Here is a 144179-nt window from a genome sequence, read left to right on the forward strand (position 1 = left end):
TACTAAGTAATTGAACGGCATTGACATGCTATATATATACCCAATGTAAATTATCTTGTAAATATGTTTTGATGTCGGAAAGAGAATACAATGAATGGAATGGCCATGATCTATTGCAAAGTATCTTATAAATATGTTTCTCTATTCAAATTAAAGAATTAAATTATAGATCACAATTTTTTCATGATTACGGTATAAATTATCTCGCAATTAAAGAGAATAAAATTGAATTAAAGTTAATTATATTGTTATAATACACAGATTAAATTGTCTTAAAATAATAATTTAGTTGCAATTTTTTGCCTTTTTGGTACGCACAATCGTGAGTGATCTTGTGGGGCAGTCACCAGGTACTGGCCGTAGGTCGGTGGGTTTTTTCTCCGGGAACTCCAGCTTTCCTCCACCACCAAATCTTGGCACGTCCTTGTACTTAAATGACCATAGCTATAACAAAACCACATGTTACAAGATCTGAGTTCAATTACATTGTCCTGGTACAAACAGGGAAGTAACTCCGTGTGCTGAAGTAGCCAGGCTAGTTATGTCTGACAGGGAAGTAACTCCGTGCGCTGATCATGATGTAGCCAGGCTAGTTATGTCTGACAGGGAAGTAAAACTCCGTGTGCTGATGTTTGTTTGTTTGTTTGAGTGATTTTACGTCCCCTTCAAAATTCACTACCGAGTAGTTCAGTTATCCAGCAGACGATGTGCTAAGTCTTCGTCCCCCAAGACACAAGTATTTACAACCCATGTTCGCGTATCTCCTTGCCAAGCATACACCAAATGCTTGAAACAAGTGTTGGTCACAGAAACCACTGTAACAGGGGGTCTCACTAATTTGCGCCATAGGAGATTTAGCGCCATAGGTACGCCATAGGAGTTTTTGCACGCCATAGCAAAATATAAGTGTTATATCCACGAAATATTTCGATTTTTCCATTGGTATACTCATTTAACATGTTTAGGTGAAGTATCATTTTAAAAAACCGTGTCATTTGTTAGAAAATCGATCTTGATTACCAATCGAAAAATCTAAATATTTCGTGGATATAACACTTACATTTAGCTATGGCGTGCAAAAACTCCTGTGGCGCTAAATTAATCTCCTATTGCGCAACTTAGTGTAACCGGTAACAGGAGAGGGTCCAGTGGCGTAGCATACCTGTAAGCTTGCAATTGTATGCTCAAGGATATACTAAAATTTTCAAGATTTTTTTAATTCATTATTTTTAATTATAAAAAAGGAAAAAACAATTAAAAAATCTTCTTGAAAATTTTAGTCTGATAAAATACTGTTATTATGTTATGTCGATACATATTGACAATCTCGAAAGGGTACGTAAATTAAAAAATCTACTTAGTGAAGTAAAAAAACTAATATTATTCATAAAAAAAAAAATCGGGTTTAAATTAATATAAAAAAGAATCCCAGAAAACGGGAGACTGCTTCTAGGGCAAGTCGATTTTTTTAACTACCATACCCTCCCTCTCCTCCGGCGCCTCGGACGCTTGACCCTTTGTTAGCATACACTCTGAAAAAATAATTTGTTACGCCACTGGCGTCAGACCGGTAATTCGAACCCGGGACCCTCCGAACTCTATACGGATCGGTCTATCAATTGAGCTACCTGGTCGCCGACGATCGACCCAGTCCAGTTCCGCTACAATTCTGTTAAAAAAACACCATTGAGATGTTTCATCAAGGAATAAGATTATAGGCATATAATGTACTTTGCACTTAAGTAGTTTATGTATTTTATCCTAAAACGGCCGCCCATACCAGAGGGTGTTATCTAAGTCCGTGCCCATACCTAGTCCTTGGTTTCACATTTACGGAAACAATTCCTTGTGAAATGTTTTCATCTAGTGTCAAAAATTGAACATCCTCAAAGATTACATTTTTCTAACATTTTTTAACTTACACATACAGATTAGGAGATGAGTGGGTTTCTATACGTTTCTGACATATCTTAAATTGTATGATATTTAAAGGTTGCATTGGAAACTAAATGTAAATGATGTTAATGTTCAACTATATTTCTTATTTAAGAAAGTTGAGAGAATCGTCATTTTTTTAATCAAACTCTTTATATGCTAAACCTGCAACAGCAACTTTACTTTTAGGCCGTGGCCATCACGGAACTTGACTGTTGGCTATTGAGTACCTCTCTCATCTTGAGCCCCAATACATAAAGCGTTATAGTAACGTGGGTTTGAAGCGTTCGTCTGACATAACCAGCGAGGAAGGGAATGCTAAATAGCTGAAAAGTTCTGCCGGATTCTAAGATGTCACCGAATTATACAATGCATGAAGTGTTTATCACTTACAAGCATTAAACGTTATATTTTTCTTTATTGAAATTATATATAATAAATAAGCCATTCACTATATTTTTGATGTGAATGTAATTTCAAAAGTGAATATCATTACAGAAGAGACGTTAACGGGAGGGTGAGCGTACCCAAAATGGAACAGTTACCCAAATTGGAACACTTTTTATATTATTTGATGCAGCATTTTTATTTTATTTTGCATTAAAAATGAATGGTATGTATTCTCACATAAGATTCATATAGTTTTATGCATTTTCAGCATATTTTGTCTGCCTTTCTTTTTAACATTGCTCATAAAAAGTGTTCCAATTAAAAAACCCGTTCCATTTTGGGTACCCTCACCGTAAAGTTAATTCATCTCTGCCTTCAGTAACAAACATCATTGTTAATGTTAATTTCTTTTTTATTAATGTTTTCTCAAACTAGGTGATTCATTATTCAATTAGATATATCAATGAAATAATACACCCCATTCAATAGATTATGTTCAACATGTATTTTTATATAGCTATTTTTAACATTGTATTACATATAAATAACTGTAAGAGATTTTCTGGTTTTGTATGAATAGTTAGCTATAACTGTTAGGTTGTTTCCCAATATATGAGTCTTTTAATGACACAATAGGTAATAAGGAATATATCAGATAATAAGAATTACATAAGATAACACAGATATTTTAAAAACATTTTGTTGATTTCTGATTGACGAAAAATGTGTCTTTTCAATCAACGTCATTCGGTAGGAATTTTCCTGCGCTTAGACTTAGCCATACTGTCACTGATCGAACATGGCCGCCTCCATGGAAGGCGAGGGTGACTTTGGAGAGGATTACTATGCAATGCTTAATATAGATAGACAGGTAATTTGTTACGTGAAGTTGTCTAAAAACACACTTTCATTAAAACTAAACACTTTTGAGAGTTATGATGAACTGAGTGTATAAACGCAGTTAGTATGCAAAATTTGAAATGTTCCCCGTGTAACCGTTGCGTCAGGTTCGGCTCCATCTGTCAGAATTTGTTATTCTTTTTGCTTATATGTCATCTTTGTATGAAGGCAAATTAAAAACCATCAAAGAAAAGTGTTTATTATCGTATGATGCACACAGTATGAATTTAGAATAACAAATTACCAAGTTGATGGATGAGAATGGTCAATATATGGGGTGCATAGCAACCTTGAATCAAGCCCTGTGTCATCGTACATGTACGTACGTTTTGAGCTCAGGTTCATTGGAACGGTTGCTTGAGTTTCAAATATCTTATCATGTCTCTTTTAAAGTGATTAAATAGTCAATCTTTTATTGCCATACATAGTAGAAACTCAAGAGGAAAAATAAAGAAATTTCAGTCCTACTCGAAAGTGAAAGTAGGCGAATATATGATTATAGCTTAAATCAAGACAGTCTGCATGAACATAAACAAACTTAATAATTTTTCTAAAATCCGCTGTTCCCTGTTCGATCTGCATGTCATGTACTTCAAAACTCCATGTTAATACTGATCAATATCATGCAACTTATGTTTGTTACTTAAACTTGATATTTTATTTTGTTTAAGTGTACAAATGCAGAAATTGATGCTGCCTATCGACGTCTCACCAAGATTTACCACCCAGATAGACACTTTGAGCCCATCAGAAAGAAAAAGGCTGAAAACTTGTTTATCAAACTTAAAACAGCTCATAATGGTAAATATTCAATATTTGTATTCATGAATGATTTGTTTTGATAATATTGTCAGTACTGTATACTGTGTCTTTTTCAAAGCAGTTTAACTTCTGCCTTTTTTGCCCTTTGCTATGAAGGCGAATTCAACATGACAGCGAATATCAGTACACAACATACCCTATATAGTAATAACATGAAAAGGGCGAAATTAACACTGGACGAGCTTGTATTTTATCAGTGACATGCAGTTATTGATTGGATGAAAGTTTCCTAATATGCAGTATATGATAGATGATTCATATTTTGATCTGTTTCAGTTGTAAATATGTAGAGAATAGACAATAGGGCTACAATTTAAATTAATGTTTTTTTTCTTTTTTCTAGGTTGTTTGATTTTATTTATTTATAAATGACTTGGCTATCAACACTATACAAATATATACATATACACTAGCTGCCTAAAAACTGAAAGAAAATATAGCGTAGTACTGTGGAATGATTAATCTTTGTGGGTGATTTATTTTTTTGTACTTTGGGCGTTTGTGGCTACATAAGTGATTATCGACCAATTCATAAGAGATGCTGAAGTTATATTCTTCTTTTTTGAAAATAATGACTAATACTAGTGTTGGTATACAGTATCCCAAATTAAAAAAACCTACACAAATTGGTCCATCAAATGGCATATTTCATCAAAACTTCACCAAATTTTGAACCCCATGAAATTATATGATTCACATAACACTATATGGATTATGGCAAAAGAGATATCAGAAGGAAAAGGTTATAAAGAAAAGAACCAGTGGAACTGTGTGTTAAACCTTAATTGCATTGATAATGACATCCTCGATATCCAGAGGTAAGGCTCACTTTCGCTCTCTACACCCCTGGAATATGTCATAGCAAAATTGAAGGCTCGGTGTGTGCACCGCCTTGTTGATGAGACAAGAAGACTAGTTTGATCCAAAAGAATCTCGCGGTTGCTTAACAGTAAAAATTTACAGACTTTGAGGTTGGGTGTTGCTCCTTTGTAATCTTCAAAGGACATGTATACGTATCAGCTTAGCGATTGGTCAGTTTTTTTTTTTTACTTGAGACCTATCAAATAGCTGTCTTTATGCCTTCAATTTTGCTATGACATATTCCAGGGGTGCAGAGAGCGTAAGTGAGCATAACCTCTCGAGTATTGAGGATGTGATCATGAACACCTTATCATAATTAGGGATGTCATGATTATTTTTCTCTAAAATTAAAAAACAATTGATAAGAAGATGAATTGTGGATTTTATTGTGATTGATTATAAAAAAGAGTTTACATACTTAGTCCATGTGCTTTTTTGCCTTACCAGTTCTATCAGATCCGAACAAGAGGCAAATATATGACCGTTTCGGTGTTAAGGGCCTCCAAGTGGAAGGACTTGAGGTAAGTTGTATCATATATATATTGCAACATCTAGATTTAACCTATGATAATTGGAAAATATCACTATTTAATACATTTTCAAATTTCTCCAACTGAAACGAGAGAGGATAACACTCCCAGAACTAAATGGGAAAAAACTTGGTCTTCTGAAACGTTGTCCCTTTATTTTCAGCTGATGACAAGGACGAGGTCTCCTGCTGAAATTATTGCTGAGCTGAATCGCTACCAACAGGAGCAGGAAGAAAGGAAACTTCAAAAGAGAACAAACCCCCATGTAAGATACATGTCAGTTAGGGCTATTCCATAATTAATCATATGGGGGAAATGGGAGTAAGCTAGGGCTGTTCTATAATTAATCATATGGGGGAGATGGGAGTAAGCTAGGGCTGTTCCATAATTAATCATACCGGGGAGGTGGGGGGAAGCTAGGGCTGTTCCATAATTAATCATATGGGGGAGGTGGGAGGAAGCTAGGGCTGTTCCATAATTAATCATATGGGGGAGGTGGGAGGAAGCTAGGGCTGTTCCATAATTAATCATATGGGGGAGGTGGGAATAAGCTAGGGCTGTTCCATAATTAATCATACCGGGGAGGGGGGGGTAAGCTAGGGCTGTTCCATAATTAATCATATGGGGGAGGTGGGAATAAGCTAGGGCTGTTCCATAATTAATCATACCGGGGAGGTGGGGGTAAGCTAGGGCTGTTCCATAATTAATCATATGGGGGAGTTGGGAGTAAGCTAGGGCTGTTCCATAATTAATCATATGGGGGAGGGGGAGGGAGCCAGGGCTGGTCCATAATTAATCATACGGGGGAGGGGGGAGTAAGCTAGGGCTGTTGCATAATTAATCATATAGGGGAGATGGGAGTAAGCTAGGGCTGTTCCATAATTAATCATATGGGGGAGGGGGAGTGAGCCAGGGCTGTTCCATAATTAATCATACGGGGGAGGTGGGAGTAAGCTAGGGCTGTTCCATAGCTAATCATATGGGGGAGGTGGGGGTAAGCTAGGGCTGTTCCATAATTAATCATATGGGGGAGATGGGAGGAAGCTAGGGCTGTTCCATAATTAATCATACGGGGGAGGGGGGAGTAAGCCAGGGCTGTTCCATAATTAATCATATGGGGGGAGGTGGGAGTAAGCTAGGGCTGTTCCATAGCTAATCATATGGGGGAGGTGGGAGTAAGCTAGGGCTGTTCCATAATTAATCATACAGGGGAAGTGGGAGTAAGCAAAGGCTGTTCCATTACTAATCATACGGGGGGAGGTGGGAGTAAGCTAGGGCTGTTCCATAACTAATCATACTAGGGAGGTGGGAGTAAACTAGGGCTGATCCATAATTAATCATACGGGGGAGGTGGGAGTAAGCTAGGGCTGTTCCATAATTAATCATATGGGGGAGGTTGGTATATGTTTAATTATATTATTATTGATTAAACCAGATCTGCCTACAATTCCTACTATTTTTATTAACCACTTTTGATATTAGATGGGTGGTGGGTCTCTGAAAAAGTGCTTCCCACCCCTCCCATACATTTATTCCAGAAAAGCACTTAGTCTTAGTATACGTAATTTGTAATATTTTATTTGAAAAAAAAAGAAACTGGTAGAAAACCTTGGCACCATTTCATATTCTTAAACTATTTGATTGTGAAGCATGTTCTGATGTATGCAGTACTATCGTTATGATGTCAAAACATCAATGCATCAAAATATAAAACAGATTCGGGATGAATGATTTTGTAGAAGATTGTTTTGTCTGTAACAATCGTAGAGCCTGTTTTGTTTCATGGTTTATACAGATTCTGTTACTGTGAAGTTACACTTTCTATTTTGATCTTGGGAGGGAATAAAACTTAAGTAATTTTCAAAGATGAATTTTATAAGTTTTGAAATTTATAGTGGCAACTAGTACTGCATGTGTAAGGTTTTTAGCTCACCTGGCCCAAAGAGCCATGTGAACTTTTGTCGTACTGCGGCGTCAATCGTCCGTCTGTCAACTTTTTAGCTCACCTAAGCTTTAGCTAAAGTGATCATGACCTATTGCTATCCGCCTTCGTCCGTCGTGGTACGTGGTGCGTTAATATTTTACATTTTCAACTTAAGCTGAAATATTGTCGAAGGGATTTCATTGATACTTCATGGGAATGTTACTGACATCTCCCTGACCAAGTGCTTTTATTTTAGAGGTCTATCGGAAATCCAATATGGCCCCCACGGCTGTCATTTTGAAAAACTATTTCAAACTTAAAGTCAAGTTCTACTGGACATATTTAACTGAAACTTGGTTGGAATGATTGACTCGTGGTCCTGACAAAGTGTTGTTATTTTTCAAGTCAATCAGAAATCCAATATGGCTGCCACGGCCGCCATTTTGAAAAACTATTACAAACTTAAAGTCAAGTTCTACTGGGCTGATTTAACTGATACTTAGTAGGAATGATCGACTCATGGTCCCGACAAAGTTTTTTTTCTTTTCGCGCCAATCAAAAATCCAATATGGGCGCCACGGCTGCCATTTTGAAAAAAACAACTATTTCAAACTTAAAATCAAGTTTATGCCGATTTAACTGAAACTCATGGCCCTGACAAACTTAACTTAAAGTTATACTTAACTATTTTGTATTCAAATTGGTAGGGATGATTGACATCATTATCTTCAATTCATATTTCAACAACAAAAATAAATACTGTAGGACTCAGGTGACCGTTAAGACCCATGGGCCTCTTGTTGTTTTTAACGACTTCTTCTGAAGAACTGGAGGACCTGGGGTCATGATAGGTACCTGGGACGGAGTGTTATAAAGTTTCCTCATTAAAATGACCTTGACCTACTTTCAAGGTCACAGGGGTCAAATATGTTAAAATCTTCAAACAACAATATTTGAAGAACCATTTGGACTAGAGTCATAATATTTAGGTATGTTATGTAGACCAGCTGTTTGATCTGTTTTCTTTATTACTGAAATGAGGTCAATGTAAGCCAGAGTCAAAGGTCAATGTTGGTTAAAAGCTTTAAAATTTCAAATTTCAAAGAGCAATATCTTAAAAATCGTTGAAGAGATGCTAAATTGTCTTGTGTTCTAGTTACCAAATTCGGTTTGAAGTTACCTTTATGTCAGTTTCATGAAACAAAAGAAACAGATGAGCGATACAGGCCTATTCCTCATCATAGACTTGCCGTTTGTCAAAGAGATATGATATTAAGCGAAATTTGTCTGGAACTGCTATATTTGACATCGTTGTTTATAGAAAATTTCACGGTAACATGATTCCTGTAAAGTATTCTATTAAAATATAAAAAGTATGTAAGTATAAAAAAAATCTGTTTATGTCTGCAGGGAATGGTGACATTGGGAATCAATGCAACAGATGTATTTGATGCAGATCCTGACATGGACGATGAATTAAACAGTTACAGGTATTAAAGGCAAAACAAAATCTGTATTTCTATTACTGCCACCCACTTTCACTATTTGTAAAAGTTGAAAGTCGTGAAAGTAAGTGTTTGAAAAAATAAACATAAGCCAAAATAAGTGTTTGTAAAAATAAACATAAGCCAAAATAAGTGTTTGTAAAAATAAACATAAGCCAAAATTGTTTGTAAAAATAAACATAAGCCAAAATAAGTGTTTGTAAAAATAAACATAAGCCAAAATAAGTGTTTGTAAAAATAAACATAAGCCAAAATAAGTGTTTGAAATAACTACTATTTGTAAGTTCACTCTTAAAAATAAGTATCCCTTGAAGAAGTATTTGTGGAAAAAGCACACCTATTTATGAAAGTATATGAAATAATGTATTTCTGAAAATCAGTGTTATTAAAATAAAACTTATTAAAATAAGTATTCTTTAAAATAAGCATAATTTCTGAAAATGAATACACCTATTTATGAAACTATGTAAAATATATTTTTAAAAGTGAATAATAATTATTCATAAAAACAAAATTTCATGAAAATAAATGGGAAAATGTCGTGATATGCTGTTGCTATACTTTTGTTCCCGAATCATTTTCAGATCCAGCATACCCAGTATAGAAATCAGTCACATGAGCCTGCACCAGTCGGTGGAGGTTCCGCTCACCAAGAAGAACACCGCAATCATTGCCGGCACGTTGGCCAATCGTAATGGGAATGGCAATGGCGCTTTTACAGCGGTGTGGCGAAGGCTTACCTCAGACAATGGATGGGCAGAGGTACTCTTATAATAATGAGTCAAAAACAACATCAATGGCAAAGTTAAAGCAGCGGTAACCTACAAAATCAAGTTAGGTTTTGTTCCGATTGAATATGTGTTAATTATTGCTATTGACCCTTTCCCCACCGTAGACCATAATGCACTCATCCCCATAAATGCATGGAAGAGTCTACTAAAGTTACCTAGGGGTGAAAGGGTTAATTGGGAAGGTAATTGTCCAAACACTCCTTGATGGTGATCATAAAACACCAGTCCCAATAGTATTAAACCTCCTATTGAAAGTCGATTGTGATCTAATTAGTTGTAATCTAATTTGAACTTTTTTCTAAATGAACATGAAAAAACCCAACTACATAACCATTGTACATTTATAAATACATCTACGTAATCTGTTGACAGCTGGCCTTGTCGTGTGGTGACAATATTGGAACTAGTCTACGAGGGTTCAAGAAAATCAACCGGCGATGGTGGGTATCAAGTTAATCCAGGTGTTCTTGTATTCAAAATTGATTGAAATCTGTCTATAGTAAATTGAAACAGCTAACAGCAAAGTCATTGAGAGATGTGATGATTGGCAGATACTACAAGTCAGAATGAAAAGACCTTTTCAGGGGTTTTTTTCATTGTTGATTTTGGATACGGCCTTTTTGTCTCATTTTGGGAAGAAAATGTTCCATTTGGAAAGGACATATTCAGGAGTAAACTGCAAATTTTGGGATTTTGTCATAAATATGAAATAGTTTCGATTGGGAATGGGGCCCCATTAACAACCCCAAAAAATCCCCAGAAAAAAAACATGCTTTTCCCCATGTGATTCAAGAGTTTGTATACTGAATTTTCTGTGATATTTATGTTGTTTTTATGTAAAATGAGCAGATTCATGTGCTGAAATATCTTTCAATGAATAATATACCACAAATGAAGTTCCATCATAAAAGACTAACATCCATTTCGTTCCTGAAGAACCATCATTTCTTGAAGATAAACTGTAACAAAGAAACTGTGAGGTTGGTGCCTAAAAGTGAACTGTGCTCTGTAATGATTTTACTGTCTCGTTTTTCATTTTCAGCTATTGTACTGCAAATGCCAACATTTCCTACCTGTCCAATAGGGGAAGAAAAGCCATCGCTTTCACAGGCTTCCAGACAAGTAAGTCAGAATAGTAGTCGAGCTGCGGTTTAATCATCAGCCATAAAGGTCAGTAGTTGAGCTAAGCGTTTCCATTTCTACCACCATAGATTAATAGAATCTCTCACCCCCTTAGAGTGAGATAAGGGAAACTCAACCAGAGGGGGGAGATTCTTCAGTTGCTGAAAACAAGGCTTGATATCTGAGTTTTTGGCAACTTAAAAATCCAGAGGGTTGCGATTCCCTATCTCACCTCAAGGAGGTGAACAATTCTTTTTCTCTTAATCTGTTCACCCATTCTGTATCATAAACATAATGTAATGTTACTGTTACAGGCCAAATGCTAGGTTAACGTGATGTTGATGCATTGTTGCCGTGACTCAAATGAATTGTTGATGTGACGTCATACAATTGTTGTGAATAGGGAAATCCCCCCCATCTCGACCCCAGGGTGAGACAAGGATATCTCACACTGGGAAAAGTGTGGAAACACCTGTCCAGGGTAAATGAAAATGTCGTCTTCAGGCCCCAATATCTGAACGGATTGAGTCCGCCCTTGAAGGACAAGGGAAGTAACTCTATGCAGGGAATAACTCCTTTTTGCTGTTCATCATCTTTATATTTAATGAAACATATGGAGATTGGAATAAAAACTCTGAATTGGAACTCTTCTTGGCAATTATAGCTAAAGGATAGCTACCCTTTACCTCAAATAGATCATTTTATATTTGTAGCTGAACTGGTCTAGGTCGATCGTCGGAGACCAGGTAGCTCAAATGGTTAGAGCTTCAGTCTAGAGTTCAGAAGGTCCTGAGTTCGAACCTCAGTCTGGCTGTTGCATTTCTCTTTCTCCTATATTACAAATTTGGCGCCCTACGAAATATACGCATGGGAGGTGGTATAGGGTCTCGTGTGTCTTCGGGGTTGAAGACTTTGTTGAAGGAGAAAGGAATGTAGCCGAACTGAACTAGGTAGATTGTCAGCAACCAGGTAGCTCAATTAGTTAGAGCGTCCATCTAGAGTTCAAAAGGTCCTGAGTTCAAACCTCGCTCTGGCCATTTCTATTTCTCCTATTACATATTCATGGTAGTGGAAATTTGAACACGTTTGTTTTTGTGAAGAGGTGTTTGTGTTTGGATGAAGAGGGTGACGAATCTACTGGTATGGGGGACTTATTGTTCATTTGATAATGCCCTCCACAACAAAATGTGTGGGGGGGGGGAGGGGGTTGCATATAGTGTTGCACATGTCCATTGCGCCCTGCCACGTCCTAATGCATTGCGATACAATGTAAACTTTATACAAAGGTCAGATATGGTAATACCTCGTTGTATTTCATGGTTCAAAGGTCAAGGCCAAGGACATCGTTGTTGCAAATAGAATATCATCAGCTGTTTCATCGTCAGATTTTGATCAAAGTTTATACAGTTCATATTTAAAAGGGGACTTCAGTTGCTATTCATTAAAAAAAAGTTCTCTATATTTCTCCATATATCAGCATGAAGTATGATATTACCTTGTATGCATACATAATTCAAGGTGTCAAGATCAAAGTTGGTGTTACTATTTATAGAACATTATTGAATACTGAAACTTATTTGACATGGCGATGGGGGCATTCATGTCTTAGACTTACAGACATTTTCTAGTTTCAATAAATTTTATTTTCAACATGAAAGGATTGGAGAACAGGCTGATAATTCCCATATCGTTCCTCTCCTAGCCAGATCAAGATATATATAAGCAAACATTGACCTATTTATTGGTTGCTGATATTTGTTGTCCTTGTCAAGTGTCAATAGTTTATAAGTGAACTAAAGCTGGTTTCTTACCAAGTTTGAAAAATCCCTTAATATTTGTGCAAAATTTGCATACAAACCCCGGAAAATTATCTTTTCTATCTCCTTCAGTGATAGCATGTCAGCTGGATTCTCACCTTGAGGGTCGACTTGTGTGGAATGTCGGGCGACCGTCAGCGATGAGGACGATAATAAAATACGACAAAGAGTCGTACATGCTGTTATTTACTGCTCAGGCAAGTTAGACGATATTAAACCTTTTTACATACATGTACATCTCTCACGTGTTCTGAGGAAGTTTAAAACTAACCGGTACTCTGAAAGTAAAAACTTCATGGGAAAGTGTCAATAAAAATAAAAATATTGAATTGCTGCTTATATTGACTTCATAATCTGTTTCATGTGAAGTGTACCCTTCACTAAATAATGTCTGTTATGGTCAGTGATGTCCTGTAGTTCTTGTGCTTTACACAAAGATGACATTTTTCAAATATATTTGATGGCTTACAATTTCTCTTAAAAAACATATTCTGTACCTCTAGCTAGCTGGTCATACAAACTCCAAATGTCATACCGTATTCACTGTAACGTAATGTGTCAGATCTATAAATCATTGGCTGGTCAGCTCTGAGATAAGAATGGGGTTTATATAATTTCAATTCCTCTCGAAAAGGGGAGGGATATTTCTAAACATTTTCTTCAGGTTGGTAAGTATGGATTATGAAGCCAATCAAGATGATGTGCTCATAGACTCTCGCACATCTATGAACAAGTATTAAACAAAGCGTAGCTGAATTGAGGCATTTCGGTACATATATAACAACTATTGTACATACGCTTACAGATTAGCCGAAATCGACAACGATTTTGTGGACAACTCGTACAGATTTTACACCTTAGTGTGCATACGCTTCACTGGTCATTTGTCTGATGAAGGTGACGGTGTACATATCGTACTTTTCATCGAAACGTCACATAGAAAATGTTATTGGTTGTGTAAAAAGAACTTTTCATAAGGGGGAGGGATGCTTATATCTTTGAAGACTGATTCTTATTAAACATGAGAAATTTCTATGGAATTGTTCATTTTTTATGTCACTGTTTATATCGATGTTATAATTTGTGCTTTCCAGCTTGGCATTCCAAACATTTTTCTTCAAACTGTTTTTGTCAAAAAGTTTCCAGAAAAGGATGCAAAAGTTCGTCTTTCAGCAAAGTGAGTATTAATTGTTCACAAAACAGTGTGCATGGTTATATACTGTTAATCACATAGAAACTTCCTATTGTTTTGTTAATATGATGTTATAACTTGGTTTACATTATATAGATAACAGCTGAGGTCTTTGTTTTTTCAATGCATTTGCTAGGGGTCGAACCCAAGACCTCTGGTAAACTATAGTCTTACATTCTACCAAATGAGCTAAAGAGAAATTCTCCCTAACTGAGTCGGTTGGGAAGGGGCTAGTATTTACCAGGGTGACATACTCCCCCTCCAGGAAAGAACTTGTCCCAGTCTTCCAGAGGTCATAGCAATTCTTGTGAAAACATCGCTGACTATATTTATCAATATTTCCCGGGTCCCTACATGGGTGCCAATGTAACAGAGGGCATTATTATTTCAATATCTCCGCCGAGAGTTGAACCCGGGACCTCTGGTCTACTAGTCTTAGATTCTACCGAATGAACTAAAGAGAAATTCTCTCTAGCCAAATCGGTAGGAAGTGGCTGATACAGTGGGATAATATGTCCATATGTAAATATATATCTACAGATTTTTATACTAAAGCTATTTATACTGATTTTCCGAGGTATTTTACTGATGTGTTGTGGTATTTTACTGATGTGCTGAGGTATATATACTGAAATGTCGACCTTTTGATACTAATGACATGGATATTTTATTCAAAGTCTTTCAAAAAGCGAAGATACAAATATTTCATTTTTAAATACAATAGTTCAATACAATGATTTCAGTACGATGATTCCCTAAGAGATAAACAAGAGATGGATGAAACATTACTAGGAATGGAACCAATTAGAAGCCTGTTATAGTTGGGACAAGCCCTGCACATCGCGTTGTATTACATATTATATAGATTACAGATATAAAGGATGTATAGATTTCAAGACCATGGCCAGCACAAAAATTTCTACCATGTGAACAGTTCCACTCACAAGAATTTCCAATGTTACCGTAAGCAGCATACGGAAATCAACTTTCATCTATCTGCTTTCTTTACATTATAGGGTAGGCACCATGGGTGCAGTTGTGGAATACGGCTGTGAGACGAAAGTGTCGCAGTTCAGTACCCTCGGCGCAACCATGGCGGTGGGCACCAGTGTGGGCGTGTCACTTAAAATCAAGTAAGACGTTTATTTCAACCTTCAATCCACACTGTTTCATACCACAAGGGTCTGATCATTTGAGATGTGAAAGTTACAGAGATAAACCCCAGATAAGTGTATACTATACAGTGAAACGTATTGTGACCTTGTGCTTACCATGAAGCTATCATTGCTGTATGCCGGAAACTTATTACCAAGTCCAATATTTGCCCTTTACCAGTGAAATTTATATTTCATCTGTGTTAATATCACCTTTAAGGTGTAATTGCTATAATGGTATGCTATGCTGTGTATTTGCCGTCATGATAAATTCACCTAAGACCTTTATGGAGGGAGAAAATTGCAAAAGATCAAATAAGTTGAACATTTTCCAATACAAAGACATAATTGCCAACTCTCCCTTTTAAGGACTTCCAATGAATGAATACGCTGAACTATTCCTATATTCTAAGATCTAATTATTTTATCTAAAAGAGCGACTCAAAAGATGTCATTTTAAAGGGTTCTTGTGTCCCTAGAGGTAATATACACATATTTTATTTATGTTTTTAATTTTGAGCACGTGGAAATCTCCCCAATGGAAATTCCAAAAGGTTTGCAAGTATGATAATGTATATAATATAACCTATGGCAAAAAGTCATCTTACAATTACGAACATCTATCTCTATAAAATTATTACCTATATTTGTGGATGTTCCTTTCCACAGGTTTATCCGAGGCCAACAGGAATTCTTCTTCCCAATACACTTGTCTGAGAGCATTGTCCCTGAGGCTATAGTGTACGGTACCTTCCTCCCACTGGCTATCTATTTCGTGGCAAAGAAGCTCATCATAGATCCGTACCTTAAATGTCAGGAGGAAGAGTGAGTATCTACGACAGGGATTAAGCTTTTTAAACTGTATTTCTGATAATAAGTGCCCCTCCCCTTTCAAGTGCCCTCCCCTTTTTATACGCCCGTCAAATTTGACGGAAGTATTATGGTATGGGGTTGTCCGGCCTGACAGCCCACGTACACTTTTGATTGTCCAGCAATCTACTCCTACATTTTTCGACCGATCTCTTTGAATCTTGGTATACATTAAAATCATGATATGAAGTTGTGTCTCCCTTAAAAAGAATTTTGATTCGACAATTTTTCTAAAAGTTATTGCCCTTTGTTTATTTCAGTATTTGATTTTTGTCCAGCAATCTTCTCCTACATTTTTCAACGGATCTCTTTGGAACTTGGTATACATTATAATCATGATATGAAGTTGTGTATCCCGTAAAAGAATTTTGATTCAACGATTTTTGCAAAAGTTCTTGCCCTTTGTTCATTTCAGTATTTGATTTTTTTTGTACGGAGATTTTCTCCCACATTTTTTATAGCATGTCAGCTAACCACTCTTAGAATGATGCAGATCTTATTTCAATGTAAGAAAGTATATAACACTATATGGCATTTGACAGGCATATATTGTTCTACCCCGCGGTACTCTTGTTTGAGTAATTACTGGGGTATTGATGATATTTATAATAAGTGCCCTTTTTCCCATACAACCTCCCTCCCTGGTTCTCTCAAGTTAATACCAAATTATAGCACTATAATATCTCCACTTTTTATCAGACACTACAGTATAGCAGTCTAACTCGACTGTTGATAAGCCTTTAAACAGGTCCATATTATGTTAAGAGCACAGCAAGGGGCCAAATTTTCAAAACAAATGCACATTGGCCATCATATTTTTAAACATTGAACATTTTGTGCAGTTTCTATCACGTTGGTCTCTAAGACCATGGTCAATGTTACTTGAAACTGCAAAGCTGCTCATTGGGGTGTACCTTTGAGAATTCCACTAACTTGTTTTACTATGCCCTGCGATGAAGTGTTGAGGGCCACGTAATGCCACCCTTGTCTGTACGTATGTTTTGCCGATTAAGTTTTTGTGTTTAGGTCATTTATGGACTAAGCACTGAAGCAAGGGTCATGGAACTTCACATGCTTATGTGCCTTTATGAGTAGAGCATGTTCAGGATATCTTTGTGACCTTGACCTTTGACCACACTCTCTGTGACCTTGGTAAGGATTTAGGATATCTTTGTGACCTTGACCTTTGACCACAATCTCTCTGACCTTGGTTAAGATTTTACGTTTGGGTCAGTCATTGACTTGGTACTGCAGCTAAGGTCATGCAAATTCATGTGACCTTGACCTTTGACCTTGGCCTATGTGCCCTTTGCCTATGTGCCCTTTGCCTCAGTTATGAAGCATGGGAGTGTGGCATCCATGTCATACGACGCATTCCTAATTTAATATCGGAGAGCAGATCTAAAACTTGAGAGGGAACCACTTTAAGATACGACATACTGTAGAATCATTAATTTCCGTGGGGTTTAAATTTCGTGGTTTTCATATACTAGCCTGTTTCAAGGACATTATATTTCGCTGATTTCTGATTTTCCCCTATGTATATCATACTAAATTTATTTTTTCGTGGGGATTTAATTTCGTGGATTTTTGTTATCAACGAAAAATTTATGATTTTACGGTACTGCATATTCACATTCATTTCAGATCACAAGGAAAGGAAAAGGAAGAGGCAGCCGAGAAAATGGCAGCAAAGAAAGAAGAAGCAGCAGCGACTGTAAGACGCTCTTAAATATAATTAATTTCATTATGATCTCCCGAAGATTCTGTGTAGATGTAATCTGCCGTAAGCAAACTCCAATACTAATGATCTAGCTTTTGACCTCTGTATTTCTGTATCCTGATGCATGGCTGTATAAAAAATGAAAATGGTATCGCGTGTGTATCTTTGGTCAAAATTAACATCTTGTGTAATAAAGCACTGCACCTGTACAATGGAGCCGCCTCCTGTAACGCAAGGCCATTAAATGTGTCGGCCATTACATGTGTCGGCCATTATATATAGTAATAGCCAGCAAGTACAACATGTTGCTGTGTTAACATGGAGATATCCTGCGAACCCTGGCGTGCTCTGTCTAATTACAAGTATAAAGCAAGAACAACCCAAGTAGGAGATATTGCAATAAGGCCAGACTACAACCATTCAACATGTTCCCTGTCATTGGTACGAAAGTCAATAATGGCCAAAGATTTATGACAAAAAAATATCCATGTCATTGCCGTATATCATAACATATGATAGGGCGCGTGATGTTTTTATTTCCACACCTTCATAATTGGATGGAGAGCTACGGCTGCTGCACTCTCCTGTCCTTCGGTACCAATCATCTGGTGATAAGCAATTTGTTCGGTCTTGATGCCAAGACATCTCGCCGTCTGTGGTCTTTGCTACTGCTGCCCTGAAACACATTGGTCTGTTTTTAAGCAAAGTATATTTGCATTCACAAAAATTAGGTACTCCAAAAAATACAGTTTTACAGCATGTTCTGTGGCTGCCTGTTGTAGAGGGTTCGGAGATTTGTTCATGTAAAAGATTTTGTCTTGTATTGAAATAGGTTGAGCTATTGAAAGAGTCTGTGGAACGAAGCATTGAATCGGAGGAAAGAAAACGAGGTCTAGTAATTCTGAAGGCACTGTATGGGAAGCTGATATCCGACGACGAAGGGTAAGATATCAACTCAGAAAGGACTAGGGTTTGATAAAGACATGGTTTTGGCCTGAGTAATAGATTTCTTAATATTCCGAAATAAAATGTAATTACGAATTTAAAACTCTTTAGACAATAAGGAAGTGTTTACATGCTTACATGAAACAGTATTATAATTAACCCTTATATTATATTTGCAAGATTCATTAAGACACGGCTATTTAAAAAAAAAAAAAATGTTCTTACCCAGACAGTTTCGTTGACATTCTGCCAGCTTGGTCACAGGTGACATTAGTGATGTGGGAGTTACTTCCCCTTGTTTACCACAGTGAGTCAGTCAGATCATGTGTTATTGTCTTATTTTTGGCATGAATGTTCATGTGGGGTCTAAGAAGGACAATATGGATTTAATTTAACAAACAAAAAATCATTGGATAGGGTCAAACGGGCGTATTATGCATCTGTTTGCGGTGCTCATGTTTACATAGCAGTGACTTTATGAATCTTGCAAATAAACCTTACATTCCTGCTAAATGAACCTTTTCAGTGATAACCCTTCAATTTAATTTTTCTTTTCTTGAATGCCAAATGTACAAAATTTCCCGTTTCATTCTATTCCCACCTGACAATAAAAGAACCTTTGTTGGCCTGAGAGAACCCCTGATAGTATGGTACTTGTTTTATTCGTACAGAGAACTGCTGGATGGCCAATGTATCGATGTGATCACCCCCGTACAGGCTTTGGTTCGGGACTCCCAACTCATCCTGTCCGACACCAAAACTAAGGTAAGCTGTGAAATATCTCTAGGCCGCTTTCGTTTATTGAGATCCAAACGGTTGGACCAGATTTGTTTGTTTGTTTATGAAACAAGGTCGGACCCAGTAATCTGATGCTGCTTTCAGGCGAGCCTTGACAAAGCCAGTTCTGCATAAATATTCGCAGGTCCGAAAGGGTTTATACCTGAAAATATTACATAAAAAAACAGACAAACTGCTTGTTCCGCATAAAGGAACAGGCCCCTACAGTACAAACACATCATGATCACGATTTACACTTAATACAACAAAATATTCTAACATCAAAGAATCCAACCATTTGTAAAAAAAAAAAGAGAAAAATTTACAGCAATACATATGTACCATGCATTATTTTTGTGAGACCAGGTCACCGTTACTATAAATAGTTTTTTTTTGCTTTTATCACTCTACAAACTTCAAGTTTGATGCAACTGTCTTGAAGGTTTGCATTGGTGCTCACAAGTAATACCTCTTTTATGAGTTGATGTTTTGACCTATGTAAGATCACTGATTACTATACTTAAAAGATCATTTGATGTCTTCACACTAACAACATCATTACTTTTCTGATTATCTCGAAACTTTACGCACATCTTAAAAATGGAACAAGTTTGTGTTTCAGCCTTCCAGAGTCATCACCAATTCAAACATTCTTGTAAAAAGTAACTTTTGTATCGCCACAATCTTCATTTTGTATGGTATTAATGTCACCCTGGTAAGATATTAGCCACTTCCTACCGACTCTACAAGGGAGAATTTCTAATTGCTCATTCGGTAGACCGTAAGACTAGTAAACCAGAGGTCCCGGGTTCGACTCCAAGCAGAGGCATTAAAAAAAATAATGACCTCTGTGGCATTTTGTACTACATGTTATCTTGACGACAGTGATAATTTGCAATGCTTTGTTTATTTTTAGTATTATAGGTATGCCATTGTATTGCTTTAGAAAGATACATGTTATCCCTCAGTATATTGCCCACCCCTGTATCAGGACAATGTTTTGCCAGGAACATGATGGCAGATTAATAAGGTTTTACTGTAGTTGTAGTGTACATTGTGTAATGTGAAGAGTACAGGGAAGGGAGGTAATTGTGTAATATTAAGAGTACAGGAAAAGGTGGTATCCCAATAGTTTCCTTTCTGAGAGATTTCCTGTCACAGTTAATGTTATATGTTGTGTTTATTTACAGTGTGATATACCTGGTTTCTATGATCCATGCCCAGGCGAGACGAAAACACTATATATAAGATACAAATTTAGAAATAAGCTACACCAGGTCACCTTGGCAGACAATGATGCCATCCGACTACCCCTACAGAGTAAGTACACTTATTATCATGGCTACAAAGTAAGTACACTTATTATCATGGCTACAAGAGTAAGTACACTAATTATCATGGCTATAGAGTAAGTATACTTATTATCATCGCTACAGAGTAAGTACACTTATTATCATGGCTACAGAGTAAGTACACTTTATATCATGGCTATAGAGTAAGTACACTTATTATCATGGCTACAGAGTTAGTACACTTATTCTCATGGCTACAGAGTAAGTACACTTATCATCATGGCTACAGAGTAAGTACACTTATTATCATGGCTACAGAGTAAGTACACTTATTATCATGGCTACAGAGTAAGTACACTTATTATCATGGCTACAAAGTAAGTACACTTATTATCATGGCTACAAGAGTAAGTACACTAATTATCATGGCTATAGAGTAAGTATACTTATTATCATGGCTACAGAGTAAGTACACTTATTATCATGGCTACAGAGTAAGTACACTTATTATCATGGCTACAGAGTAAGTACACTTATTATCATGGCTACAGAGTAAGTACACTTATTATCATGGCTACAGAGTAAGTACACTTATTATCATGGCTACAGAGTAAGTACACTTATTATCATGGCTACAGAGTAAGTACACTTATTATCATGGCTACAGAGTAAGTACACTTATTATCATGGCTACAGAGTAAGTACACTTATTATCATGGCTACAGAGTAAGTACACTTATTATCATGGCTACAGAGTAAGTACACTTATTATCATGGCTACAGAGAAAGTACACTTATTATCATGGCTACAGAGTAAGTACACTTATTATCATGGCTACAGAGAAAGTACACTTATTTTCATGGCTACAGAGTTAGTACACTTATTATCATGGCTACAGAGTAAGTACACTTTATATCATGGCTACAGAGTAAGTACACTTATGATCATGGCTACAGAGAAAGTACACTTATTATCATGGCTACAGAGTAAGTACACTTATTATCATGGCTACAGAGAAAGTACACTTATTTTCATGGCTACAGAGTTAGTACACTTATTATCATGGCTACAGAGTAAGTACACTTTATATCATGGCTACAGAGTAAGTACACTTATGATCATGGCTACAGAGTAAGTACACTTATTATCATGGCTACAGAGTAAGTACACTTATTATCATGGCTACAGAGAAAGTACACTTATTATCACAACTGCAGTTTAGTACACTTTATATCAGACTAAATTCTACAAAGTTAGTATACTTTACTTCAAACTTTGCAGTACATACAATATTAGGAGGCACGGTAGTCTGATGGCAGAACGCCGGGCTCGTGACCGAAGGGTTGCGGGTTAAACTCATGTCACGGCACTGTATTGTCTCTTTGAGCAAGATACTTTACTCAGCTTATTCCAGTCTATTCAGCTGTAAATAAGTACATGGTTGGGTAGTACTAGAATTGTTGAATGCTAGCTGTGATCGCCGAAATGGCAGCACCGGCTGTATGCTTGTGAACCACAAATTATTACTATGATTATTATTATTATATATATTTTTCTAAATAATGAAATGAAAATATTTTGTTGTGACAAGTACATTGCATTTTTATGCTACGACACAACAATGTCCATGGTCAGTTGTCCAGTGTCTGTCCATCTTCAACTTTTCATTTAAAACACTACTTGTCTAAAACTGCTGAGCATATTTTGATTTAGTTTGGTCTGGAGCATTATTGGGCCAAGGGGACTGCCTGTTTTATAAATGAAATGTGTTTTACCCCTCTTGGAGAAGAGTGGGACACAAGGGTCTTAGCCCTTGGCTTATAACTTATTAGATAATGGCTATGATAATGAAGAATCCTAGAATCCGGAAATCAACTGCTGTGTAACAGATGAGCAATACAGGCCCAATTGACCTCTTATTTTGAGAATTCCTTTTAATGCTTCTTGTTTTCTTTTCAGAACATCTTTTAAAGGAAGACGAGACTTGAATGAGGAGTAGACAATGACATATCTTTCACAATGTGCTAGCATTAACTCACATTCATTTGCATTTACAAAATCCAGGGGGGATAACTCTGGATCAAGTTTCAGGGTTTTGACCATATATCATGGAAATGTAAAATCAACATCCACGCTGTGAATTTGAATACAAGTCGGGATTGTATCTATGCTTCAATGATTACGAGTGTGCCAAAATCAATTCTGCCTGGCCGGTCAATTACAAGGCGTGCTTTGAGATCACTCGATTTGGCGAGATTACAATGGAGCCGATATTTGTTTTCATTGTTATGAATATTTTTTGTAATTCAGATGATAATAGTTGGGCTAGACACGGAGGTTTCTTAACTGTGTAATATATAAAAAAAATCTTTATTAGATAGCCATGTTTTTCAGATGAATTGCATAATCTAACATCTAGGACGGTGGTTTAAATTGCAGCTATTTATTAAGACTTAATTAACCTCCTGGATTTTTGTTTTCATAAGTTGTGAAAAATGTGAATAAGTCCAACATCTATGACAATCAAATTGACTAGAAAACTAGTATTGTGAGTTATCCCATCCTTATAATCCAGGGGTTGCACTGCAGAGAGCGTAAGTGAGTGTAACCCTGGAGTAACGAGGTAAGAGTTACTAATCAGTTAAGGTTCTGAAGACATAGTGTTTACCTGGAAACTTTCACCCCGTCAAACTTTCCCCTACATCGGTTAAACCCATATTCGCCCGGTGTTTATTTCACCCTTCACGTTTAAAAACTATATTTATGATATTGTTAACTAATCTTCGTTCTAATGATAGATTTGCCCCCCTTGTGGATGGAAAAAATGCAAAATTTAGAAAATGCTTTGGAAATTCCTGGGTTTACAGTAATGTATATTGATAGCATATGTTTCAGTATCCTTGATATCTAGTGGTTATGCTCACTTTCGCTCTCTGGACCATGTCATAGCAAAATTGATGGCACACGGCTAGCTATTTGATTGGTGTCAGGTAAAATACTCTGACCAATCACGAGGCTGATACTTGTCCTTTGAAGATTACCAAGGAGCGACACCCAACTTCAAAGCTTATCAATTTTTACCGTTATGCGACCGCGAGATTCTTTTGATGTACATCAAAGGATCAAACTTGTCTCATCCACAAAGTGCTGCACATTGAGCCTTCAATTTTACTATGACATATTCTAGGGGTGTAGAGAGCGAAAGTGAGCGTAACCCCTGGATATCAAGGATGCTGTTTCAGCTGCCTGTTCAAATAACTGTTCATGTAGATTTTTCTATATCTTTTACGTGTAATGATTGAACACATATTAATGGTTGTAATTGAATGATATCATGAATTTGTGGTGAAAAGGAAAAAAGTGATGGGGTTTTGACATGATGAGGTAAATAGATAAGAAGAATCTATATTTTGTATTTCATACTTACCAACTTTTTAAAATTTATGTGAAGCAGATTAAATGTGCTCTTAATTAAAAAAGCATGTATTGAATATCTCTGTATAAACCCTAGGGGGAAAATATCATTTTGAAATGGCATCTTTTGAGTTGTTCTTTCAGATAGAGCCGTCAGATCTTAGAAAATAGGAATAGCTTAGCAAATCCACTTGTTGAAAATGCTCAAATTTTTTAGGGCCCAAAATTGGGAGTCTCCCTCCAAAATAGAGAGAGTTAACAAGTATGGTATTCATTGCTGCTCATTTCAATAAACCTCAGATACTTGTTTCATAAACACATGTACAGACTTTATCATAATTACATGATTCCCCCAAAAGAATTTCTTTAGAATCATAACAATGCCAATACTATATTATCAAACTCTTTTCCACAGTCTGTAATGCGTGATAAGTCATTGTGTGGATTGGAGATTTCATCGGGTTTCAAGTCATACAGCATGCTTAAGGTGACATTCCAACAAGTTTGTGGTTTCGTTTAAGACAATCTAATTAAAATCAGAGTTCTCATTACACTACATTAACGTAGTGTAATGACAATCTGATTTTAATTAGATTGTGTTTACACTACATTAAGGTAGTGTAATGAGAGATCTGATTTTAATTAGATTGTGTTTACACTACATTAACGTAGTGTAATGAGAGATCTGATTTTAATTAGATTGTGTTTAAGACTTTTTTCACAACAGCCAGTGGAATGAACCAATTACCTGGTAACCCATTCACCCCTGAAATATTATAATGCACTATTCCAACCTTTGAATTGGAAGAGTTCAAATGTGTCTTCAGGGGTAAATGAGTTAAGGGCAGTGACATAATTTACGAGTCCCAACTGAACAGCTCTTTCTGCACAAAGATGTTCTTTTGGTCTTATAAATAACATACATTGTACATCGGTCTGGAGATTTAAGTTCAAATTACTAAGTACTGTATACGGGGAAATATTTGCTGCAGTTTATTTTTTTCGCCCTCAATAATGAGGGTGCATTTATCATTACAGCAGTCAATTATAAACAACATAATATACATTGTCATTAAATGTGAAGGGCAAATTTAATATTAGGCGAAAATGAATTTTATCGGCGAAGGGCAAAAATGTGACTTGGCATCCGGGAATACAGTATCGGCTGTGATTATTTCTATACTATATGGAAGAACAGTTTTAACTGCTTTTTAGAACACACTACATATTGTCCCTCAAAAAGTTTTAAAAACATTTGTTTTATTCTCAAAGGGACAACACTGTGGTAATAGGCATGTTCAAGCTATCTAGCAGCATTACGCTGTGAAACAAGTCGAGATCTCAATGTACAGTTACAGACATGATCAAACATAGTGTCTTGGTCGACGATAAACTCAAGTTTTATAAAACAAGAAAAACTTAAACAGACTCCAAGAAAATTTCAGCCAAGGATATGAGTGATATTTTATATACACTCTTTAGTGTGCAAACACAGATGTCCAAAAACTTTAAATTATTTACAATTTTGGTGCAAGTTTGTATCATTGGTTGAAAATGTTTCTGTTTTTTAAGAATAAAAGATATTTTATGGAAGTGTGTATATATCCTTGTTGTTGTTATCACTAAGTGTATGTGTAAATAGTTTTATTATTGAGCTTGCCATATTCTGGTATCTAATGGAAATGCTCATGCTTTTCATAATGAGTGAATTAGTGGGAAAATATTCACACAAAAACATAGATTATATATATGTTATAGAAAAAAATGATATTTCAAAACCTGAAATTTTACATGTGTAATTCAGTTGAAAGTTGCAATGCAAGGATTTCCACACATGAAAATGTCCACTTCTTTTAGTATAGCCAGTTTTTTCTCTTTCTTTTTCTAGTCATTAAACTTTATTTACTTTAGAACAAAATCTGGTAATAGAGAAGCTAAACATTCAATTAATTTAATCTGGAAATTTACCCTTTTATGACACATTTATGAAGATTGCTTGGTCAACTTTTTTCTTCAGAAAGCATGTTAAAAGGTTGACTCGGAGTGGATGATTCACAAAGACAGTCTTTCATTATAGTTATGGTAACAGTTCCTTCATCTAGAGCTAACCAACTGATAAAGCTTAGAAGAAATATTCAATCTTAGAACATTTTAAGTTAATGAAACTTCAAAAACAAGGCAGAGTATTACAAGGCAATCCAGTCCCCCACCTGTAAAGATTTCTATATTTAACAAACAATACACTTATTTTACGAATTATAGGCAACAGTGAGGATAAAGTGACCTACTTCTTGCACTCCGTCATCCCAAGATGTCCTTGTACACCAACTCTGCTAGTCTCCAGGTGAAATAGTACAGAGATATGCCCCAAAAGTTTAGATCAAAGGTCACAGTGACCTTCTTCTTGCACTCGGCACTCCGTTATCCCAAGATGTCCTTGTACACTTCTGTACACTTCTGTACACTTGTAATCTGGTTACTCCAGGTTAAATAGTACAGAAGATATGCCCCGGTCAAACATTTTCATAAGTGCAGGTCAAAGGTCAAGTCCGTGGTCACAGTGACCTAGTTCTTGCACTCTACAATCTCAAGATGTCATTGTACACCAAATCTGGTTACTCCAGGTGAAATAGTATAGAAGATATAACCCCGACACACATTTTCATAAGTGAAGGTCAGGTCAGTGGTCACAGTGACCTAGTTCTTGCATTCTGCAATCTCAATATGTCCGTGTACACCAAATCTGGTTACTCCAGGTGAAATAGTATAGATGATATGCCCTGGACAAACTTTTCAAAAGTCAAGGTCAAAGTTCAAGGCATAGGTCACAGTGACCTTCTTCTTGCACTCCGCCATCCCAAGATGTCCTTGTACACCAAATCTAGTTACTCCAAGTGAAAAAGTGTAGAAGATATGTCCCGGACAATCTTCTCAGACGGAAGGGGAATGGACGTAGTGCAAACCTATAGTCCACCCTGGGAACCATTGGGGGACTAAAAATTGAAGTGAAGGCAATACATTGTTAAGGAGGTTGAACCCTGGGCCCCTTTCGCGTATTCTGTTCAATCAGTTTAACCAGAAAGAAAACAACAGGCACAGATCTGGACCGAGGCTGGCCACAGGTCTGAACCAAGGCTGACCACAGATCTGAATTGAGGCTGACCACAGATCTGAACCGAGGCTGACCACAGATCTGAACCGAGGCTGACCACAGATCTGAACCGAGGCTGACCACAGGAATATTCGCCAGTGTAGAATGTGGGGTCCTGGTGTGTCTGACAGAAACTTAAATGCTGACTATTGCTAGTTTGGTTGTTTCTTTACAAAACGAGGTAAATCCACATGTAGATTTTGAGATACATTACATGATTAAGTGGATGCGTAAAATAATGACACATTATTCTTGATATATTGTTATTTATTCTCTAAAACTGCATATCTTTTAGCTCTGCCTACAGTTTGGTCAAAGTGTGTTCATTTATCTTGGAATATTTCTGCGCTACTTGAACCGTTTCAACCGGGATATGTGAATGGGACCCAGACCTAAACTCTTGTAGCCCTATTTGTGCTGATTGAGGGGGAAAAAATCTTAAAATACAATAAACAAACAGAACACAGTGTATCTAGAAAAGTTTGTATTTTATTACGTTTGACCTATTTATATCATGATTTTGTCCCCGTAATAACAGCACGGGAGACACATCACAGTACGATAACAGTGCTACACAATAATATAATATCGTGTAACATACATCACAGTCGAGGAATAAAACATATATAACACAAGTCTGGTCCCGCCAGTCAATGTCTGACCACCATTTCTAACCCTATGTTTCAGCAGAGGCTTTATTTTGTTATAATTAACAACTGATTGAAGTTAATTAAAAAATATAAATTAACTCATTCTACCCTGAAGTTTCATAATGAATTATTCCAACCTTTGAATTGGAAGAGTTCAAATGTGTCTTCAGGGGTGAATGAGTTAATAGATTTTGATAAACAAGTTTCTACATAACTCTTCTATTTTATTGACCAACTGATAGTTCAGAGGTTTCAATAAAACCCAGCCAGACATCAGACAATTGAACTCGCACAGACGTAAACAAAGCAAACATTTAAAAATCGCAATCTGATTAAAATCATCTGTAAGGCTCCGTTAGCTTCGTACTACACCTGAGGTAACAGATGATTTTAATCAGATTGTTAAAAATCGTAGACGAAAAGTTCTCTTGTATAAACTATTCTATTAACTAGTTACTTTGTATTAAAGGTTTAAGTCGAAGATCACTTTCAACAAATAAAGATACTGATAACATATTTAATATTAGTGCACTCTATTTCGCTGCACTTGTGAGAATCTTCGTATTACGGTACACGCTTAATGATTTGAGCACTATAGCTATTTATAATATGCAGGCATACTGTAATTTCACATTTAACGGTTATCTTAACCTAGCGCGAAAATCACTTAGATTTGAATATAGTGAAAATCGCTAAAATATGAATACCGCTAAAACCAGTATGTTGACAGTAAATATTGAATATTGCTAAATTCAGATACACATTATCATTAGAATTGGGTTTAAATAATAATGATAAATTGATGTTTATTTGTATAAAATACAAGCAAGTGGAAAAAGAAAAAAAAAATAGGTAAAAAAAAATATTCAAAAATGTATAACTACTTATAAGTAATAATATACATGTATTTATATTTCAGTGTAAAAATCAAAGCTTTGAAAAGAAATGAGAATGATTAAGCATCAAAATAGAAATTTTGGTATAAGGACGGAATGGGTTTAGGACGGAATGAAACATGCAGAATTCTGCCATTCATTTCACTATACAAATAAAATGTATAATGATTTCAATAGTCTATTGAACTGAAAATCAAAATTTCCTTTTGAACAATGGTAGATTGAAATGTCTAAAAAAAACAACTATGGGAGACATAAAGAATTATAGAAACAAGTTTCCATAATAAAAGGCAATAATATAAAAGCTACTAATTTCATAAGAACTGAGGAATGGTTTAATGTGGAAACAGTCACTAATGTACATGTTGACACAGCGTAGTAATTAAAATATTGTTACTTTTTAAACATGATAAATTGAAAATTAAAATGACAATATTATTCTGATATAATCACCCGACACAGTACTTTTATTTGAACACCAGTCAAATAATTTTGAGCAAATCTGTGGCCAGATATACAAAAATGGCTGAAGTATTTACATAAATGGTAAATTTGTGTAATCAATGTAAATCAAGTGAGCTTAAAATATATCTATACATTGTTTCTGCATTGATGTATTTCACGACCTGAATAAATTTTGAAAATTGCCCATTATAAATTAAATGCCCTCAAGGTCAGTCTTCAAGACTAAAGAAAGAGGGGGTAAAATAGTTGGGTCTAACAAATTATCTTAAATAGATAGAGAGGACAGGGTAAGAATTTCACAACTTTTTCTGACTTAAGGATGTAAGCTACCTTACATTTTATATCCATGATTTGTCTTAGAGTTATCCCCCTTACATTTCTGCAACATTACACTCTCGAATTCTCTCATTATTGTGACTTTAAAGATTTGTCATCTATTAATTAAAAAAGTTCAAATTACTGTTATCTCATAATTGACTCAGTCATCCCACAGGACACATTTGAACTCTTCCAATTCAAAGGTTGGAATGGTTCATTATGAAACTTCAGGGGTGAATGAGTTAAGATACTTAAAAATAGAATTATGGTGCAGAACTTTTTGTAGCGGAGATACAGTCTCATAATAGTAGCAATACATGTATACATAAATGTAACTAAAACATGTTCATAGTGCTTCTTTACTGTAGCAGATCCCGCAGATTCCTAATATATATTTCAACAATTTATATTTTCACACAAGCCTACAATTACACTTAAAAAAATCATCTACAATTTGTAGGACTAGTCAGTATTTGCAAATATAAACTTGAACTGGATATATGCTAATTTATCAAGTAATTTAATTAAATAATTATGTACATTTTATTATTTTATGATTAGTTCATATTCTAAAATATATACAAATTTGATTATGTTAGTATAACAAGCCATTGAAAACAATAAAAAATCACATTGGAAAGATCCAATATTTCGTTTTTCGTGACTGGAGGCAGTTTTAGTTTGATATTGTGCAGATTGCATTATCTTCTTCTTTCGTACGAACAACAAATATCCACATTCATATAAAAGCACAAGCAAACAAAATAATAAAAGCAAGTATTACCATTGTGTTGTACACTGTTCCTGTTAATGTCATGCTGCTTAATGCCACATTCCTGTTAATATCATGTGATCACAAATGAACTTCTCTTAATATCATGTCCTATTTTTGCCAGGTTCTCAAAATTTGCATGTGCAAGTTAAACCTGTGAAAATAATAGTGACTTTTGCTTTCAGAGTTGTGTTTGTGTATTAATTATCTCCCCTTTCCTAGATGTAAAACAATAGATGAAAAAACAAGCTTGGTTGTGTCGTAAGGGTAGATTCACATGCAGTATTTGATAAAAATAAAAAATAAAAATAAAAGTGACATGTGCACAGATATCACAATTTTTTATGCTAAAAAGATGTCATTTTCACAGAAAATCAATGTTTCTGTTAATATCACATTTCTTTTTATATTGAGTTTTCTTTTCATAAATGAAACATGACATTAAGAGGAATTAAGTGTTGTACACATTAAGATAACATACATACTTAATACTAGCAACCTTAATACACTGTACCTCCAATTTATAAATAACTATTTTTCTTTTGTATCATTTTATAACGATATTAAATATCAATTTTATATACATGATAATATAAACCTAATTTTCTTCCACTTAAAATATTTCAGGCTGTAGAAATGAAGCATATATGCTAATTCACAACCCTGTCTCAACACTTAACTTCTGTTAAAGAAGTTCTAGTCATAAACAAAATTTTATACAAAAACGTTTAATTGTAAAATAATTTGAACTATAAGTCACCTTAAACATACTGACTTATTGATTCTCTGTCCTCAATTTCTTGATATGATCTTGTTTTGTTAAAATATAACATTTAAGGAAGGTTAAAAAGAATTTATGATTCACATAAAATGAACAAGATTTATAATGATAAGCATATTTCTTTCTGTATTACCATCAAAATATTTTCATTCATCTTTTACACAAGGAGTGACATTTCTAGAGATCGTCAAGTTGAATTAATCCTAATACAAAATGTACTTAAACTCATTCACCCACGAAGACACATTTGAACTCTTCCAATTCAAAGGGTGGAATAGTTCATTATGAAACTTCAGGGGTGAATGAATTAATGCTAGAATGAATCCTTTGACCTTTTTATTCCAACCTCAAAGTGTATTATTACAATGCAGAGCACATTGTGAACGATTCATACTTAATAACGATATAATACTCATAAGATTAAGAGAAAATGCCTCAAAAATGTCTTAAACTTTTATCACACAACCATCCCATGGTTAATTTAGATGAGAGACAACTTGTCCTTGACCTTGAGTTCAATGGTACAAGACACCTTGCCCAAATCCTCTAAAACTACAAAAAGTAGTTCTCTCCATCGCGAGTTGTTCACTGCTGAAAGACTCCTCACAAATAACTCATCTACGCTACAGGAAGTAGTTCTCTACAATTGTTCACTGGTATCAGACTCTTAACCCACATCATCTAACGCTATGAAAATTAGTTCTCATGAGCTGTTCACAGGTACATACGACTCCTCAAAATTAATCATCTACGCTACGGAAAAATAGTTGTAGACTTGTACAAGACTCCTCGCTCACTTCCTCTTACACTAAGAAAGTAGTCCTCACGACTTGTCGATCACTGATGATGCAAGACTCCTCTTCTACATCATTGAACGCTACAGAAAGTAGTTCCTTCACCGAGAATAGAAGTGTACTATATGCAGTATTGCAAATGAGATTTTCTTCTTTAGCAATAAGCACTACTATAGCTAGAAGCTATCTATATATATAATCCTTGCGAGCCTGACGTCTCTATACAAATCTGGTGCTGCTAGTATCCATATTTAAGTTGTTTTATTCATGTTAACTTTCCACAATATCTGCTTGTCTTTCAAGTCCCTGAAAATACAAAATGTCAAAAAAACTAAATATCTTGAATTTTGATAAAAAATACGTTTAATACTAGATCTAAGAAAAGTTTTTCCACAAAATTGGTTACAAGTAATAAGATGATATTTGAAAAGAATTTTACAATAGGTTAACCAATCAGGGCCCAAGGCTGCCATTAGGGATAATGTTTGTTTTGTTTTCTTCATCCGAACATCGCAATAATAGATTACAACAAGAAACAGTGACGTCTTATATAAACAGGTTCTATAACTTACCATGCTATTTTCCAGAGTGGCGAGTCTATACTCCGTATCACACAGAGATTTTTCCTTGCCAACTAGTTCAGACTTAAGGGTATGGATCTCGTAGTTCTTCCTTTTCATCACATCCTTCTGTTGTCTCTTCTTTGCGGCATTCTGTAGTAAGATGATTACAGTTAATAAAAACTTCTCAAGTCTTCCAAATGTTTGGAGGGGCACTCCCACCTTTACTTTTAAAATCAATAGAATTTGCATTATACTAAAATTCATTTCATAAACTCTTCACCCCTGAAGATACATTTGAACTCTTCCAGTTCAAAGGTTGGAATAGTTCATTATGAAATTTCAGGGGGGAATGAAACTATAAAACTAAAAAATATGATTTTTTTGAAGTTTGATTACCCAAGGAAAATCATTTCTTTAAGATTAAATATTTTTAAAACAGTCAATTTATGAAATGGTTTATACCTTTCCCATTATGTCTGTAGATCCACAATTATGACTAGAGTAGGTTGCAGACCGTGCACTGGGGATGTGGGCACGCTCGTTCTCCAGGTGGAAAGTCTACAATATCAAAATTGTCAATATTATATAGTCTGAAAATCCTCTGAAAATACACCAGGTATATTAGTTAAACCACGAAGTAAGTGTGGTTATACATTGTAGCTATATACCACTGTACATACATTCTAATTTACAATATTGTGGTTTTGTTTTTATATATCTGTCTCATCATCAATAACCGGTCTGTACAAATATGTACAACAACCAATTAAAGAACGACCAGCCGAATTATTTCATTGTAGATATTTCCAGAAAGATTACTTAAAACATTTCAATGTTTAAGATATTTAACGCCCCCTTCCAGATTAATNCCCCCCCCCCCCCCCCCCCCCCCCGCTTCATCCAACACACTTTTCACCCGTTAAGAAAACTGTTTTTTAATTAACAGTTCACTGGTGTAGGAAAGATAATTCCAAACTTCTTAACTTCTTAACAGCATTATACAGAATTCCACTTATTGTCACAGGCCCCTTTCGCCTATACGGTTCAACCGGTTTGACCGTTTATAAATGTAACATTTTTCAGGTATAAATCCTAGCGGACCTGCAAATGTTTATGCAGGCCTTGCAAGGCTTTGTCAGGGCTCCGCTGAGAGCAGCATCCGATTACTAGATCTGACCTTATTTCATAAACGAACATCTCTGGTCCAACCAGTTCAACTATTTAGATAGCGTTAAATGCATGTATAGCCACATTTTATTGGCATATTTATACCTTTCTCGTTGACTGAGAGAGTTGAGCAATAATTCTTCAAAAGCTATTTTTTCATTTTGTGGTTTATTTTTTACCTTTCTTTGTTTTATTGCTGTATTCAGGCGCTTCTCCTGGTCGAGTCGATCTCGAGTACGATTAAGAGATTCTCGTAAATACTGGGTCTCCTCGGCTTTTGTTTTTACATCGGTCTGTTAACACAAATCACATAAACATCATTAAATATCAACAACTGATCAGACAGGAAGTCTGCCGTCACATCTCACCAGAATCATGCAAAAATGCTCTTAAGTACCGTATCAAAATGCAACTGAACTGTTTAACAGAATGTTTAAATAATTACCAATAAATACTCATTCAAGCAGAATGTTTTCCCCTTAGCAATACTTGTACTAATATTTACACATAAAACATTACACATAAATCCAAACTATACTAACATAAACTTGTTTAATCAATTTAACTCATACACCCCTACATATCTAAACTGGACTTGCCCAGTCTTTGATTTGGTAAGATTAAAATGTGATTTTAGGGGTGAATGGGTTAAAAGAGACTATGTAGCTGGTATATATGATACTTACCACAAGATTTTCCACTTGTGTTGCTTTCCTGTCTGCTAGTTCTTGAGATTGCCTGTGAAAATATGTTATCAGGATTATAAACACTTAAAAAGGATATTCGGAAAATAAGATTCATTAGTTTGGTATGAATAACAAAGGCTAAGTTTGTCTGTGTTCAAAACAAACTTAGTCTTTACTTTAACCCTTTCACCACTGTAGACCATAATGGACCCATCCATATCAATGCATGGTAGAGTCTACTAAAGTTACATAGGGGTGAAAGGGTTAAAAGAAGATTAACAACATTGAGGAGATCCAACTGGATCCCGTGGATACCAAGTGTATTTTACAAGTAGGTTTTCAATATTTTCCACAAATTCGACGAAACTAATACATATCACAATTAATTTCATCTTACATTTTCACAAATACATGAAATTATCTGTTATAAATTATGGAATTTTGCTTATCATTCCCTGACAATGTCATCACCACAGAAAGAAATTTGATCATTTGTTTAAATAAATTCCATCTTTTATTCACAAACATATAAAATTATCTGTTTTAATCCTTTCACCACTGTAGACCATAATGAACTCATCCATATAAATGTATGGTAAAGTCTACTAAAGTTACATAGGGGTGAAAGGGTTAATCGATGATTTTTTTCTGATCAGTTCTGACTACATCATCACCAAGTGGTCCTACCTCATTTTGACCAGATCCCTCTCGTATCCTTGCAATAATTCATCCTTTCGAGAAACACGCTCTCTCAGCACTTTGATGCGACTTGCTACAAGTTGACAAGCATTCTCGCGCTCCATGATAAGACGCTCTCTCTCATCACGAGGGATATGACCGATTGGACGGAGTCCTTCGACACTGTCCAGCTCAAGACAGCTAGCCACTGCTCGCAGCAATGTAAGATACTGCAAGAGAAACGGTCAGAAAACTGTGGTTACACAACTTTTAAAAAATAAAAATATAAACCGAATCATACATGATCTTCAATTTCATAAGAGGTTTATGAAGCAGTTGAGTCTAAGGATTTTTAAAAATTAAGCCAGTTAAGCTCTAGTAACCTAACATGAAAAATTTGTCACAATTTTCATAAATCTCATGATATGCAAACAAACTGAAGATCCTTTTTATCATGTGATCAAGAATGTGAAAATGTCTGTATTGTGACTCTTTTAAACTGATCGAGGTGGGAACATTTTGGGAACAATGGCAATGTTTCTGAAGTCTATAATTCTCATTTATATTTTCTCACTAATGATACTTCATGCGAAAAATTTCCACACCACGAAAAAATTCCACTTTTACAGTAACTGTTCTTTTTCTTCAACTGAAGAAATCCAGATTACCTCCCCTCATAGCCCCTTTAGAATATTATCATATTAAGATTATCTCCCTGTAAAATACATAACATGACTGCAGATATCCTAATGCAGAAATGAAACAATCGGACCATCACTTACAGTATTCTCACTACTGTCCAGGGCGTCCATAGTCTCTCTGTGGGCGCTTCTCTCCATGTCCGCCTCGGGATTAGAGTTACCCAGCAGACCACGGGCTCGGCTGACTTCACGGTCCAGTGAACCCAGCGCCACCTTGTCTTCAGACAGAGCTTGATTGGCCCTCATTTCAGCAAGCTCCTTCTTCAGCATGATCACCTGCTGTAGTGCGTGATCCTGGGTTGGCACTGTATATAGATAAAGCATATTTTCTGTTAAATCTCTTCAACTATAGTCATGTTCGGGTAATCAAAACGAAACTGTACAAAAACTGATGATATAGGGTCAATTAATTTCATTTTGATTGCATTGAGAAAACATTGAATACTTCTTTATAATTTTCCAAAGCTCAAGAAATTTTTGCTGTCTTCAGTGGGTTGAATAGTCAATATGTTACACATACTCACATTACTCATGTGACTACATAAATGTATTACAAATTCATTAACTCATTCACCCCTAAAGACACATTTGAACTCTTCCAATTCAAAGGTTGGAATAGTTTATTATGAAATTTCAGGGGTGAAATCTCCAGATTTATACTAACATGGTGGTTTTGACACTTCCAGACTTTTGATGCGAGATCTCAGCTCTGCGAGGGCTTCTCTCTGTCGCATTATCACCTGCTCGTGTCTCTCGCCACGACACTGGGCACCAAGGGCAGTCATCTCGGACGTGATTCGTCCCTGAAAACATACATATTTTATTATTCAGTAGATGTGCTTGGCGATCACTTGTTTCCATTTTCAGCAACATATGTATACATCATAAATCGGGACTTTCAACTTTAGCAAAAAGCCAAACTCAAAATGAACCAAAAAAATGAAGTTTTAAATCAACAGGAGGCTACTTCAGCACTGGGAACAGTAAAGAACGAATAAAAATGAGTAAAAACAGGAGCACCACTCAAATGAGTTGATTGGCTTATAATGGAAAATACTTGTATAGCAAGTTTCACTTTTTTTTATAACCTGACTTCTTTTTTCTCAGGAATTATATTTTCTCTATCTTTCTATGCTACAACACTGATTGGATATATGAATATATGAATGTATTGTGATCTATGTAATGACTAGAAAGAATTTATTCTTTTTATGTACCATGCATCAAATGTATCAAAGAAAAGATTGATTTTTGTTTTGCATTGTACATAAAAAGAATAAATCCTTTCTAGTAATAACATTGATCACAATGCATTCATATATCCATAATTATAACTTTGATTATTTTAATGATACACATGCAATTATGCATGCAAACGATATGCAAAATATATTAATTAATTTCATATCAAACCTCTTAAGAGGCGTTACAAAACCTGATGACTGTGTACAACAATGTGTGCGAGACTGAAATACACTGTACCTCGTGATCCAGAAGTGTGAGCTGATTTTTCTGTTCCTCCTTTTCCAACTCTAGAGCTATTTCCAGGGACTTGATCTTGTCCATATTATCTGTCAGATTGGACTTGTACTTCTGGGAGAAAGATTTCTCTTTACTACAACACAAATAATTATGAAAATGAGTCGGGTGATTCTGAAACATTTTTCTTTGTTTACAAACAATATAAATGAAGCAAGGCATTCTACAATTCGAGCACTAGTACTCATTTACAGCTGAGTAGACTGGAACAAGTGGAGTAAAGTATCTTGCTCAAGGATACAACACAGTGCCGTACTATGACTCAAACCCACCACCCTACAGTCATGAGCTCGGCGTCCTACCACTAGACTAACATGCCTCCTACACTGTAAACCAAGAATTTTTCGCAAAGTCAAATTTTTGCCCTCGGCCAGTAAAATCCATATTTGACCTGCACATTTAATTACTGTGTTAATTATGTTGTCAACAGATGTTCGCTGCAATAATAAATTTGCCCACATTACGGAGGACGAAAAAGGCGAAAATTAAACTGCAGCGATAATTTCCCGGTATACAGCATATGTTTAATCGGAGTCCTGAAAAATCTGTCCATTATTCTGAGCCTAAGGTGCTTATACACAAGCAGAATCATTACACAGAGGAATGAACCACAGGTTTTATCAGGCCTACCTTAGGTTGCACTCAAGGGACTTCAGTTCCTCCTTCTGTTTATCTATGATCTTTGAGAGTTTGGCCAACTGTTGTCGGACGTCGGTCAGTTCTCGCTCACGGTGGATAAGCAGCTCCTTGTTTTTCTCGTTCTCACGTTTTTGTGTCTCGCTCAGTTCACCTAGAAACAGGACACATGTTTCACAAACAGTTCTGCAGTCTATCCTATCCTAATCTAGTAAGCTTTTGACATAGTGAACGAATTATCTAATGGATTTGCAAAATAATAAACTCATTTCAGCAAGCTATCAATTAACAATCATGCCATACCATTTCCAATTTTTTTTCTCAGTTTAATTTGGACAGAATTAGGCCTTATTCCCATAAGTTAAGATATTTTTTCCCTAATTTTAAGATGAATTCCAAAACTTTGTTTTCTGATTTTTCTTGTTGATGCTTTATAATGAGAAGAGATAAAGAAAACCTATGTGAATTTATATTCTTCAACATGCCATCATATTTTCCCAACTTAAGGAAAGTGACAATTACCAAAATACAGAGGGAAAATCCTGGACAATGTTCGTTTGTTTATCAATCAGAGCATACAAAATAACACCAAAGAGAAACCTGAATCAGTGAAAATAATGTTAATCGATATGTCTCGCCTATGCCCTGCTTTGACCATCCATGCACATATCAGAGAAACTAACTTAAACGCAAAAGCTTTATGTTGATGGAGATGCTGACAAAGTCAATGGACCATGAAAGGTAGGCCGCATCTAGCAATTGACACATGGGTTGAGATGTACTCCCTAAGATGCATCAATGGTCCAAGTTTGGTTGGTCTAGCACTTATCCTTTCAGTAAAACTTACCTATACGCAAAAACTTAATGTTAGCGGCAAGACATAAATGATGCAGTTTTGTCTGAATCTGCCTTTTTCATCAATTCCTTATGTGCCTACCTGTAATGTCTGACAGGCGAGCGTGAGCTCCAGCCAGGTCTCGCCTCAAACCCAGTATCACATCTTCCTGGCTCTGTATCTTACTCTTCAGCTCCACAGAATCCTTCCTGTAACACAAGGACCATTCACGTCAGATTCTGAGACCGTCTCGTCACCCAAACAAGGCTATAACTATTTATTTAATAGTCTTGGCGAAACAACACCTTAGAACCACTACAGGTATGGATATAATTGAAGAAGGCAACTGTGGCACTTTCGATATTTTGATAACGTACAGGTGATGGATTCTAAAATAATGATCAACATTTGTATAGTGGGCTCAAGGGGAAAAAATTGGGATGGTGTTTGGGTCATAAGAAAGTGTGTCTCTGCCTATTTATTTCTTGAAGAGCAGTAACAATTTTTTACTATTATTTCAAACCAGAAAAAACAGAAAAACTTCTATCGCAATTACAACAAGGAAATTATTTTTTACACTTAATACATGAAAAAAATGAATCTATATTTGAGTCTTTTGCTTTGACTTTGAGCTGTTTGCTCACGAGTTGAACTAGTGAATTTATTGTACTGCAAAAATGGGAACACTGCCGCCAAATTTACTCTGTATACATGTGTTCACGGTAGAACGTTAATCAAGCAATCTCTATTTCATTAGTTTTGAAATTTGATATTTAAGATTATTCCTGAAACATAAGTTACTGTATTTGACTTGTTTTTCTCCCAAAGATATCTGTAAAGTTTGTACTAATTTAATTGAATCACAAAAATAAAACAAACTACTGTAATATTTTTTTTCAAGAAATCTTAAAAATCAAAGTAGGAAGTAATACAATAATAATTACCTCAGGAAAACAATAAGGTTCTCCATTGCTACGTAATCTTCGGATGGTTTCTGTATGATGACTTTCGGTTTGGGAGGCGGTACCGGCTTAGGTACGGGCCTACTCTTCAATGTTGTTAGCTCGCCTCGTAGTTCTGAAAAACAAAATTATACAAAACATAAATCATACAGGACTTTATATCACATAATGTACTGTGTTATCCAATGAATATACCCATGTCATGTTTTTTTGCATATTTACCCTTGTAATAGGACCTATCAGTCCTGTGATTGGTTGTAAGTTTCAATTGTTTCAATTGTGACGTACGTCACGCCTAGGACAAGTACATGATGCACTGGAGTCAAAATGGCGGCTCTTTACATTTCAAGGTATCATGAAAATTGAACACTTTCTTTTTTTTGTGACTTGTGACCTTCAATTTTCTAACCTATGGTCTTTTCTTGTTGTGACTTCTGACCTACCAATTTCTGACCTTTGACCTTTCTGACCTATTTTTGACCCATATTCTCCTTACTTCTGACCTATTTTAGGTGACTTCTGATCTACCATTTCTAACCTATGACCTTTGCTTTTTGTGACCTATGACCTACCATGTATTGTTTTCTTGTACATTGTGACCTCATCCTGATATTCTTTAGCCCTCTTGGTCATTTTGACCAGTCTATCCTCCATGGCGCAGATGGTGACTCCATGTTGTTTATTCTGTTCCTTGTAGGACTGGATATCCTGTTCGTATTTCTTGTCTTGTCTCTGACCCTCGTGGGCCTGCTTATCCTCCAGCTCTGCACACTGCGTCTCCAGGGCCACGATCTGTTCCCGTAGTGACGTCTCCATCGTAGTATATTCCTCCAGCTGCATCATCATCTGACTCGTCTCTTCAGCTTGGGATCGTACGTCACCCTGCTGATTGGTAAATGTCTCCTGCAGCTGTTCCAGGCTCTGTTCTAGCTGTTCTATCCTCTGTCTTTCCACCCTCACTGCATTGTCGAGTTTCTCTTCCTCTACGGCCCGAATCTCCTCCAATGCCCGATTCAACTTCTCTTCACCTGGAAACATAACAAATTACTGATCAGGATCCTATATATAAAATGGGAAGGTTCTATTTCGAAAAATACATTTCAGCCAATATGGGCATCGGCAAGAGAAGTAACTGTTATCTTTAAGTATCTTGCCTAAGTAATATAAAATTCAAAATAAGATTGCTTTAAATTGAAAATATCCACTACGTTTGTAAAAAGAAGATAACACAGTTCCATATAAGATGTGATGAGAATACACAACTCACCAAATGTTTTTACTCCAAACAACTTTACACCAACAACCCCATAATGTGTAGTGCTATTATATTATGGTGACGTACAGGGACAAAATTTACAAAAACAATATTTTATACTACTTTCCACCTCTACTTTTACTATTGATTTCACAATGGTAATATTTGTATGAGTCTAAAAATAATTAACTTTATTTATTTTACAACAATTATGAAACAAGTTAAGTACTCGGAGAAAACCCACATGATCAGGCAGGTCACCCCTATACCTTTTCACGTCTGTTCGGGGAATTAAACCCTGGTCGCCTTGGTGTAAGGCAAGTGCGCTATCCACTGCGCCACCTGACCACCCGAATGAGCATAACATGTCCAGAAAGCAAACCAAAAAATAAAATAACTGTGCATAATACAATGCTGTAAGGTAATGTGTCCCATAATGCATCTGTCTAACTTCCTGTCAACAATATTGTCATAAGATAGTACATTTCTATTTGCCTGGATCCCTTACCTCCAAGGCGTGTCTTTTCGATGGCGTCCCTGACCCTGTTTTCGGCGTCCTCTTCTGCCATTGTACGGTTACGAGCGAGTTCTTCTTTATACTGTGTTTCAACTTGAGTGATCTGTGACATCAGTCTCTCTTTCTCACTGAGCGACGACTCCCACTTCGCAAATAATAACAGGATGTGTTTTCCAGGTTCTGATAGACAAAAATAGTAAATTGTAAAATACGTGTATAATACATTGTATGCTGGATAAATGTAATTCAAAAAAACTTTCTTTACTTTCTTTACATTTAAGATGGTTTCTTAAATACAGGTTCAGTTTACACAAAAATAACTGCAATAGAAGAGTTTTAAACTCTGAATACAGTAGGGTTCAATAGCATGTTTGACTGTTATTCTGAGGTACACGAGTACTTACCATCGTTGGATAATTTGACGTTGACGCCACACTTCTCTAATGATGACTCGATTGTCTGTTCCCATGACAACGCACTTGTAAGGAGGTCGACCAACATGTCACGAGCCCAAACTAGCGTGTCCGATGTCACGACTGAATTGAGCAAGTCTAGTTCCTGCTTCAGTGAAGTCACATTGAATCCATTGGTCTTAAGATGTGTCTGTAAAGGGAGATAACTATTGTCGTTACACCAAACAAAGATGTGGCAAACAAACTATTTTAAGTTTTGAAGCCAAGCATAGGCCATACTATACAACTGTGATAAACCTGCTATTTTTACCGAACAATTTACCCCCATCATGATATATTAACCCTTTCACCCCTAGGTAACTTTAGTAGACTCTACCATACATTGATCTGGATGAGTCCATTATGGTCTACAGTGGTGAAAGGGTTAACATTTCATTTGTTAACTGAAAGTTAAGTGCATTAATTTACATGTGTATTCAACCTAGATATTTAATTGCAATTATCTTGTATCCACACATTGAAACCTCATGTTCCTTGTACAGCATTGAGATTGGATTTTGTAACACACAATGAAATTGTCTCATATGCTCTCCATAGTTTATTTAGTTGTTTGAATTCATAACAAAAGCCTTACAATGACACTTTCAATGTACAGTGAATCAACAGAAATCTATCTTTCATCAAGTGCATCAATTTAAAAAAAAAGTATACTCACAATAATGTTGTTGAGTTTATTGCGTAGGTCTGTAGAGGTCTTTTTGAAACTGTCCTGGGCAGAATCTGTGGACTTGAGCTGGATCTCCAGGTCTTTCACCTTCTGGAAGAATGACGTCCTTTCATCGACAATCTTCTTAAGAGTTTCGATGAGTTCATCATCACCAATCTCTGTCTCCGGAGCTTTGATGCCCGGCGTGGAGTATGTGACCTGAATGATTCGGTTACGGAAGCGCTCCAGCTACAACAGAATTGTCAAAGGCCGGGTTTCAAATTTATGTATATACAGTTTAATCTAATTGATACTGGCCAACTTGTCGAAATTTTTCGAGGGGGAGATTGCGCCTGCTCAGAATAAAAAGCATAAATAAAATGTGTACAATATCTCCAGGTAAAAAAAATCACTTTCAAATGGCATCTTTTGAGCTGTTCTTTCCAATGAAATCATCGGATCTTTGAAGGGAACAATTAAGCTGAACCTTCAAGTTTGGAAACCTTTTCCACACACTCAGTTCATTATATGAAAGATTTGAGGGGGAGGTGCTAGCTACACATTTAAAAGCCTTTTCCATACTCTCAATTCATTGTATGAGGGAGTTAAGGGGGAGGTGCTAGCTACTCGTTTAGAAGCCTTTTCCATACTCTCAGTTCATTTTACAGTATAAGGGAGTTAAGGGGGAGGTGCTAGCTACTCGTTTAGAAGCCTTTTCTATACTTTCAGTTCATTGTATGAGGGAGTTAAGGGGGAGGTGCTAGCTACTCGTTTAGAAGCCTTTTCCATACTCTCAGTTCATTGTATGAGGGAGTTAAGGGGGAGGTGCTAGCTACTCATTTAGAAGCCTTTTCCATACTCTCAGTTCATTGTATAGGGGAGTTAAGGGGGGAAGCACTACTTACCCGTTTGGAGGCCTGTTCAAGATCCACTCTGACCACCCTCTCTGTTCGCTGTACGTCCACAAGCTCTGCTTTGGCCTGATCCATCTGGATCTGTGTTTTCTTCTGGATCTGTTTCTCCTCAAACACGGTCAGCTTCGTCTTCTCCAGCTCCTCCTTGAGTTTGCTGATGAGGTCATGCTGCTCCTGAATCTTGTTCTCTGTCGACTTGAACTTCTGTAAAACATAAGTGTACAACAGTAACAATAGGGAACTATCTATATTAACATTTCCACTGCAAGTTCCTCTTTAAGCATTACCTTGAGAAATTGCGTTCATAGAGCTATGAATGCAATTTGATTAGCGTCATTATGAAGCTTTTCCTCCTTCCAGAATAAAATAAGACAACCGTTAGAATCAAACATTTTGGTGACATTGGGCCGTTCCAGGAATCTTGTTTGTGCTGATGACACAGGCACTTCAAAATTGAAAATATAAGGGAATATCCATATTTAGGTCATTAGCGGGCTTCATGGAAGCTTTATGTAGCCGATTTCCGTTCATACCGGCATGAATTCGAACTTCTGTTAGAGTTAGTTTCATGTTGACATCTATCACAAAAGTGAGCTCTTCTGTAAACTTCTGCAATATCCGAGAGCTCTCATGTGAACTTCAATATTAAGCACACATGTGAATACCAGTAATTATGGTAAGCTCTTTGTGACCTCCTGCGATAAAAGTGAGCTCCCATGAAATCTTCTGTAATAATTAAGTTTTCATGTAAACCTCTGTAACAATGAGCTCTTTTGGAAACTTCTATGAGAAAAGTGAGCTCTTTGTGAACTCCTGCGAGAAAAGTGAGCCTCCTTTGTGAACTCCTGTGAGAAAAGTGAGCTTCCTTGTGATCTTCTGTAACAAGTGAGCCTCTATAAAAGTAAGCTCTTGTGCAAACTTCTTTAACAATGGTGAGCTCTCATGTAAACTTTCATTACAACAGTAAACATTAAAGTCTAAATACGATTATAATAATAACTCATTTCCAAACAATTGTTTGTCAACAAGAGGCTACTGTATTCATACATCAATGAACTATACCTGTCTGAGACTGATGAGTTCCTTCTCACGGGCGTCCCGTTCCTCGGTCGACTTGCCAGTGTCCTTGAGTTTGTTGACCTTGGCAGTCATAGTGCTCACATAACCCTCTTTTTCCCGTAATTCCTTTTTCAGCATCTCAATCTCCCTCGTTAGTTTACTGATAGTGGAATCCTGTAAGGTAGTCAAAATGTATGTTAAGTTTGTACAAGACTGGAAAAACAAAAACCGATTGCATGATTGAAAACAGTTCAAATATAGATAAAGAGAAATAAAAAAGGTGAAAAAGTGTTAAATATACTTAAATTGACAATCAGATTCTTGTGAACTTCATTGCTTGTCATCATTAAGTTAAATGAAATACTGTATACCAGAATTTTTCGCTGCAGTTTAATTTTGTTTTGCCCTTTTTTGCCCTCTGTAATAAGGGCAAATTTATCATTACAGCGAAAATAAGTAAACAGCGTTATAAACATTCCAGTAGTAATTAAATGTGAAGGGTGAAATTAAAACTGTTCTATTATGGATTTTTCCGGCATTGGGCCAAAGTTGGACTGGACAAAAGTTTCCCTGTTATACAGTAACAAGAATAACAGTTAACAATATTTAAATCACAATACTGAATATTCATTTGAAAGTTTAAACCACTGTGGATGTCACAACACATTTTTCTTTACAAGAAATACACAATTTAAGAACACTGCACCACAGAATATCACCTCCACTTCAAAGATAACAAGAAAACATCTATTTATTACAAAACAGACAGAAAATCTACAGAACTTCATGCTTATATGAATAGGAAGGAAGTAATATAATGAAGATAAAAATATATACAAATAAATAAAATAAGTGAAGTTAAATAATGTGAACCTGATTCTGTTTTAAAGTTTGGATGAACAAATTGGCCACATAACCTATATGGAAAATATCTAATGGTGCCTGAATAATCCCAGTACTTTATTTTCCAGGATGAAATGAACAAGGGGGAAATAACTCTTACTGACTTAATTTCACTATACTAATTGACTTTTAAGATGGTAGTTTGTCGGCTGCACAATACAGGGCAAGGACTAAAGTTTTAAATGAGTAGATCACAGATGAATTTCAATTGGCAGAAATTGGCAAATAAATTAAGTTAATTACTGAATTTCTAATTCAAAACTATAGAAATAACATCCACAATAAATGTGTAAGCCAATGGTAAAATCAATGTAGGATATATATATACATAGTTGCCAAGATATTTTCTATAATCAGGCATCCAGAATATAGAGAATAATACATGCCTTTTTCCATATCACACCGAGTATCAACCCAAGACTGCAATATCAGCCCTCGGCTGATATTGGTCGAGGGTTGATACTGGGTGTGATATGAAAAAAGGCATGTTTTATTCTGTTTATTACATACTTACTAATAAAAGCTACTATCTTATGATTTATTTTTCTTTTGAAATATTGAAAAACAAAAAAAAATCCAAAAGGGGTGCGATACAGGTTTTGCGTGCTGATACAGGTTTTTGGGTGTGAAACGGCGAGGGCTGATATGGGTTGGAGCAACTGTGTCGTATCACACATACAAAAAACCTGTATTTATTAGTAAGTATGTAATAAGTAAAAATAATAGACCTGACACTCATTTTTTTTTTTTTTGCACAGTTCCCATGGTCCTGAAAACCTTGTGATGAAATAAATAACTGTATGAATATCAGTGTATGATTTTAATACATCTGCATTTGTGCTTATACATGAACCTGTAAAATTAAAGTTGAAGAAAATTAATAGAAAATAAATACAAGAAATTCTGCATACATCAAATAAGGTTACACAACAGCAATAAAAACAGTGAGTGCATCATCATCCGAGTCAATCAGGAGCTTGGAATCGGAGTGATCAAGGTCACAGAAATGCAGCATGCAAACATTAGAATGAGGTAATAAATAAAATGGGGCAGCTTACAACATTGAAAAACAGCTGTGTCAGTTAATTAGAGTGTAAATAAAAAAAAAAGACAAAATCAGGAAAAATAAATAAAATTGTGCAGCTTATAAAACTGAAAAACAGCTGTGTCAGTTAATTAGAGTGTAAATAAAAATTAAGACAAAATCAGGAAAAATAAATAACAAAATGTCAAATTTATTTGTTGAATCCAGACAGCAATCCAACAAAAAATCCAAACAAACATGACATCAACTTGATGCGTAATGCTACGGATATCCACAATGTCATCATGGACAACAGAAAAAATGGGACTTTTATCATTGTTTACCATAAAATGTGAATTACACTTCTCAGGTATTCAACGTATTGTTCATGTGTTATCCTGCCTGTTTGGCGGAACAATTGTTGGGATATCAATATTGTATCAACTCATTCACCCCTGAAATTTCATTATGAACTTTTCCAACCTATGAATTAGAAGAGTTCAATTGTGTCTCCAAGGGTTAACATGCATGATTATGATTGGGTTTTGAGTTTTGAGTTTGACAAGAAATTTCTTGAATGCAACTATAGGGGCAATGATTGGCTCTTAATGGGGCAGATATACATGTTCATGTGATAATAATAAAACCAAAATAAATATTTTTTAAACAATAAATTAAATAAGACAAACTGTTAAACATGCAATGACCCTAATATTTACACAACTAACAATTCAATAAGATGATTTACTTTATTTGCTGTTTCACTTTCAGTCTTTTTCCGCAGTGTATCAAAGCGTTGATGTGTCTACCTCCCCTTTTCTCCTTTTTTCTGTCTTTATTAATTTTTTACTGTATGATTATCTGAAGTCCTACATGTTATGAAAGTATTTTATAGAAAAATAAGTACACCAGGTTTTGTCTGCTAGAAGCAAAATTTATTACAATTTTGTTTTTGTTTTTTTTTTGTTTTTTTGGGGTTTTTTTCAAATGGGAAGAAACATGCTGGGAATTTGGTCAAATTTTAGTTCCAGACGTTAAGAGAGAAAACCCCTGATTTTTATTTTTATTTTCAAATAAATTAAAAAATAAACAAGAAATAAATAACAGTCAAACTTATTGAAAATCACTTTATTTCAATATGTACATAAAACTCTTACTCGAAGTTGTGATTGAGAGGGTACTATTTTAACAGCGATAGCAATATCTATGATATTCACATTCACCAAAGATTTCGCGAATGAGCCTTCTGAATTAAAATGAAATGTATCTCTCACAGAAATGGAGTGATCTGCAGTATAGAAAGTCTGGTGTGCTATCATACTTGTCAACTCTCCCTATTTTGGATCCTAAAATTGAGCATTTTCAACCTATGACTTCGCTAAACTATTTCCATTTCCTAAGATCTGATGACTTTATCTAAAATAACAGCTCAAAAGATGCCATTTAAAAGTGTTTATTTCCCTAGAATGTACATACACACATTTAAATAATACTTTTAATTCTGAGAATGCATAATCTCCACCTTGGAAATTTCAAAATGGTGGCAAGTATGTGCTATAAGTTTAAGAATTAAAAGACAGTGCTAGGAAATGACAAGGAGGAGTTCTATAGAGAGAATGCAGTGATATGTGAAGGGTGCAGATCATGGGTACTGACAGACAGTGCAGGAACTACAGAAAAATTCTCATGCGGTCATAACTAATGGTCCGACAGAGGAAGAGGCATGCTTGTACTGTTTGTACCAAAATCTTGTACATTTTTCTTTATTATGATAAAAGAAATACCCAATGATAATTCAAAAATATTGCATTATCATATGCAGATATCAGTCATAATAGAATCTGGCAAAGTAAAGGGGGAAAAAATCAGAAATGTTATCAATTTTATTGCATTCATCACGAATAGAGTTACCTCCCTTGTACATATCATGATCATATATATTCAAAGAATTTTATTTTCAAGGAACTTGTTCTACTAAATTTCTTAATATTTCATAAGAATTAAAAATGCAGCAGTAAAATAATTTAAATGCTGTTTTGTTTGTAAAATTTTCATTGTCAAAGGTTGAAATTATAATAATTAAATTCAAAGACCTTTTTTTCTTCAGAAAATATTGATGTATTATAACTTGCAGGATTTCTTCAAGGAAATAATTCTGAACTTGCAGGATTTCTTCAAGGAAATAATTCTATCAGAATTTAATCATTAAAATGCTGATTTCTGGAAGTTCAATTATAAAAAAGTCAAAAAGTACAAGAAATATTATTTCAAGGAAGTTATTGAAGAAATATTTTACCAGATTCTTTTCAGGACTAAAAGAACTGCATTTTTGAAATGATAAAAGATTTTCAAAATTTATAAAAATAATTTTTCAAAAATTTTAAATGTAAAAGATTCAGGTCAGTACAGACATAATGCCTATAGGCCATGCAGGATGAGGTTAGGGTGAGTTCGAGTCCAAACCAAAGCTGGGCCGTCTACATACAGCCAGCGGAAACTTACTTTACTCGACAGATCTCTCTGCATCTGGGTAACGAGCCCTGACGTTATACCCTTGTCCTTCTTAACTCTCTCCAACTCATTTTTCACATTATTTAATTCTTTAAGTTTGAGAGAGAGTTCATCGGTCATAACGGCAGGACTAGAGGGCGTCTCTAACTGGACATTGGTCAACTGTGATAAGGAAGCGAAATCAGACCATGCTTATAATTCAAAAAGTGGACAGGTTTGTGAAGAACCATAAAATAAAGTACACATTTTTTGTATAAATAAATGAAAATCAAAGTAAGAATAAATTTGAGACTTGTATTAAGACTTGTTGCGTGAATGAATGGATGGAAAAATAAATAAATTCCGAGTGTATTTCATAATATACAAATAGAAATAAATAAGAATACAGTGTACCAGTACATAACACCAAAGTATGTGATATTATAAAAGAGGTACAGTCTTGTAGGTCCGATTACATCAATATCAACACAACATAATCACTTTTAAGATAAGAAAACAATGCAATTGTGTTTCACTAAAAGCAGTGTTTTTCCTGTGTAAACTTATTTTAGGAGTTTTCATCTTATTGAAATAGGGAAACATGACATGTTTGTATGTTTAAAACCTTACATTTTTAGTAACCAAAGCTACAAGTGATAATAGTTGATCGAGTTAATAAACGAACAAACAACATTTTTTTTTTCATTTGGACATTTTTTCCCATTAAGTTTTAGAAAAATGTAAAAATATTAGAGAATGAGGTCAAAACAAATTCCAAAGACAGAAAAACACTGACTTGAATTCATGGCAAGATGCATAATCAATAATAACAATGAATACTGCTAAGTAATTGAGTGAAAACTGTAACATCCAAATGAGACGGAAAACAAGTGAGTTTAGGTCAAATGGGCGTGACTTTAAAATTTAAACCTGCATTCATTGATGGTTTACAAAATTTATGCAAAAACTAAACAACGATCATGACAACTTTTGTTCAAATATTTGGGAGGGCATCATAGGACTTACTGTGACGGGGAAAAAGTGTGGGTTTTTTTTTAACAATAGTTGATCACACAATATTAAAACGCAGACAGGTGTTACACTTTGTGGTCTCGTTAAATAATTACCTGAATTGTCCGAAACTGATAAGGGGAAAAGAGCAACAAGGGTTTTACTTAACAACAAAGAATGGAACAACATCTCAATAAGATTAAAAAAAAAAAAAAAAAAGGTAATTTAACTCTTTGTACATGTACACAGAATCATTTCAGTTTTCGAAAGGTAATTCCAAGCTAAATGGCTGGATTATAAATTAATTGGATTATCAAAACAACTTTGAATAGAAATACAAAAAGCTGTCCTCAAAAAGCACTGACTGGATGTTGGGAGAATCAGATTAGAGATGGCTGCATTATTGAGGCTAAGATCTAGATGGGTTTAAACAGCTCATGGAAAGGGAGAACCTAAGGCTTTCATGCTATTTCTAACCTACAGGTGTAGAAATTTGTAGAAATTAAAGTTTCATGCAAACTTGTGCAGTCCCTAGTTTCATGTCTACAAAACTAACTAACAGTCCGCCATTTAACAAGGCACTAAAGTCTTACTATATTGTCATAAACAAAAACAACGGATCAATTCAGCTGATTCAGACAATGAAGGACAATATCCAATACCATAAAGGTCTTTTCTCCTCCAGAACTGCCTCGGACTCTATTTCCCCAAAAAAATCCTACACCCCCGCCCCCTGTGAAACAACAGTATAAATCCAAACTATATACCAGTAATTACCGGTAATTATTGATTACCCTCGCCAACACAGCAACACTACTTACACATGTGTTAAAACTAATTACTGTTGTCTATACAACTATTACTAAGACAACACCTATGAACACAACGACCAGTCCCTCTTGCGTTCCAGTGGCAGATTCAGGGTGGATTCAGGTTGGGGGGAAATACGGCTGGATATTGGCTTATTTCAGGGATGGTTTTAAGATAAAATAGATGGTAGCAGGTTCTAGAAAAATTTAGGGAGATTTGTAGAAGTTACGTAGTTTTGGAATGGAATTTTGATGGATTTAAAAAAAAAAAAATGAAACTAGGTGGATTTTGGGCTGATTAAGTGATTGATAGTCGAAAGTGAACTAAAAAAAAATCAAGTTTGATTTGGGACAGGTTGAATGTGAATTGGAATCGGGTTTGACTCAGGGATTTATTATTTTTCTTTAATGTCCTACTAACAGCGAAGCTTAAAAATGAATTTCAAGGGAGTCAGCAAGGTTTGGGGCAGATTCAGGTTGGAATAAGTATAGAGAGAGGCGATTTGTATTTTCATAATTGTTCAAATTATTTTTACACATGTCTCACTTTGAAACCAGCCTTTGTATCAATCTCCTTAATCTGCCACTGGAATCTATCACTTGTATTCCGTCTTTGCGTATTGCAGAGTTATCTTCTCTTCAGAGCAGGTATTGATTGTTACGTCATTGGTTTGTGTGAGAAAATTACGTCGTTTTCTCAAAAATTGATGAAGTTACTATCACAAACAAATGACGTAACAATCAATCCCTGCTCTCAAGAGAGATAACTCTGCAATACGCAAAGACGGAATAGAGTTGGAAGAGCTTTCTGCTCTGTCCCATAACACAAAGACATGTAGCGACACAATCGGTACTAAGTGACAACTATTGTTGTAATTTACTTGACTTCACAATAAATACTATAAACTTTTTCTAATAACAACTGCTGTGATCATAAATGAAATCAGGAACAAAATCTCACCTGTTCCCTCATCGAGTTCATTTCTTGGTTTTTCGTAGTGAGTTCATGCTCCAGAGCGACCACCCTTTGAGATAAGTCAGCATCTTCCCCCATGATGAGAGGCCCCTGTGTAGCGACACGGTGCTGGAGCTCCATGATCTGTTGCTGCATTTGTTGTAACATCTGATCTTTACGAAATGTTTCTGCCTCCATCATACGAAGCCGTGTCACTTCATCTGAGAGGGCCATTATTTTCTGTTCCTACACAATACGAAAATGAAATTGAACGATTAGATATCTCCCAACTGAATGCTATATATTTCTACCAATTGGTTAACTTTTCTTTTACTCCTGACAGGTGTGTCCACACTTTTGCCGATGTGAGTTATCCTTGTCTCACCCTAAGGTTTGAGACCAGGGGATTCCCCAGTCAAAACAATTGTATGACGTACGTCACGTCAACAATACAGTAACGTCACGAAAACATTGTATTAACATCATGCCAACAATGCACTGAGCTTGTAAGGTCATTGCACTATTTTTAGACGGCGTCAACAGAGCCCCTTTAGGTGAGATGGGGGATTCCCAACCCTCGGGATGAGATTCCCCTATCTCACTGCCAAGGTGGTGAAAGATTCCATCGATCTCACCCAAATTAGTTAAATTTCAAGAGTTACCTTCTAGCTTTTCTCCTTGCCAGTTTGAAACTTTAGAATCAGATGTCCAAAAATCAAAACTATGAAAGTCTATTGAACATCCATAATTTTTTAAGGATCCCTGTCACATTTCACTGTGGTTTTTCCTATAAACAGTTACCTCCCCTTAACTTCCGTCTTGATATAACTGTGGCACAGTTGGGCCAAGACACTTCTGTTGACCAGGTAGCACAATCATTTAGAGCGGTAGCATATCAATCTGAAGTCCAGGGTTCGAATCCCAGTCAAGCCCACTGATTTTTTTTACACTCAAAAACACTGTTGTTGATTATATTTTGTTTATTTCATCTTTATTATTTGTATTAAAAGTCCTGCAAGGTATGATGTTCTTTTCAGAAATGATTTATCAAAGTTATAGTCAGGTCGGGTAGTATCCAACACTTAGTTACAGTTTTTGGCAGTGATGCAGGGATCCTTAACTCATTCACCCCTGAAGACACATTTAAACTCCTCCAATTCAAAGGCTGGAATAGTTCATTATGAAATTTCAGGGGTGAATGAGTTATGCACCTCAGGCCAGGTGACTAATATGATGAATATATTATCTGCAAATCTTAACTTTATAAACTTTTTATCAACCCAATCCCGTTTGTATAATAAATTCAAATAAAAATCAAAAACTATTTCTCGGCTATAAAATTGTTCTTTCAAATTAGATTTTATGGTAACCACATACCTTTTCTTGCAATCTGAGCATTTCTGACGTTCCTCCCATAGGAACCGATACAGGAGGGGTTGTTCTTCTTTCCATTCCGTTGGTCCACCCTCCGGATACACCTATAAACAACAACACAGGTACTTTTGTAAACAAACAAAAAATTGTAAACATTGATACATCTTACACACAATAATAGAATCATATACAAACATAACAACAAACACATTCAGACAACAGCAAAGTAATGCATTAAAAATAGACACAATTGTACATAGAACAGTAAAATAAATAATTGTGACATACATATAGCCAAATCAGGGCTAGTCAATAAGGGTAGCCTGATAGTCTGACACTAGTGAAATCTCCAGCTGCATGGACTAGTGTTTCTAAAAACTGCTAGCCCAATTGACTACCAGAAATCAAAATTTGATATTGCTTCCATGTTGAATCATATTGGGGTAGTTTAAATTTTGTTTGGACTAGTAAAATCGGAAACTATTAGCCAACTGACAGTTTTTTTAAGAATTAATTTCTAGCCCTGCCAAGTAAGTATTATTTTGCATATGTAGTTTAAGACCTGCCTCGAAACAACAAGTTTCCAGGATTATTAGAAGAACCATCGCCATCTGGACCATGGTATCAATGTTGAAACAATACAGAATTTTGTGTTCATTGCATGACATTGTATACAATCATAGCCCTGTCTGGAAGTCAATGAATGGTTTTATTAACCTGAGATATAACTATTAACCACAGGATAAGTAAAAAAATCCTTAATATTCTTTTGTCAGTTTAATAAAACCATGCATTAAAATATTCACAAAATTTGAAAGGATACGTTTTTTCTGATTTTTCAATTTATTATTTTCTGCATTTTTTTTTTACATGCCTGTTCATTTGACATCATTTGGAAGGAATAAAAAGGAATATTCACTTGGTGTAGCTGATACATAATACATATATAACCAATCACTTGAGAAAAAGTAAAAAAAAACCATGACTAATAACTTGAGAAAATGTGAAAAATATGACAAATCACTTGAGAAAATGTGAAAAATATGACAAATCACTTGAGAAAATGTGAAAAATATGACCTATCACTTGAGAAAATGTGAAAAATATGAAAATCCAACTAACCAACAGATCTCTGTGAGGTAACCGGGGACTGTATTGGAGAAGTAAATGTCTGCACCCTGTCATACCCTCCTCCGACCCTGCGGGCTGAGGCCGCAGCTGACCCTGCACTGACAGGCCTGGCTGACCCTGCGCTAAGGGGCCTAGCACGGAGCGAGGCAGGAGGACGAGGCATTGGTTGTGTCGTGGGGGTCCATACTGCAGATGGGATGGTGATGGTGGCTGGCCCTGTTGACAGGTAAGGGAGGTTCATCGACCCCTGGGTCATCCCCTGGGCCATTCCCTGGGCCATCGCCGGGGTCATTAAAGACTGCTGGGTGTCTGCCTGGGTATAGTTCATGTTGTCAGAGAGGAGGGTGAGGGGCTGGCTCCATGCTGGACGTTGCTGAACGGGTGGATACGCTATCTGTAGACACAACATCATACAATGTAATAACATGGGATACACATTTATACAATGTAATAACATGGGATACACTTTTATACAGTGTAATAACATGGGATACACTTTTATACAGTGTAATAACATAGGAAACACCTTTATACAATGTATTTTTATGTTATACAATGTTGCTTACCAATATAATTTAGAAAAGAGCTACTTGGAAAAGAAATAAATTCTTTATAATTTCATTTATCACAAAATGTTTTCAACAAGGGGGATTCCAACATCACACCTCCTGATTATAAAACATGAAACTTATCTGCTATACTCGAAACATGATATTTTTTTGTCAATAATGTTTTAGCAACAACCCTAAGAATGTTTTCTTGATTGTATAAATATAGAGCTTGTCTACCGTAGAAAATTGGTAGAACTCTCTACCTTAATGAAGATCATGGTCATAAACAGTGATGAAAGTGACAGCTTAAGACATTTAAATTATTATCGTTGCATCAAATGCATTTTGACAGTATATAAAGATATGCATTGTCTATAGTACTCATTAACTCATTTATCCCTGAAGATACATTTGAACTCTTCCAATTCAATGTTTGGAACAGTTCATTATGAAATAAAGGGGTGAATGAGTTGATACTTCTATTTTTCTTTTTAAATTCAACTCCTACACTATTAAAATTTATTATAATTCCTGATGTCTTTTAAACATATAGGTCAATGTGAATTTTTAAAAATAATTTTATTAACAGGGATTAGGATTAGGTTGTTTCTTATTATTGATTAAATAATTGCATGCAACAATATCTATATCTATTGTTATTGAACACACTTGCAAACATATTTTCATAATTATTTCCTGTAAAATATAAACTAAGTGCTGTGAATTTACAACATTTTTGCATCCTAATATTGTCAGGTAAATCGTAATATTAATCCATTAATCAAATTATTAGCTATGGGTAACAAGGTAACACTGATCAAATAGACATAAATTCTGAATATCGTGATTAACCAAACTGTACACATAATCTTCCCATACATCTTTTGATATATAGTCACAAATGATTAGATATAAAGATCTGTATTTGAAGTAAACTCCTTGCCAACACAAATTCAGACTTAATTTGAATCCATATTAAAAATTGATTCAACATTTATAAAGGTAAATAAGACATCTCCTTAGCTCAGACTAAAAAGACGTAATCCCACGGGGGATTTAAATTTATCTTTTTGACCTCCTCACTTCATCCTGGTAACCTGCAGGTGTAATCTATCTTCACAAGGCGACTATGTAAAACTTTAATAATATACACACCTCACTAGAACTTTGAGAGAGAGGTCGTCCGATAGGAGGTCTTGGGTGCCTCGTCATCTCTTGTACATAGCTATCAAACTACACACCTTCTTTATAAAATCTTAAGGGGTGTGTGTCAGAGATATTTTGTGATGATCAATTTCCAATATTGTAGCTATACAAATCACGATCCAACACTGCCTATATCATTCAAGGCACTTAAAAGTCAAAGGTACTTTTGAGATATTTGTCGATCCTTTAAGGGTTTTGCATAATCAGTAATCATAAAATCCCTTTCAGATAAGTTGGCGCACTCCTGAGCCAACTTGATTTGTTTAGTCAATATGACTTCCACACAGGTATATAAAAATGTCATTTATATTTTGTCTAATAATGTTCTTATCCTTAACTGTCTTAAGTTAAGGATGTGTCTTATCTGTAGGGTAGCTGAAACAAGTATCTACAGATATCATAAACAGCTGTGAGCTTTATATTCCTGTACTGTCTGGTTCAGGAATCTTTGCATCTGAATTGATGGCAGGCGTCGACCACTGTGTCACATTTTCTAGCTTCAAATTCCTGTACTGTCTAGTTCAATTTTTTTTGCATCTTAATTGATGGCAGGCGTCGCCCACTGTTTCACATTTGGCTAGCTTCAAATTCCTGTACTGTCTAGTTCAGTATTCTCTCAAGTGTCCCTACAATATCCTAAAATATCAGTACCCTGTAGAAGAAGAAGAATATCCTGATCAGTAGCCTTTGTGTCTTATCTCTGATGAAATTGATGATCAGAGTTTATAGGCATCATCAAAAGCTACAATACAGCTTTGTTTTCTACTGTACTGCCTCAACAGATATCTCCCATAACATGAGACAGTAGCTTTAAATTTGTATTCCTGTACTGTCTAGTCCAAAAGACATTTAGATGCGTCTTATATTTATGATATATTTGATGACAAGCATCTACCACTGTTTCACACTGGGCTGTTAGCTCCACATTCTTGCACTGTCTATTTAGCAGTCTTGATGTGTCTTAACTATTTAGACACTTAGAGAGGAATTGAATGTCGTATCTGGAACCACTGCACTTCCACAAGTATATCAGGTGTCTTAAGACACTCAGATGTCTAAAGATACTAAAACATGTCTTCTGACTGACTTATGTGTCTATTCGAATGTCATTCGACTACATGTCTTTAAATCACAGACAGATCAGCAAGGTAGATAGTGCTAACACATCCAAAGAAAGACTCAAATAGCAACATTGGTTGCTATTATATCAGACTACACTTGATGATTATATATGTATAATTATCCCCTGGCTTTATGTCAACTAATTATCAGTCATTTTCCGTGTAGAAATCAATATCGGTCAGAAAATAAGACAAGAGAGTCAATGCTATTACTACCACTACCAACACACACAACTTAATGTACTAACAATCTTAACACTGACAGACAGTGTATACTAAAACGACCAGATCACTAAGGGGCGTAGGTCTGGCTGTGGTATGGGTGACCGAAAACCAGCCTGGGAATTATTTATATATACTCATATGCTAACTCATAAATCATGCTTATTATATAACACAATCAACTCCACGCTGACTAGATCTGTGGACAATATCGGGTGGCAGAGCAGTACCGACAGTCCTGCAGCTAACGGATATCTATATGACGGGGCTGCCGCAGTCTGCGGACTTTTGACAATGGATCTACTCTACCCGATCACCAAGGTTCAGTCCTTGATAAATCAGCCAAATTATTGAAACAACCTATTGAAAATAGGCGTGCGACTAGGATCTTTGCACAGCCATATTAAATGTCTGTTGCCTTCGAAAAAATGTTGGCAGAGTCGGGTATCTACATTGGTGACATGTTATACTGTATCAAATTATAGTCGAATAGATATATCTTCGTACGTAATATTATGTAATTTCAAACTACACTTTAAATTTTATTTCATTTTTAAATACTTTCTGTTATCGGCTACCATGTTCCTTTATATAAATATAACTATCCAGGACCATAGCTTTAATGTACATTGTATGAAGCTTCTTCAGCCTAAATCAATATAAAGGTAACTTTTTTTAAATCAGTGATATTTTCAAAACTATGGATACTGAAAATGAAATACAATGTATGTATGTCCGTGGATTTAATTAAAACATTTTAGGATAATAAACACAAAACTGCTTGCATTTCTACACTCGAGTTTTCAAAAAAAAAAAGTGAAAAAATTGATTTAATAAAACATCAAGCTGACAATGCTGAATACGCCTGAATTTAATTATAATTATATTATGACAAGTATATATATATACACATGTATGACTTTCAAATTTAACTTGTTAAACCTTGAAATATCAAAACATGCAATAATAAATACACAAGCAAATATCTGATATTATTAAATGTTTTAAATATTTCTAATTTTGGAATTAGTTTGTGTACTTTTTTCAATGTGTGGTATAACTGTGACGTTTTAGTGTATTAATGGTAGTAATTTGTGCTAGGAATGTGACCTACACATTGTTATTATGCCTCATTTTAGTCCTAATTCTTCAATTTTTTGTAACAAATTCACAAACTTATATATACATATATATAATACTCCAAGTTGTTTAACCGGCCCTTGTAACGGAAGGGTTAAATTAATACAACCTTGCATTCTAACATTTCTTAGAGGAAAAAAATTAAACCTACGAAATACAAAGGCTGATCGAGTACAAGAATTGACACATGTTTACAATGTCTAATACAGGTTGTAGAATTTTAAACTGAAGTTATAATAGGAACAATAGGGGCAGCGAGGACAATACCGAGTAGTATTTAACCAAGTAATTGTCTGTCGCAGAGCTTAATGGCCTCATGCTATATGAACACTGGATATGTATCAGACAAATCTTAAAAACAGGTTTCGGAGTGCTAGAAGTCGGGTCATCAAATTTTAATGAAGATTTTCGAGAGTGGAATGAATGACAGTGAATTTGTACAGAGCTTCAAAGATGACAAGCACAGACATGTTGACGCGTAAAAACACTAGGTAGCTATGAGCCAGGTAGCTGGGAAACATATACACTGTTGTGTATTACACACCTACACTGCCACCATTTTCCTTTACCAATACACCGCCAATACATACGATCAGTGTGGCTTAAAACATGGCAATACAAAATTCTTTCCATGGGCGTTGCTACTTTACAAAAATTCACTAACAAGCAATTCATTGATGAATTAAATCTTGAATCGTGTTTCAAGGGCAATTTTATCCATGACTAGAGTTATATATTGAGTTTTAAACAGGCAGATATATGACTTATTACTATTTGTAATCCAGTAATTTTCACTGGCAACTTAAGGTATATTGAGCACATATAAAAGGTTATTTAACCTGATTATGCTGGCAACTTAAGTGAACAGCTGAATATATGCCAGGAATTCCAGTTCCAGTGCAGTGTTTAATTTTTGTCTTACCCCATATTTTTCGCTGTAATAATCACTCTTTGATAACTCCATATTGTGACGTATAATTGATATAAATAAACATCCAAAAAATTAATCTGTACTCCAGAATTATAAATCATAAATCAACCACATTTAGATTTGAACTCAATTTCAAATCTTAATCCTTTGAGAAAACACTTAAATCCCAAGGCTATAAAATGTTATCCTCATATACGGCACGGAAGCTTTAATAGTCTGACAAATATGTCAATCGCAATGGAAAGTACCCATGCACAGTAATACTGATATTATGCACATTTGCCATTCCGCGACCTGAAATAATATTCCATTGGAGAGTCCGTGAATTTAATTCTCATAATATGAAACGCTTCACTTATCGTTTTTTTTTAAATTCCCTTTTCACGGAGAGAACAAGACGATGAGATCCTCACTGCAGATGACACGGTATCACGGGTATGACTGAGTTAGTATAATGTTGATGATCGTTACTAAGAGTGAGGTATTTAATCTTTAAAAAAAACCAGGTGTCCCTACAGCCTTGCTCTTGGGGCGTGCATGACAAACAAATCATGTAGACTTTCACAGTTCGTCCTGTGTCGAGGATCGGGTGCTTTCGACTTGAGCATATCTATGTGACCAGGAAAAACTCTATTAGCTATTCGGAGTATAGATCTTTGAGCAAACACTCACGGACAGAGTGGATTGTTCTCCAGTTTGTGTTGGAAACTATCTTTGTGTACATACGGTAGATGTCGGTAATTACATCGTAAATGTAAAATCAAACATTGGGCTTTCGAGCTTACAAATCATTAACGCATTAGCTACGGTTCATACAAAAGCCTTTATACCCAAGTCTTACAGGTCAATATTTTCAAACCTACTTTTACAAACAATTCTTATCATAATGCAAATGTATGCGTTGGCCATTTCTAAAATGGCTTTCAAATTTGAGTCACCATTAGTGGTAACTCTATCTGCAAAGATATATTTTTTTTTAATTTAAATGCATTTTAAATCTTGCGATCAGATCACAAAGTATTTTACTACATCGATTGAAATCAACAGCAATTTTGAGTAGGTTTTTTTTGTAATCTTAGGTACCGACAGGGGGTGCATGATAAACTACATGTTGTACAAATAGATTTGTTGGCAGGGAAGTCATACCGATCGACCGGAGTGTACAGGCGCCATAAGAAATTATATATCACTTTGTTTTGAATAATGACCTTTTTGTTGAAACTGTTGTCGTTCAAAAAGATGTAGATACCTTTTGAAGACACGAGACCAAAGGTATATAATAACACGTTTAAATTATTTGAAAGATCGATATATTTAAACACTATTGTCTTGTTATTGCTTTACAAATGACATGCTATTATATTTATTAGTTTTGGGGTGTTCCGTATTGTTTACACTGTGTTGTGTATATATATAAGTCATATAAGTACGAAATTAGAGAAAAAGATGACACCGGAGAATTTGTTAAAAGACAGAGAGGCATTGATCATCATTAAGATTACACCACACTTACAGAAATCTTTTGTTTCTAAATTAAAAAAGAAATGACAAAAAAAATAGCAGACAATTTTGTCATAATAATAAAGTTATATAACATCAAACTATAAGAACACATGTTATTATACTATCAAAGAAAAGTTCAAGTAAAAGTTTATATTTAGCAGACACATATCTTATACTGTTTGATACATGAAACCATAGAGAGAAAACTTTAAAATTGTTGGATGGAAATAATAAAAGTCATGATTATTTTGTGTACAAAATGTTCAAAAATTGACACAATATTTCAGGTAATTTTATAAAACAAATTGAAAATATCAAATACTTAATTATGAGGTTACTTTGAATATATCTATGGTATATATAATTTATTTAGTGTAAATTTTGTACAAAATGTCCAAAACATTGTACAATATTTCAGCTAATTTTATATAACAAACTGAAATTTTCAAATATATCTACCGGTATATATAATTTCCCTTAAGCTTAATTAAGATTTTTATGCTTCAAGACATTCAATTTTTCTTCTCTTACAATGTTGCTTCAAGTATTTTTTTGTAAGCAACTGCAGTTTTTGTATTTTGTTGATTGGTATTAGTCGGAAACAAAATACATATTTTGCTATATAAGTACCGGTAATCATTATCATATAAGTTCAATTATATTTTCCCTAAAAAATATTTTGAAGGTTTGTATGAATTCTAGGGATTCAAAGATTTTTTTATTTCTTTTTAGCTTTAACTTATAGAAAACGTCACGGTTTTACAATAGATGATTTGATCAGTGTTCAAAAAACATGATTTATCCTACATACAATCTGCTGTATTTTGGTCTACAAAATGTAATCACATGCAAAGAGAAATAAAGAAAAAACCTATATGCTGCATCAAATAATATCCCAAATATAACAGACATTCAAGGTCACTCTCTCCGATAGTGAATAAGACTTTTAAATTTCAATTTTAAAAGTATAAATTAGTATTTCTTGATACAGTATTTTTTTCTATCTGTAAAATATGTTCCATTTTGAAATAGAAAAATATTACCAAACATACATCACTCTTGTAAATGATTTGACTACATCAAATAACCTTTTCTACCCTTTGAAAATGTATCATGCTTTGGGGAAATATAGGCACAATCACCTATGGGTAATACAATTAATCAGGGCCCAATTTCTTGATACAATTAACTCAGACTTTTTCCTTACCTTAAAAGTTAATAAAATTTTCATGAAACTGGGGCCTGGGGTAAATATACTAGAAAAAGACCACTATACAGAGAAACAAGAAGGAATGATGAAGAAAAGAAAAGAAAAATGAGGATTCAAGTAAGTGTGAAAATGTCTAGTACAGACTAAATGTTTGGAAATTAATTTCCCCCCAATTTATAAAAGATATTATTACATGGCTGAATTGATCAGTTTTTGAATTCTTCACATGTCTATATGTCATTGTACATGTCAGTATATACCAAATATATACATCCAATTTTGTTTTCATTTTTATGTATCGTTTCAAATCTTTCCAAACATTATCTATGGTAGTTATAAAGCTGTCCTAGACATTTCGGTTCAGATGAAAGATTTAAATGGCAGTTAAGACTAAAAAAAATTAACATTTGAAAATCTGCTATATGTAATGAGATTTAGTGCAGGCATGCAAATCATTTAAATCCCATAAGAAAGTTTATACATACAAAAACAAGCTTTTATATTTTAATTTTTTGTTTTTGTTTTTGTATGTATAAACTGCCATCATATGACCATTAACCCATTCACCCCTAAAGTCACATTTGAACGTTACCAAATCAGAGACTGGGCAAGTCTAGTTTAAACATGAAGGGGTGAATGAGTTTTTTTTTAAAAAGTCCATATACATAAAGATAGCTGATACCAGTCAGCCCAAGGGAGACAACCCTTTTTACACAAAATTGATTTAACAGCAGATTTTCAATTGATTTGACATGAGTAACAAAATTCAGGAAAATGTAGGCAGCAAATGACATGACAATATAGATGACATGTAAAGGTCAAAGGTTTGACATGTATAGGGTTCAAAGGTAAAAGGTCACTAGTACCTGTTGGTATCCTGCGGGTCTCTCCTGTCGGGCCTGGTGTAAAACAGTGATCATGGTATATTGAGATGATGTTGAAATGAATAGAGTTTGGAGCATGTGACACAAAATATCGTCACAAACTCACGACATGTTGAAATGATGGAGAAATGATTAAGACTAAGGTAAATGACACAAAAGTTCATTACATTATTTTATTTTACATGTACATCTATCTAAATCCCTAAGCAACAAACTTCTATCATTCTATGGAATAACATACAGCAAGGTTTTTCCTGGGTATTTCAGAAATTGATTTTCCTTTAGCTTTGAAAAACACGTTTTTCCTCTTTTCTCTCTCAATCTTACACCAAAGAATGTAGGATTTTTTGAAGTCTTGCTAATGGTATAAAGCTGTTCAATAATATGGACAATCAGAAAGTTAAATTATGAAGCAAAATCTCATTTTTTTTCTTTTAAATAATTAACTTCATCAAATTAAAAGGATAATATCTAGATCTTATTGGGAATTTGGCAAAAGTTTAGCTCTGAACAGTACTGAACAACTTATAGGTGAACATTCCTGATTAATTAAGTGAAAAAAAAAAATCCAATTTTTCTTTCAGACATTTAAATGCCCAAACAAAACATTTCAGCTTTTTATTGTATATTTAAATTGTGAAAGAAAAAAGGTTGCGATTCATCATATAAGAAAAAGACATAAGCGCCCCAAAAAAATAAGTGCATCAATTATAAAATAAAACAATGCAAACAGATCGGTGGGAATAATTCAATTCATTAGAGATTTGTTAAATACGTTGTTAGTCGTTATTAAAAATATTACAATTACTGCTATGGACAAACAATTATTTAAATTTAAATATAATAAACAAAAGTTTGATATCCTCCACTCTAAAACTTGTAAATACTCAGGCTACATCAAAACACACCTCTCTAACACAGCAAATTCAAACCTACTGCATATATATCCTGTTTAATTTGGCTTCTCAAACTTGAAATCAGTTCACAAAATATCAAAACGCTTTTCACAATATTTAACTCTCTTAAACATAATCGTAACATAAAATAATTACTTATCATGGGTAAAATTTGAAATATATAAAATCAATATAAATACAAAAATTCATAAAAAAAATTGTTAAGAACTTGTTGTTATCCATGCAGGTACTGTATTCAGAGTTAACCTATACTCAAATATTTTGTAGAAATAGGATTTTTTTTAATGTGATTTTTAAAAACATGTGACTTTTTCTAGATTTCTTGGCGCTTCAAGAGACAACATTTGTTCAGCTTTTAAAAAAATAATAGAATTTTTTGAAAAATCAGTTGAAAATATCATTCAAAATCTGAAAACTTGAGAAACCAAATTCAATGGGATAATTGACCCAACAACATTATAAATACTTACAGGCGGTGGATTTTCTACGTTCAGTTCAAATGGAACTCCACTATAACCAAATTTGATGATGTCTCCAGGTGCGAGCCTCACTATGGCGTTTTGCACTCGGCAGTCATTGACGTAGGTTCCCTGGGCTGTGTTGAGGTCCTGAAGGACGTAACCGTCCTCCTGTTCATGATACTCTATAACAGCATGCTGTTGGTCAACACCTGAAGTCTGAAACGATAAACAGCAGAATAGTGATTAAAAAACATGTCCAGAAACTATTTTGCTCTATTTATATTTTCAACTTCTTGCATTCTTGACAATGTGTAATTTTTAAAGGTGTCATTAATTATATTTCAAATAACCAATGATAGATAAACAACACTTGATATTTTTTTAATGAGGAGCTCTTTTGAAAAGGAGGTATGAAACAGTAAACATAGCATACACCCTTAACAGGTTCAATTTTTTAGAGTTAAATATTACCTTTGAATAAGTATCATTGAATGACACTTGTTTAGGATAGACTCCTTTCTTCCGTAAAGTATTTCCATCCTTGCGTAAAATGCTGCAGCGCATTATTAAGGTTTTACATTCTAAATACGATGATATTAATTACTTAAATTACTGTACTTATCTATCAATGAATACATATTTCTACATTCACACTTCTGCTATTGGTGTTTCAATTGCCCAGACTGCTGGCCGATTCAAAACCCAGTATGAAAATCAAAGTTGATCTCTCCTAGCTGCCCAACACTATTTAACAAGAACTGGGTCTTCAGAGATGGTTACCAGATTTGACCTTCAGATAACTCGGACTAAAAGCACTACACTTGGAAGTTGGAACACTTCCTTCAAAATTGAAGAATACAGACAAAAGAAAACTATATATACAGTAACTAAAGGCCTACATGTACGTAAATCCTATAATCCATCAGGAAATTGGCACACCAAAAGAACTGCAGACTTCCATATACATATCAAGTAAGAAACAAACCACACTGTAACATATGACAACTGTGACTCTAGGCACCAAACAGGTCCCACATCAATTATAGATATATCCCCCCAAAACAGTATTTCTCCCTGTACAGTTGTCCAAAATTACATAACGAGAGGTATTGATTGCTATTTGTGGGGAAAGTGACGCTATAGCCAAAAGGAAGTTGAGTATGGATTTCCGATTATTGGATTTTCGAACAAACATAATTCGTGTTTCTACACCACAGGTAGTTTCATATAGCTGTATGTCCACTCCGCGGGCCAATAATTATCCTGTTTCAACAGAATAGACAGACCACAGACAATTAATTATCCCATTTCATTTAGCAGAATAATCAAATCGTACCAACAAGGTCTCGATATTGGAGTTAGTTTCATCACATCAGCTTTATAATCCTCACCAGTGCAATATGGGACTACTGACTTAAATGACTTTTCCTTTGTACAATGAAACCTGTCTAATCTAACACCTGAATATTTTGAAACCCTGTCTTATCTTGGAAAAAAAGGTTGTACTCTTATTTCTGAAAAAGATGTGCCAAATAAAATCTGTGATACAGCATTTTAAAACCCTGTCTATTCTGAATCAATAGTTGGATCCTGTGGCCACAGGGTGTCAGATTAGACAGGTTTCACTCTATCTTTAAATAGATTTATTAGGTCTTACTATGTAATAACTTAGCATTGTTCTTCAATAGGTCTGTGCAAAAACACTTTATTCAAATACCTTTCCTTCAATTTTGCTTCCTATTCTTTGCTAGTCATAATCCATCTTTATAACTGCATGCCTTAAACTTAGCACTGGTTTTTCATTAAATTGGTATTGGGTATTTCTGTCTCATTTTTTATACCAATTGGGAAGTTAAATGTTCAGCAGTAAGCTGTAAATTTTAGGAATTAGGCATAAACATGAAATAGTGCAATTGGGAATCAGGCCCATTATATTATCAGCCAAAAAAGTCACCAGAAAAAACTGTTTCGTTAAAGATTTAATGTAAATACTGTTCGGATGGTGGCTGCCTTGTGCAGTTGCAACATCTGGACATGAAAATAAACTGTAAACATGTTTTTAGGGTGACCATTTATTAAGCACATATGGCTTAGCCAGATTACTGTAGCTATATATAACCTTTTAATTATTGTAGTATATAATATGCAAGTATAAAATCCTTAGAGCTTGTTAGATAGGGGCTGTCCCAATCACCTGCTCTCTGGAATGGAACCTGTGATAGTTTGTTTTAACTTATAAATACATTACGTATTATAACTGTTCTTTACAAAATTATGATATGGTCTATATATTTTTACATTAAGATGATTGATCCCTGTTATGTAACTATATGTTTTTATACTGTGTAACTATAAACTTGTACGATGTAATTGTGATATATGACACGTTAACAAAATTGACTTGACTTGACTATATAATAATGGCACCTCTAAAAAATGAAAGGAAGATTGAGACAATTTTTGCAAAACACACATAAATCCCCTGCATCCACTTTGATGGGAATGGAGCTAAACGTTTAATGCAAAGTTTAACCAAAGTCAGTAAAGTGAAAAATATAGGTAAAAGTCAATTGTATTATATACATATATTTGATATCATATTGTTGTAAAACTACTCAAGACACATCCAAAATCACCCCTGAAATTTCATAATGAACTATTCCAACCTTTGAATTGGAAAGGGTTCAAATGTGTCTTGAGGGGTGAATGAGTTAATAATGTTATGGAATTCCAATAGCTTGACATCTATATATAGCTAGGGCTAGTACATTTTATGTTAGTAAAAAGTCAAAACTTTTGATATTTATACTAGGAAGATATTGGTTGGGCTAGTAGATTTTTTTTTAAATCCTACTGTTATACAAAGGTCACCATTGTTCAGAGGTGATTATCATACAGCATTCTTGCCAATTCTTCCGATTAAGGAGGGAGACTCCCAATTTCGGACCCTTAAATTTCTTATGAATTCTAACCAGTGAACTTGCTAAACTATTCCTACATTCTAGGATCTAATGAAATAAGTCAAAATGTTAGTTTAAAGAATTATTTTGTTTCTAGGAGGTATAATATACACACATTTTATCTATGGTTTTAATTTTGATCACACACAATCTCCCCCATGGCAATTTCAAAAGTTAATTTGGCAAGTATGATACAGAGGTGATAAATACACAGAAATGATTATTACAGTAAGTTTTGGGACACAGCTATCAGAGTCTTGGACTCATGCTTTTCCTATGGGACTCCCCCACTCTTTGAGAACCCATTATATCTCTCATACAACATGTACATACTACGTATACAACAATCATTGCCATTATATAGAGAAGTGACCCATATACAAAGTTATTTCTGTAAGTAATTCAAATTAGTGCCTGCAGGAAAGTTTTGAACAGTTCTCCTAGCCCAACCTATATTTTTGTTGTAAATATTTAAATAAAAAATCATCAATGGCCCTGATCTAAAATCAACTGGCCTTGGACTTGGGGCTATTAGAACGGTAGACAACCTGAGAGGTCATATGGTCAGGGTTTTACATCCCATTTTGACTGCAAGTCCTTGGGACCCCCTTGATTAAAAATTGGGGGTCCTAGATCAATTTTTGGGGTCCTCATAAATTGTTATTTTCAGTATTTATTGCTTTAAGCCATATACATCTAAATTTGGAGGCTGGAATTTTCATTTCAGGGGGTCATGGGGACACAGGTGTTCAGAATTTAGGGGTCAAGTAATGGAAAATAGGGGTATTTGAAGCAGGATTTATGGTGATGACCATTATACAGATCTATTGGCGCTTATTACAGACAGGTGACCATTATACAAAGGGGACTTTATACAGAAGTGACTGTTATGTAGAGGTGATCATTTTACAACATTGACCAATATGCTATATATATGCCAGTTTAAGAGACAATGCATGAGTGTCACTGGAGATGTGTCAAGTGACCATGTGAAGAGATGTCCACTATCAATCGAAGATGACCATTACTGACCAGTATAGGAGCCAGAGAAGCTTACAAAAAAACACATGTCTGTTTCCAAAAATATTTGGGAAAAAAAGTATTAGAGGTTTAATTTATTGTTAACACATTCACCCATGCATATCTAAACTGGACTCGTCCAGTCTTTGATACATGGTAATTAAGGTTCAAATGTGACTTTACGGTTGAATGGGTTAAACTTCAAGGGAATGGTATGGTGATGTGTATGGCAAGCCACAAAGCAATTACTATTCCTACCTAGAAATTTACACTTTTTAATGAAAGAAGAAGGTTTAGTGCCAGGGATGGAAAAAGTAACAGAAAAGAAAGAAATTTTAACTAAACCCATCTAAATGAGCTTAAGATAAACACACTATACCTACTTCAGATCTACAATTTGTACTTTTTAACCGACAGACTGACATGTACATGCAGTGCATCAGTTTTGGCAAAGACTAAAGGATGAAGCTATCTTTTTAGTACAATAATATATGCATGGTCAATGAGGATCAACACTGTCTGCTTCTGTTCTGGATAAGTAAATACAAATGTACTATAAAAGGAGAGGAAAGAGGAATGGCAAGACTGGGATTCGAACACATTTATGGGTGCTTTGAAGGCGACCAGGTAGCTTTATTTGTATTATACGCCATATTCCTCCTTCTTTTCTAAGTCTTCCAATCAGAAACAACACTTTTTTACAACCCTGGTATGATTATCCCCCTGCCAAGCATATATACGGTACTTGTAACAAGGGTTCGTCAAGACACCACTGTAGTAAGCGAGGACAAATGTAAGACCAGACCAGGATTGGTTTGGTTTAATTTTGTTTAACGTCCTTTTAACAGCTAAGGTCATTTAAGGACGTGCCTCCATGTGTGTAGTGTATGCATGCATGCATGTGTGTGTGTATGCAGCCTATGCAGGTGACAGAGTATCTATATATAGGCATTCCAACCTAGGACCTCCCAACTCTAGACGGACACTCTATCCAATTGAGCTACCTGGTCGCTCAAGGTTGGATGTTATTCCAGTTCTGGAATGGAAAAATAATATTGGGATAACCCACCAAAGTTGTCAGGGTCATCCCAATAACTTATCCTTTGAGGGTCCACAGGTGGACTTTTTGGAGCTGGTATTTTATATACTTATGCATGTAGATACTATATTGATACAGGTGTAATAGGAGAAAGATAAATGCACAACCTGGCCGGGATTCAAAACCAGGACCTTCAAATCTCTAAACAGACACTCTACAAATGATTTTGCCGATGATGTTCCACTACTTCAGATGTTCTCTGAAACAAGTGAACGCTATTGCCAAATCCTGTTACTACCAGATCAGGAACATCGGCTGTATTCGGCAGTTTCTAACTGCAGATGCATGCAAGATTTTGGTGCATTCACTTGTTACCTCTCGGTTGGATTATGGTAACGCCCTGCTCTGTGGTATATCTGACAAACTAACTAGTCGTCTGCAGAGGGTTCAGAACACTGCAGCACGGCTAGTTACTCGTACTCGAAAGAGAGAGCACATCACACCTGCGCTTTATTCGTTGCACTGGTTACCTGTACGATACAGGTCGCAGTACAAAATTCTGGTATACACATACAAGGCACTGAATGGAACAGCTCCTCAGTACCTACAGGAGCTTGTTACCCTGTATCAGCCGTCAAGATCACTGCGGTCGGAGTCAGAATCTTTGTTGTGTGTCCCAAAATCTCGTACTGTGACCTACGGAAACAGATGCTTTGGGAGGGTTTCGGCTACGTTGTGGAATAGCTTACCATCTGCTATTAGGAAGTCAAATACCCTGGCCAAATTCAAGAGGGACATAAAAACTCACCTCTTCACGTCTGCATTTTAGAATCTTTGCAAAGACGTCATGTAAATACCACCCTTTTATTTGTTCAATTATGTGCACATTGCTTGTTAAATGTATGAAAGTGATTGCAAGCCTTTGTTGTTTGTTTTCACAATTATAACAATTACTATTATCCATATGTTGTAAAGCGCCTTAGAGTAATTTTACAAATTATATAGGGCGCTATATAAATGTTGTATATTATTATTATCATGACTACTACACCCCTTCCCCTCCCTTCTTAAAAGTCTTTGCACCAAAAGACACAACTATATTTACAACTCGAGTTCGGGTATTCCCCTGCAAAGCATATACACCAAATGCCTGAAACAGGAGTTGATCACAGGCACCAAATGTAGTAGAAGAAGAAAAATGCATGACCAGACAATGATTTGTACCCAGAACCAACCAATATTTACATGGACAAGACGTATACCTGGTCACAGACGAGCGACACAGTCCATGGAGTTCCGATACAGTAATATGCTGTAGAAGGACATCAACTGTTACCATAAAGGAACTTATGACAAAGAGTATTCCCTAATCAGGGAGTTGGTAAAATCTCTTTGAAAATGACAATTGTGAAAATGATGACACTGATTGATGAGGCGGCAATGGGATGGGGGTATAAATGATGTTTTGTCGTGTGGATGTTTAAATATCAGTATTTGGGGAATCAAAAGTGAGTTATACCTGTAGTTGAATGTCACATCCTTCACGTCCAAGTGTTGTCACTTTTGGTGACAGTGGAAACACTGTATTGTCACTTCCTTTCAAAAAGGCTTTCATCGTTGACACGGTAACTTCACAAAAATATGGACTTTCTGAAGACGATTATTGACAGGTGCGCGTTACCTTCAGCACATCCATTAATCAAATGAGGTTCCGTTATGTGTAGTTGAAGCAGGAACCACACTTCATTCCGACAAGGTGGATATCTTATTCATCAAAGCATCAATTGTTTATCCCTCATTTGCATCAACAAGTTTTCGTTAGTTTACTGTCGGCGCGAGGAGTCACGCATGCCCAAACAAACATGACAACCAAACAACTTTACCCTCTAACCTAGTGACAGTGCGTAAACATTACATAGACAAGACTTCGATCAAATAGTATATTGTATTTATGTCACTGTTATATTGATTGACTTAAATCATAAAGACTAATCAGTCTGTTATTCGTTATTCAAAAACAAAATTAATGACATTTTAGAGAGTATTGCATCCTCGATCAATGAAACGCTTAATTAAACTCAAGCTTTACAGAGACCAAGATCACTAATTGGGGCACCTTGGCATCGTCTGCAAAGTTTTACTAAGAAATTTAGCTTTGAACTGTTGAAAGTAGAACAATGGTGAATGCATTGGTGCTACTAGCTGAGGGTGCGGAGGAAATGGAAACTGTCATAACCGTTGATGTGTTGAGAAGAGGCGGGGCAAGTTTTCAGTATTAGTAAAAAGCTAAACACAGGGGTTCGTTACAAATGTCTCAAATACAGTGATATGGGTCACTCACTGCACACATAATGCTAATTCCTTTAGGAACTCTATCTAAATCAGAGATTTATCGTTATAAATCTCTGATTTAGATCGAGTTCCTACAGGAATTAACATAATGTGTGCTGTAACCCATTCAATATAGCATATGTGCATTTCAGACAATTTAATTGTTGCGAACCCCTGTGGCCAGACCAGGGTTCGAACCCAGGACCTTACAAACTCTAGACGTTCTAACCAATTGAGCTACCTGGTCGCCGTTGATCGACCCAGTCCGCTACATTTCTCCCTCCTTTTTCTAAGTCTTCGTCCCGAAGACACAGCTATTTACAACCCAGGTTTGGGTATCCCCTTGCCAGGCATACACCAAATGCTTAAAGTAAGGTTTGGTAACATGCAGCACTTTATCAGGAGAAGAAAAATGCATGGCCAAACCTGAGTTCGAACCTGTGATCTTCCGAACTCTAGACGAACATTCTAACCAATTGAGCTACTTGGTCGCCCACGATCAACCCAGTCCAGGTCCGCTACAGTTATAATTATAAAACGCCAGACTCCTTTGATACTAGCTGTTAACTAATATATGTCTATGCACTACAGTATGCACATGCAGGTGCCTTCATCTGCCATATATAATAGCCTGCCTATCCTACTATATGTTTAGTTTGGTAGGCGGGCTATTTTATATTTTCACATATTTACATAGTAAAAATATGAGTTGCAGGCACCTGTTGTATCTGTAAGCTGATGCTTTTTACATTTCAAATTTTATGAGATTGTCATTTCATTTAAAAATGTTTTGAAGTTAATTACTTTGTAATGTGTTACAGATAGAAGTGACACTAGCGGGACTAGCTGGAAGCGATGCTGTACTTTGTTCTAGAAATGTCAAGCTTGTCCCAGACATGAGCTTGGAAGAAGCCAAGAAGTCTGCACCCTATGATGTGGTTGTCTGTCCTGGAGGAGGAGGTGGGGCAACGAAACTGGCTGAAGTAGGTGCCAATTGTTGTCAACATTTTTATACGCCCGTCAATTTTGACGGGAGTATTATGGTATGGGGTTGTCCGTCCATCCGGTGTAAACTTTTGTTTGTCCGGCAATTCCTCCTACATTTTTCGACTGATCTCTTTGAAACTTGGTATACATTACAATCATGATAGGCAGTTGTGCCTCCCTTAAAAGAATTTGAATTCAACAATTTTTAGCTCACCTGGCACTTTGTGCAAAGTGAGCTTATGCCGTGGCGCGGCATCCGGCGTCCATCCGGCGTCTGGCGTCAATAATTTAATTTAAACGACTTCTTCTTAATAACCAAAAGGCCTAGAGTGATGATATTTGGCCAGAAGCAAATTGGGATGAAGGGCTACAAAGTTTGTTCAAATGAATGACCTTCAATTATATTCAAGGTCACAGGGGTCAATTGTTTTAAAAAACCTTTAAACAACCTCTTCTGAATAACCAAAATGCCATGGGTGATGATATTTGGCCAGTAGCATGCTGAGATGAAGGGCTATCAAGTGTGTTCAAATGAATGACCTTCACCTTTATTCAAGGTCACAGGGGGCAAATATGTTAAAAACATTAAACAATTTCTTCTGAATAACCAAAATGCACAGGGCGATGATATTTGGCCAGTAGCATGCTGGGGTAAAGGGCTATCAAGTTTGGTCAAATGAATGACCTTCACCTATATTCAATGTCTCAGGGGTCAAATATGTGAAAAACATGAAACAACTCCTTCTGAATAAGCAAAATGCACAGGGTGATGATATTTGGCCAGTAGCATGCTGAGATGAAGGGCTACAAAGTTTGTTCAAATGAATGACCTACACCCATATTCAAGGTTACAGGGGTCAAATATGTTAAAAACTTAAAACAAGTTCTTCTGAATAATCAAAAATGCCCAGGGTGATGATATTTAGTCAGTAGCATACCTTGAATCATATTCAAGGTCACAAGGGTCAAATATGTTAAAAACTTAAAACAAGTTCTTCTGAATAATCAAAAATGCCCAGGGTGATGATGTTTTGCCAGTAGCATGCTGAGATGAAGGGCTACAAAGTTTGTTCAAATGAATGACCTTCACCCATATTCAAGGTCACAGGGGTCAAATTTGTTTAAAATCTTTAAACGACCTCTTCTGAATAACCATAGGTCCCAGGAGGTTGATACTTTGCAAGTTGCATCCTGAGATGAAAGGCTATAAAATTTGTTCAAAATAATGACTTTGTTCGACTTTCAATCACAGGGGTGAAATGTTTAAAAAAAAAATTACAGGTTCTTTGTATGAATTTTAATCATAAATACTGATATTTTATTTTGCCTGTAGCTTTATTTTAGATCACTTTTAAGGTTACAAGTGTGAGATTTATACCAGGTGAGCGATGCAGGCCCATTGGGCCTCTTGTTCCATTGTTCATTTCAGTATTTTATGTCCAGAGATCTCCTCCTACATTTTTTGACGGATTTCTTTGAAACTTAGTAGGCTAAATAATCATGATATGTTGTGGTGTTTCCGTGAAAAGAATTTTGATTCGACAATTTTTGCAAAAGTTATTGCCCTTTGTTTATTTCAGTATTTGATTTTTGTCCGGCAATCTCCTCCTACATTTTTCAACGAAATTCTTTGAAACTTGGTATACATTATAATCATGATATGAAGTTGTGTCTCCCTTAACAGAATTTTGATTCAACGATATTTGCAAAAGTTATTGCCCTTTGTTCATTTCAGTAACAATAACACTATATGGCATTCGACGGGCGTATATTGTTCCGCCCCTTGATACTCTTGTTTTTTCTCTTTTCATTAAATTAGAACAGGGGAGAAAAATTGCAATATAGGATATTAATGAATTATAGATACCTTACACTTGCTTACTTTAGCCTTAATGTCTCAACAATTTTATTATAGATATCTGAAAGATTTATTATAGATATCTGAAAGATTTATTATAGATATCTGAAAGATTTATTATAGATATCTGAAAGATGTTGGTCTGTTCCGAAAGATATAAGGCACCTATTAGACGCTTTTCATGTTCAATTTGATGTTTGTCCTTTACCTTTTCATTTTCAAATAAAAGTTTGGTCTGGAGCATCCTTGGGCAAATGGGGCTCTACCTTGTCTTTAGAGAGACAGGAGGCAGGTGAAACAAAGGACATTTTTAACAAAGTTTTAATTTATATTCATGTAGTGATGCTGATTAAACATCCTTGAATTTCTGTTTTAGTCAGCTGAAGTTAAGAAGATTCTTCAGGATCAGGAAAACGCGGACAGATACATTGCTGCTGTCTGTGCAGGTATCCAAATCAAGTCGCTAAATGACAGAGCATGGTGTAATGGTGTAAATTACTCACAATTTATTTGGTTTAATTAAATTTCAGATTTCGATGTTACCATGTTTATTCTATTATTTGGCATAGTTTAAGCATACTAACCATATAATTGCTGAATTGATAAGCCTAGGTTGTGTAGGAAACAGAAAGATTTTGTGTTCTTACGTAAATATCCAGGTGAAGGAAACAGGCCCTCTAGGCCTCTTGTTCTTTTATCATCAACAAAACAGTTTCATTTTAAAGGGTCGTATTTTCCGTGATGAGAATGTTCATTCACACAATAAAATAATTTGATGTACATGTATTTATATTAAACTTTGATGTTATCCTATTTTTCGTAACAATATCAGCCACTACATGTATATCAAATTTAAATATTTAATAGAAATCCTTTAAGCAACCATGAAAGACAGTTACTCTTCTGATATTTGTTTTGTCATATTAGGTCAGCCATTGCAGATCTGCCCCTTTTTTTATTGTATATCCTTATTTATATGTTGTAGGACCAACAGTTCTCTTGAAACATGAAGTTTGTAAAGGAAAAAAACTCACTTCCCATCCTGGAGTCAAGGACCAGTTGACAGCTTCTGGTTGGTTTTATTTTCCCACAGTTCTGAAGATATGACATCCCTATGCAACTTGTTAATGTAGACTATGCTAAAATACAGTCTTGCACTGCGCTGCTTTATCACAAATGTTTTGGTTGAAAAATAAGGCCCTATGACCACGGATAATAAGTTGTGAGCTGCTTGGAGACGACCTACGAACTAGGTTGTGATAAAGCGGTATATACCTCAAATTATTACTTTGATTATTATTTTGCTAGGTAAATACATCTATGTAGAGGAACGAGTGGTACAGGATGGGAAGCTTATCACCAGCAGAGGCCCCGGAACCTGTTTTGAATTTGCACTGAAAATTGTTGAAAACTTGAAAGGAAAGGAACAGGCAGACTCTTTGATACCCCCCATGTTGGTGAAGATGTAATTTTTCTCTGACAGCCTACAACTATACAAAAGTTTATAACAAATTTAAGGGAGATAAATCTTGCCAAACATGTTTTTCCATTTATGCCGACAGGATCGATGGCTGGACCATAATTTTAAAGGAAAAGTCAGACTCCATCTTTGTGATCGAATGATCCTTGCAGGAGTGTTTTAGCTTAAGATGTAAAGATTTACATGGATGTATTTTAATTTACTCTTTGAAAAGTTGTTCAAGTTGGACACTCTTTATTTTGGTTGTATTTGCCATTACCTTGGTATATCTGTCATACAGCATGTATGAAAATTATCATTGTTTCCTTCTGTGGAGTTCATGCCCCAATAAGTTTAAGTTTGTGCTGCTGCAAACGCAATTCTTTAAAATCTATACAAAGCTAACATTTTAATTTGTATTAATTAAAAAAATAAAAATCAGTGGGTTTGGTTTTTTGGGGCGACTTTTGGGAATAATGGGCCCCATTCTCAATTAAAACTGTTTTATACTTATGTCCTATTCCCAAAATTTGCAGTTTACTCCTGAAAGTTACCTTCCCAATTGGTATACATGTGTTTTCTTCCTAAAATGAGGCTAAAAGGTCCCATCCCAAACTAACGAATAAAAACACTGCAAATACAAATTTTAAGTTATGTATAATTTGCATTGAGACAACAAATGTCTGTTTTGATTGGATTTCAGTCTACCGTATCTTGTTAAAAACATGTAATACAAAGACTTGAGTGTTCTTGTACAACAATCAAGCACCACTTTGAAACCACATTCTGAAGAGATCGCTCTGTAATTAGGATCCTGTAAAAACAGTTTCATCAAATAATGTCTACCAATTCAGCATCTACTGTCAGATAATAAAATCTTGTGTAATCCTATTTTTATACATTTAGCTCTGGCATACTGTAGAAGCTTATAATAATTTATTCTGTATGTTCAGAGTGGTTGTCTCCCTTCAGTTGCATTAATATTTTTGTCAGGAATGTTGATTTTTGGATTGTCAGGTTTAATAACACATTATGTTCCAGTCAAAACTTTGTTTTGCCTGTAGACTTGGTCAAGTCTTATATGTATTGAATACAACGCTGTTCGTACCTATGCAGGGTAATTAAATACCTTAAGGTCTAGTGCTATTAACTCATTTACCCCTAAAGACACATTTTAACTCGGGTTTCGTTTATCGCAGTCCAAATGGCTGAACCAGATTAAGAAATAATGTCAGACTAAGTAATCTGATACTGCTTTAAGACAAGCCTTGACAAAGCCTTACAAGGCCCAGGCCTGCATAAACATTTGCAGGTCCGCCAGGATTTATACATTTAAAAACAGACAAACTGTTAGTTCCACATTAACAGACAGGCCCTAGCTCAACCAATTCAAATGTTGGAATAGTTCATTATGAAATTTCAGGGGTGAATAAGGGCTTATCAGACAATAATAGCAGCTAGATCTTAAGGTCTGAATCTGTTTCGTAAAATGCTCCACTCTCCTCTAACTGGTCAAACTGTTTGGAATGTTGTAAACAAAATCATCACTGGCCATATTGTTGGGTGCTATCATACTACACATAATTTTGATGTCGGGTAACCTTTAGGTTTTAGGTTACTTGACTTATAAGAGTGATGGTCTACTGTGTGTTATGTTATTGGTAAAATTTTGACTACCATAGAATTAACTAACATTCAGGTGCTTACTCTAAATAACTCTTTAAGTAATCTGTATGGAATATGATCTCTCCTTCAGCTGTGGTTGTTACACAGCAATACAACAGAAGTTGTCTAAAATCTCTTGCCTGTTTTGTGATGTGACTTTTTCTGTATATCTTAAATACATTAAATGTATTGGATCATGGAAAGTGTGTTGGATTATTTGTGGGTTAGTGTAGTACTTTGTCTGGTCAGATAATACCGACTAGATAATACGTACAGTGTAAAGAAATAACCAAGACATTCAACATCTCTGGTAGACCGCCACTTTTATCTTTTGATTGAGTTGACTCAATACATTTCATCAGAAACAATATGCACATACTGTTATTTCTGATGTGCATTTTAAGTATACAGTAATTCCAAACTATCATGTGTGATATCAGATTTGCTTGCATGATTTATTTGTTTTAAGTTAATGGTAATAATTAAATGTGCAAATACAGTGTTGTTTGGGGGCTGATTTACCCCGACGTACAAGTATTTTATAAAGAAGGACGGTTTGTAAGTGGTGTTTCCTCAGAACCTGATTTCTAAATAGAGAAATTATCTTACAACATCTTTAGGTTCCTTTATATGATTTTCATTAGTTATACTTTACAAAGTTGTTTATTTCTCTTTCTATTTTGGGGGGGGGAGGGGGGTAAAGGAATCGCACTGTCTGTCTGTTTTTCATAATCATGATCTTTGTGAGCGGAATTCCTCCTAAACTTTTTTTTAACTTGACTCTGAAAGTACATCAAATGTAGATGTGCATGAATTAGGGATTGGTGATTCCACAATTTTTCCTAGAGTTATGGCCCTTGAAACTAATTTCTGCTCCAGAAACCTTGTAAGTGCAACTCCTCCTTAACTGTTTTTTGTAACCTGGCACACTAAAAGTACATTACAATGCATAAAAGATGATTATTCATGAAATTTTGAACACCTAGATAAGACAAAGCTGGGGGGGTAGTTTTTTTGAACACACTCATAATTTCTCTAGTTTGACATAGAAATGAATACAGTATTGAAACAACTCTGAAGACAAATGATGTTTTTCCAAACAGCACTTTTATTATGACCTTTTTAAACAAATGTACACTTGCTAGTTCTATAAACCAGAAAATAACTAAATTTGAAAACACGTGGTTCAGACTGGCTGAAAAAAATCTCATGTTTTTAACATTCCTATCATATCTGTACAAAACAATAAAAAATAATATTTTTTCTCATACTGTCCACGTAAAGATCTAGTATATTGTAATGTTACATTTACAAACTTATATCAACTAAAGATTCGCTCAACACATTCACCCCTGAAATTTCATGATGAACTATTCCAACCATTGAATTGGAAGAGTTCAAATATGTCTTCAGGGGTGAATAAGGTGAAACAGTTGTCATAAAAAAATAATCATAAATGGAGTGACTGGTATGTAGCTGCCTTCTGCTTATACAGAAAACAAATCTACTTGGTAAATTTTGGAAAAAAGTTCAAATATTGATGCCAATTCATTTTCTTATTCAACAAATCTTTGAGTATTTGTTTTCTAGGTCTTCACATCTTTGCAAATTTTCTTGTTTAACAAGTACAGGTATGTTTTATTTGTATACAAGTCCAAGAATGTGCACACAACACCTGAATGGTCTACAAGTTTCCTGTGAAATATATTTTCATACATAACATCTTCCTTTGACCCAAGCATCTATATATATAGCCCAGTGGTATTTCAACACCAACAAATGCTTATCAAGTACAAGTTACAAAACTGTCCAGGAAAACCAAGATGTTTCAATAATTTAACTGTTTTGCCACTGGTACATAAATTGTGTGGAGTAGATTTAGGTTTTGCACACATGTATCTATACATCACCATTTTATAGCTACTCAATTGATCTCATAATAGTAATCGAAAGAATTATTTGACAGTTAAATGTAAAGAATGTCTCAAAAATAATCCTCTGTAGATAGGGAACACTGAAACACTTTTATAAATTTATCCGTTAACATTTTAGACAAAAAATGTAATCCAAGTGGCCAAGTATATCAATTAGTCATTTGATACTTACCGGTATAGCAAAATTAGTTTTAATTCATAATGCATGAGATGTAAGGTATGATGCATTCCCTATACATTTACAAGATTTACAAGATTACATTCATTTTACATCTTATTGATAATTTGCAGAGACCGACAGATATCATAATGCGTTACTTGTAGTAATTATGCTAAATATATTGACAGAATGGCAGTATGTTGTACAGTAGAACCCTGTCAATTGGAACAATACACATTTTATTTATCCTACTCATTTACCCCTGAAGACACAATTGAACTCTTCCAATTCAAAGGTTGAATTGGAATAGTTCATTATGAAATTTCAGGGGTGAATGTGTTCAGCAAAACCTGCATAATTTAATTTCCAGGACCAAAAAATGCAAAGTTTAACAAGCTTTACTGCATTAATATATAAAAAATTCACAGTAATTATAACTTAATAAAAGAACAGGATTTTATTTAAATTGCAGACTTCTAATAGTATTCTGACATATAAATGTCCACATTTATTGTAAAGATTTACATATAAATCAATATCAGTAAAACTTTCAACAAAAATATGAAATACACAAAGCAGGGAATACATCTGTACACTTTAAATCAAGTTACTGAGTATATTTTTCTTTGATATGAACTCGGTTAAGGATCCCTGTCCCACTGCACTGTGGTTTTTCCCATGTATACAGTAACCTCCCCTTGACATCCATTTGAATATAATTGTAGAACCATTGGGCCAAGACACTTCTGTCACCCAGCTAGCTCATTAGCAGTCTAAAATTCTGTTTGAATCCAGGTCTAACCCCGCGGTATCGTTTTTACACTCGGAAAATGTTGTTGGTTTGGTTTTCTTTTCAGAAACGATTTACCAAAGACATTGTCATGCTGGAAAAAATGGTTTCCAATACTTAGTTACAGTTTTTTGGCAGTGGTACGGGGATCCTTACATCACAACTCAAAGCACCATGTGACAGTACTTTAACCACCAAGACCTTGTATTTTCCAATACCTGTGTAGGCTATAACCACTTCGTTAATTAGCTAATTAGCTACTTAATGCCCCCTGTTGATTTGGGAACAAATCTGTCAAATTATGGGAAAATATATCGACATGGGATAGGGACTTTCCACTCCTAGGTTTTATAATTTGGACTCGCCAAGCCTGGATCTTCTCCGACGTCCAATTTTGAACCATCAGTAACATATTTCATCCTAGTATTGATATACATATCAGTGATATTTATATTTCCAAGCCTGGATCTTCTCCGACGTCCAATTTACATATCAGTGATATTTTGAGCCTTGTATAAATGAAAATTAAAAAAATTTAACTAAATTGTTAACAGTCACTATTACAATCATGCCTTAATATCGGGTCTAAAGTTAAATCAAATATATACTCATACACCCCTAAAGTCATATTTGAACCTTACCAAATGAAAGACTGGGCAATTCAAGTTTAGATATGGAGCGGTAAATTAATCAAATGTTTCCATACTAAACAATTACATGTATCTTGCAAGATTACAGCAAAATCTAGTCCTAAAGAAGGACGGAGTTCACGTAATTAGATCATGAGCCCATGTGATCGTATTCCACGGATGAAGAGTTGTGTAATTCACATAAATGAAACACATTCAACTCTTTATAGTGTTAATAAAAACACAAACTCAACATTTTGAATGTAAATTTTGAACTGCAGATTCAATGTGTGTCAAGAATTAAAGTTAAAAAAGAAAAACATTGAAGAATAACAGAATGGCACAGATATCCTACAGACAACTTAGGAAGTGGTGTACAGATCTTAAATATGGTAAAATCACATGATGAGTTTCCTTTATTTCCCCATCCCGTCACAGTCCTCCACCTCCAGAGGTGTTGCCTAGTACGTACTTGGAATACGCCTTGTTCATTTGTTCGAGGAAGATGAAGGTGAGCACTGTATGAGGACCGAGACGGAAGTAGTAGGGCGTGAATCCTTTCCACAGACTGAAGAATCCCTCTTGTCTTATTGTCTTCACCCATACATCCTATGAAAAGAGAACATACAACTTGTAAACATTATCCGATGGTTTGGTTTGTTTGTGTTTTACGTCGTAATAACAGCCATGGTCATTTAAGGACGCGCCAGGCTTTGGTGGTGGAGAAAAGCTTGAGTTCCTCGAGAAAAGCCACTGACCTACGGCCAGTAACTGGCGACTGCCCTTATCTGATGGTACAGGTTTAATAGCCTATCATGCAGAAGAATTGGGTCATATCTCATACACCATTTCTGTAACCCAACTGATTGTACTGTATATGGCAAACTACTGGCCATATGATTCAGTGGGTGTCCAATTTAACATACTGTAAAAGTAAATCAGAATATTTTCATGCATGTTAAATTTTGCAAATTTCTCGAAAAATAGCTGTAGTTTTATTTTTATTTGTGGTGTTTTGGGATTGTGCGCAAAAAATAGAAGAAAAAAAATAAAAAATTGAGGGTTATTATTTAACACTGAATTTTTTAAGGATTTGGTTTTTGCAAATTTGATTCTTGCACAAAATACACAAAAATATAAACAAAGTAAAAAAATGTCGGGAATTATTTCCAGTATTGATTGTAACCTAGGATAAAGTATTTTGGAAGGATAGAACCTCTCCAACAAAGTGCATCTCTGATTAACTTAATGAGAGACCTATTTCTATATATACAAATAACAAGGTTCGGCCTGTGAAAGAACGTTAGACCCTGGTCACCTCATTATCTGTGTGTACCAAGCGGTACGGAGGGAGACCTTCATGGGCTTGTTGACTCCAATCAATCATTCGTTAATTAATCGGCGTTATAAACATCAAGCTACCTTTGATGCTACTTTTTCAGTTAGATACCGTTTATTTTTAGGATTTTTTTCCAAAAATCAAATCTGACCCCAAAAACGTACCTGCGCACTATACCCGAGTGCACACTATACCCGCAAATTTACGGTATATTAGAATATATAATTGGTGATATTGACTGGGTATTACTACATGTATTTGGTAAATCAGGTCAACATTCACTAATCACTTCACTTCAATTTTAACATTACAATACTCTGCCAAATGCAGTTCTTTTCTCTTGATTCTTGGCTTATAATGATCCATCTTGCTTAATGATAAAAGTAGTGCTGTCACAATATATCGGAAAACAGGTATATCTCAACACACGGATATATCGTATTGTACCACAATACAGAGATAAAATATTGCGATACAACGCAAAAATTTTTTAAAAGCCTATTTTTTATGTATCTCATTCTGCTTGGTGTTTTAACTTTGCAAATAACTACAAACTCTAACAGATATGCCAATAAAAAAAATCATAAAACAGGCTTTTAATAGTGGTGGGAATTAGGTCAAATTTTGTTATCGATAGTTGGTTTGACAAAAATCTTAAATCCATGTGATCCATATTATATATGATTAAGTTTGATAACATTCTGACAACAACTTATTATACAATCGAGCACATCTTTCCTATGACAATATATCGCGATACGTATCACAATATATTCATTCTGTATTGCAATATATCGTGATACACACTTGGCATATTGCGACACCCCTAGATAAAAACATAACAATTTCATACCTAACAAATAGGACTTTTATTTCAGTGAGTATGTTATATGGACCTGAAAAGTGTTAGTGACCTGGAATTCATATATGTATATATTGGTCATTTCTCAAATTAATATAACAACATATTCACCTTAACTAAAGTCCAAAACTGATAAAACACATGTTCATCATGAAGTGAAATTATCTTTTAAATTATCTGACATTGAGTCGGTAACAATACTAGGGCCCCTTCTCCGTATCTGTTTCAACCAGCTCAGATCTAAACCAAGGCTGACCTCAGGAATATTTAGCATGTGTATATCGAGGGGTCCATATGCGCCTTTAGCACTAAAGGCTGATTGTCGCTAGTTTGTATTAATTCTTTGTAAAACAAGGTCGATCTACATGTATATTTTAGGATACGCTATATAATTTAGTGGACACGTCAAATAAGTACATATTATTCATGATATATTGTTATTTATTTGTTAAGAAACTGCATTTTTAGCTCTGCCCAAAGTTCAGTACAAGTGCATTCGTTTATCATGGAATATTTCTGTGCCACCTGAACTGTTTCAACAGGTAGTGGTAGTGCAGTGGATAGCGCACTTGCCTTTCACCAAGAGGACCGGGGTTCGATTCCCCGATCGGACGTGAGAAGGTATGGAGTCACCTGCCCAACCACATGGGTTTTCTCCGGGTACTCCGGTTTTCTCCCACACTAAAACCCCCCGTGGGCTAATTAACATCCGGGCCAACAAGAATGATTTTTATAAGTTGAAATAACTTGTTTCATAATTGTTGTAAACTAAATAAAGTTTATATTTCATGACAAGCTAATGCGACCAAGTAAACACTAGATTTACTTACCAAGGCGTTCTTATATTCTGGTTTTCCATCTATAGTCCTCATGTTCTGGATTCTGTGGGAAATCATTGTTTTAATTGTAAATATGAAAATTTAATTGATGGGGTCACCATCACAAAAATCAAGATTTTAACATAATCTGCCAATAACGATGCAGCATCATTGATTTATTTGGGATTGCGTTAATTATCAAAACGAATTGGAATATTGTATGTAACAAATCCGGAAAAAATAAATCCGAGATGAAACATTTTTGAATTAACAAGTTTCACTGTAGGTGTTTTGATGGACTTAAAATTTATATTTCAGAAATTTATTTACAAACATTAAATTCAAATGAATGTATTTCCACAGGATAGTCCAGATAAAAAAAGAAGTTCTATCAATATTGCAGAAAAAAAAGTTACCATCGAAATCAATGTATTCAAGAAGCAGAACATGTTGGGTTTTCTGGTATGAGAAATCACCCGTACTTATTCAGACTCGAATTATTACCTGGTTTTTGCGATGTCAACCGGCATCGAGGCAGTGGTTGTACAAAATCCACTGAACATGCTGGCCACAAAATGGAGGAATAAGTTTTCGTTGAAGTACCCTGGGGAAAAAATTATACAGAACATGTAAATATAAAATCACGCATTCTTAGCATATCTATCATATCAAACTATTGATGACTTGCCATAGTGGTCACCCCAATAGCAATATAACATAAGTATTTCAAAATCACAATTCTGTAAGCATATTAATTTTAGTGGTATTCTAATTTTAGCAGCTTTCACGCTACCTCTTGTATCTTAAATTATGTCCCCCACTAAAATTAGATCATGTAGCGCTAGCAGTTTATCCAAGCCATAAAATGCTGGACTTTACGTGACTGGTAATGTCAACATCTCACCTGAGCACATACATAGACTCTGTTCAAAGGTAATCACTCGATTTATCTACATATGCTATATTTTTTAACAACCGCTATGTATTAAAACCTATTGCAGAAAATGATATTTGCGAGAGTGCATGAAGTCAGCTACAGCGAGTCCGCTAATTTGAGAGTGCACTAATAAGTCCCAACCCCCTTGTTCTGTTAAAAAATTTAGTGCACTGAAATAAGAACCCTTGCATAAGTTTACATAACAGTTTATCAAAGTAATTTCCCCTTTTACACAAGCTCCTGAACAAACAAAAATTAGCATCATAAGTTGTCAGAATTTTCGAGATTTTATATTCAGGAAAATATTCCAGAAGGTTTTTTTCCCCCGCAGGATGAGCTCAAAAAGACGTGTGTGTGTAATTTACATCAATACCCACCTGTACTGAGGAGATACTCCTTCGCCTGGGAATACGTGGCTAGCTGTACAGCATTGACCACCATTGCTCGAGCCACGGTCGGATAACAACCCTTCAAACATTGAAAAGAAAATCTGGGTATAATCGTACCTTTCAGTTTATATTTCATACACAAGAACAATCAAAAATGCATGTGAATCCAATATTCCTGCTGTTCCACATGAAGCATTCAAAATGAAATTATTGAGCAGCGTGATCCGGAAATGCTGGATTTCAAGGATTTTACAGAAAGACATTGTATCGTAATGTACTATTCCAACCTTTGAATTGGAAGAGTTCAAAGGTGTCTTCAGGGGTAAATGAGTTAAAGAAGTTCAATACAACATTGTGCCCCAAGAGCCATCACCATCATTTATACAGAAATGAACTCTTGGATGTTTCATACCAAACAAATTTTATATGTAACTCCATTTTTCAGCAGTAGTGTTTATCCCTATTTCCCTTATTCAAACATCTGTGAAACTGGGAGTCTTAAGTCACAGAAATAGCCAAAATATAACTTTGTGCTTGATCAAAGTTAAAATATCAATTCAAATCAATACATTCATCAATACAGATGAAATTCCCCATGGATTCTTCGTTACTGCAATGTAACAAAAACAGCAACCATAGTATATATACAAAACAAACTACTTATTATATCCAGTTCCGTTTTGGAAAGCTGCGATTTGGTTTGGTTTAGTATTGTTTAACGTTTTATCAACAGCTATGGTCATTTAAGGACGGCCGCCCCTGTGTGCAAGATGCATGCGTGTAGTGTATGTGTGTGTGTATTGGGAGGCTGTGATACGTTCGTGTTTGTCTCCTTGTGATAGCGCGGAACTGATGCAGACTTTATAGTGCTACCTCAATGAAACCTAATACCGAAGACACCCAGCAGGACACCCCACCCGGTCAAATTATACTGACAAGGGCTAACTATTCGTCCCACTCCTTAATTGCTGAGCGTTAAGCAGGAGTAGAAACGACCATTTTTACAGACTCTGGTATGTCTCGGCCAGGGGACAGAACCCAAAGCCTTCCTAACAGGGGCGAACGCTCAACTAAAGGCCAAAAGTGAGGCATTGTCAAGGGAGACGTTAAGAAGAAGAAAGTTGTTTAGCATGAAGAGAAAAGATAAGATCCCTAATTTAGTCGCCTCTTAGGATCATGCAATGGGGGCAGCAAGTACAATTATTACGCCCTACCTGCAGGGACGGTAAGATGTGATATCCGGAACCAAAATGGCGGACCACGATGTCCTGTCTGGGATTATGACTGGTCAAACACAGACTCGTATCTGGTGATAACCCGCCCCCTACTTTTGACATGTTATCTTACACAGACGACTTGGGTTTATCACTGGTAATAATACAATTATAAGTGACTTACCCTCCACATGGTGAGGACCCCCTCCTCAGTTGAGATGCGGTACAGAGCGTTAAAAACACTTGAGTAGCCTCTCCTCTGGTCTACAGGTAATCTGGAAACAGAAAAAGAATCCTTATGTTAAAACCTGATGGACAATTCATTCAAACACTGTCAACATGCACATTTTTATGCAATCCAACTTTTAGCACAAAGTATTGAACAAAGCTATTAGCAGAATAACACACCTATAATATTGAGCATTATTACAATAGAGGATTCTCATCTTCTATGGCCATTTCAAATCAATTTGTACATTTTGTAAAACATTTTTTCATCAGTTCAATATTTTTTCTTTAAATGCTGAAAATCTTAGCACTGAACTTGAATTAGCACTTCCCAAGATTGTGCAAAAATGTTAAATTGAGATAATAACCTCCAACTTTTACAATATTCTATTCAATAGCTATAACTTTTTTATAGAAAATGCTCAAAATCTTGGCATTGGACTTGAATTTGCACTTCCCAAATTACAAGATTGTGCAAAAAACACTTAAAGCTGACAGTGCAAGTTTACCCTTTCACCCCTACGTAACTTCGGTAGACTCTACCATGCATTGATATGGATGAGTCCATTATGGTCTACAGTGGTGAAAGGGTTAAAAAGTTTTCAGTTGAGATTAAAAAAGAATACTGGGTATAAGAATACCGGGTATATATTTTTTCCAAATAATTTTTTTCAGCGAGACCCATACTCGTTACCAAGCAAGGACAAACTAAAATGTTGGCACTTCCTTAGAAACGGTAGTCAGAAGAGATGGGGAAGATCTCAAAACTAGAGAAAAAAAAATGAAAGCTTTTTAACTTGCACTGTCAGCTTCAATTAAGATTACCTCTAATGTTTTCAGCATTTTTATCAATAGCTTAAGATTTTTACTTTTAAAATGTAGAGAAAAATCTGTTTCGGACAAATGCCAGATATCTTGTGATGAAAATTTAAATAAACTGTTGAATGAAACATTATAAATTAAAAAATTATTTTATAGGAAAGGTTTAAATAACATTTATCAAATTACCTCAAGCAGTTTGTGACGTTTTCATGCATATGCACAATTTAATTTAAATTATCATTAATTTGACAATTTACTTTGAAAACTTTTATTTTTTACATCAATTATGAAACTATCTTCAATAAGATTCCACAGTTTTGAAATATATCTAAATAGATTACTGGAAAATCAGGAAAACTCAAAACATGAACTGAGACGAGGGGGGAAACCAGCTGAGTCATCTTTATGACCCGGTACTAACCTAACAGGAAAGGGGGCTATATTTACAACCTACCAGTAACCTATTTGATACAGTGTGTATATACTCTCTTTCGATAGGCGAAATGTCCCCGGTCGAGTGACATATGAAATATACAATTTTGTCACATCGTTGTACAGGTTAAGAATACAAACAGTTCACTCAGTTGAGTCATAGCTTGACAAAGGGACCAGTCGGTTTTGAAACGTTGTGACACATTAAATACATACATTATTTGTAAAACTTTTATAATTATGAAATAAGTTTTTGATTAAGTAATATTTTAAGCCAACATTGGCGGCCCAGATGAATGCATGCAAAGGTCTTAATGAGTGGGAAATGGAGTAGAGGAAATCCATGTCATTGGTAATTTGGGTAATTTTGGAATCAGTAATAAAGTGTCTTAGTCCACTTGTCTACTTTTTTTTATAAAGAGAAAAGAATTTTGAGTTTGTTTTTCAAATTGAAAAGATTTTTTTTAAGTTAAATTGGGAATGGTGGAAAAACCCTGCTCCTAAATGCATTTTCAGAGTCACTGAAAACATCAATCAACCCTTTCACAACTGTAGACCATAATGGACTTATCCAGATCAATGCAGGGTAGAGTTCATTAAAGTTACATAGGGGTGAAAGGGTTAACCTCTCTTTGTTTTGTGTATGATAGAATTTTAGGATCATTTAAAAATTATGAATATATCTTTCAAAAAAGTAATCTTCTATGAAAAAAAATCTTTTAAAATAAATGTAGACAACAATCAATCAAAAGCGAAAACAATTTCAGGTACAATTCATACCTCCCATCGGCTGTCATTCTGATAAGAGCAATTTCTGCAGGGGTCCCCACAAAGGCACCGATTCCCCCTGCTGCAATGCCAATCATACCCTTCATCGCAAATGACGGGTTTACACCATCTCTGTAAAACATGATATTATTGATTCATAACATTTCCTTCACCCATGGTATGTCGTACAGTAAACCTTTGACATGGTTTTTTTTGTATAATCACAAAAATGCACATTACGTAAAGAAACATCCCTAAATATACTTCATGTCTGTTTTCAAGGGAGAAACAATCGCTTTAAATCATGAAATCACAATGGAAGATGATGTCACAAAGCAGTAACATGTGATGTCATATTTAAAAGATTTGCCAATGAAATCACATCCAGGGCATTACCCACTAGCAGGTAACCAAAATTGTATGTAATACCAACTCCTAGCAGGTTTATCCAATGAGCAATGAGTAAGGAAACGCATAGTGATTGTGGGAGAAAATTTTAAAAATTCATAATAACAGGATATCAGAGTTACGATATACTGATCAAGAAATTGCATAAAATTGTAATATTATTTGCTTAAAGATATACATTTTGAGACAGAAAAATGCCTTTCTGACCGTGTCAATACAGGGTTTGATACATACTTGGAGAAGTGTGCGAACAGTGTCGTGTAGATTCCCAGTCGTGTCGTTGTGTAAGTGGCTTGTCGCAAGAGGCCAGCTGATAGCCTGACGAGGGGAAAAAAGCACAAGAAATGGTTAGTTTTAGGGCACAATCAGAAATCGTTGATAGACACTAAAGTATTATGCCAGGAGTTCAGCATAATTATGGCAGGCAATTTGAACAAAAACAAATTTGTAGGCATATAAACTAAATTTGCTGATGAGATATGGTCTACACAAGCATTTCACTATTGACAGGCTTTTAAAGTGTGAACTTTGACCCTTTAACCCTGATCGACTGACACCAAAATCTATATCAGGGGTAGAACTTTGTAAGGTATACACATAAACTAAATCTGTTGAGGATTTTGTTAAGACATCTTTTATGTATTAAAGGTTTTGAATTCAAAGTGGTCAAGGGTGACATTTTAACCCTTTGCCTTGACCCCTGATCACCAAAATCAAATAACTGTATTACCATACTTATTAAGTGCAAAATGAAATAACGGAGTTTAACCAAAATGTCATCAATACCAACAGAAATTCCAAGAGGCGAACACTTGAAGAAGAGTATACAAGCTCTGTCTTCTATCGTCATCAAACAAGAGTTCCAATTTGTATGGCACCACCTTATTTGGAGTTGCTTAAAGTTGTGCATTTATTCAAACAAAGAGTTATACATGTATATTTGACTGAAATATATTCATCCTAATTTCCTTTGAAATAAAACATCTCTGCAACAGACAACGTTTCTCAAGGGATTAACACTCACTATCGCTCTCTGCACCCCTGGAATGTGTCCTAGGTAAATTGAAGGCACGGGGCTAGCTATTTGACTGATCTCGGGGAAAAAAATCCTGACCAATCACTAAGCTGATGTCCTTTGAACTTTACAGAAAAGGGAAGCCCAACTTTAAAGGCAGTCAATTGTACTGTTATGCGACCACGAGATTCGTTTTGATGTACATCAAAGGATCAAACTAGTCTTCTCGTCTCATCCACAAGGTGGTGCACACCGAGCCTTTGAATTTACATTGACATATTTCAGGGGTGCAGAGTGCGATTTGTTTGTTTGCTTGGGTTTAACGTCCCCGCAACAGCCAGGGTCATATGTGGACGGGTGCCTAGGGAGACAACAGCCGAAGTCATATGAGGACGGGTGCCTAGGGAGACAACAGCCAGGGTCATATGAGGACGGGTTCCTAGGGAGACAACAGCCAGGGTCATATGAGGGCGGGTGCCTGGGGAGACAACAGCCAGGGTCATATGAGAACGGGCGCCTAGGGAGACAACAGCCAGGGTCATATGGGGACGGGTGCCTAGGGAGACAACAGCCGAAGTCATATGAGGACGGGTGCCGAGGGAGACAACAGCCAGGGTCATATGAGGACGGGTGCTTAGGGAGACACCGCCTGAAACAGGAAGTAGACAGAAAATAAAGAAGACAAGAAAAACAGGAACCGATAAAGATCCCAAGTGTTGCAATCGGGGGCAGCAGATTAATTTTGGTCTTTCCCATGTCCCCTTCGTAGAAGACAAAGAAGAAAACCCCGGATTCTGCAGGGGGCCCACATTAGTTGCAATTTACTATTCACATGTATTGGGATACACAGGTCCATTCTTGATTTCTTCAATGTCCCCTAAATAGTAGACAAGGAAGAGACCACCCCAATTCTGCAGGGGGGGGGGCCCATTAGTCGCCTCTTACGATCATGCAGTGGGAAACAACAGGCCTTTCTTTCATCCAACCTACAAGGATTTGCAGAAAATGAAAGTGAGCATAACCCCGAAAGTATGCATAACCCTTGGAGTATCGAGGATGCAGACATCAGATCTGTGAGCCCCTTGACCAGTGTTTACTGTACTGGACACTTGATAATGGTGTGTTATTATTGAGCACCCATCTCTTACCCTGTATATATTCCTGTAACTCCCTCATTCCTGAAGATTGTCCTCAGTGCTTGTAAACTGTTCTTGTACTCTTTCGTCTTACCACCCTCACCTTCAACAGAAAGTGTTCAAAGTATAGTTGGTGCAACAACTGATTCTAATCAATGGTGACTTTATACAAATTAAAAGTACTAAAACATTTCATTTTTCATTTCTTAAAAACATGTAGCAGGCATCTTTCCAATAATATCTTATTTTTAATTCAAATAATTAATTGTGTATTACCAGTACGAAAATAGAGTTTCCTCAAATATTGGTGATAAGCTATCATGTTTATCTAACACTCGTTAGTTAATTAGCAAATTGGATAAGACAAAAGGTTACCAAATGTCTTTTACAATTTGAAAATTAACTAACCAGAGTTTGATAAACATGATATTCAGCCATTTATTACTTGACATCATAATTAGCAGATTGACATATGAAATAATGTCCAGGATTTATTTTTAAGCATGATTACGTTGAGCTTTTTATTATATTTACCACTCAACTGCATCCGGTTCTTGACCAAATCCAGAGGCTGTACAAAAAGAGTAGCAGCCATCCTGAAAAGAACAAATTCTTTACAGATTATCAAGTTATATCAACATATAAGTTCTCAGACATCAGGCCGAAATGTCTATATCTAATTTAGCAAGAAGTTTTAAATCATCTTTTTGCTCATGGACTTGTACATAATATGTTGTATAACATATATCATTTGTTCTGATTAAGGCTATGAAAAGAACTGTTTAGCAAGACATCTAAAACTCTATTAGTATAAATTGTTTTTCCATTTGGTTTTTTAAAATCTTTTTTTCTAGTATCGAGATCTTCCCCAGAGGCTATTTAACGTTTCTAAGGAAGCGCAGACATTTTAGTTTGTTATTGTTTTGGAATGAGTATATCTCATGATCAGTGCATTAAATGTCAAACAGGTTATCATTCTACAACTGACCCTCTTGCGGTTCAATACACTGCGCACCCTGATCGGCAACCAATATCAAAAGTCAAATGCACTAGCCTGAAGACTTTGAAACAATGCCAAGCTTGCTGTTACTTATGACACGTTCTCGGAAATTGTGTTTCCAAAATAAAAGATATATCACTGAAAATACTTCAATAAATCCCATATATATATCATCAGTCTTTCACAGCCCACACATGAAAACTTTATTATGAACTCTTAGTCTTTAAAATCTGTCATGTACATGCTTTACTAGCAAAACGCCTACAAAATGTGACACTCCCAGCTAGGTGTGTAGTCAACAATGTGAAGTTTTATAATTGAACTGTTCTCATGGAAATAGTTGGAATTAGTATTGGTTTCACACAGGATGTTATTACTATTTAGATATCTAAAAGGTAGGCATCAGCGTTAAGTTTNTGGGGGGGCAGGGATTGTGCATTAGACATTTTAATTGGTTATATTTTACTATTATTTCTAATTTTTTTTAGTTAATTGATATCTTTGATGTGTTCCATTTCTATTTCATTCAACTGATCTTATAAATAATGGTGGTTCAAAATCGTGAAAATGTTTTATTTATATTGTATAGTAGTGTCACCTTGCACATACATTGAACAATGATAAACAGTTTGACGGGTAATGTGTTTTTTATACCTAGGGAAACTCCTACTCGTTACCACGCAAGTCCATTCTAAAATGACGATGCTTCCTTAGATACAACAGCTTACTGGGAACAAACTCAAAACCAGAAAAAAAAACACTTTTTTATTAATCGTTTATAGATAATTAATTTTACACAATTTCAGCATTTATCAAATTGATATACATTAATGCAATACTAATCTATGGCAATATCATTTTTATTGACATTATTTTGCAAAACATTGTGTTTCATTTTTTTTTCTTCAAAATTCACTCCTTTTTACATAAATTTTTCATTTAAAATCCTTAAAATTCTGACAACCTAATTTTTTTTTGTGGCAGAATTTTTTTTTATATCTACAAAATTTGAAGAATTTCTACTGAGAAATGGTGACACAAAACTATTACCTTAAATGATGGCATAAAATGTTTCTAAATCTACATTTTGCCTTTTATTTTGTTTCAGTTTATTTATTAATGTATAAAGAATGCATTTTTCTCTCCTTTTAACAACAAGCATAAAAATTTATATTTTTAGGAAATAAAATTTTGTTCTGTAAGGAATATTTTTAAAATGTTAAAGGGGCTGGTCGGGGAAAATTGTCATATTTGCTAAAATGGCATACACATGTTTAAAATACCTTCTTATGAAATATACCGATTCAAATTTTGCTGAAATTCACTCCCTAAGAGTAAAAATTACAATTATATTAAAGAAATCCTAAATCGTCACCTGACAGTCTAAAACTCTCAATTGACCCAGATCAGTGATGTAATTTTATCGCATGGGCTTCATCAACAAGACCAAATGTAAACATTGCGGCGAAAGAAAAAGATGCATGCAAAAGTCATGACAGGCACGAGGTATCAATTCCGTTATATATAACAACAACATATAGGTAGGAATACTACACTTGCATCATGCATGACCTTTGAAAACAATTATTTACGTATAGTATTGTTGTCTTGTCTGCTAGTTGAGTCCGACATGGCTGATAGACGGCGTGCTATTGTTGTTAGTTCCACATGACATATATAAATAGATCTGCGCTAAATTTACGCCGGGCTTCCCCGAGATTTTAGTGGTCAAAACTGGACATTGCAAGTAGAACTCGACCATCATATTGCCGTGGTATAACTTTTGGAAGGCCAGAGAATGCATTGAGACCCATTTATTTTGTAATTTTTTCCCCGACCAGCCCCTTTAAAAAGATTTATGGCAATTTCTTTATCAAATCAAGAATAAAATATATATATGATACTAAATAGTGTTTTGTGTGGCTAATATTTTGATATGTTTCACTCGTGCTGCGCACTTGTGAAAAATATCAAAATATTAGCCACACTCATGAAATATATTTGTTATTACTTAAGACACCATTACATTTTCTATTTATTACATTTTTAAAAGAATAAAACATGAAAAATGTAATGCATTAAAAAAGAGCAGGAATCAGAAGCGTAATAATTAGCATTAGCTATAATGACGTCACGCTTGACAACAAGGCTGTGCGCCATTTTGAATGGGATACTCAACGCAATTCTGATGTTTTCTGCTATCATCTGGTTTGATTGCTTATGAAAATGTAATTAATTGTTAAGTGTGTGTACCAAACATTTACCATAACAACCACTTATTCTACCGTCATTTGAATCTGACCAAAAAAATTGCTGCCTTTGAATGCAGAGAATAGAAGATACCTTATGATTGGTCAATACCAAATGTCATAGTGTGAAAGATATCAGTTTTATCAAGTTGATAGAATCCGATATATCACTGGCAAAAAAGTAATAAATAGCTCTAACACCATTTCAAGAAATGGGGCCATACTTCATGTATATATAGAACCTGTTTATTAAAACTGTCAATTAAATATACGCTTGAAAACAGAGATATGATCTTTTCTTTTTATATATATATCTGGTTTAAAACATGTGCATCGTGCACAAGTCTCTGTCACAGTACAGCGCATTCGGAACGCAAACGCACAAAAGCCGGATCTTTTTCACCAGGATAATATAATACTTTTTTAATAGCAATGCCAATTTAAAATGCATAGCGTAAGCATAAAGCAATATTATTTTTAATACTTTCTACGGATAATTATGCACCAGAAGTAACAAAGAGTATGGTATCCCATTATAAATATCACTGGAATTTCGTCAAATGATCAAAGTATCGAAGCCTAGGCCGGAACTTTTTATCATGGTGAAAACATCGGCACACACAGTAACACAAATGCACAGCCGACAACAAAAAGCACTTCCAATGGCGTACGCGGAATGTTGCGATGGAACTACAACACACTTTAGAAAAATACACAAGTATAGCACATTTTTATATAGCAAGCACTGTCTTACCCAGCTGACCCCCCAAAAAGGAATCGGATGGAAATTGGGGGCTGCTGTGGAGGTGACTTTCCACTGGAGGCAGACATCTTGGATTGGTGACCTTCACCTCGGAAGGTCGATGTTCACGTGATTCAGTACAGGTCGCCGTAGCTTTTCCAGTCGTCTGCTAGACTCGATAGTGACGCGCACGTAACAATATAATTCCGTGATATAGCTTCACAATATTGGATGAAAATTATACTTAGACCTATATTATCCTCGGATTACCGGTTTCCGCGCACTTAAGAAGCAATTTCCGCGATTTCGTACTCATATCGGCAGAAAACTACAAGGAAACAAAAAACTCAGTAACGCAACATTCAGGTATTTTAAAAAACAACAGAAAAAACATTATTTATTATATTTATTTTGTTATGATATAGATAAAATATGTTAAAAAAAATCTGCAGTCTTATATCGGTTTTGTTGATGTAAGTTATTTCTCATTTTGTTCAGTTTAAAATTGATGAAAATTGGAAGTTCATCAGTTGCATTACAAGGTTTACGTTTCATTGAAAAAAATCAGCGAGGAGATGTGGCCTCATTTGCGTGCGACATTTTCATACGTTTGTCAGACTATAAAAAAGACTGGTTCATGAATGAAATACTGATATCACCGTTTTTTCAGGTATGGGCTCATTTTGAGCAAGATAAAAAGTGCATTAAGTAAAACTGCATATTTATGCGTGTTTTTTTAATCATTGATTATTTCTTATGTTTTTCGAACGAACTTCCGGTAATTTTTGTGTCAGTTTACAGACGATGGCCAAACGTCAAAAATATCGTAAATTAACATTGTCTTGGCGATAAATTCTGTCCTCAGTTCCAAGGAAAGAAAACAAACTGACTAACACATACTATTATGATTAACATTTAAATGTTATTGACGTTCATGATCAGTATAGAATTTAGATCTATTACAAGAAATGTTTTGATAAAACAATTATCATTCACAGTAGCTCCGTGACTGTTTCGGCCTGATGGCATTCTTCAATGGCGATTGTCAACGCTAAATGTAACGTCATTTTTATAAAGTAATCGGCGTCGACTTGCGCCCTTGAAGATAAGAAGGCCAGCATTTTGGTACTGCGAGTACGGACTTAGGTCTAATCTTATTTCGTGACATGAGTGACGATTTTTTAATAATTGATGTTTACGTCGACAAACAAATATTTTGATAGAGACCCTTTGACAAAACTACAACGGCAAAGACAGGTATTCTGTGTACATAGTTTAGACCTAATGATTTAGTGAAAAATAAACTGGTGACAGACCCTGAAAAAAAATCTGGATCCGCCCCTGCGAGTTATATATGTAGTTCTCAAGCATAAACTGTGAAATTATAGATATAGTATAGTAACACTGAGAAATCATGAAAAATTATTAAAGGATATTAAACCACTTGATATCGATGGAAATTGTGAAAAAAAATGTCATGGGATAAACGTATACAAGGAAATCATGTGGAAATTTCCACTGAGCTTTATATACAAAGGGACAGCGTCTGACCGTCTACGACCAGTAGACCTTTATCACTGGGTCGCGGGTTCGAGCCCTACGTGGGTCAGTCGCCAGGTACTGACCGCAGGGACCGCGTCTGACCGTCTACGACCAGTAGCCCTCTATCACTGGGTCGCGGGTTCGAGACCTACGCGGGACAGTCGCCAAGTACTGACCGCAGCTAGGAGGAGGGTTTTTTGTCCGAGAACTCCGGATTTCCTTCACCACCAAAACTTATTAGCCATGATGTGATCATATAGCCGATAATACAACGTAAAACAGTACAAAAACAGGTGTATATTATAAAGTAATTATGGATCAAAGAAGTACAATGTAATATCACGGACTTAGATAACTAATCTAATCCAGGGGTGCAGAGAGCGAAAGTAAGCGTAACCCCCTGGATATCGAGGATGGCCCGACCTGTGATTCCTGTCAATAATAGGATATGTAAGTTGTGCAATAATGGTGCAGAACATGAGTACCTTTTTTAATGGAATATGTGTTTTATGCTGATCTTAGATATGTAATTTTATCTAACGAAATCAATGTAAACATTTTTTTTAATGATATGAACAAATCTGAACAGTTTCGAAATGTGATGTATAAACCAGATATTCAAAAATATTAGTTTGATTCCCTACTTTCCCTTATGTGAGGAGGAGAACCATGTTTCTCCCATAAAATGTATGTATTTTGCAGGTACGGGGTGGGGATATATAACTTGTCGGTAAGGACTGGGTCAACCACTCTTGTATATATATATCTCACCCCGTATAGTGTACACGGTGATACCATAAAATATACATACAGTCCGGCTACTAGCAAGTAACATGCACTTTTATCATCAGCATACTTGTTTTCAGTCTTTGACAAAAACTTGTAAATGCCATTATATATATTTACAATTATTGAATACAAATATAAATTATTGCACATACATATTTACAATTATTGAATACAAATATAAAATTTCGAACATAAATATAAAATTATTGAATATTGCAACGTTTGACACGCCATATACATGTCCGAACTGAGTTCAGGTCGTATTGTGATTATTTTTTTAAAAATATACATAAACAGTGTGATTGTTGCCTTAGCGTGTCTAATAAGTCATTTTGGCTGGACACATTGTATACACTAAAATGTTGATATGTAGTGTGATTTTATGAATATTATGTTTGACAAGATATGAAATACTTTGAACTATAAGAAATATAATAGGATAAAGTTAATATTTTGAAAAGAATAAAGCCCCTCGGCTAACGTTGATATAGTGTGTGTGCGAACAACGACAAAGATATTAAATATTCCGGGAAAACTGAAGCGTGAAGTTGCTGAAGCTGGAAAAATGACACGACGATTCGTCCCAAAATGATAATTGGAATATGGCGTAGAAACTCCCGAAAACTCTCGAAATATTTTTAGAAAGATCAATATGTAGTAAACATATGTTTGTGCAACAGATATTTTATCCGAATTAGTGAGACATTGAATAACTTTAATTCCGCATAAGCTATAAATCCGAACGGCAACCAAGTTTAAACTGAGGAAAGTGACAGAAACTTTATATTATGATTTCGGAAGCATTCGCTACTAGCTGGAACTCGCTGAAACGTACATATCAATTTTCTGTTCCGTTTCAAATGCGGAAACCCATGTTTTTTTTCCCACCCAGTAACAAAAGAAAGTTACCGAATTTAGTCAACTCGACCAATGATGCTACCGAATGCAATATATAAAATTTTGGAGTGTGTACGTGTGAATAGATAAACGGTAACGTCCCCTTTCTTTTCAAACAATTTAGAATCCCCAAAAGCAAGTTAACGAAGGAAACTGAACGTCAAATTATTTGCGTATCTTATTTTGTTATAAAGTGATTCATCAACAAGCTCCACGGTATAAGTAAAACGCACAACTACCCTACTGTTTGGTAACTTGAACCTTCCCGGAAGGATCCTCGACAGACGGACGATTCCATTAGCCTGTCTGGGGAATAACCGGAGGATGCTACCATAAACACAGGGGTATCATATTACACGTCTGCTACTGTTGCTGACTAGAGTGGAGTCTGGGGGAGAGTGTAGACATTTTTTTTCACTCTCGGATAATTTTAAAACTTGAAGATGTCTATCACGCTGTATATGACGTCAGTGTCTCCAAACCGAAAGGTACGTGCTGTATTTGTGATAAGGTGTTTACTGAACGCGTGTGCATGCACTAATGAGAACAAATAGAGAGATAGGAGATGCAACTTTAGTTTCACAAGTTTCTATCTGGAACCACTTCCGGCATTCTTGAGTCGCGGTGGTTAGATATATTTTAGTTGGTACATAGTATAACAAAACGTGCCTTGTACTCGTATTTATAAATGTGTGTGGCACACATGTATTGTACACACGTGCGTTTCCATGCAATCTATCCAGGGATGCTAAGATGAATGTTGTACGAAGCAGTCGGCCATCTGTGTCCGAAACTTGATACTGACCGAAGTGGTATTTGTATTGTAAAACTCGCCGGGGAGGGGGTGTGGTCAAGAGGAGGGGGTCTATAGGATTACCGAGGTCTTTGATTTTGTTTGTCATAATCTCTTGTTGTACACACATAGGGCAACCAATTCATTGTTATTTAGAGGATGAATCGCATAAATCGACCACCATCCTTAAATATACAAATTGCTTGCACTAGAAATGTACTTTTTGCCCCTACTTTTTTCTACTATCAAAATGCGCATGCATCATGTATAAAATCATTTTGATGATATCATAGACACATTAGTCAAAATTGTACATCACAGTGAAAACTTGACCTCGTAGCGTCTGAAATATCGTGATATCCGGGTTTAAATAATTAGGCATTCGACTCATCCAAGTTAGAGTTAGCCGAATTGCAGTATACAAAACTCGTATATGTATTTTCAATAAGAACGCCTCCCTGTTGTATGATCTTTGATGATTCATGAACATATGAGCGTACAGTATGGTGCGCACACAACTGTCCGTGTCCATCTTGTACAGAAAGCATGGTTAGCTTAACGTACAAATATAATATGTGATTTAATTCAACATTTACATGTTAACATTTTATTTCCATTTATGAGAAATGTCATAATGCATTAATACAAGTTACTTTGTATTAATAATGCAGTTTGTGACATAAAATCAAATATGAATTCCTTATGTATAAAATGGTTTACTTTATTACCAGCCTGATAATACTTATTAATTTTAAAATGTATGTGAGTTCAAAAGTTGCTAGTTATAATAAAAAGGTATGAGAAATGATCTTCGTCAGGCTTTGTACAAGATAAAGGGCAGACTCATTCATTCGACGAAAGGAACTTTCTTTAGGGACATCCTGCCTGCCCTAGATTCTACTGTCGATTCAACCCTAAAGCATGTATGGTCAGCTTTAGAAAACACTGGTAGAGTCAGGACCTGTGCCCCATAGTCAGATTCAATGTAAAAAAAAATCTAAACGTAAAGATAGCTAATGTCTACCTACCCTCATTTTTCTGCAGATATTGTTTTGTTCGCCTAAACAGAAATCCTTCTTTCAGCTTTGTATAAATGACGAAACCTGTAATTCTTTGTCTCATTTCGAAAATTGTTAAAATAGGTTAACTGCCCGACCACGTGGGTTTTCTCCGGGTACTCCGTTTTCCTCCAATATTAAAAACCCACAGCGCGCTAACATAAGTTGAAATAACTTGTTTCATAATTGTTGTAAAATAAATGAAGTTTATATATAACCGTAATACTCATCGTTAACTATTCTCGGTAGGAACAGCAATTTAAGTTTTATTCGTTTTCTTCTATACCTAGCGATGTATCAAAATGAATGTCTGGTAGTCTTCATAAATATACCTCATCCAAACCATGTTGTATTGGTTGCACACAAAGTCATGAAATCAAATGTGCTTTTCAGAAAGAAACAGGACGATTTTTTTTTAATCTGCTTGCTGTGTGGGATCAGTGGACCAAGCGGACAATGTGTATCCAATCGATTGTATTCAAAACTTAATACGTATTTCAAAACACTTTTCGATAGTGTTCCACACATAAGGCCGATTGCCAAGTTAAAATATGGATCATCAAGTCAACTATCAGTTGGGTTTAAGATTTGCTAAATGGCAGAAGGCAAGTAGTTGCAGTTAATTGATTATTATCTGTTGTTTTTGTTTTCTTCTAATGTGGAAAATGTGAGAACATTTGATGTTCTTCAGGGATCAGTTTTCGGTCCTTTAATGTTTGTTGTTTATTATATAAATGACCAGCAAAGTTCGCTGGAATCTGATGCATATTTACTGACGGTACAAAGACACAATTATAATATTTCAACTTAAAAGGTAATGATTGATTTTTAAGCTAAAATAAATATTGGTAATAAAAATAGCTTTCAACTGAATTGAACATTTTTTTAAAGGACATAGGGTGTCACGCAGGGATCAGACATCGACCATATACTGTTTTTGTTTGTTTAGATAAATGATCTGCCCAGTTTGTTGGGAATAGAAGCATTTTGTATCCGTGACGTCACATGTTTCCGCGGTTGCTTCTTAAAGTCGCGGAAACCGATGTCACGAGGATATGTCCCGGCCTTAGGACGAAAACCATTGGCTCACTTGGGCAAACGTTTAACACTAAGGCTAAAAAAGAGGTATTGCCAAGAAAAGCATTAGGAAAAATAAAGTTTGTTTGGACGCAGAGAGAAAATATACGGATCCCAAATGTTGCCATGAGTAGAATAGATTTATTTTGGTCGCTTTTGTGTCCGGAAGGACAGGATAATCCCCAATTCTGCAGGGGGTTCCCTCATTAGTTGCCTCTCACAACATACAGAGATCGGTCGATATCAAAATATTCCTCAATCTGAAAGTTTGTGTGCGAAGTGTGATCGAATAAAAAAATGAGGGAAAAACCTATATTTTTGATTGAAAAAATACGACCATGACAGGAAAGGGTTTTTCATATCTGTAGCATGAAATGTTCAGCCTAAGATATTTAGATACTATTCTAATCTTTGAAATGTAAAAAAGTGTTTTTCGTCCACATTTTATATAGAGATGTGAAATTATTACTAGAAACATGAAGAAAGAAAACGCTTACTGTAAAGTTAGTAATATTCGTTTGAGATTTCATTTTACTATATTTGCGGTCACCAAAGACAGCGCCAAAGTATATTACCCAGCAAAATTGATACCATGAACTATAATCTCCTTGAATATATATTTACATATACGAAAGAAAAGCTGTTTACCCGTTAACTGCCAAATAATGAAGATAAAACAGAATCTAATATAGGAATTTACCTTATTTTCACAAAACAAACTTGTAGAATGCATCACTTCACCAAGATACAAACGTTCCATCGAGAGCGTGGTATTTTCACTTTGCCCTGTTGCGCGAACTTTTATCCCCGCGAAGTAGTTCTGATCGTGACAACCGTAAAATATTATCCCCGCGAAATTTAACAACTATACAGTATTTGGAAATTTTGTTTTTATTTACAAGAAGCCAAATAAAGTAAAAAACGTTCTGCACCATATGTCCATTTTGTCTGTTGCTATAAAACTGAATATAAAAATATGAATGTGGTCACGTAAGTAATGAAAGCGAAAGTAGAGCATCGTGCCAATAGTTTTGGCGATTGGTCCAGATTTACTCTTTATTTTATGCTTTGCTATCTTTTGTTATTGATTTTTCCTGGATCCAGTTATCGTGTCACTAAAGAATTGATTGATTATTTATCTGACAATATTTGTGATGTATCTCTTTGGAATCATTTACAAGATATGGCGAGTTAATCTAGAAAAAAAATGCCATTGTTTTGTAAGGAAAAGAACAAAAATGGCGTAAACAATGCTTTCATGTAAATAAATTGTCATACCTCGAAAAGTCAATAAGCATTATGTATGAAAATGTTTTCAGCTAATTATTTAGAAACATATCTTTCTGTAAGCGAAAGTATGTTTCAATGATGCTAAAACTTGTCACCGGAAGTTCTAATGAAAAGAAATACATGAGATGTAGAATAGCCTTGGTAAATCGTGAACACTTTTGGCACAATGCAGTACGTGTTGTAACAACAACAACAACAATAACAACAAGAAGAGACCACTGAAGTGTCAACAAAACCATAATTTGATCTCAATATCGATAAAACTAGAGCAAAATGTTAAGAAAGTAAAAATGTATAGAACTGATACCATATTGACACTGCATGAATTAACGTCATGTCTGAACTAAAACTGACAGTATGTGTTTTCCAAATTCAGATTTCTCAAAACACAAACCGAATAAAGCAAGTCCTGGAGAGCAAGAAAATCCCATTCGAGGAAATCGACTTATATATTAAGCCTGAGAGTAGGATCGACATGATGGAGAAAAGCGGAAATCCGGAAATACTGCCCCCTCAGCTCTTCAATGGGGACACGTACTGTGGAGTAAGTAATGGGAAAGGGTCCACCAACAACCAACTCTTGTAACAAAGCAAGAGTAAACAAACTGCTGTTGGTGAAGTCGATGTTTATTTACAGGATCTCAAGGTGTTAGTTGTGGTCTGTGTCCGTCTTTCCTCTCCAGCTCTCTCTCGCTCTGCCCTATCGTACCGTAATGCGTCGTACTATGTATATATATATATATATATAGGAATGTCCTTTAACAGAGATACGTAATGTGGTGTAGATATTTGTAACTGATATTATATAAAGGACAGTCCTGCAACAGGGAAATGTTATGTTGTGAAGGTTTTGGTGAAAAACATTTTATATAGAACAAGCCACTCCTGCAACAGAGACGCGTTATGTTGTGAAGTTTAAGCGAATAACATTTTATATAGAACAAGACAATCCTGCAACAGAGAAACGTTATGTTATGACAGTTTAAGCGAATAACATTTTATATAGAACAAGAAACTCCTTCAACAGAGAAATGATTTGTGGTGAAAGTTTTGATGAATAACATTTTATATAGAACCAGACAATCCTGCAACAGAGAAACGTTATGTTATGAAGTTTAAGCGAATAACATTTTATATAGAACCAGACACTCCTGCACCAGAGAAATGATTTGTTATGAAAGTTTAAGCGAATAACATTTTATATAGAACCAGACATTCCTGCACCAGAGAAATGATATGTTGTGATTTTTTTTGTGAATAACATTCTAAATAAAACAGGACACTTCTGCGACATAGTAATGTTCTGTTGTAAAAGTTTAAGCGAATATCTTTTGATATATAACAGGACACTCCTGCACCAGAGAAACGTTATGTTTTGAAAGTTTTGGTGAATAACATTTTATATAGAACCAGACACTTCTGCACCAGAGAAATGATTTGTGGTGAAAGTTTTGATGAATAACATTTTATATAGAACCAGACACTTTTGCACCAGAGAAATGATATGTTGTGAAAGTTTTGGTGAATAGCATTTTATATAGAACTAGACACTTCTGCACCAGAGAAATGATTTGTAGTGAAAGTTTTGGTGAAAAGCATTTTACATAGAACAAGAAACTCCTTCAACAGAGAAATGATTTGTAGTAAAAGTTTTGGTGAATAACATTTTATATAGAACCAGACACTTTTACACCAGAGAAATGATTTGTGGTGAAAGTTTTGGTGAATAGCATTTTACATAGAACAAGAAACTCCTTCAACAGAGAAATGATTTGTAGTGAAAGTTTTGGTGAATAACATTTTATATAGAACAAGACACTCCTTCAACAGAGAAATGATTTGTAGTGAAAGTTTTGGTGAATAACATTTTATATAGAACAAGACACTCCTTCAACAGAGAAATGATTTGTAGTGAAAGTTTTGGTGAATAACATTTTATATAGAACAAGACACTCCTTCAACAGAGAAATGATTTGTAGTGAAAGTTTTGGTGAATAACATTTTATATAGAACAAGACACTCCTTCAACAGAGAAATGATTTGTAGTGAAAGTTTTGGTGAATAACATTTTATATCGAACAAGACACTCCTTCAACAGAGAAATGATTTGTAGTGAAAGTTTTGGTGAATAACATTTTATATCGAACAAGACACTCCTTCAACAGAGAAATGATTTGTAGTGAAAGTTTTGGTGAATAACATTTTATATCGAACAAGACACTCCTTCAACAGAGAAATGATTTGTAGTGAAAGTTTTGGGGAATAACATTTTATATCGAACAAGACACTCCTTCAACAGAGAAATGATATGTTGTGAAAGTTTTGATGAATAACATTTTATATCGAACAAGACTCCTTCAACAGAGAAATGTTATGGTGTGAAAGTTTTGGTGAATAGCATTTTACATAGAACAAGAAACTCCTTCAACAGAGAAATGATATGTTTTGAAAGTTTTGGTGAATAACATCTTTTATAGAACAAGACACTCCTTCAACAGAGAAACGTTATGGTGTGAAAGTTTTGGTGAATAACATTTTATATAGAACAAGACACTCCTTCAACAGAGAAATGTTATGTTTTGAAAGTTTTGGTGAATAGCATTTTACATAGAACAAGAAACTCCTTCAACAGAGAAATGATTTGTGGTGAAAGTTTTGATGAATAACATTGTATATAGAACAAGACACTTCTTCACAGAGAAATGATATGTTGTGAAAGTTTTGGTGAATAACATTTTATATAGAACAAGACACTTCTTCACAGAGAAATGATTTGTGGTGAAAGTTTTGATGAATAGCATTTTATATAGAACCAGACACTCCTGCACCAGAGAAATGTTATGTTTTGAAAGTTTTGGTGAATAACATTTTATATAGAACCAGACACTCCTGCACCAGAGAAACGTTATGTTTTGAAAGTTTTGGGGAATAACATTTTATATAGAACAAGACACTCCTGCACCAGAGAAATGATTTGTGGTGAAAGTTTTGATGAATAGCATTTCATATAGAACCAGACACTCCTGCACCAGAGGAATGTTATGTTTTGAAAGTTTTGGTGAGTAACATTTTATATAGGACCAGACACTTCTGCTCCAGAGAAATGATTTGTAGTGAAAGTTTTGGTGAATAACATTTTATATAGAACCAGGCAATCCTGCAACAGAGAAACGTTATGTTGTGAAGTTTAAGCGAATAACGTTTTATATAGAACCAGACACTCCTGCACCAGAGAATTGATATGTTGTGAAGTTTTTGTGAATAACATTCTAAATAAAACAGGACACTTCTGCGACATAGTAATGTTCTGTTGTAAAAGTTTAAGCGAATATCATTTGATATATAACAGGACACTCCTGCACCAGAGAAACGTTATGTTTTGAAAGTTTTGGTGAATAACATTTTATATAGAACCAGACACTTTTGCACCAGAGAAATGATTTGTGGTGAAAGTTTTGGTGAATAACATTTTACATAGAACAAGACACTCCTTCAACAGAGAAATGTTATGGTGTGAAAGTTTTGGTGAATAACATTTTATATAGAACAAGACACTCCTGCACCAGAGAAATGTTATATTTTGAAAGTTTTGGTGAATAACATTTTATATAGGACCAGACACTTCTGCACCAGAGAAATGATTTGTAGTGAAAGTTTTGGTGAATAACATTTTATATAGAACAAGACAGTCCTGCACCAGAGAAATGTTATGTTTTGAAAGTTTTGGTGAATAACATTTTATATAGAACAAGAAACTCCTTCAACAGAGAAATGATTTGTAGTGAAAGTTTTGGTGAATAACATTTTATATAGAACCAGACACTTCTTCACCAGAGAAATGTTATGTTGTAAACGTTTTGGTAAATGACATTTTATATAGAACAAGACACTCCTAAAACAGAGAAATGATATGTTGTGAAAGTTTTGGTGAATAACATTTAACATAGACACTTACTGTGTTCAACGGGGATCTTGTTTTTTTCTATTGAGTTGATCATGCTGATTTATTGTTATTTTTTACTGTACTATATCGATTATTAAGTTTTCACTGTACACACAGCCGTTGATCATATGCAATTATTGAGTTGACATTTTTCAGTGTTTCGAACAGTTTGACGACGCGTTAGAAGATGGTGTCCTACTGGAGTTTCTCCGCCTCAAATGAAACTCAGGAACAGCATATTCACGTAAGTAATTATCACTCTTTACCAGTGACAAACCAAGCTTCACGTGTTAGATTGCTTGACGTCTAAACAAAACCAAAATGACAAGGGAATACCGAAGCGTTAACAAATCGTAATTTTACCTCAAAATCGATACAAATAGGTCAAAATGTGTGAACAAAGGAAAGATTTACATGTAAAACCATGAAAACGTACAAGAAGAATAAGACCAGGTGTTCCGGAAGGGTTAGCGTCTTCTGCTTCATCAACGACTCGCGCTAACGTTCAAATCCAAGTAATGTCACGTCTTGAGTACTCAGACAGTGACAACAAAACCACAAGGCACAGTGACGTAAAATTGACACTTTTCGCGTCAGCAAAATGTTGTCGTGTGCCATGTTAGAAAGTAAATGGTTTATAACTGTTTATTCATTAGTCGGATGAGTGGATACATGTTTCATCTTAAGGACATGTACACGCATAATAGGTACCGACAAAAATACTTCAGGAAATTATAAATATACATGTGACGTATTTTGGCTCCTGTCGTTGTTGACATAGACAACACAACTGCTGCCACGTGTATTGTGGTCTAGGAAACTGGCCAAGGTCCATGTTTATCTATTGATCTATTGTCGAGATTTTAACTTCGCCAATTGACAGGAACAGTGGGTTATCGAGTGCAAGTCAGGGCAGACAATTTTTTTTTTTATTAATCGCCATTACAATTGTCGTAGTTTTAGAAACCTAGCTTAAATTTCTATCTTTCTGATTGAATTTTAGTATATCCAATTGTTTTTTCACGATTTTTACCTCATTTTGCTAGGCTTTTTTTACTGAGCCTCTAGAAAGAAAATAAAAACGTTTCTAAAAACATCACATTTCAAAAACAAAAAAGTCCCATCTAGAATGTTACAAAAAAACCCAGGTAAGGAATCATTTTAAATGGAATAGATATATCGTTTACAACCTCAAACATTGATGAAATGTACTGAAGTGTACAAAGAACTAACTGTAACTTTGATTGATATTTCAGTGCTGTGCCTGACTGGCTGTTGATACGCTAAGAAAAGAGTTTGGCCTGCAGGTGTCACAACCATATCATGTATGTCCTGGTATAATGTTGGCCCGGGAGCTTCGAAAGTAATTAATTAAGTGAGAAAGTATGTGTATCTGTGTAAACAAGAGCCCTGTTTATCCGGCCAACCACCTATTCATTCAAATTGTGAACCGGCTGATGTTACTGAGAGACTAAGTAGTGAAAACGAATGTGACCGATTCCCCCCCGGAACATAGCTTGGACACTACATGTAGTAGTAGCTGATGAGCAATCCGATAGTGGTTGCTGGGTAAACGAGGCTCGACCTGTTTGAATGTGATCTGATTACAACTTATCTTGCTTTATTGAATAACATTTGCTGTAAATCACTTTATTTTGGCGAGAATAACATGTTCCCATTTATTTGCGAGGAAATTCATTCACTAATTAAAACCATTAGCGAGTATCTGACATGAAGACTTACTATCATCTTCACAATCCCTATTTTTTTTGCATATACGACCTTCATGCATAGTTCGCGAAAAAATCGCACTCTTAAATAACGTGATTCACAGTATAATATATATATTGCTTATATGAATATTTTTATTTTGAAATCACGAACTGAAATGATAAAAAAGAAGATGTGTACATGAACGATATTTAAAGTGTCTGAAGCATTTTTTATGAATAAGAAATCCAGTCGACATATATTTGTGGTTACTGCAGACTATTCAAATTTTGTGAAGTATTTATTATTACGTTAACTTGAGTTCAGCATTACAGTACAATGCGAACAATAATTCATACTTAACGTTAAGTATATATTTCAGTTAGGCTTCGCCATTACAGTACACTGTGAATAATAATTCATACTTAACGTTAAGCATGTGTTTTACTTAAGCTTAAACATACTTTAAGAGAAAATTGAAACATTTTATAATATTCTTTTCCTTAACATAACATAAAAATATAATATAATGATAATAATAATATATATGCCATCTAATTATAGCACTTATGAAACATACTTTTAACTTAACTGGTAGGGTATCACGACTTGGCATTTGTGAGGTAAAAGTTAGGAAATCAGAGAAAGGGAAAAGCGATTTCCAACGTTACAATACAATATATTCATATTAATATGACATATTGTAATTTAAACACATATATATTATCAGATTATATTAGCAATAGAATTATGCAGAGAAAAATATTAATTATTTTCTAAGTTACAGTGTATTAAGTAAAGAAAACTCATTTCAGCGGCGAAATCAAGTAAACGCGAAATTTAAATAATCTGCAGTTTATCGTTTCCATTGTCCTTGATGTTTTTGTGTTAATTTTTGTTTTGTTTACTTATTAATTATTAGATATATAATTCCTACAGTAATTTCTGCCTTGCTATATTGCATACCTCGGTGTCTTTAAGGGTAAAACCCGTGCTTACTAGTGGGATCAAATTGTGATAAATACCATTCGATTATTGTCTAGTTGTTCGTCGAAGACTTTCTGTGTTTCGTTGTATTGTATTACATGTTTGATAAACTAACCTTACTGATATAATTGTATTGTATTTACACATTTGGTTGATTCTGACTCGATAGACTGCCTGTTGCAACATTTGATTGCGTGTTCCTGAAATTAGCGTTTTAGCCTTTAGAATGGCATGATTGTAACAATGGGGACACCAAGCCAAATCATTGAGAAAGACTTCTCTATTTAATAATTTTTTTTTGAAAATATCTCGATTTACAAAAGTATTAACAAGTACACCGTACTTATTTTAGCGGCCACAAATTTTAATATATCAAATTTTAACCGATTGGTGTTTTAATGAATTGACGCACTCACACAATATGCAATAAAGAATTATTATATAGAAATTAGCGCAGTCATAATTTAGCACAAAATTAGGAGGCACGATAGTCTAATGCTAGGACGCCGGGCTTGTTACCGAAAGGTTGCCGGCTCGAGTCACGTCACGGCATGTGTTGTATCTTTGAGCAAGATACTTTACTCCGCTTGTTTCAGTCTACTCAGCTGTAAATGAGTACGTGGTTGGACAGTGCTAGAATTGTTGAATGATAGCTGTGAGCGCCGGAATGGCAGCACCGGCTGTTGCTCCCTATTGAGCTGAGAAAAGATATTGGCTGGTTGCAAAGGCCCTATAACCACGGATAATAATCTGTGAAACGGTTTGAGACTACCTATGAACAAATTTGTGAAAAAAGCGGTAGATAAGAACCTCAAATTATTATTATAAAAATCTGAAGTGCAAAAAGCGCTAACATTAGAATACCGCTAAAATATGTACTTTTACAGTAATATGTATAACTTGGAATTCATCATAAAATAAATATATAAAGATTACATTTGGTTACTTGCATGGCCAGTCAAAGTAACTTGTGTTTATCGGATATGTAGTAATATTATAGGTCAATTTGACGGCTTTTTTGCAACAATCCTATTTTTTGTTGTTAGTGCATGTATATATTATCGTCTGTAACTGTATATCCGGCAATCTGTAGAGCTAATCAGCTTTTTAATTATTATTATTATAATTCTTGTGACGTCAGAGATGCGCGAGTGTTTGCAGGTGTGTGTATGGTAATGACAACGATGGTGCTCCATGTTAATTAAACAATTCCCAAATATGTCCTTTATAATTCGTTTTGTTATTAATTTCCGAAAATGCTATGTTTCAAGGTATTGGCTACCTTTTTAAATATGTAAATCTTTTCCCAGGAGAGTTCTACAATAAGAAAAAAAGGGAAAAATATTGGTAATGAATATTTTTTATATTTAACATCTGATCAATAGTTTTAGAAAAGTATTAATTTGACCCGACTCATGTTTCTCAGGATCTAAAAACCTAAGGACTCCGTCAACACCACCTTACCTTTGGAAGGCTCTTTAATTGGATTAACTCATTGACCCCTGATGAAGACACATTTGAACTCTTCCAATTCAAAGGTTAGAATAGTTCATTATGAAATTTCAGGGGTGAATGAGTCAAGAAGCACTTTGAAGATGCTTGTTACAGTTTAACTGGGAAAGGCAAGTCCGGGTAATGACTAGTAAACAAGTAGCCTGACTTTTTGTCTGAATCATATTGTAATATGAGAGAAAGATTCATGTTCACTGAAAGCCAGATGGTGAACTATCACCTCCTAATCTCATTCCCGGATATGCTCCTATTCTGGTCGGGATTTGGTACATTTTTGCACGATTACTAAAATCATTTCGATATATATGCGACTTTAAAAAATACCATTGCCCATTTGCAGTCTCAAAACCAACTTTTAATTGAGGGTTTGCGCTTACTGTTTCACGTGTAAGAGTTCAAACACCACTGCATTGATTGAAAAAGATCTTTTACAGTTAATGTAGCGTCATTTGGAAACTACTATCTTTTACGGCCAAAAAAATAGAAAATCGTTAGTCTTTTTTACTGCGCGAATATATTTCTTAATTTATAGGTTGGAAAGGAAATGAAGCACAGGACAACGGAAATCTTGTCGAAATGTTTAGTCAACAAGAACATCTCTGGCATGATAATATTGTTTAAGACGTCATATTTTGCGTTGAGATTGAATGGAATAAAAAACAAAAGGTTCTTTTTTCGTTTCAAAGTCCTCCAAGGAGAAGCACATCAATGTATATATTTGTACAGATGCATGTGAACAATTTCATCGACTTGACATTAATAAGGATTCGACTGAAAAGTCGTGGAAACTCAACTGTATCGTATCACGCATTATCCGCACCAAAAAAGAAGCCAGGAACGCAGAATATATGTTCAAACTTTTCTATGGGGACTTATATAGTACTGGTTCTTTAAAAGAACTCATTTTCATCCACGACGCTACAAAGGATCATATTTCTTTGAGTATCTATATAAATAATAGATGGATAACCCGAATCCAAGCTTATTAAGGGGGCATTTTACAGGTTACCGATACAACAGGTTATCTCTCCATCTAAACAACTAATAAAGCATATCATAGATGCAAACGTGCACAGACCGTACGAAGGATTGTCTTGTGATAAAGTGTGATTCGATATTTTGTGCAAACTCTTTCTTGACACTGATGACAAGTTTCATTAACCAAGAAAAGGACACTTATTAATTCAAATCTACCCACTTATTGATTAAATTATAAAGATTTTCTCCAACTTTCTACAGTTGATAACTGTCATCTTACACATACATTCATTTACAACCTGAATTTTTGAATAATAAATCGAAAATGATAAATATTGACATGTAATAATGTGTTATTTATGTTATTCATCTTCATCTTTTTAAAATAACCAATGGGATCTTCAAGGAAAAAACGAAAGAGAATATTGAATATCAGAAATAACGCCGTGTAAATTACATCCTTATGTTCTTCCAGTGTCTGCATTTTTTCTAAATAATACATAGAGAGTGATACTTTTCGTTGATTTTTAGACGCATCTAAAAGGCCACTCCTACACAGCCACACAATACAATTAAATGTCAATTATGCACAATTTTATGTCAAATATATAAAAGATAACAGTAAAACCAAATATATTTCACGAGCGTGGCTAATATTTTGATATCTTTCACGAGTGTGGCTAATATTTTAATATCTTTCACGAGTGCGCTTCAAACAAAGCTTCGGCCATATGGACCACTTGTAATTGTTCTCATGGTTTGTAATCGGTGTTTTGATTGGTTAAATAAGCAAAGGTGATATTTTTCACTATTGAATAAATATTTTTCCTTATTTCACTGGTAAAAACGTACTTAATTCTCACATTTACTGTTTTCATCATATCTTGCCTGCATCTCACTCTGCACATAATGAATCTGAATTTTACAGACGGATGTTTGAGACCTCTCTCTTGTCTGGGGACATCATCAGAAATTTTTAACGAGAGAGAGCACAATTAATAGAACAGCTGCTGCAGCTTTCTTGTCTTCAACATCATTTACATGAGTTATATGACACAAGTCGCTTCTCTATGTCTCGTCCATTTGCAGGGGCCGCAGTGGCCAAGTGATTAAGGCGTCTGACATTCTGCTGCCACTAGCCCTCCATTACTGGGTCGCGGGGGAAGAAAATTTACCTTACTTATTGGAATTATGACAACATTCACAAATGTTTATGTCATATTTTGCCTGGTAGTAAACTTAAGGAGTTTTTGCATTTGGAAAGGCAATGTGATCTTAGGAGTCAATCAACAAACAACAGCGGGAATGGCCACCCTATAATGTCTCAATCCGGACCCGACCGTTGTCGCAAGAAACACGTGGAATAGCACACAGGACATTTAGGAATTATATATATGGTACTTACAGCTCCTTCACGCATCTACTTCCTTGTAAATGGACTATTTTTAAGTGAGAGCAAGCCAGAAACGTATCTTTCGTCGACAGCTTTTGTTGTTTTAAGTTCTGCGATAAATCCTTTTGTTCTTCCTTTCGGATTCCAGAAATGAAAACTGCATTTCTAGAGATCCATATTTAAGCGTATTTATGAGATAAAGGCGTTTCCTCATATAATTATAAATAATTAATAAACTTACTATTCTTTACACATTTATAGTGATAAAATTTTTGATGTAAACACAGATTCATTCAAGTGTGTCTTTTTATTAAGGTTACCTTCTTATTTTACATTATCTTGGAAGCTAAAATATAATGTCTGAGGCTAATGCCTGAGCGGATATTGCTTTCTAGACAGCATCGTGTGAAAAGAAAGAACAACCAATTTTCACCGTCAGATAAAGGAAGCCATCTGGGTATATCGAAGCGGACCAGTTCTGAATCGAAATGAATGGGCCCATTTTCTCTTGCGCATCCATGACCGGCAATTAACAAGGCACAGCGTTATAGTTATCGATTGATCAATTTCGTTGTTATTTCTTACATGTTAAACATTTCATTGTATATTCGTTTTAGTTGCAACTTTCCTGCTTAAAGTAACAGAACAAATCGCATAAGTCATGGAAACGTATTACCTCAGGATCCCTGTGCTATTGCACAATAATTTTTCGTATGTACAGTTACCTCCCCTTAATTATATATTTGGATATAACGATAGCACAGTCTGGCCAAGACACGTGATTTGACCATATAGCTCGGTCGGAAAGAGCGATAGTATAAAAATCTGAAGTCCAGAGTTCGAGTCCCGGGCCCGTATTAATAAAACTCCAGCATGGATTTTGTGCTCAAGCCTTATTCCTTGTTTCGATTATAAATTAATAAAACAAAATCTTATTTTACCAATGATTTGAAGATGAATACTGTTTACAATGTTTAGAATTGACTTTTTAATCATTTGACATGATTTAAGTGAGTTACAATAAAGTTGGTTTGAGCACAGAATTCATGCTTTAACATGAGACCGATTTCATGCATACGGGCCCCGGTCTAGCCCCGCTTACGTTTTACACTCTGAACACTTTTGTGGCTCATATTTCTTTATTTCATCTTTATTATATCATAAAAAATCCTGCAAGTATGGTTTGCTTTCAGAAATGAGTTGTAAAAGCTATAGACATGCCGGAAAAACGGTTTCCAACTTTTGGCAGTGGTGTCGGAATTCTTCAACGCACAGAATGAATAGTGATGATCAACTAGGTTCAGTAGAAGTATGGAGATGACTGCAACTATTCTTTGAAAATACATGTATACACAACCACAAAGGGTTTAAACAGATTACTATATGGTAGTAACATAAAATTATATAATATAGAAGGTTTGACAGTATATGATTTACAAAATATAATTTGCGTGTGATTATTGTTTTATACCTTTGTCAATTAAGTCAAAAGGATAATTGAAGTTTGGTTATGTTTAAATGGATCCTATGTATGTTTAGGCATAGTTGATATCATCTTTGACACTCTCAAATCCTATACTGTTTTCTTCAATTAAAAAAGTAGAAAAAACAACATCAAATGCAAGTTTATATTTATATTTATTAACAGTAAAATTCACGTAAATTACATTTACTTCATCTTCAGAAGATAACAAAGATTCTAAATATGAAATTAGATAAAATAAGAAACCTTTATTGTTGCTCATTCTACTTAGTAAAACACGTTTTACCTATTTTACGACATTTATTATACGAAGATAATGTTTCCGTGTATATTCATGAGAAACAAGTACATCGTAAAGTATGAAATATTCGAACCTTTTTTAACCAAGTTTAACTACTGAAAAGTTGTTTGAGGGCTCAAATTTTCGTTACATACAAAATGAGACTGATTCTTTGCGCATTCTCCTTCTAACAAATGCGTAAACCAATTACAATTCAATAATAAAAGTGTCGAAAAACATTTTTTTCATGAACTGCTGTGCTTTGTGATTTTTAATCCTTGCGATTAAGCCATTTGAAGGACAGTTAAAAACAAAAATTAGGCTGTATTCCATCCTCAGACGGTTCCTCATGTGTAAAATTATGATTTGTCTGGAATTAATAAAAAAAAAAAAAAAAAAAAAAAAAAAAGTTATGAACAATAAACTATATCATTGTTAGAACACAGAGAATGTATTTTACATATTGCATACTGTATACGAGGAAACGTTCGCCAAGTTCAATTTTCGTCCTTAAGCGATTAACTCTATATCTATTTAGTGTGACTTTTAACAATTAACAAGCAATTAATTTTTATAATGTGCGGTGTACAAGTAATCGCTGTCATAACAAATTCGTCCGCATTACAGAGGGCGAAAAGGGCGAAAGTTAAACGACAGCGAACATTTCTTGTATACTACATTTATTTTTTACAAATGCACGAGAGAAATGCAAGTTTGTACGTTGTCCCACTTGTTCTATGTACGAGTTGATTACGATAACAATGCTTTCATGTACAGATACAAATCCGACACGTTATCATTACAGCTATCGATCCAAATACAGTTGTACAAAGCTTACTCAGCTTAATATATATTGATGTAAAACTTGAATCTAGGGTATCTTTAATTTTATTAAACCTGAAAACACTATCTATATTTCCAGTGATTAAAAATGAAAACCAACAGATATGGTACACTGAAATTATAATAATGCTACAGACGCTTTTCAAGGAATATAATGTGAATTTTTTTACTTAAAATGACAAGATGTTTTATATCTAGTTAAGCTACATCATCTTGATAACAGACATGTACGAACATACATATCACCTTAGGTGCTCCCAACACAAATAACCTCAATTGATTGTATATTTATGATGGGATTACATACCTGACAATCTATAAGTGTTTTTTTTATTCGGACGCTTCTATTTGCATCATGAAACTAAATAGGAAGAATCTATATTATTTTCTTATTTGTTTTTATCAACTTCTCCAATTTCGGACAAAGTAATATTTAAACAGAAAACCTTAAACATTATTTCATTATAATGATACTAATAACAGATAATTATTTATCTTTAACTGATCGATGATAACATATATTTATTGATGGTACTCTTTATCTTAAGATGCAATAAGTATCATATACATTTATCAGCTGTTAACGGTGAATGGAAAATATATTATGATGTTATTGCACTGCATACATGTACCTGTCTGAGCATACGAGAAAATATATAATCTAGCAACGATATGCAAATAACTTTCGTGAAAAATTGCTTACATGAATGGAAACTGTGTTAATATTTTGTCAGTTCTTTATTGTCACTTTAACGTAATATAAGGTGGTCAACGTTTTAAAAAAAGAAACTACGTACGGAGATTTAAGATAATTCGTAATGTTTGAACAAATACCAAGGGATATATAGTTTATATAACAATAACAATCAGTCATGAATATTATGCTATCTTTAACAATGAAAGCCTATTCTACAGTACTTCCTTAAAACAAACAAAACAAAACATCACAACGAGATATGATTTACAACAATGAAACATATTTTTAAATGAAAACAAAATAACATGGAAACATACATCAGATGTATTTTAAGCTTAAGGATCCTGTTCCACTGCACTGTGGGTTTGGTATATAAAGTAACCTTCCCTTAATTTCATTTTGGATAATAAGTGAAACACATTTGTGCCAGTGCACTTCCGTTTGCTGGGTGCCAGTGCACTTCGGTTTGAGCGACACTATAACAATCTGACATTTAAAGTTCGATACCCGGTCTAGCCCCGCTGAACATAATCACTCTTTGAAAACTGTTCTTGTTTATATTTTTTTATCATCTTTATCATTTTTTAAAAAGTCCTGCGAGGTATGGATTTTTTTTTCCAGAAATGAGTTACGGTCACGCCGGGAAAACAATCAAGCTACAGTTGCTTGCAGTGACACAGGGATCCTTAAGATTAAACATTTTATGAAAAAGATAAATAATCACAATGTCGAGGTAATGAAACGAGTGCATGGCTTAAACATTATTTACACATCAGGGCCACTCGCTTATCACTATGATAACGGAACGGTGACCTCGCAGCGAAAGACGTACTAGCAACCGACTGTCGCTATCATATCTGTTTTGGCTTAGATAAACATTTATATCTTCTATAAGGCACGCATTTAATATAAGTCCGTCGTCAGACTAAGTTGTAAACGAATGCATTTGCTTATAATAATTAATGACAGATTAATTTATAAATAGTATATTTTGTTATATTATATATACGATTACGATCATGTCAAATTTAACTGTAATAACCTAGTCATGATAATTATACTTTTGCTACTATGTCAATACCGTGACACAACAAATATGAACATTTCCATGACCTATTTACAGTTTGCGATTAATCCATATAACCGAAAAAATACAAAATGTTTTTTTTTAAATTTTCAATTATCTCATTAAATGTTTACTTAATACTTACTCATGAGAGGATATGAAAACATTATGATTTTTTTTGTTTTTTTTTTGCATTTTGGACCTAAAGTCGTCTCAATCAAATACTTTGAAGACTTAATTGAAATAGATACCTCCGACAATAAAGAGATATAAATGGCATTTTGATGAACATAATATAATTTAAAACCATAAATGCAGTGCATTGGTTATAAAGATAACGGCATTATTGGCTCGACCCTGCATCCAGAATTAAAAAAGTATATATTTTTTTTTTTTTGCCACGTTTGACGGTTCTTTTTTTTTTAAATGCCCGTTTGACACTTATTAGCCAAATACGATCATTACGGCCATTTTGAAAGTGACAAAAGTGAAGCATTTGTAATATTTCCTTGTAGTTTTACAAATCGAATATTTTGACTTCCTACTCAAATTAAAAACCCATTACAATGGCCAGCTCTTGTAAAGCGTAAGTATTTACACATGTTTTAATATTTCAACTCCTGTACTAGTTGACATAGCTTTCACCTGGAGTATTACTATTTTGGTATTACGATGATTAACGAAACTAATCAATTATCAGTAAACCTCTCCCTCTGACCTCTGACTTGGAGATATCCCATATAGTTTGTTGTCAATAGACATCGGGCTAAGGGCAACTGTACGTTTCCTGGAAATGACAAGGTATTATATATATGTTATAATATATGTCGAGCTAAATATGATAACCACAAATATTAATAAGAGTTTATCACAAAAGTTTAAACTCAATTAGTTAAACGAGAGGCATAAATCTTATCTTGAATACAATATTTGTGGTTTTCCAAGAATTCTGTTTGCGTGGATGATAACGAAATATATTCATGAGAATTGAGGAAGTGTGTCTTGATTAGGGATATCGTAAACTAGTCTTAGCTATAAACACACCAGACAAACATGACTGAAGCCATTGGTATTGAATATATTTTGATGTTATGTTCCAACGTCATAAAATAGTCTTGTATCAAAACAATCGTTACAATTGTACTTTTCGCTTTTAAAAATTGGATATAAGGCAAATCAAAGCGTTTCAAATTCTAATGGTGCTTGTTTGGAAATATCTTAAATAGCCAAAAAGCCAAAATAGCCAAGTAAAGCACTAAGTAAAGATAGAGACAAACGGTAGAAAAAAAGGAATATATAATGTATGTATATATATGAAAGCTAAAGACAAGAGCTTCTTCGACTTCCCTAGCGCTTTCTCCTCTTTAGAGGTTCATTAGGGAAACTTTTTTATATGTTAACAGGACATATATATATATATGTGTGTGTGTTGTGTGTTTGACCTTACTTAACATCAAATATTCATACGAAGCTAAACATCTTAAATAGGACAAGGAACAATCTAGATGTAAAACGTGCTAAATAAAATACCTGCGGAGTTGGACAACAACTACGGCCGCCAGCAGTGCGACGAAGACTAATCCACCAACCACTACGCCCACGATAACACCTGCACAAGAAAGACCAGTTATTGTATTATTTATATTCACATAAAACATTGAGTGACAATGAATATTGAATAGTGCAATATGTCAAGTTAACAGTTGATTTCAATCATACTAACACTCGTTGACTTACGCGTATTGATACTGATTTGCTTGGTTTTCGTTTCGTCTACATCAGAAAATAAGAGGTATATGATGAATACGTCTTCTCATATCTATGCTACAGATAAGTTTAAGCAGTATTTTATTCATTAATCCTACATGTTTATTTCATATATACGGTTTCAGAGTGTTTCGGAAACACGTTTATATTAATTCCTCTCTCCTGCTTCACATATTTATTTGTGTTTATTCAGGCAATAACAGTCCATAAACAAAGATCCTTCGTTTTGCAATATGGTCATTTTACGTCCTTGTAGTCCACTCACTAATCGAAATAGGAGAACATTTCCAATTGTATTGGCCCCTCCACCACACAAGTCGCCTCATACGAGCATGCATTGGTATACATAACGCCTATTCTTTTTAACCCGAATCTTTAAGTGATCTTATTAATATTCTGTTTCGTCCTGCCAGTTACAAGTACCGTGTATGAGGTTATTTCCGCGGGTATGATATTTTCGCGATTTCGCTTGTCAATATGTTTCGCAGAATAATATGAAAAGCGTAAAAATGAGCAGCGATAATAAATTTCCCAGCCATAATAAGTAGTTGAACCGATTTATTTACATCAAGAGTAATGATACAAAATATTTGAAATAGATTATATCACACATGAAGTAGTTCTGTTCATGAATTATTAAACAAAATATACTTACTTGGTTTTGCTTAATTTTTGTAAATTATGCAATAAAGGGTATTCATTTGACTATTTGCCACTTTATACGCAATATATTCTTTCTCTGTGTTAAAACACCGCCACAATTCAGTTTCTTCACCCGTCTAGATAGTGTTGATTTATTGTTCCCATTTTTGGTCAAAAACGAGAAAATTTAAGCCCGCAAAAATAACCCATTATACGGTAATAACATGAAAACAACTAACCTGTTTCATTTGTCGACTTCGGTTTGGGGTTTCTTTGTTGTGAAGCACTAAAGTGGTTTCCTAAAAGGTACAAATGTTTCTATATTTTCTTACAAAAATGTATTATGTTTAAGGTTTAGAAAGTATTACCGTCATATCAAGGTTTAAATAATTCAATAAACAAAACTTTTTGATATAATTAAGCTCAAAATCAATAAAACTAGGGTTAAACATGAATAAAGAAAATATTTACGTCAAAACCCTTGAACAAGTAGAACAGAAAAAGACTAGAGATCTAGAAGGGTCTTTTACTTCATTTACCACACACCGCTATGTAAAACCATGCAACCCCACGACCTTAAAGCAAAATAGGGGAGAGTGAAAAGGGGAAAAAGGACACTAATAAGGAAAATCAAAAACACCGGCCACACGAGGATATTGAATTGTACCCAATCATATCGTAAAGGCGACCATGAGGCCTGTCTATAATCTTCATTTGCCTACGCATTTCGATTAAACGAATTCGTAATATTCAGAACAAGCTTTGAATACCGAATCAACTTTGACGTATGAACACGGAAGATTGGCAAAAAATGGATGATACTATCAAAAAAGGGAAAATTCAAAATAGGAAAGTTGAAACCACGAACTGGTAACCTTTCTAATAATGACTTGTGTATTAATCCGCAAAAATATTTAACACCAAACTAAAAGGAAGCTTAATATTCGGTTTGTCATTTCCTTATTAGTGTGAATACGTGTCTTCTAATATGATTTCCATTGTTTAATACAAGGGTTTGTAATCTTATTTAATAGCCTTAAAATGAACATTCGTGGAATAGTCCTTCAACTGAAATTAAAGCGTCAATTATATCTCACAAAAAGTAAGTGATTTGCAGCAACGATGTTTATACATACTGTTTGCTCCATTAGATGCCACATATCTGTTTGGTTTCGTAGATTGAAGCATTCCTGGTTTGGCTGTCGATGACATTTTAGGAACAATGGAGTGTACATCTGGTTTTCTTGACGTTTGAGGTCTGGAGGTAGTTTGTGGCCTAATAGGTCTTAGTGTTGTCCGGGGACGTGGAGTGGTTTTTGGCACAGGACGAGGAGTTGTGTGATGAGGAACTACCACTGATACGGCCGTAGATGATAATGCTGTTGCCAAGTTGAAAAAAATATCATAACCAATTATTGGTCATCACAACTCACTAGGACATCAATGAATATTCAACGTCTCTATTTACATAATAGGATATCAAGAAGGGCATATAATTATAAATGTCTTATAATCTTGTATGCTGTGAAACCTGTTTAATTTAACACCAAATTTGCATAGACATGGTTGCAAAATACACATAATATATTTGAAGGTTTCTATACGGCATTTAATGACAAAATTCAATATTTGATAAGGCAGGTAAACATTATCTCCAGGGGTCGGATTGAACAAATGTTGCTCTATTTCAATAAGGAACAGCATTCAAATATTGTATTCTGTATTATCCCTCTGGCAGGTAAGACAGAAGAGACAATGAAAAGACTTCCACACCACCCATCTCAACCCTTCTTGACATCTTACAAGGGCAAAAATCTCGATAAATGATGTTTGATGGGAGATTTTGCAATGATAGTCATCCCATACCATATTCACAGACGTAAGAGTAACTGTATCGCAATCCGCCACACGGGTAGTCATGCCATTTCCCACCGTCGTCTAACCTCATTTCGGCACAATCCTCAAAAGTCGAGGACGAGAAGAAGAAGCCATTGTGTGTCGTAGGTCCTTGTCCAGGATGCCAGTTCCCGTACTCAATATGACTACCTACAAATTGAAAGGGTTTAAGTACCTTAACAGATTCTGCAAGAAAAAACCCGTCTCATGACCTTACATCTAAATCTGAATGATGAACGCAAGTCACAATCATATATATACAGTATACAAAAATTGCCTCACCATGTACCATATAGCTATTTTGTCTTTCTAGGGCTTATCGTTGATGCTAGGGGCCAAAAAGGAAGAAATCTTAACTGTGTTCATTGTTCATTAAATACAACTATACACGTATAATAATTACATAGTTACAAATATTGCATTGAAAAGGGCGATCCTATAATATTGTAATCATATTTAAACATATGCATATTTTAGCCTTTAACAATAACACTCACCATCTACCCAAACCCATTCACCCTCCTTATCTCTGTCAGATCCTCCAATCCAAACTCCATGGTAGCGCCAGTGAAGACTCTTCAGAGTGTTATAAACAAACGCTTGTTTTCCAGCATTCTTTATCATCACCAGGCTACCTCCCCTGCTTTTACAATCTGCACTAGCTTTGGTCCATGATCTCTCCGTAAGTAAGAACTGGAGACACTTTCCGCCGTATACCTTCAAGTAGTTGTTACGGGGTACGGAGCCTGGACAATGGGTCAAGTCAGTGCTTGTTTGAGCTGTAAATATAATACGTCAATAATCGTCAAATGGTTGTCTGGTATGGATATAATACACCTCAATCAATTTCATTAAAAGAAAAGTAGCGAAACTTGGCTGGGTATATCGTCGACGACTGGGTAGCTCAATTGGTAGAGAGTCAATCTAGAGTACGGGAGGGTCCCGGCTTTGAATCTAAATCTATCCGTGCATTTCTCCTATTACAATTACAAGGATTCTTATGAAATTTCTGATATCAAACCAAACTAATTAATATCTCTAAGTCGTAAATGAATAAAGATAAACTTATGGCAACCAATAATGTGACATACCAACTGGCGGTTTAATTGTTGTCCTGGGATTGACAGTTGTTCGTGGTCGAAGAGTTACGGTAGATGCTAATGCTGTTGCAAAGTTGAAAAAAATAGTATTGGTCATCAAAACTTACTAGGACATCAATGAAAAGTTCATATCTTTATTAATTAAATAGGCATTTAAAGAAAGGCATAGCAAATCATAAAACAGGTGACCCACTATACGAAATTTCTGACACCAAATGTTTAATTGCAAACAGTATAAATTGTGTGACACAAATACAGAAAACATAGATTAAATATAGGAAAATCTTAGAAACAGTGAAACCTGTTTAACTCAACACCTAGTTTGCACCGACAAGATTTCAAAATACACAATATTTATAATGAAGTTTCTATGCGACATGTGACGCCACAGCTAAATATCTAATAAGGCAGGTTGACAGTATGTCCAGGGATCGAATTGAACAGATGCCGATCTATTTTATTTATTCTGTATTATCTCTTTGGCAGGAAAGACAGCAAGACACAAGATAAAAACCTTCGATCCTGAAAAGACCATCCCACCCATCTCAACCCTTACTTGATAGCTTTCAAGGGTAAACAGCACCATAAACGCTGTTTGATAGAAAATTTGCAATGATAATCAACCCATACCGTATTCACAGACGTAAGAGTAACTGTATCGCAATCCGCCACACGGGTAGTCATGCCATTTTCCTCCGTCGTCTAACCTCATTTCGGCACAATCCTCAAAAGTCGAGGACGAGAAGAAGAAGCCATTGTGTGTTGTAGGTCCTTGTCCTGGATGCCAGTTCCCGTACTCAATATGACTACCTACAAATTGAAAGGGTTTAAGTTTCTTAACAGATTCTGCAAGAACAAAACCGTCTCATGACCTTGCATCTAAACCTGAATGATGAACGTAAATGTGGTACAGTATACAAAAATTGCCTCACCATGTACCATATAGCTGTTTTGTCTTTCTAAGGCTTATCGTTGATGCTAGGGGCCGAAAAGGAAGAAATCTTAACTGTGTTCATTGTTCATTAAATACAACTATACACGTATAATAATTACATAGTTACAAATATTGCATTGAAAAGGGCGATCCTATAATATTGTAATCATATTTAAACATATGCATATTTTAGCCTTTAACAATAACACTCACCATCTACCCAAACCCATTCACCCTCCTTATCTCTGTCAGATCCTCCAATCCAAACTCCATGGTAGCGCCAGTGAAGACTCTTCAGAGTGTTATAAACAAACGCTTGTTTTCCAGCATTCTTTATCATCACCAGGCTACCTCCCCTGCTTTTACAATCCGCACCGGCTTGAGTCCATGATCTCTCCGTAAGTAAGAACTGGAGACACTTTCCGCCGTATACCTTCAAGTAGTTGTTACGGGGTACGGAGCCTGGACAATGGGTCAAGTCAGTGCTTGTTTGAGCTGTAAATAGAATATGTGAGTAAATGTCATATAGATATATGGGATTGAGACAACAGTGTAATATCTCAATCAGTTAATCAAAACATGGTTATATACATTTACTGAACTGTTAGAAGTCTGGTATAGTTACGTCTATGTAAACTTCATATTTTGAACTCATTTTAAAATCCGATTATTAAAAATATATTTGAAGCATTCTTACAACAAATTGATGTTCACTCGATAAAGTAGTTGCTTTTTTTGAAACCAAGATATCAGAGTACGAGGAAAATATAAGAGTTCATAGAAGCTTGTCAAGTGATTTTTTGAAATTTAACAGAACCAACAAGATAATATCGAAATATCAGTAAAACCGTTACTCGAACTCAATTTGAGTAACCAAGACACTGATGAAAAGCGAAATATTTATACCGAAACCCTTGCACAAGCACATGGTTAATAAGACCAAGGGTTCGACTCCCGGTCTATCCGTTCCATTTCTCTTTTTTTATAACAATTACAAGGATTCTTGTGTAGTTTCTGAAACCAAATTAAATAAATTGGAAGCACTTATTTATAAATGAATATAAATTAACTTATGACAACCAATAAGGCGGGCTACCAGTTGTCGGTTTGACTGTTGTTTGTGGTCGAAGAGTTGTCCGGGCACTTGGAGTGGTTTTTGGTCGAACAGTTGTCCGGGGTCGGGGAGTAGTTTTTGGCACAGGACGAGGAGTTGTGTGAGGAGGAACTGCCGTTGCTACGGCGGTAGATGTAAAACCTGTTCACAAATTGAAAAATGAGAATGTACAATAAGTAATGGTAATAATATAATTATCTTATCAAAATCAATGATTCCTACAACATCAATGAAAATCTTTATTCACTAAATAGGCGTTTTAAGACACGGGGAATTGTATTTAGTTAACCAACATTAGGCAATTTGGTAATTAATATATCATTACATTATATTATTCTGATACAATTCAAGGGTTTTGTTCACAAATATTATACTTTAAGTAATATAAAATACAGAACGGCAATTTAAATGGTGCTTCTTTTAGGGTGAGACTTGTTTTATCCAACACATAACTGAATAATTGGATTAGGCAGGGTGTCAGACAGCATTTGTTTTTAACTATTTCAGTAAGGAACAATAGCCCAGAACTGTCTTATATAACATCTTTCAGCCAGGAAAGAGAGTAAGACAAAAGTAGGAAAATATCTGATTCTTGAAATCTCCCTCCCCTAGCTGAAGTCGGATAAACTGACCAGTTTCCCTGTCGGCATCGTGTAGGATTTAACTGCACGAACAATGATATTTGATAGAAGATGTTTCAATAGAGATCAACACGTACCGTATTCACAGATGTACGAGTATGACCGTCCACATGAGTAGTCGTGCCATCTTCCGCTGTCGTCTAACCTCATTTGGGCACAGTCCTCAAAACTTGAGGACGAGAAAAAGAATCCATGATGTGCCGAAGGTCCCTGTCCTCGATGCCAGTTCCCGAACGACATAGGAGTTCCTAAAAGTCGAAAAAGTTTAAAAAATTATGAGCAAGTAATTTTGTTAGCAAAAATCTTTAAATCTTTAATTTCTTAACAGTTTTCAAAACCAAACCTTGTATTAACTTTATTGTCGTCATCATAATCCAATAAGCAAAATGTGCATATCGCTTTTTAAAAAAATTGTGTTCGCATCAAGGTTCGATGAAAGCGATTACGTTATCATATTTAAACAAATAATTAATCGATCAATTAATAAAGGGATTTGTAAAATAATTGAAGTGAGCAATTTCTCCAATTACTAAGAAAGGTTAACTCATTACCGAGATATTTGATAAGCTAAACATATTAAACTCACCATCAACCCAAACCCATTTGCCCTCTCTAACGCTGTCAGATCCTCCGATCCATAAGCCATTGTAGTGCCAGTGAAGACTCTTCAGAGTGTTATAAACAAACGTTTGTTTCCCAGTGGTCTTTATCATCACCAGGTTACCTCCCCTGCTTTTACAATCTGCCTTCGCCCTGGTCCATGATTTCTCGTGAAGGACAAATTGAAGACACCTACCGCCGTATACCTTTAAATATTTGTTTCGGGCTACAGAGCCTGGACAATGGGTCAAGTCAGTGCTTGTTTGAGCTGTAAATGAATTTGTTAGTAATATGAAAGTGGATATATGGTATCAATAATATTTATCTGAATCCCGTGCACTTCTATACGCTTACAATGGTTCATATTTTGCCCTAGTCTTATTGATATTGAGTTGGAACAATGGTTTGATTGACACTTAGGTGATCTTTTGCTGTTTTGTTTTCTCTTCAGACTATAAAAGCATAACTATCTACAACCATTATGCTAATATGTTCTGCATAAAATATGATTTTCAACATGTATAGATGACATTTTGAGTATAACGTTTATGTTGAACCCGTCCTTAAGAAAGTAACAAAACAAGCATATGAAATTAATGTGGGTATACCTTAAATCTGTCCCATAACAACACTTGTCAGATTAACTCAAAATTGACTTAAATCAATTAAGATTATCCTGTTCGAAGATTTATGTAACAATACACACCTCTAACATGGATATTGTATGTTGCTATATAATTCCCGGTGATCCCGGAAATAGGTTTGCATGTATGGATAATCTATTTTACTGAATTTAATTGACAATTATTACACATTCATTGTCATACATTTATCGCTAACACGATATCAATCCAAAATGATACTTACCAATTGCGACGCCAAATATCCCAAGAAAAAGTAATAGATACATGGCTATAAGATATAGGAGTATGCGCATCTGTAGAATATTATTAATAACATAAAATTGTTATTACATGTATGCAACTATCATATACGCTCTTTGCTCTCTTTTCTCGTACGAGTGATTCAGCCAATCAGATTTCTTCGTTTGTAAGGAATGGGTTTATCAACCAATCAAACGCTTTTATTCTGGAGTAGATGCTATAGATTTATATCAGTTAAAGGGTTAACACACCCTGTACTAATGAGCTACAACAAAAGTTGACATAGTACTCTTATCAGCCCTGTGATACGGTATCTCTCCTGTGACTGGTAATTCGTCCCCTATCGGACAGTTAAATGGTCAAGGAAGGCTACATACACATAGACTATAGATATGATTAAGATGTGTACATATGTTCTCCCTGTATTTTTTTGTTTCGTTGTATACTTATTGGTATACTAAATATTTAGTGATATTTGCGGGTGATTTAATTTCGCTATATTTAAAGTCACAAAAGATATTGCGAAATCAAAGACATAGCGAATATTAATACCATAGATTGTATTATCTGTAAATATGTATGTATATAAATTAAAAATATAATTCAGTCATGGAATTTACTGTATTTTTCTACACTTTTAAAATAAATCTCGTCACAAAAAAATGCAAAAGTCATCTCGTGTGGATGATAATTTTCCCTGGCCATGTTGCGTTCAATTAAATCCCGCGAACTAGTTCTGACGGGACAACCTGTAAATACTAGCCCCCAAAATTAAAAAACAACAACATGCAGTGCCTTCTATAACCTGTAAGTACTGTACCTATATATATATAGATATATATATATATGGGTCAAAGAAGTAATATAGACGGTAAAATCCCATATAACACTGGATCCTAATGGAGGTAGGAAATTGAGATTTTCACATTTACCGGGCCAGATTCCCACGTGCACATGTTCCACATTTTTGATATCTCGTCCCTTCTTTCTGGCGCTAATCTCTAGTTGACTCATTTTATGTGATAGTGCATCTTGCGCAAGAATAGGTCCTCTACATATATTTAGTAGTTAAAGAGTTTTCTAGAGGGATTCTTTTCCGATTTTGGTTATCATTTGGCGGGTCGTCGTTGTGTTTCATTGGGCGAGTCGTCTTAGTGCACTTTCGCTATAGACCAGCGAGCATTCCGATATTTAGACTATCAGTGTTCCTTGTCCGCGATGCTCTCAGCTTAATTGCTGCCTTCGGCTGTCTTTAGCCGAGGGAACTCTTGGTTTTATATAATAGCTATATTTTCAATTATAGTATATCAATTCTATCTTCTTGTAATATGATGTATATTTACATGTAACTGTTCTATTTCACTGTGTCTTGATAAAGGAGCGGATCGCTCCGAAAATTTGACAACCTTAACTTGTCCACACTGTTGGAATTACTTCTTTGCCCCCAAATACTATTTTAAATAATTCGTATCCTACGGACATACCTCCATTAGGATTCAGTGTTATATGGGATTTTACCATCTATATTATTTCTTTGACCCATATATATATACAATGTATGTATTCCAAGTGTGCAGGCCATCCTTAGCACGTTTCGTCGTAGTTGTGATGGAGGTTAATAATGAATTTCTTTTTTCCTTTTTTTGCGTTTATCATATTCGTATTTTAATTGCCTATTATTACAAATATGAGTTCCAATCATGACGTTCCTGACATGTAGATCCTGGAGGTGGATCTACATAACTTGTAAAACTTATTTCAAAATCCAATTTCAACAATTGTGTATTACTTTACATCTAACTGTAAATGAAAAAAAAGAAATGAAATAAAGTTTTCATTATATATGTCGTTGTGAGCTGATGTTATGTTTTTTTTGTTCAAACTCAATGTTAATTATTTTTATTGCAATTTTACATTTTGAAATGTCAAACAAAACATACACATTTTATCTATTTAGTCGTTCGGTTAATGAACATGATATATATTTGAACCTGATTACTTATCGCAACTCTTGATAAAAAAAATAAACGGACACGATTTGGGATATATAAAATAAGGACAATATGGAAGTGTGATAGTTAAGTTATATGATGGATGCAGGAATAACTTGCCTTTATGTCCATATCTAAAATTGGTATTGATCCTTATTTTTGAGGTTGAACCTTATTTGCAAATTCATATCTGTTAATATAATCGCTACCGATTGTTAATCAAATACAGATTCATTAAGAAAGTCGGATTCTATACGCGACGAAACAGAATTACATTTGTATAAAAAGAAACAACATTTCAATAGATAAATACAATGTCTCTTTTCTGTATATGATGCGATTGAATCTGTAAAATTTCATTTTTGAGACTACACATTTATGAAATATATCTAATGAAGTCATGTTGTTAACCACTTCTTATCTAAAACTGTATATGTAAATAAACAAGCGAAGTATCAGAGTTGCATTGATTGATAGTCATTGCTGAGGTCATAAACAGTTCAGATCGAGATAAACACACCGGCAATCAAACACACAACCTCCAGTTTATTACAGTTAGGCAAGTGTCTTCGTGTTTAGGTAGTGAGTAATGTATCAGTCATATCTTAGGCATTTATAGAGAATAAACTCAATTGAAATTGATTGTTTACATTGTTGTTTTAGAACTACTACAAAACATTGCCCCAACGTTATTTCCCTTTTACATCTACATTACCAATTGTACAATCGGGTTGCCTGTCGTAGTCATTAATAATTGCAATATGTGTTGGGTTTTCATAACTAGAAAGGTTTAGACGTTCGGAACAGAGTCCAGGAGATATTTTGAATTATAAATAGCGGAAACCGCGTTCGATTCTTTGCTCTACAATTTTCCAGATCACTCAGTTACGCGTGTGTATGTAATATAAGTAATGTCTGTGAACATGCACAGATGAGAAGGTATGAAGCTATGAACGTATTAACATTGTGACTATATTTATGGCTATATATTTACTATTTACTAAGGGAACTATAAAAAACAGAACCCATATCAGAGCACACACACAAAAAAAAAAAAACCAATTTCAGATACCAATGGTAAGCTCTTGCAGTTTATTTGTTTTGCAGAAAACGCATTCCCTTAAAGTTATCTTACATAAAATGTCTTCATTTATCATATACTGTATGGCGAAGGCATACAGCTAGAACTTCATTTCCAGTACCAGTTTCTGTGTCAATAATTCCAGTTTTCAGAAAGTAAGCTTTATACACATAGACAAAAAGGTATTTGATGTTTAGAGAACAGGTATACGTTTCTTTAGATTTATGACAATTTCCTATTTTCCTATTGCGCAAAATAAAACAAATATATCTAAAATAAAGGCAGCACCAACACAAAAAGACAAGAAAACGTAAGATATACCACACCAGAGACAGATCTTTTATTAGCTAGAGATAAACTCGTCCTCAAGAAGGGAACTCATTTTCTACACCATATGTGACAACCGTTAATTTGCTTCCCTCTCATACTGTAGTAATGTTCAAACAAGAAATGAATGAAGGAAAACATATCAAACTGGACCATATAATTAAGATTAAACTAAACAAATAATCGTAGTTTCAGTAAACACCCATGACCCGGTATGTAAACAAACAAGTTGAATTGAAATGAGGTCAATCGCTTGCATAGATAGAAGTGACATGTTCCTGTTTGTAATGTTTACCTACATGCAAATGTTAACACTTGTGAAGGATATTTATCAACGTAAAAGTAGGTCAATGTCCATATACGTTTTAAGATGGATAAGTTTCCATTAGATAATACGATGATAGTATTTATTGTTGCTAACAAAAGGAACAATATTAGCGTATACAGAAAACATTTGAGACAAGAATATTTTTTTAGTTGTTTTCATTTTGTCAATTTTATATTTTCCAGCTTCACTGTCAAAAATGCAATGTTATTTCCATTCTAATACGCTAGAAGAAAATATATTAAGTTGTGTAGCACTTATCTGGATCCCTCTTTGATAACAAGATAATTTATCATAGATTTAGCACTTCATATTTATTTTTAATATTACTGTTTTATCAACTTCGTGTACACATGCACAGCAGTCCAGAAGCTAGATAATGTATGATCATTAAACTTTTTAACGTTAGTAACAACATAGACATTATAATACATATAAGGTCCAAAACATAGACAACATATTTTCCATAGCAAAATTCGTTTGCGGATTCGTTGGTTGGGAACAAGGGGAAAAATAATCTATCACATTAGACACTCTGGCTGTGATGTGCTATGTCGCGTTTCAAAATAATCAATATAAATGACGTGTTGAATCGCTTACTTTCACAGCAAACGTTTAACATCTTAGTTGGTATCACAGAATGACCTGTCAGGTGATCTGTTCGTGAAGTATTCATTTCGGAGGTTTACATTGCCTCCTGAGATCTGTTTATTGTTCAGGTAGTTCGAACACGCTATACACTTCCTGAGATCTGTTTATTGTTCAGGTAGTTCGACCACGCTATACACTTCCTGAGATCTGTTTATTGTTCAGGTAGATCGAACACGCTATACACTTCCTGAGATGTCACGAATATTTCACCTGTATCATTGGTAATCGATATCACTGAACTTTTGATTTACCTAGATTGACAATAGGACTATTGACTCGTCTGTTATCAAAATGGATATCGGAGGTCGACTATATGAGGATTTATTTTATTCTTTATGTCTGAAAAATGATTTTTCTACATCTTCATACAATAAGCACAAGGCTTACTTGACCAGCGCCGCACTGACAAAGACTGACCTTTTAAACAATTTTCTAGTACTTCTAGTTCATAAAATAGATAGTTTTATTCGTTATCGAATCCACACTATTTATAGATGACTTTAACAAATCAAATGACTTAAACTGATTGCATTTTTTTTTTTCATCAAATCTGTCAAATTTCTATGACACAAATCTCTTATCTTTTCTATAAATCAGGTTTCATTGTAAAACAATGTTGATACAGGATCGAGTTATTTATCTGTTTGATCATTTTCGGGAATTACATATCCAGACCTGATGATATGTTCAATGGAATAAGTGAAATGACATATGATGTATTAAAACATAAACAAACCCCTTGAGATTGTTTTGAATAGTTTACTACACTTATAAATACACGATTACATGTTTCGTAAACATTCTTTTTTAATATTTTAATATGCCATTCATTTTAAATGTCCATATATTGACATATGTAAGCCTGGTTATAGATGACGGCTCCACAATCGTAGTCATACCACATCCCATCATCCACGTTAATCATGGCACAGTTCTCGTTCGTGGCGTTGTGAGATGGTCCCTCTACAGATACATACACCTAACAAAGGGAGATAACTATGTCACATCTCTACACTAATCACTGGCAATATTGACATATGTAAGCCTGGTTATAGATGACGGCTCCACAATCGTAGTCATACCACATCCCATCATACACGTTAATCATGGCACAGTTCTCGTTCGTGGCGTTGTGAGACGGACCCTCTACAGAAACATACACCTAACAAAGGGAGATAACTATGTCACATCTCTACACTAATCACTGGCTATATTGACATATGTAAGCCTGGTTATAGATGACGGCTCCACAATCGTAGTCATACCATATCCCATCATCCGCGTTAATCATCAATAACGAGGGTTTCACGTATGTAGACAATGCTTTCCTCCTTTCGTTGTCTGTAATACGAGGGTTAATTATTTATTTCATTTAGCTTTAGTGTATGCTAAGTTCCTGTTACTGTCTTTAATTGTCTATTGTTATAAATGTGAGTATTTTGTCGTTGAGTTCTGATAATTTATTTTTCTCAATTTACTTTTGATAGCTATGAATATTTTCTTTCAATTCAACATTTTAAAGTGTAAGTGAGAAAAATATTTTTCTTTTTGCTTTGTGTGTTTATGGCCTATGCTGTGTTACCATATCAGAAATTGATGTGGGAGCAAAAATGGGAATATCTTGAGTAAAGGAACGATTACTGTGTTAACCTTTGTGACTATAATAAATCTTAACGTTCCATTTTCCCTTTATCATATTCCTTACCCATAGCATTATCGGGTTGACACTCCATGAGCTACTTTTGACAGTACAGTCATGTTGCTTACCTCCGCTTATTTATCACTGTATGCAAAAATTAAAAAAATGGGCAGTCTCTGAGTTGTTTTAATTGATAGACATCGCTGAGATCGTATTTGTTCAGATTTAGATAAAGAATCATCAATCAAATGAGCATTTATAGTTTATTTCAGTTACATTTGATTCTTAGTAACTAAGATGACATACATAATTATCTTAGTTATTCGAGAAAAATAACATTGAATTTCAATATTGTTTTTAGAACTACTACTAACAAAACGTTATTTCCTTCGTCCGTTTAGATTAAGGGTACTAGTGCATCAGCTATAATTATGAAGGCAAGTTTTCTGACTTGAATTATTCTCCCTTCTTTATGGAAGATAAATCGACTGGAAGGAGTTTTTCTGACATGGAGTAGTTGCCCCTGTCAGTGTTCTGTTTTCCTAGACATTGCGGCCCATAAATTGGACACTCATTTGATACCTTGCATTTATAAAACCTAGATGACAACGTTGGTAAAGTGTAGGCTTTGTAAATGTCCTCAGTTCGATTCCTGCAGTTTTTTCTGTTTTCCTTTTTGATTTATTTAAATTTCTAATAACTAAAAACCTGTAAATTTGCATAGCAACATGTGCATTTTATGGAATAACAATAAGAATATAACAATAACAATGGTTTATTTGCACAAAAATGCCTCCAGCCCACAGTACCGTTTCAACATTTTGACATCAGACAATCGTGCATGTATTTATGTTCTGACATATTAGTTTCTTGTATCTCTTGTATAACACCATTGACATTTTTATATAAACATCTTTTTTTAAGCAGTGTACTATCAGATAAGCTAAACAGATTGACTACATTTTGCAAAATAGGATTTTCAACGAAGGTTAAAAAATTAACCCGTATGTCTCTTAAGATAGAGCATTTTAACATAAAGTGGAGCTCGTCCTCCACCTCTGTGCAGATGTATATCTGATATATTCTCTCACCACGCGGAGTGATAAATTTCCTCCCCATCTCTACTTTAAAATAAAATAATATGTTACTTATTGAAACATCAATATAATTATTCAATTTGTTTAAAATGACACTAATAGGGTTTTCTTCACTTACGATTATCTAAATCAACATCAGGGAAAACAGGCATTGATCACATATATAATGGTAGTGCAAAAGATGCACCATTGCATATATCCGTCAACACACAAGTTGACAAAATCAGTAGTAAAAAGTCAAAAGGTCAAAAGCATACACCTTACAAAGGGAGATAACTATGTCACATCTCTACACTAATCACTGGCTATATTGACATATGTAAGCCTGGTTATAGATGACGGCTCCACAATCGTAGTCATACCACATCCCATCATCCACGTTAATCATGGCACAGTTCTCGTTCGTGGCGTTGTGAGATGGTCCCTCCACAGATACATACACCTAACAAAGGGAGATAACTATGTCACATTTCTACACTAATCACTGGCTATATTGACATATGTAAGCCTGGTTATAGATGACGGCTCCACAATCGTAGTCATACCACATCCCATCATCTACGTTAATCATGGCACAGTTCTCGTTCGTGGCGTTGTGAAATGGTCCCTCTCCAGGCTTCCAGTGACTATACTCAACGGGCGAGTCTGAAACGTCATATATTTTCTTTCAAGTTAAATCAATTATTGAACGTTCTATAAGAAATTAATAACTGTTAGGTGGTGATTTCTTTATGGATAACCTTAAGACAAACCGGTGAAAATCATTTTGAAAAAAGGACATCGGTTTTTCATAGATTTTTTTTTTAGTTTTTGTTTTAATATTTTGCGAAAGACGAGTAACGAGCTGTAGATTTTTGTTGGATACAGTTACCTCCCCTTCATTTCACTTCCGACATTACTGTAGGGCGTCTTGGCCGTGGTTTAACCATTGCAAAAGTTGATTAGAGAGATAGTCTAATGGTTGAATGATGGAAGGTCCAGGATTTGATATTTTTATTATACTGAGAAAGCTGATGTAGATTCCTTTTTTTTAATATCATCTTAACAATATATTGTGTCATTAACGTTATGCAAAGTATAAATTTCTTTTTGAAATGATTCACCAAAGAGACAGTCGTACATGGAAACATCTTCTATAGCATGGTTATATAGTAATGATATAGGGACAATTTACAAAAGTGTTGTGAGGAGGCAGAACCCAAATTTGTCCTAATGATACATAGTTATGCTTCTTTTTTTATACTAGAGATGATTAAATGTTAAGGTTCAAATAGCATCAGAAGACGTATTTCAAACCAAAAATCTATTTTTTTGTTTATGTTGTTAAAAAATGGCTCGTGCTAGGATTACGTATTTTATTACGAACTGTAGGACTAAATTCAGAAAATAGAATTACTTTTATTCATTCAAATTCCAAAGATCATCAAAAAATGTTTAGAAGCTGACAAGGAAATGTTCAGTTGAAGCAAAAAATATTGCAAAATCCAAGCCGTGATCCGTTTATTTCCGAGTACTTACAAAAAAGAAAACTAGAAACCCTAATTGGTGACGTCAGAGTGTTCTGTAAATATCTCACGTGAACCCTGGGTGTTTGAGCACCCATAGATTTTCTTCTTTTGATACAACCATAAAAATGATACAATTCATCAGAAAAATATTTTCATTGAATGATTTGGTGATCCATTTTGGGTACGGTTACCTTACACAGAAAAAGCGTGCATGGGTCAGTAGAAAGGCTACCTCTGAAAAAAAGACTGAACAACCATAAATGCGGGGTCTGCTTCTTGGCAAAAGTATTTCGGAGTAAGAGTTATGATTTAGGGAATTCTTTTATAACTACCATCACTCCATTTCCATTGTCCCTCACTACCATGGTCAGTAGCCCCTATCCACGCTCCCGAGTCACTCCAGTGTAGGGATCTTAGGCTTTCAAAGATGAAGTCCTGCTCTATCTGACTGTGGATCTGTAGCAAATGTCCACCTTGACTGACACACTCAGCGTTAGCATCACTCCAGGACTTCGCATCTTTCACAAACCTTATACAGTTATTTCCGTAAAATTTCACGAGGGAGGCAAGTGAATTATAAGATGAGCAATTGTCTAAAGAAAAAGAAAATATAAATGATTGCGGTTTGACAAGGAGAATAGTATAGGAATGACCTCAACAAAATGTGATTTACAGGACTCTTTTGGCGTTTTGTTCTGTCGACTTACTGAATCTTTGAACTCTAAAAACAAATATACAGTTAAGCCTCGATATAATGGCCCAAGTTTTGTTTGCCACCTCGTTACTGCCAACTTATTTCCCTTTTCCCCGTTTTTTAAAAGTATTTTTCTCTACATTTCCTCATTTTATCGCCAAACCGCTTTATAACGACATTTTTTTTGTGGAAAGAATTGTGGCAGTTTAACGAATTTTTACTGTATCAATATTTTCCAAAGAACTATCATGTAAAGATATTGTTCAAACTTTCCAAGCTCAGGTGTTTCACATTTTGATATATAGATTCTAAATTTAACCACTGTCAACATATCTTCAGTTCGTTTAATAGCCTTTTTCTGTATATATACCTAAACTTGGTAGTACAGTTTTAAAGTGTGACCCTGTTGCGTATAATATAATGATTTGAGTTTGTTCAATGGTTGGTCTCCCTATGAGGTGTGGCAGTGTTCTATATATAAAGTGTGATGGTGATGGGATTCAAGCTTTCTTCGATGTTTTATCAGGTGGCAAGTTTTTAAGATACTTGTATACTACCATCCGGACCTTTGATTTCTTGAGTACATCTTTATGAGACCTACTTGAAATCAATCTTTATATGACCTATAGCAATGTCATAAACAGTGATCAATTCAAATATATATAAGTTGTATCCAAAAAGAAAAGAAAGCATTTATTAAATTCAAATGTTGATATCATGGGTTAAGCATTTGGTGATCGTACTGGCAGTAAATGTACATGCTACCTCAAGTTTCACGAATGGTCATGGGTTGGGAGTTTGACGTACCCGTTGTTGTAGTCGGCATTGTTGTTGTTGTTGTTGTCAACATTGTTGTTGTTGGTATGGTTGTCATAGCAGAAGTAGTAGTCGGCATTGTTGTTGGTATTGTTGTCAGCATTGTTGTTGTTGTTGGTGTTGTATATGGCATTGTTGTTGTTGTTAGTACTGAAGGTCGATAAACCTTTTCTGAAATAAGGTGAAGTTGTAAACGTCAAAGCATTCGTAAGGTATGTTCAAAGTATTAGTACGGTTTTTATTGTTGGGTATGACCAGTGACCTTTAAACTTTGAAAATGAATCTTACATGAAAAACTTTAAAGTATTCATCAAAACATCAAGATATACCGACGTGTCAACAAAACCGAAGAATAACCGTCTTCGACGTTACCAACCTTATGAATCTGGTTCACGTTCAAGAAGTAATATAACGTCCTCAAAGCAAGAACCATGTTAGTAACAACAAAAGAACAATGCACACCAATGAGCATAGTAAAGGGTCACATCTACCTTCAAACCACACAACCATCAAGAGGAGAAACAAAACAACGATATGGAAAGATATCTTTTAAAAAAGTATTTGATACTTCAAAAGTAAGAAGTATCAGCACAGAGGATTGCACAATACCTGAGACAATTCAAGATTGATGATACAATTGTATATCAACGAAGTTATTTGTTTTAATGTGTCACAAAATATGAGGACATTCGAAAGATTGAGGTCTAAACGTAAAGACATCTTTCGATTCTCGTTCTAGATCAACACACATGGTACATACGGTATTCACATATAGATGTGTGATGATACAGAATAGTCCCACAATCAAGGTCGTGCCATCTTCCATTGTCATTTAGTCGTAGTAGGGCGCAGTCCTCGTACCCTGCCTTAGCAGAGAGAAATCGATGGTCCGGTCCTTCACCTGGATGCCAGTTACCATAGGACAGTTTGGTACCTGAAACAGTAACAAGCCAACAACGTGCTGCAGTGTGAAACATACCTGTGCACACATACAAACATCATATCGTACTTAAACACACACACGATCACAAAGCATGCAGGACAACAACAACAACAACAACAACAATAACAACTAAAAGAAAAAAGAAAAATAATTGTTACAAATGATTTTGAGTAACAAATGTCTGTCAACAAATACAAAGAATATCGTTCATTGTAGTATTATTGAATTTTGGACGAGTTTCTTCAGTAATTTTTAATTTAATGCAGTTCAGGACTCGTATTAAGCATATATATATATGTTGAAATTTTCAGAAATCAAAAAGACATTATTAAGTATTATTCAGCAATCTCAAAGAGCCATGGTTATGACGTCACAAACATAATGACATTATGATCTCCATTGTCAACGTCAAGCTATTTCGCAGCGATATGAAACACGTCGAATGCATTGTTTTGTGTCTGACGTTAAAAAACATCATGTGATATTTTACCACCTAAATGACACCATCTAGCTAGTTAAGGGGGTATTAAAAAAACAAAAATCAGAACACGGTTAAATGCTTAGAATATTTATATTTTGTACCATCTGTCCACTTCCATGTTCCCTCACTGTCATGGTCAGTTGCCCCTATCCACACACCCCAGTCTCCCCAGTGCATGGACTTCAGTGTGTTGTAGAGGAAGTCCTGTTTGTCTTGGTCCTGAATCTGCACCAGACGACCTCCATGGCGACGGCACTTTGAGTTGGCACCGTTCCAGGAATATTTTCCCGTGATGAGGAAGAGACATACATCGTTATACGACTTCACGTATTGTGTCCGTGGCAAAGGGAGCGGGCAATCTTCTAGGTCATCCACAAGGCTACTATTTACTGAATAAGATAATGAATGATCAGACTGAATAATATTCCGATGAGTTTCCGTCGTCTTTGTAACATGTAAAATAATATGGTCAGAAATAAGATAGGTGAGATATTATTATCTGTTATCAACTGATATGAATAACAATATTTTGCTCTTCCAATAAAAAAAATAAAACCGAAACTGAAAATTAAGTAATAAAACTTCATGTTAATAAATAAACAGTACATGATCCGGAAATGTTTTCTATCGAACTTTTCAAAACAATTATTTTCCTTTGCATCTTGATGTGTTATTATGAACAATTTTTCATAGTAAAACTATTAAAAAGGTAAGTCAATTTATTAGATAGTATATTCCTTTCTATCATGCTGTTATATCGACGATATATAAAAAACAAAATCATTTCGACAAATTTTATTGCAAAATATATGCAAAGGGATAGGGCATCAGACAAAGCCTATATAAGCCTTCTCCTTACATCTTTGGTATGTTATATGTACAGTCATTGAACTCATCGAACAAACATAAACAATTCTTATAGTGTGTCTCAATGTCCCCACCGTACCAGGTATAGTTATGATTAAACACATCTTTTAGTGTTGATAATGTACTCTGATATACATTGTAGTACACATGCATTGATTTCTTTATCAAATTCATGACAGACAGTTTCATTATTTTTGAAGAGAATAGCTTTAAATTGTGATAGAGAGTTTACACTGGATAAATCAAAATTGGGAGTAAATGAGTTGAATCCCCTAAATGTTCTTGGAAAATAGCTTCAATAATAGCTTACTGTTCTACATATTGGATGTTGAAATATCTAGTCGTCCTTAATGGGTATCTTTCATTTTCATTGTGATAAATAAACGGTTGCACTATATCATTTAGACATAATACCTCAAGTTTCACGTCTAGATATTGTCGAATTTGCGTTAATACTATACGTAATAGACATGGTCATGGGTTGGGAGTTTGACGTACCCGTTGTTGTTGTCAGCATTGTTGTTGTTGTTGGTGTTGTATATGGCGTTGTTGTTGTTGTTAGTACTGAAGGTCGATAAACCTTTTCTGAAATAAGTTGAAGTTGTAAACGTGAAAGAATTCGTAAGGTATGTTCAACGTATTTGTACGATTTTCATTGTTAAGGATGACCAGTGACCTTTAAACTTTGAAAATGAATCTTACATGAAACACTTTAAAGTATTCATCACTACATCAAGAGAATACCGATTAGTCAGCAAAACCGATAATTGAACTCAAAATCTAAATTATCTAAAAAAGAAAATGATATTGAGAACTTTTAAAAAGTATAAGGATAAATAAAACATATTTTCCGGAAGAATAACCGACTTCCCCTTCTACGACGATACCCACCATATAAATCTGGTTCATGTGCAAGTAATATAACGTCATCAAAGCAAGAAACATGTTAGTAACAACGAAAGAACAATGCATACTAATGACAAATTATGAAAAAAAAGCTATATGGAAAACTTTGAATTTCCCGGAAGAGTAACCGTCTTCAGCTTTTGGTTTACGTCCAAATAATATAACGTCCTCAAAGCAAGAACCATGTTAGTAACAACAAAAGAACAATGCACACCAATGAGCATAGTAAAAGAACACATCTACCTTCAATCCACACAACCATCAAGAGGAGAAACAAAACAACGATATGGAAAGATATCTTTTAAATAATTACTTGATAATTCAAAAGTAGGAAGTATCAACACAGAGGATTGTACAATATCTGAGACAATTCAAGATTGATGATACAATTGTATATCAACGAAGTTATTTGTTTTAATTTGTCACATAAATATGAGGACATTCGAAAGATTGAGGTCTAAACGTAAAGACATCTTTCGATTCTCATCAATACACATGGTACATACGGTATTCACATATAGATGTGTGATGATACAGAATAGTCCCACAATCAAGGTCGTGCCATCTTCCATTGTCATTTAGTCGTAGTAGGGCGCAGTCCTCGTACCCTGCCTTAGAGAAGAGGAAGCCGTGAGTCGGTCCCTCACCTGGATGCCAGTTACCATAGGACAGTGTGGTACCTGTAACAGTGACAAGCCAACAACGTCCAGCAGTGTGAATTATACATGTGCACACATACAAACATCATATCGTACTTAAACACACATACGATCACAAAGCATGCAGGACAACACCAACAAATACAACAACAATAACAATAACAACAACAACAACAACAACAACAACAAAAACAACAACCACAACAACAACAACGAAAAGAAAAAAGAAACGAAAAATAATTGTTACAAATGATTTTGAGTAACAAATGTCTGTCAACAAATACAAAGAATATCGTTCATTGTAGTATTATTGAATTCTGGACGAATTTCTTCAGTAATTTTTAACTTAATGCAGTTCAGAACTCGTATTAAGCATATATATATGTTGAAATTTTCAGAAATCAAACAGACATTACTAAGTATTATTCAGCTATCTCAAAGAGCCATGGTTATGACGTCACAAACATAATGACGTTATGATCACTCATGTCAACGTCAAGGCAATGTCGTAGCGATATGAGTGACGTCGAATGCATTGTTTTGTGTCTGACGTTAAAAAACATCATGTGATATTTTACCACCTAAATGACACCATCTAGCTAGTTAAGGGGGTATTAAAAAAACAAAAATCAGAACACGGTTAAATGCTTAGAATATCTATATATTGTACCATCTGTCCACTTCCATGTTCCCTCACTGTCGTGGTCAGTTGCCCCTATCCACACTCCCCAGTCTCCCCAGTGCATGGACTTCAGTGTGTTGTAGAGGAAGTCCTGTTTGTCTTGGTCCTGAATCTGCACCAGACGACCTCCATGGCGACGGCAGTTGGAGTTGGCACCGTTCCAGGAATATTTTCCCGTGATGAGGAAGAGACATACATCGTTATACGACTTCACGTATTGTGTCCGTGGCAAAGGGAGCGGGCAATCTTCTAGGTCATCCACAAGGCTACTATTTACTGAATAAGATAATGAATGATCAGACTGAATAATATTCCGATGAGTTTCCGTCGACTTTGTAACATGTAAAATAATATGGTCAGAAATAAGATAGGTGAGATATTATTATCTGTTATCAACTGATATGCATAAAAATATTTTACTCTTATAATAAAAAAAATGATAAGTGAAAACTGAAAATTAAGTGATAAAAATTCATGTTAATATATAAACAGTACAGGACCCGGATTTGTTTTCTATCAAACGAGTTATTGGTTCCAAACAATTATTTTTCCTTTGTATCTTGATGTGTTATTATGAAAAATTGTTCATAGTAAACATATTAAAAAGGTAAGTCAATTTATAATATAGCAATATTTTTTTTTTCATTTCAACAAATTTTATTGTCAATCAATATGCAAAGGGATAGGGCATCAGGCAAAGCCTATATAAGCCTTCTCCTTACATCTTTGGTATGTTATATGTACAGTCATTGAAATCATCAAACAAACATATAAACAATTCATATAGTGTGTCTCCATGTCCCCACCGTACCAGGTATAGTTATGATTAAACAGATATTTTAGTGTTGATAATATACTCTGATATACATTGTAGTACAAATGCATTGATTTCTTCATCACATTCATGACATCTATGAAGTAATGTGTTTATATTAAAATGGTCATGGGTTATATTTTTGTTAATCAGCTAATTTCTAAGTGTCAATCTAGAATGGTTGAATAGAGGACAGATACAAAAAATAATGTTCCGCAGTTTCCTCACCAAGGTTGCATGTGCATATTGGAAAATCCCTTAAAAGGTCAAGAAAAAGGTCAGAGTTCAAATTGCTTGCTTCATTTCTAAGTTGGCACATACTTATATTCATATTTCGAATGCCATCATTTCGACAAAGTTTGTTTTGTAGCAGAGACAGTTTCATTATTTTTGAAGAGTAGAGCTTTAAACTGTGATAGAGAGTTTACATTGGATAAATGAAAATTGGAAGTAAATGAGTTGAATACCCTAAATGTACTTGGAAAATAGCTATTATAATAGCTTACTGTTCTACATATTGGAATGTTGAAATATCTAGGCGTCCTTAATGGGTATCTTTCATTTTCATTGTGATATATAAACGGTTGTACTATATCTTTCAGATGTTTAAAAAAAATTACAACAATATTAAACACGTCATATAACTTAGCTTAATGAATCCTATAGGCCCAGATGCTAGCGCGGATGAGTCTTAATATTGGAGGAAACCTGAGAAACCAGAGAAAACCCATGTGGTCGCAGATCGGGCGGGTACCCCAAAACATTTCACGTCCGATCAGGGCATCGAACCCTGGTCATCTTGTTAAAGAGCAAGTGCACTATCCATTACGCCACCAGATCACCCGGCATTACTTACCTGTTACTATTCCTAAAACCAACAACAGGAGATTCATCGTTGCTGTCTTCAGTATATTTGAGTATAAATGAGTACTGCCTTGGATAAATACTCAGGTATTATCATCAATAATGCAAACATCACGCCATGAGAACATGCTAGTGTTATCTTGCAGTTTACAAGTTGTTATCATAACGTTTATTTGTACATGTTAAATATAGCTGATTTTAAAATATAAATGTCACATTCACAGCAGAAACAATTGAATATAATTACAATAGAGTGATGTAATATTGATTTTACTTCCTATAGTATCCTCTACGGCCATCTACTCGACGCCTTTATTATATATTAAAATAAACCGTGTGACATTATCGGGAATATCAAACGACCTCCATAACTTTTACGTCCGATCAGGGCAGCGAACCCTGGCCGTCTTGGTGAAGGACAAGTGCGCTGTCCATTGCGTCACCAGATCACCCGACATTAC

The 144179-nt window shown here is 35.0% G+C and overlaps 7 protein-coding genes across 15 annotated transcripts in view; 2 read left to right on the forward strand and 5 right to left on the reverse strand.

Moving 5' to 3' along the window:
* Positions 1 to 3118: 3118 nt before the first annotated feature.
* Positions 3119 to 23533, forward strand: LOC110462947 (dnaJ homolog subfamily C member 11-like). The gene is made up of 17 exons (XM_021517221.1): positions 3119 to 3196; positions 3897 to 4026; positions 5356 to 5429; positions 5602 to 5703; positions 8773 to 8852; positions 9452 to 9629; positions 10031 to 10098; positions 10701 to 10780; positions 12670 to 12794; positions 13692 to 13774; positions 14806 to 14922; positions 15613 to 15768; positions 17461 to 17530; positions 18369 to 18478; positions 19153 to 19246; positions 20449 to 20578; positions 22511 to 23533. Exons 1-17 carry the CDS (start codon positions 3125 to 3127, stop codon positions 22537 to 22539), a joined length of 1698 nt encoding a protein of 565 aa, XP_021372896.1. The 5' UTR covers positions 3119 to 3124; the 3' UTR covers positions 22540 to 23533.
* Positions 23534 to 28616: 5083 nt separating this feature from the next.
* LOC110462929 (forkhead-associated domain-containing protein 1-like) lies at positions 28617 to 71143 on the reverse strand. 5 transcript variants are annotated; one of them, XM_021517175.1, is made up of 25 exons: positions 70805 to 71143; positions 64276 to 64482; positions 62871 to 62903; positions 54112 to 54514; positions 52993 to 53093; positions 51622 to 51861; positions 48853 to 49023; positions 44427 to 44597; positions 43356 to 43568; positions 42460 to 42699; positions 41736 to 41934; positions 41323 to 41511; positions 40132 to 40587; positions 39542 to 39674; positions 38700 to 38806; positions 37757 to 37916; positions 37070 to 37202; positions 36252 to 36390; positions 35669 to 35892; positions 34896 to 35116; positions 34209 to 34260; positions 33702 to 33815; positions 32818 to 32913; positions 32365 to 32505; positions 28617 to 32098 (listed from the first exon to the last, which is right to left on the reverse strand). In XM_021517175.1, the coding sequence occupies exons 1-25, from the start codon at positions 70898 to 70900 to the stop codon at positions 32063 to 32065; spliced, it is 4275 nt and encodes a 1424-aa protein (XP_021372850.1). In that variant the 5' UTR covers positions 70901 to 71143; the 3' UTR covers positions 28617 to 32062. The 5 variants fall into 5 exon arrangements, with proteins under 5 accessions (XP_021372850.1, XP_021372851.1, XP_021372852.1 ...); XM_021517176.1 differs by lacking the exon at positions 62871 to 62903; XM_021517177.1 differs by lacking the exon at positions 48853 to 49023.
* A 221-nt stretch (positions 71144 to 71364) lies between these two features.
* Positions 71365 to 77788, forward strand: LOC110462923 (protein DJ-1-like). The gene is made up of 5 exons (XM_021517165.1): positions 71365 to 71546; positions 72438 to 72599; positions 74838 to 74907; positions 75447 to 75533; positions 75770 to 77788. Exons 1-5 carry the CDS (start codon positions 71463 to 71465, stop codon positions 75928 to 75930), a joined length of 564 nt encoding a protein of 187 aa, XP_021372840.1. The 5' UTR covers positions 71365 to 71462; the 3' UTR covers positions 75931 to 77788.
* Positions 77789 to 78670: 882 nt separating this feature from the next.
* On the reverse strand, positions 78671 to 95574 carry LOC110462922 (mitochondrial 2-oxoglutarate/malate carrier protein-like). Its single transcript, XM_021517164.1, has 10 exons — positions 95470 to 95574; positions 92001 to 92062; positions 91479 to 91569; positions 89550 to 89633; positions 88920 to 89039; positions 86842 to 86932; positions 85432 to 85522; positions 84622 to 84721; positions 84130 to 84181; positions 78671 to 81707 (listed from the first exon to the last, which is right to left on the reverse strand). The coding sequence occupies exons 1-10, from the start codon at positions 95544 to 95546 to the stop codon at positions 81531 to 81533; spliced, it is 945 nt and encodes a 314-aa protein (XP_021372839.1). The 5' UTR covers positions 95547 to 95574; the 3' UTR covers positions 78671 to 81530.
* Positions 95575 to 117976: 22402 nt separating this feature from the next.
* Positions 117977 to 127462, reverse strand: LOC110462973 (macrophage mannose receptor 1-like). The gene is made up of 13 exons (XM_021517264.1): positions 127357 to 127462; positions 126476 to 126757; positions 125967 to 126137; positions 125231 to 125389; positions 124348 to 124629; positions 123831 to 124010; positions 123192 to 123263; positions 122598 to 122879; positions 122071 to 122250; positions 121341 to 121583; positions 120444 to 120503; positions 119326 to 119404; positions 117977 to 118582 (listed from the first exon to the last, which is right to left on the reverse strand). Exons 1-13 carry the CDS (start codon positions 127424 to 127426, stop codon positions 118492 to 118494), a joined length of 2151 nt encoding a protein of 716 aa, XP_021372939.1. The 5' UTR covers positions 127427 to 127462; the 3' UTR covers positions 117977 to 118491.
* A 5414-nt stretch (positions 127463 to 132876) lies between these two features.
* Positions 132877 to 144179, reverse strand: part of LOC110462962 (C-type mannose receptor 2-like) — a 25044-nt gene continuing 13741 nt past the window's right edge. For 2 of the 3 annotated variants that reach the window (XM_021517250.1, XM_021517248.1), the window contains exon 6: positions 132877 to 133013. In XM_021517250.1, the coding sequence (XP_021372925.1) occupies positions 132950 to 133013 (64 nt within the window). In that variant the 3' untranslated portion in view covers positions 132877 to 132949. Of the gene's footprint in view, positions 133014 to 134149; positions 134847 to 144179 lie in introns of those variants that run through there. The other variant, XM_021517249.1, reaches the window with a different exon arrangement.
* Positions 134150 to 144179, reverse strand: part of LOC110462961 (secretory phospholipase A2 receptor-like) — a 15658-nt gene continuing 5628 nt past the window's right edge. For 2 of the 3 annotated variants that reach the window (XM_021517246.1, XM_021517244.1), the window contains exons 3-9: positions 141206 to 141379; positions 140292 to 140378; positions 139028 to 139315; positions 138263 to 138436; positions 137494 to 137673; positions 136325 to 136585; positions 134150 to 135129 (exon numbers count right to left, since the gene is read on the reverse strand). In XM_021517246.1, the coding sequence (XP_021372921.1) occupies positions 134966 to 135129; positions 136325 to 136585; positions 137494 to 137673; positions 138263 to 138436; positions 139028 to 139315; positions 140292 to 140378; positions 141206 to 141379 (1328 nt within the window). In that variant the 3' untranslated portion in view covers positions 134150 to 134965. Of the gene's footprint in view, positions 135130 to 136324; positions 136586 to 137493; positions 137674 to 138262; positions 138437 to 139027; positions 139316 to 140291; positions 140379 to 141205; positions 141380 to 142028; positions 142317 to 143710; positions 144167 to 144179 lie in introns of those variants that run through there. The other variant, XM_021517247.1, reaches the window with a different exon arrangement.

This window comes from Mizuhopecten yessoensis, unplaced genomic scaffold (genome assembly GCF_002113885.1).
Source record: "Mizuhopecten yessoensis strain PY_sf001 unplaced genomic scaffold, ASM211388v2 scaffold10847, whole genome shotgun sequence".
In the NCBI taxonomy this organism is placed as follows: domain Eukaryota; kingdom Metazoa; phylum Mollusca; class Bivalvia; order Pectinida; family Pectinidae; genus Mizuhopecten; species Mizuhopecten yessoensis.

Excerpts from the sequence above, each read along its gene's own strand:
- LOC110462922 (XM_021517164.1), bottom strand. The coding sequence starts at position 95,546 with ATGTCTGCCTCCAGTGGAAAGTCACCTCCACAGCAGCCCCCAATTTCC. Across the intron at positions 92,063-95,469 it reads CTTTTTGGGGGGTCAGCTGG|GATGGCTGCTACTCTTTTTG; the intron begins GTAAGACAGTGC and ends TGTTCTTTTCAG. Across the intron at positions 81,708-84,129 it reads CAGAATATAAGAACGCCTTG|GATGTATGGGTGAAGACAAT; the intron begins GTAAGTAAATCT and ends CTCTTTTCATAG.
- LOC110462973 (XM_021517264.1), bottom strand. The coding sequence starts at position 127,426 with ATGCGCATACTCCTATATCTTATAGCCATGTATCTATTACTTTTTCTT. Across the intron at positions 123,264-123,830 it reads CTCTTACGTCTGTGAATACG|CATTAGCATCTACCGTAACT; the intron begins GTATGGGTTGAT and ends ACTTTGCAACAG. Across the intron at positions 122,251-122,597 it reads TGAATGGGTTTGGGTAGATG|GTAGTCATATTGAGTACGGG; the intron begins GTGAGTGTTATT and ends TTCAATTTGTAG.
- LOC110462923 (XM_021517165.1), top strand. The coding sequence starts at position 71,463 with ATGGTGAATGCATTGGTGCTACTAGCTGAGGGTGCGGAGGAAATGGAA. Across the intron at positions 74,908-75,446 it reads CATTGCTGCTGTCTGTGCAG|GACCAACAGTTCTCTTGAAA; the intron begins GTATCCAAATCA and ends TATATGTTGTAG. Across the intron at positions 75,534-75,769 it reads GGACCAGTTGACAGCTTCTG|GTAAATACATCTATGTAGAG; the intron begins GTTGGTTTTATT and ends TTATTTTGCTAG.
- LOC110462929 (XM_021517175.1), bottom strand. The coding sequence starts at position 70,900 with ATGAAAGCCTTTTTGAAAGGAAGTGACAATACAGTGTTTCCACTGTCA. Across the intron at positions 62,904-64,275 it reads ACGTAGAAAATCCACCGCCT|GCCCGACAGGAGAGACCCGC; the intron begins GTAAGTATTTAT and ends GTTTTACACCAG. Across the intron at positions 44,598-48,852 it reads AGAGAGATCTGTCGAGTAAA|GATTCCACTATCAGTAAACT; the intron begins GTAAGTTTCCGC and ends ACTACCTTACAG.
- LOC110462947 (XM_021517221.1), top strand. The coding sequence starts at position 3,125 with ATGGCCGCCTCCATGGAAGGCGAGGGTGACTTTGGAGAGGATTACTAT. Across the intron at positions 13,775-14,805 it reads AAAGTTCGTCTTTCAGCAAA|GGTAGGCACCATGGGTGCAG; the intron begins GTGAGTATTAAT and ends TTTACATTATAG. Across the intron at positions 17,531-18,368 it reads AAGAAGAAGCAGCAGCGACT|GTTGAGCTATTGAAAGAGTC; the intron begins GTAAGACGCTCT and ends GTATTGAAATAG.